The sequence below is a fragment of the Jaculus jaculus genome, chromosome 1 (assembly GCF_020740685.1).
Source record: "Jaculus jaculus isolate mJacJac1 chromosome 1, mJacJac1.mat.Y.cur, whole genome shotgun sequence".
Lineage (NCBI taxonomy): Eukaryota > Metazoa > Chordata > Mammalia > Rodentia > Dipodidae > Jaculus > Jaculus jaculus.
In genome coordinates, this window is record NC_059102.1 from 15,144,758 (window position 1) to 15,288,936 (window position 144,179).

Genomic DNA, 144,179 nt, shown 5'->3' on the forward strand with positions numbered 1-144,179 from the left:
TAGGTCTGTCTTTGTGGCACCCCACGAACTGGCACTTAGAGACACGAATACCCTCCCTCCCACCCTCCTTGCCAACCCCTGAAAGCTTTCAGGACGCCTGATGCGTATCGTTTTGTCTCCCAAGTTCACGAAATCGCAGTGGCCTTCTCACAAACCTCTCCTGCTTCGATGGGAGGGTTTCTCTTCACTAAGAATCCACAAATCCTGCCTACAGTAGAAATGACAGCATGGGGTCGCCGTCTCGCCCGCCGCGGCGTCGGGTGGCCGGTCGTCGCGGGGCGCGGGCGGGCGACCCGCGGGGCTGTGGGCACGCCGCGGTGACTCGGCGGACTCCGGCGTCGTGCCAGCCCGTCGTCCGGGGACCGGCGCGGTGACTGTTCGGGGCGCTCGGGAACGTCGGCCCGGAGGACGCTTCGGCGGAGAGCGGCGCGGGCCTGGCGCCGATTCTAGTGCAAAGAATATGAGAAAAACAGAGTCTTCCACTTGCAAGATGAAGCCTTCACAGGAAATTCCACCTTCAATGAAGCATTCACAGAAAATGATGGTGGTACTACCTATACTGCAGGCCAAGAAATCAGGGCATTCTAAATCAACTGGAGCTGCATCAGACCCGAAGAAAGATAGTTCTCTTAAAAATATCACACCAAAGAAAGGAGTAACAAAGCCAAGAAAAGTTACTTATAACTATTTGTAATTTACAAAAATTGGTCATTTATATTATAGGTCTGGAGTACCTTAATAATTTCAGCATGCATTTAAAGAAGGTACAAAGCTGTGCTGAAGTTTTTAGCAATGTACTGAGTAAATATAAGACCTCATATGGCTATTGAGAAATTAATATTTCTCTTTTCAGTAACTTTAAAGATGCTTTAAATTTAATGTTCTACTTAGGAAATACTGATTGAGTATATTTGTGGTCATAAAGTTAATTTAAAACTCAGTATCATTTTGAAAACCAATCTGAGCTATAGAAATTATATCTCCACAATATGGTGTGATTTGATTCAGGTGTCCCCCATAAACTTAGGTGTTCTGAATACTAGGTTCCCAGCTGATAGAGATTTGGAGATTAATGCCACCTGGAGGCACGGTATTGTTGGGGATGGGCTTATGGGTATTATAGCTAGTGCCCCCCCTTACCAGAGTTTGGCACAACCCCTATTGCTATTGTCTGCCTTATGTTGGCCAAGGGGGTGATGTCCACCCTCTGCTCATGCCATCACTTTCCCCTGTCATGGTGGATCTTCCCTTCAAGCCTATAAGCCAAAATAAACCTTCCCCCCAAAAGCTGCTCTTGGTCAGGTGATTTCTGTCAGCAATGTGAACCTGACTGCAACACTAAAGTGGTACCAAGGAGTGGGGTTGCTGTTAGACACCTTACTGTGTGGCTTTGGCCTTTTGGAGCTGATTTTCAAGACGAGTGTGGAAGGATTTGAAACCTTGGCCTAAGAGATGCCTTGCAGTGCTATAAGTGCAGTTTGATGGACTGTTTTTTAGACATAGTTGAAAGATCTGAATGTAGTAAGAACTATGGACTGTGAGGTTTGGCTTATGAGGATGAGAAAGAGCTTTGCCTGGACTGAGCTACAAGCAGTTTGTGTGAAAGGCTTATTGTTATGCCCATGTCCTGAGAACTTGTGAAATCTTTGGGCTGAGGTTTCTGTCTGTTCAGCTGCAATTATTTGAGCAATTACAACCTTTGAGATTGGCCAGCTGACCTGCACTGGGGCAAAAGGAAGAATGAAGACTCTTTTGAAAGGGCCTGAGTGCTCAAGGAGTGTCCTGTTCTTCAAAGTCTGCTATTTACCCCCCTGGATTAACAAATTGGCACTCTACCTGGTATTGTGGAGTATAAGAAATGCAGGAAAGAGAGGGTCATTAAATATGCAACACAGACTTGTGTTTTGGAGACAGCCATGGTCAATGTGTAGCAGGTTTGCAGGATGCCTGCATGGAAACCCAGTGGAACCATGAGCATGAACCGTGGGTTGCAGTGGAGACCCAATGCAGATGCCAGGACCAGGAGATGGCTGCCAAGGATAGCTGCCAGCCCCAGATTGAAGCTTTCCAGGATTGTGAGTAGCCTTGTTGGAGGCATGGAATTGGAACTCCAGAGACTTATTGCTGGTTAGAATGATCAGACATGGGGCTACAGAGTATGTTTGCCTTGTTTAAATCCTGTATTGGTTGAATATTTCTTTGCTATGCCCAGTGTTATCTTTTGCAATATGAACGTTTATTCTGTGTAATTATGAGTTTGGGGGGATTTTTTTTGTATTATGGCTCAATTAAAAGGTCTTGGATCATGGGGATGTTTGAACATCATTAAGGATTGATAAAAAATATGGGGACTTTTTAAAAATTGTAATGAATGTATTGCTTTTTACATCATGGATGGTTATCAGTTTATGGGGGACAGCGGCGGAATGTGGTGGTTTGTTTCAGCTGTCCCCCATAAACTTAGGTGTTTGGAATGTCAGGTTCCCAGCTGATGGAACTTTGGGAATTAATGCCTCCTGGAGGCAGTATATTGTTGGGGGCAGTCTTATGGTTATTATAGCCAGTGTCCCCTTGCCAGTGTTTGGCATACTCCCTTGTTGCTATTATCCACCTTATGTTTGCCAGGGGTTGATGCTCATCCTCTGCTAATGCCATCCTTTTCCCCTGTCATGATGGCACTTCTCCTTTCTCCTATAAGCCAAAATAAACTTTTTTCTCAAAAAAAAAAAAAAAAAAAAAGAAATGACAGCATGGTTTCTGAGACAGGCAAGTGGAGATGGGGAATGGACCTCATACGCTGGACTCGGCCAGGACGCCTGTTAGACAAAGTCAGAAGCCGGTGGAAATCTCTATGGCAGGAGAAGCTGCACTGGAGACCAGTAGAGGGACACCTCGCGTCTCGGCAGCTGGGACTCTGGAAGTGTGAGGCGCCACCTTAGCATTGGGCCATGGTGGGGGGCGGGGGGGATTATGTCCAAGCAGAGGAAGGGGTGAGGGGAGGGGAGGATGAGCAAGTGACAGGAAGTGATCAAGGGCTGAGCTCGTGCTGGCAGGGATGGGGAGCAGGAGGGGAAGTAAACTTCTTCATGGTTGGTGTGCCAGGTAGCTTCCTCTTTCCAGACAGCAGAAGGGCAGTGGTCAGGTGGGCTGAAGTCCTGCATAAAGGGATTTGCGAATTCTTTCAAAGAGAGGAAACTTCAGTGATGGACTGACTAACAGCAGTTGCTATGACAGATAAAACCCAAACCTCAGGAGCTTGAGACCATATGCACAAGTCGACTTCTTGTTCCTGACATGGCATGTGGCTATTCCTGGTTGGACAGCTTTCATCCAGAGCCTGGATCCTTCTGTTCCGTGGTTCATTTCTCCTGTACATCCTTGGAGTCGTGCAGTCAACCATAAGTGGGCTGCTCACTGAGGAAGCCCTCCTGCCCAAGAGGGACAAAACCCCCGACCACTGACTTGCTGCCAGGGAGAAGCCATCACAGGATTTCACTAACATGCGGGGTGTGGCAGTTTGACTATAAAAAATGTAAATGTAGGACTGGAGAGATGGCTTAGCGGTTAAGCGCTTGCCTGTGAAGACTAAGGACCCTGGTTTGAGGCTCCATTCCCCAGTGCCCATGCAAGCCAGATGCACAAGGTGGCGCATGCATCTGGAGTTCATTTGCAGTGGCTGGAGGCCCTGATGCACCCATTCTCTCTCTCTCTCTTTCACTCTCTCTCTCTGCCTTTCTCTCTGTCTGCCACTCTCAAATAAATAAATAAAAATAAACAAAAAGTTTAAAAATTGTAAATGTATGGCCCCATTGATACAGGTGTTTTATTAAAATTCAGCTGGAAACTTCTGCCCCTAGCAGGCAGATTCCCACTACATGGGGTCATGTCACTGGGTGCAGGTCTGATTCCGGCCCAAAGGCTTTGAGCTCTGTCAGGTGTTTGCTGTTTACTGGTGTTTTCCACCACACTTTTTCTCCACTTGGATGTAGGGAAGTGAGTAGCTTCTTCCGCCACTGATGGAGCTTCCCCTGGATTTCATAAACCGAAATAAATCCCTTCCTCCCCAAAACTGTGTCTGCGTGGATGTTCATTTCAGCAACACGCAGCTGACTAAACACAGTGGGAGGATGTTTTGGGAAACAGTATAACTGGTCCTCAGAAAGTTGAACAGGCCAGATGCTGTAGGGCACATCTGTAATCTCAACACTGGAGAGATCCGAGCCAGAAGGATCACAAGTTCAAGGCCAGTCTAGGCTACATAGCAAGATCCTGCAAACAACATCCCCCAAAAGCAGATCAGGATAACCATCTGCCTTAGGCACTTTTCTCATTGCTGTGATGGAATACCTGGCAGAAACAACTTAGGAGAGGAAAATTTATTAGTTCACAGTTTCAGGGGCTATCGAGGGCATCATAAGGAAGGCGTGGAGGCCAGGGTGGCTCTGTCTGTGAAGGAGGAAGCTTGTAGTTTTGTTCACATCTCTGTGGATCAGGAAGCCCAGATCTTGAGCTAGTACCAGAAGTGGGCATCACTTCACTGTGCCCCACCCATCAAAACCTACTTCTGCTAGCTAGACCCTCATTCCAAAGGTCCCATAACCTTTTGTCCATAACCAAAAGTCACAATCTGGGGACCAGGTGTGTTCAAACACATTGAGGCACTTTAATGTGACAGGGCCTATGTTAGTTTGAATATATGGCCCCATAGAGTCAAGGTTTTTTTTTTTTTTTAAGATTTTATTTTTATTTATTTATTAGAGACAGAGAGACAGGGAGAGATAGAGTGAGAATGGGCATGCCAGGACCTCTAGCCACTGCAGATGAACTCCAGATGCATGCACCATCCTGTTCATCTGGCTTATGTGGGACCTGGAGAATTGAACCTGGGTTCTTAGGCTTCACAGGCATGTGCCTGAACCACCAAGCCATCTCTCTAGCCCCCCATTTTTTAATTAAAATTGAGTTTTCAGCTTCAGCCACTATCAGGCAGACTCCTGCTATGGGGGGATAGGGAGCATGCCACTAGGGGTCGGTTTGAATCTCAGCCCAAAGGGGTGGAGAGCAAGTAGTGTGATCTGGGTAGAGATCCTGCTTGCTGCTGGTTTGTGCTTGTTGCTTTTTGGTGTTGCTGGCTGCTGCTGGTTTCCCCCTCTCTGCTGGGATTTATGAAGGGACCCAGCTTCTTCTACCACTGATACAACTTTCCTTGGATCTGTACATCACATGAATCCATTCCTCTCCTAACCTGTCTGGTTTGGATGCTCATCCTAGCAACGTGGAAGTGACTACTACAGGGTGCCAAATATTTAATGTCCTTTCAGTAACGAGTAGCCTCCCTAGATCTGTTTGTTCTTGAACTCAACCTGACTCCCTCCTCATCTGAAATTTAAGACTGTCTCTTAGCTGTGAGTCCTGTAAAATCAGACAAGTTATATACCCTAGCCAACAGCCTCCTTGGTAGCCCTTTCATAGTCCAAAACATCCAAAACATCTTCATGTCTCCATGCAAACCACACCTTCCAATGGCTTTGCCAACCTATTCCTCAAGGCCATCAAGTCCTGCCTATATCCTGCATCTCAGCAATGGCTCCTGGAACCTTATGTGCACGTCATGACCCACTCCATGCATTTTTCATGCTTTTAAGATAAATACCAGGTGTGCAGGACACAGCCATATTCTTTTTTAATTAAAATATTTTATTTTTATTTGTTTAAGAGAGAGAAAGAGAGAGGGAGGGAGAGACAATAGGCATACCAGGGCCTCCAGCCCTGTAAACTAACTCCAGAAGCATGTGCCCTCTTGTGCATCTGGCTTATGTGGGTTCTGGGGAATCAAAATGAGGTCCTTTGGCTTTGTAGGCAAGCGCCTTAACCACTAAACCATCTCTCCAGCCCACAGCCATATTCTTAACTCAGAGATGAAATAAATTGTAACCTTGAAAAGTAAGTTCCTTCACCAGTCAACTCTTTTCCAAAAGAGTTGCCATTTCCATAATAGATTTTCCTCAGGCATCCTTTCCATTGTTTTGATGTAAAGTAGTTGGGCCATCTTCCTGCCAAATGCAGTATTTGACAATAGCAGCTCCATCATGCAATCTCTGGGCCAGTAATTTTATACTTGCTTGAGTTTTTCCAACTTAAAATCTTAAATCTTCCAGTCTTTTTTTTTTTTTTTTTTTTTTTTTGGTTTTTTGAGGTAGGGTCTCACTCTAGCCCAGGATAACCTGGAATTTACTATGTAGTCTCAGGGTGGCCTCGAACTCACAGTGATCCTCCTACCTCTGCCTCCCAAGTGCTGGGATTAAAGGCGTGCACCACCACGCCCGGCTTCTCCCAGTCTTTAAACAGGCACATAAATCCATTACAAATTTAACCTTGATCAAACTCTCTGGGCATGGGTCGCAGAATGCAGGCAGCCCTTATGCCAGTAGCCCAGTTCCAACAAAGTTTTCAGCAGTCTTTTCTTTCCCTTAGAAAGTTCTTAAGCCAAGGGCTGGAGATATGGCTTAGTGGTTAAGGGACATGCCTGCAAAGCCAAAGGACCCAAGCTCAATTCCCCAGGACCCATGTAAGCCAGTTGCACAAGGGGCACATGCATCTGGAGTTTGTTTGCAGTGTTGGATGCCCTGGAATGCCCATTCTCTCTCTCTCCCTTCTACCTTTCCTCCCTCCCTCTCTATTTCTATTCCTTTCTCTCTCAAATAAATGAATAAAATAAAATTTAAAAAGAAAGTTCATAAGCCAACCCCCCATATACAATTTTTTCTGAACTTAGCATTTTCACACTCTCATCAGAGTAGTCCATAATACTTGGCTTACCACTCCAGAAGGTGTCTTCAGTTGCAAGCACCAAGTTCCCCATTCTTCCAGCACATAAGTTCCAAAAGACCAAAATCCATGTGGTCAGATTCATCTCAGCCACACCTCACATTCTGGTGCCAATTCTGTAGTAGATAGCTTCAGGTTGCTTGGAAGAACCACTAAGCCAGACACAATTATGGAAGAATGGGTTTATTTGAAATTTACAGATCCAGGGAAAGTTCCATAATCACAGAAGAAACTTGCCAGCTTTCACAGGTCCAAGGGACAGAAAAGCCACAGCCACATCAGCACCATAAGCAAGAACAGGCAGAGCTCAGGCACTTTGCATATCTTACGTTGGAATTCCAAACCCATTTCTAACACCTTAGGGCTGGACCCTAGTGTCCACCCACAGTGACACCTCCTCCAGCCTGGTGCAGATCTAAATTACAAACTTTAATAAAATTCTGAATATATTGGGGGGGGGCATCCATTCAAAGTACCACAGCAAAAAATTGATAAAATGGACTCTGAGAAGGGTAAATTGTGAATTAGAGATTTATTGTAGGGGTAGTTAATTAAGCTCTAGGGAGTAGGCTAGGTGGAAGACTCAAGCTAAAGAATTCTCCTCCTTGCCCAGCTGGAGGGGGGAGACAGAGAGAACCTCCATCACAGAGAACTCTCTGGAGGTAGAGGACCCTGCAGGAGGCACATCCAATCACAAGTGGAAGGAAAAGCATGAGAACCAAAAGATCCCCTACACATTAAAGACCAGAGAGAAATAGTGAAGGAGTCTGAGTAAACAGAGATCATGCATGTAACAAAACGAGAAAGCACCTGGAAACAAAATACTTGTAGGAAACTAGCAGAAAAATATCCAGACAAAAGGAAGTTCCCCACCCCCATCCCCAGCCAGACTGGGAAGAGGAGAGAGAGAGAGAGAGAGAGAGAGAGAGAGAGAGAGAGAGAGAGACTTACAAACTGGTGTTAAGGCCAAAATCACAGGATGGGGGAGGCTAATATAAGAGAAATTGAGATCTACAGACATGGCAGGCCCATTTATATGGGTCAGTCATCCAATGAGGATGAGTCTTGTATCAGACTAGGTGTGTAAGGGAGAGACTTGATTGACTTGCATCCCTAGACGATGACTCAGGAGGGGCCAGCCCACCCAGGTGTGCTGAGCTGCAGAAGCAAGAAGTTGCTGCAGGAGAATGTTGCTTGTAGCTATCTTAAGTGAGACTGGGTCAGACATAGGTTCTAGTCCTGCCAGGGAAAGCCGGATAGCATCTCATAGTTCTTTTCAGGTCCCTATCCCTGTCTGACTGCCTATAAACAGCTATTTCTCTTGTTCCTCCTTCACTTTCTTCTCTTAAGTACAATCTATAATAAAACATGCAGGGCTGAAGAGATAGCTTAGTGGTTAAGGCTCTTGCCTGTGAAGTCTAAGGACCCCAGGTTCCATTCTCCAGGTCCCACAAAAGCCAGAAGCACATGGTGGCTCATATGTCTGGATTTTGTTTGCAGTGGCTAGAGGCCCTGATGTGTCAATTCCCCACACACCCCCACTCTCCAATAAATGAATAAAAATAAATCTTAAAAAAAAACATGTAAACTTTACTCTCTACTCTGTGGATGTCAATTATTTGAATTCATAAGACAAGAATCTGGGATACCCCAAGATTTCTGTATCATGTTGGTGTGTTGGTGTATATTGGTGCATTGGCAGAGGAACCCCAATTCCTGTATCAACATGAGTCTGTAGGGAACATTTCACATTCAAATCATAACATCATCTGATCCAGCACTTCTCCTCCTAGGTGTATTCCCTATCTACAAATTGAAACTAGCTATTCAAATGCTTAGACACAGGTACTTATAGCAGCATTATTCGCATAGCTAGAAGGTAGATGCAGCCAGGTTTGGTGGCACATGACTTTAATCCCAGCACGTGGTAGGCAAGGATAGGAGGATTGCTGTGAATTCAAGGCCAGCCTACGACTACAGAGTGAATCCAAGGTCAGCCTGGGCTAGAGTGAAGCGCTACCTCAAAAACAGCAACAACAACAACAAACAACAAAAAAAAAATAAAAAATAAAATAAAACAGGTGCAATGATGTAGAATTTGGGGATCCAGGGGGGGTTTCCCAAACTTGTGAACCCAAATTTTGGGTCCTTATCCTTTGTTAAAACAAAGAATTGATAAAATGGACTCAAAAAGTATAAATTATAAAGTATTGTGTTTATTTAGGGAGAAGTCATAACAAGGCAGAGAGGATTAAGAAATAGTGAAGGGGCTGGAGAGATGGCTTAGCGGTTAAGCGCTTGCCTGTGAAGCCTAAGGACCCCGGTTCGAGGCTCGGTTCCCCAGGTACCACGTTAGCCAGATGCACAAGGGGGCGCACGCGTCTGGAATTCGTTTGCAGAGGCTGGAAGCCCTGGTGCGCCCATTCTCGCTCTCTCCCTCTATCTGTCTTTCTCTCTATGTCTGTCTCTCTCAAATAAATAAATAAATAAATAAATAAATAAATAAATAAATAAATAAATAAATAAGAAATAGTGAAGGATTCAGGAATGAAAGAGAAATCTTACATATAATCAAAGTGAGAGGGTACCCCAAAGCATGGCACAGATAAAAGGCAAGAAGAAAAACAGCCAAGGTAAGCTAAGTTTTCTCCCCTTCCCAGCTAGGGTGGAAGGAGGAACAGACTCACTGTGGATGCTCAGGCCAGGTCACAGGGCAAAATGAAGAGAAGAGTGGCTGGGCCATGTGGGTAACCTCCTTTCTATGGCTCAGACATCCCAACAGGGTGAGCATGGTCATCAGGCTAGGTGTGAAAGCCGAGACAAGGTTGGTTTAGACTTCAGGCTGATTCAAACAAGATCTGATTGGCTCATGGGCTCAGGGGGTGGACCCCGGGAGGGCGGGCTGAAGGAGAAGCCGGAAGTTCCTGCTGGGCCTGTCATCTGCAGCCATTGTGGAGAGACTTAAGCTTCGCTTTTGCCAAGATGGGACAAAATGGCATCTTCTTATTCCTTCTTTGGGCTTCTGTCACCCAACTATCTGCATATTAAAAAAAAAAAAAACACCTGCCTCACTCTTGTCTCTCTTTCACTAATACTCATCAAGGGATAAATTAATAAAGTGTTAGAGATCCATATAATGGAATATTATTTAGCCATAAAAGGAATGAGATAATGATTCATGCTTGATGAACATGGGAGACACTGTGTTAGTGGTGGTGGTGGTGGTGGGCAAACAAAAAACAGATGCCAAAGTCTACATACTGAACCATCCCTTTTATGAGAAATATCTAGACCTGCTAAATGCTAGATAGAAAGTAGGTTGATGGTTGCCTGGGGTTGGGCGAAGGGAGGAGTGGTGATTAATTGCATAACAGGCACAGGATTTCTGTTGATGTTCAACAGGCTTGTACCACCATGCCCCACTGGTTTTTCATTTATTTATTTGTAAAGACAGAGTCTCACTGGCTGGGGGCCCACCAAGTAGGCTGGGCTGGGCATGGAGCCCTAGGGATTCACCTGTCTCTACCTCCCAGTAGCTGTGTGACTTTATGATTATACCATATGCTACTGACTGGTACTCTATAAAATGGTTAATTTTCTGTGATGTAAATTTTACCTCAATTATTTTAATGTGAGAGAGCAAGAGAAAGAGAGAGAGAGAGAGACTTAGCACACCACAGCCTTCAGCCACTGCAGTCGAATTCCATATTCAGGCGCCCTCTTGTGTGCATGTGCACCCTTGCTCCCTTTGCATCACTTTGTGTGTCTGGCTTATGTGGGACCTGGAGAGATGAACATGGGTCCTTAAGCTACACAGGCAAGAGCTTTAACAGCTCAGCCATCTCTGTAGCCCTCAACTTTAAAATAAAATGCAAAAGGGATTAGGAAATGTAGCCCTTGTTCAGATAGCCTCTGCTTGATTCCCTCTCTGGAAGGGGGACATGAGTCTTTGGTGAGTGGCTCAATATCTATGTTCATCTTTCTGTTCCTACCTTGCTCCTTATCAGATGCTCATCTTCCACCCCAGAGTCTGAAGTGACTTTTTTGCGCTACCAGTTCAAGTTCAATGCAGAGGTGTAATGGCCATGGGACTTGCAATTGGAGACCCTTCTGGGTGGGCATGGAATAGGAGTGGTCATGGCTGGAAGTCATTCCATTACAGTCTTGAGTCTGGGAGGCATTACCAGATCCACTGGACTTCAGGACTCTGACTCTACCTTCTGAGAGAGTCCTACTTGCTCAGCACTTCTCCAGACACATCTAAAGTGAGTGCTGAGGGCTGGAGAGATGGCGTTTACCAGCAAGGACTAAGGACCCATGTTCTACTCTCCAGATCCCACATAAGCCTGATACACAGAGGCAAGTGCAAGGTTGCACATGCCCACTAGGTAGTGAAAGCATTGGATTGCAGTGGCTGAGGCCCTAGCATGCCATTTCTCTATTTCTCCCTCTCTGACTCTCTTGCTTGCTCTCTCTAAAATAATAATTTTTAAAAGAGCCCCTACATTTTAAAGTGAGTTCTGCGGCATTTTTGCCCTACTCAGAAGCTACACAGCTTATATAAGCTGACTTCTGACCTGTGCAATCTTGGGGTCTCTGGATTGTTTTCAGACCTACAAGGAATCACTTGACTTGGCTAGAATAGGGAAAAAGGAACCCTTGGTAATCCAATATGGCCATGGGGCAGTGACTCCACCTTCTTCTTCTTGGCCTACTAGAATTTTCCTGCCAGAGGGCTGCCTTGACTATCTGGTTTGGCAAGCTTCCTGGGATCTGGCTGCACCAGGAACCAATCAGAACCTTTCACCTTCATTCACACTCTGAGATGGGCAGGGACCCATTCTATAAAAGTTTAGTTCCCATGGAAACTGCTCCCCCACCAGCTCTGGAAGGCCTTTCCTCATAGAGAAGTCTGCTTTCTTTACCTCTTACTCTGAAATAAACTTTCTTCTTTTTGTAAAAAAAATTATTTTTGTTTATTTATTTGTTTGTTTGAGAGCGACAGAGAGAGAGAGAAAGGCAGATAGAGTGAGAGAGAGAGAATGGGTGCACCAGGGCCTTCAGCCACTGCAAATGAACTCCAGATGCGTGCACCCCCTTGTACATCTGGCTAAAATGGGTCCTGGGAAATTGAGCATCGAACTGGGGGCCTTAGGCTTCACAGGCAAGTGCTTAACCGCTAAGCCATCTCTCCAGCCCACTTTCTTCTTTTAAGATATGTTCCTGCCCCTCAATTCTTTAATCAGCAGAGAAAACGAACCCAAAATCCCTATATGGTAACATTTTAGTGTTGAACAGCTAAAATCTTTGCTAGTTTGTGGGCTGGAGAAATAGCTCAGTCAGTAAACCTGAATTTGATTCCAAGTACTCATATAAAAAAAAAAAAAAGTGTGCCGGGTGTGGAGGCACACACCTTTAATACCAGTATTCATGAGGCAGAGGTAGGAGGATCGCTGTGAGTTCAAGGCCAGCCTGAGACTACACAGTGAATTCAAGGTCAGTCTGGGCTAGAGTGAGACTCTACTTTGAAAAACAAATAAACAAAGAGACCATTTGGGCACCGTTCATGAGTAACATCATCTGAAACTGTCTGTGGCCTCCACATGCAGATATGTGTATGTGCACACACACAAACATTTGCTAGTTTGGATTCACCAATTCTTGATAATAAAATGTCTTAGGCCTCTTATTACGCACACAAGAAAAGGAGTTGCTGTGTGATTTTAGTTATATGGTAGTCAAGGATAGGGTTGATAATGACACATTGTGTAATGCCTTGAGTTTCCTCAAAAGAATCCCTTTGATTTAGAATCTGACAGTTGAGAAGACAGACTTCAGAGGGACAAAGACACTTGCCCAATGTCACACAGCCATCTTGAGCCGAGACACAAAGAACTTGAACCCAGGTCTATGACGTGACAGGCCAGGAGGTCTGCCCACTGTCTCCAGAAGGAACCAGCAGTGAGCAAAGGCAGCTTTCCTTTTCCTGCTTTTAATTAGCATATATGAAACACACTGCCAATCTAATTTAATTATAATTAGGTAACCAGAAGGCTGATTATGTTGTAAATTTAGATGAAAGAGCTGTTGTTTTCAATTAGGCTTGATTGTTAAGTGCTCTGACACTCCCCCCACACTTCCCAGAAAGTTCCTTGTATGTGAAACTACCCACTTCCTTACTTCATTTGCCCATAGGTCTGGGATGGTGGTCAACTATTGTTGCCAGGACACCCCTAATCTGGGGCAGATTTGAACCTGGTGTTTATCCCATTGTTGGCAAAGGCCACCAGACATAGCTGTCTGTAAAAGAGGACCCAGCTGGAAGTGGTGCAAACCCCAAGGGGGGTAAGGCTGCCCACAGTAAGAAGCTCCGGGCAAGGCAATGGCACATCCTTGACTCAGACTCATTTCATCTTTCGGCTGTCTTGAGAGCTTGTTTGGAGGTTCTAGCAGGGGAGCGCGGCTACGCATGCACGCTTGACTACAGACCGGTCCTCCTCTATTCGGGGAAGGTTATCCTCTTCAACTGAGCATGCGGCTTTGGGAGGGACGCACGGAGCGGTGAGGGAGGAAGCGGACACGAGCCTAGCCAGACAGATCAGCAGAATCAACCCTGGCAACCACTGGGTGACAGATGTCACAGCCAGAGCTCCCTTACATCCTCTGCTCTGTCTTAACAGGTTGGCTTCCCCCTGCAGACCAGTCTCTACCTTAGCATGCAGGCTCCCCTCTGCAGACCAGTGCATTAACATCAGAAAGGGAGACATTGCAATTGCTCCTCTGTAAGACTTAATATACCACATGGTATATTACCAAGAGGTAGACTGGAATTACCAGGGCTTTTGTTGAGGGAAAGCTAATTTGAGTTTTACCTCTGACAGAAGGTGGGATCTGTCCTTCAATGACCTTAAGCATAACATCTGCCTTTATACCTATTAGTATGGCCATGTGACTGGCCTGAGCTTTCCCATCCCCCAGAAAGGAACACTCCTGATTCACATTCTTGGCCTCAGGTAGATTTTGACTTTCTTGGCCAGAATGGCAGCACAGACCTCTGCTTAAGCCCACCACTAGCCCGACAGGGATCACCATGGTTGGATTCATCCTGCAGGGTCCTTCTCAGCCACCATGGTTTCTGGTACCTGCAGCAAATGATAGAGGCTGCGAGTCAGGATAGAAAGATAGGGACAATTACAGGGGCATGGGAAAGGGAAGGAACGTGTCACCACCAGAGAGTGGGGAATACCAGCACAATTAACATTTGCTGTGAAGTTCATCGGCATACAGACAACAGCAGATTGTATCAGCTACCTTTCTCACTGCTGAAACACAACACCTGCCAAAAATCAGTCTAAGGGTGAAAGGGCTTATTTCAGTTTACTGTTTCATGTTAAAGTCCCCCGTGGTGGGGTGGGAGGCAGTACTAGGCACGGTGGCAGGAGGTAGAGGCAGATGGGCACTTTCAGCACTTTGAGGAAGCAGAGACTGTCATCACTGGTCATGGATGTCAGATTTCCAATTTCCATCCCTCCAGCTGGACTGAGCAGCCAGGGAAACTCCCTTCCCAAGCCAATGGTACTCCATGGCAGTCTGTGCACAGTCCTGGTATATCTAAACCATCTTTGAGTCTCTGTTTCAAACCACAGCCCATCTTACAATGGTTTCACTGGTCTCTCTGCCAGGGACATCACCCTGATCCACTTGAGGCATCTCAGCAACAGCTCCTGGAAATGTGTGCACTTCATGACCAACTTCGACATATTTTTCATGCTTCCAAAATCAATTCCAGATGCAGCCATATATCTGTGTTAAATCACATATGTCCTATTCTCTGTCCTAAATAAATAGACTTTAACATTATGACAAAATAAAAAGGTGACATTTATGGTAAAATATCAAATGACTGGATGTAACTTGTTATATCTAGAGGTTTTTTTGGATAGGCAAGATAAGTAATAAAAAGTCATACATAATTCATAAATTATATTTACTTCATTAGAATTAATTTTCTTGCCTTCTCATAAGTAAATTACTAATTATGTTGTTATAATTAAGACTTTCACATAATCTACGTGTTATTGAGAGTAATGACAAATTAAGACAACTTCCAGGGCCATCATGTTTCTTAAGATTTTTTTCAATAATTTTAAGATGGGGAAACTGTATTTTGCTAAGATCCCAGCTACTGGAATTACTAAATTAATAAAACAAGGCTTAGAAATTAATCATGACTTTAATATCTTATGCTTGTTTTACTCCATTTCCTGTTGTTACAATAAAACACTTGGGGGCTGGAGAGGTGACTTAGCCATTAAGACATTTGCCTTCAAAGCCAAAGAACACAAGTTTGATTCTCCAGCACCCACTTAAGTCAGAGGCACAAGGTTGTGCATGTGTGTGGAATTTGTTTGCAGCAGCTAGAGGCCCTGGTGTACTCATTCTCCCTCTCTCTCTCTCTGCCTCTTTTGCTCTCTCTCAAATAAATAACTTAAAAATAATAAATAAATTAAATACTTGAGGCCAGCTTGGCAAGATGGCTCAGCAGTTAAGACACTTGACTGCAAAGCCTAAAGACCCAGATTTGATTCTCTAGTATCCATGTAAAGACAGATATGCAAAGTGGCACATGTGCCTGAAGTATGTTTGCAGTAGTTAAAGGCTCTGGCACCTCACTCTTTCTCTCTTTTGTCTTTTTCTGCTTGCAAATAAAAGAAATAAAGTTTTAAAAATACTTGAGGCCATATAATTTATAGGGAAAGGAGTTTTCTTCAGATCATGGTTTTGGAGATCTAAGGGCCTGGCTCTGGCCGTTGTGCTGGGTGAGGACTCCCCATAACACTATGAATGGCATCATGGTGGCAATGTGTGTAAGCCGGAGTACACATGGTGAGGTAGGAAGCCAGAGACCAAGAGGGACTGATCTTTTTCTAGCAGCCCACTTTTTTTTTTTTTTTTTTTTTTTTTGGCTTTTCGAGGTAGGGTCCTGTTCTGGTCCAGGCTGACCTGGAATTAACTCTGTAGTCTCAGGGGAGCCTTGAACTCATGGCGATCCTCCTGCCACTGCCTCCCGAGTGCTGGGATTAAAGGCATACGCCACCACGCCCAGCGAGCAGCCTACTCTTGACAGAAGTAGCTGGAGTCCTGTGAGAAAGACATCATTCCCTTCCGTAGGCTGTGCCTTCAAATGCTAATCACCTTCCATTCAGCCACTGCTCACAGTGTCACACTGGGAACTAGACTTCTAGCCTATAAACCATATCCAAACCATAGCAATGCTGCTCTATTTCAATAGATGAGCAATTATCTCACACAGAAGAGTATAAAAGAATTTCATTACAGAAGTGGCTAATGCTCACATTATGAGTTTCATGGTCTCTTCACTAATTACCAATGCATATTACTTGTATACATGCAGGGCTTTCTCTTGTGACGTTCCCATGCATCAGGAAGCACTGTCTCTTAAAGATTCATACACAATTATTTTTTTTCCAGGGTCTCACTCTAGCCCAGGCTGACCTGGAACTTACTTTGTAGTCCCAGGATGGCCTCAAACCGAGATCCTCTTACCTCTGCCTCCCAAGTGCTGGGATTATGGGTGTGTGCCACCACGCCTGGCTATACACAATTACATTTTATATTTATTTAGAAGGAGAGAGTAAAAAACCCCCGCACAAGCCAGGGATTCCTGCCACCGCAAACAAATCCCAGACACATGTGCCACTTTGCACATTTGGCTTTATGTAGATAGTTGGGAATTGAACTGGGGTCATCAGGCTTTGCAATCAAGTACCTTTAACTACTGAGCCATCTCTCCAGCTCGCATACACAATTGTTAAGGGTTTCCCTTTCAGCTCATCAGTGCTAGGTTCTAATGAGGAGTCAGAAGATAAGCAGCATATTACTTTATTGGTTAAACCCCTTCTCCAGATTACATCTTTATCTATAATGACCAAAAATGGCTTCTATAGAAATTCGAGACAATTTTGGGAAAACTGTACATAAATTTTCTTTAATCATGCAGACATGTTTGTTTTGTTTAATTTTTTCTTTAAACATTAAAAAAATGGGCTAGGAAAAAAATGGGCTAGGGATATAGCTCAGTGTTAGAGCATTTGTGTCACATATGTGCAAGGCCCTGGGTTCAATATCAAGGTCCAGTTTTATATGTGTGTGTGTGTGTGTGTGTGTGTGTGTGTGTGTGTGTATAAAACATTCCTTTAAAAGGTGAAATAGGCCAGGTGTGGTGGCACACGCCTTTAATCTCAGCACTCGGGAGGCAGAAGTAGGAGGACTGTCATGAGTTTAAGGCCACCCTAAGAGTACATCGTGAATTCCAGGTTAGCTTGGGCTAGAGTAAGACCCTACCTCAAACCCCCACCTCCCCCCGCCAAAAAAAAAAGAAAAAGAAAAACCCAAAAGGTGAAATCAACAAATTTTCAAAAACTCTGGTATTGCCAGGCATGGTGGCACATGCCTTTAATCCCAGCCCTTGAGAGGCTGAGATAGGAGGATTGCCATGAGTTCAAGGCCACAGTGAGACTACATAGTGAGTTCCAGGTCAGCCTGGGCCGTACATTGAAAAACAAAACAAACAAAAAAACTCGTTTATTTTTAAGCAACAGTTTCCAGTGAATAACTCCACATAGTGCAAACTGAAGTAATTTTATTTTCCACTAAAGCCCACGATCCACTAACATGTGAGGATCCCTATTGTTTTCACTTAACTCTTCCAGCACATCTCATCTATCTTGTCTAAATTAAATCAAATTGTTTTAACACAGGGAGTAGCCCCGGGACCGTGAACTAGAACACGGAATTGGACGCCTGGCACAACTGGGAAATGACATTTCGTTATGCGAGAATGTCTCACATTAATGCCAAGTGGGAAGGATTTAAGAAGTTAATTAATTCGTATTATTTGTATTCTCTTGCGGTTAAGTGCTTCCGTTGCTCAGCTCCTTGCTGCACTGAAGCAGCTTTGTCTCATGTGCCCATGGTGGACAACACCCAGAAATCTCCATGCCAACCGAGTGACTTTTTCCTTACTTCTTGTAGTAGGTGCTATGTGCATATGTGTGTGCATGTGGGTGCATATGTGTGTGCATGTGCATGTGGATGGAGGCCAAAGGTCAATGTCAGGTGTCTTCCTCAATCACTTTTTCCACCTTATTGTTTGAGGCAAGATCTCTCACTGAACTCGAAACTTGATGATTTGGCTAGACAAGCCAGCCAGTAAATCCTGAGACCCTCCTCTCTGGGCCTCCTTAGTACTGCCATTATAGGAGCATTCCACTACTCCCAGTTTTTAGGTAGGTGTTGGGGATCCAAATCAGGTTTGGGCAGCAAACATTTTACCACTGAACCATCTCCCCAGTCTCTCACTTTCGAGGACACAAAGTGAATAAGCATCTACTGGGGCCAACTGGTGCGGGTTGCAAGAGTTAATTTTTTTTGTTGTTGTTGTTTTTTGAGGTAGGGTCTCGCTTTAGGTAGTCTCAGGGTACCTCTGCCACCCGAGTGCTGGGATTAAAGGCGTGCGCCACCACGGCTGGCTGGACGAGTTAGTTTTGAGTTGTGTTTACAGTGGATTAGCTCTGAGCAGGGAACCCCAAGTAGAAGTGCCTGTGCGACCTTTGAGGAGTTTCGTGTGTGATACAAAGCACTGTGGGACCTTGTGACAGTTTTGTTTTCTTATCAATTTGATCGGATTAGGAACCAAGCAAAAGACATGCCTCTTGGGCGGGTTTGTGAGGGTTTTCAGGAAGGACTGCTGGAGGGGGAAGACCTGGCCGCGTATTGGGCAGCCTGTCCAGTGGTGGACTATTTATAAAGACAATCTTAGCGAACACGAAGCCTTTTGCTTGATTTCCATGTTCTCTTGGGATTCCTTTGGGAGATTTTTTTAAATTAATTTTTTTATTTGCAAGCAGAGGGAGAAAGAAATAGAAGACAGACAGAGAGAGAATGGGCACACCAGGGCCTCCAGCCACTGCAAACGAACTCCAGATGCATGTGCCCCTTATGCATCTGGCTAACATGGGTCCTAGGGAATTGAACCTGGGTCCTTTGGCTTTGCAGCCAAACGCCTTAACTGCTAAGCCACCCTTCCAGACCCCCTTATCTTTTAAAAAAACTTTATTGACAACTTTCACAGGTATAGACAATATACCATGATCCTAACACCCTCCCACCACCCCTACTTCCCACTCTCAAATTCCCCCTCCACTGAATCCTTTCATTCTAATTAGACTCTCTTGGATTTTGATGCCATTTTCCTCTTATTGTGCAGGTCTTGTGTAGGTCCTTCTCTTTTTCCTTAAAGTTGTCCTCATAGCCTCCTTTGCTAGAGGCCAGGAACATAAGGGGGAAATATTGTTTTTCCTTATCTTTCTTTCCTAGAAGAGAAAATTACCCCTTCCAAGAAGCACCTGGACACCTGGCATGAGAACTTCACTGGACCAGCTCAGGCCCCTCTCCCAATCTAGAAAATTCCAATAAAAGACCCAACCAGGGTTTCTAGGTGGACTTTCCTATTTCTGAGACCCCTTCCTTGCTTACAGTAGGTGCTCTGACTTCTTTCCTTTTCAGGCTCTTTAATAAAGTCTTTCTAGGGGCTGGAGAGATGACTAGGTGGTTAAGGTACTTGCCTGTAAAGCCAACAGACCTGGGTTAAATTCCCCAGGAGCCACATAAGCATGGATGCACAAGGTGGCACATATGTCTCGGGTTTGTTTGCAGCAGCTGGAGGTCCTGGTGCACCTATTCTCTCTCTCTCAACTAACTAAAAATGTTTACAACCAGGTGTGTTGGCACATACCTTTGGGAGGCAGAGGTAGGAGGATTTCTTTGAGTTCAAGGCCACCCTGCGATGACATAGTGAATTCCAGGTCAGCCTGGGCTAGAGTGAGACCCTACCTCAAAAAACAAATAAAAACTTCTAAATTTCACTCTTAGTAGATTCTGAATTTCATTCACTGAAATCCATATGAAAAGAACCTAGAGGCCACTGACTCAGTGGAAGTTTTGAGGAAGTATGATCATTTACCAAGATAACGAAGGGGAATCTGACCCTATTCTGAGTCCCATGTATGATGGGCATTATTTCCCACGAATAAATCTATATGCTTCCAGGAGAGGAACCAAGAATCCAGTGTTAAGTGCCCTGAAAGTTTGCTAGGAAAACTTTGCTCATAATAATGACCAGACTTTATGGCCCTTTTCATCTTCTCATTGTTGTCTTGGGATATGTGAGGCTTGGGTGTGGCAGTCATTTTTCTAACTTTTTGAGGCTTGAGTCTCAGAAAGAGAAGGGAAAGACTAAGAACCTGGCAGAGATTAGGGCTAGAGGCCCAGCTGCCCCATGCCCAAACCTTCTCCGAAGTTCTGTTTGCCGGTGAATATTTTTAAAATATTTTATTATTATTTGAGACAGAGAGAGGGGAGAGAGAGAGAGAGAGAATGGGCACGCCAGGGCTTCTAGCCACTGCTAATGAACTCCAGACATATGTACCACCTTGTGCATCTGGCTTACATGAGACCTGGAGAATCAAACCTGGGTCCTTAGGCTTCACAGGCGCAAGCACCTTAACCATTAAGTAAGCCATCTCTCTAGCTCCACGGAATATTTTTCAAAGCAAACATTACTTGGCTTTTTACTTTTATTTTTTGGTTTTTCGAGGTATGGTCTTGCTGCAGCCCGTATCTGTCGTCACAGATATTCTGGTCTTGAAAGGCAAAACAAAACCTTTATAACTTATCCCTGTGTCCCCTTTTGTGAGGCAGAGTCTCATTCTAGCCCAGGCTGGCTTGGAACTCACTCTAGCCCAGTGTAGTAGTTTGAACATCTGTCCCTCCACTGACTCAGATGTTAAAATTAAACTTGTAACTTGAATCTCCAGCTGTCTGGCCAGAGAAGGTATCACTAGGGGTGGATCCTGGGGTCCAGCCCAAAGGTGTGTCTGGTGGTGGGTATGAATTCCAGGCCAAAGCTGTAAGGGGAGTTCGCACTCTGGGAGTCCTGCTTGCTGCCAGTTCTGTGCTTGCTGCTTCTGCTGTTTGCTGGCTGCTGGTGGTTTTCTTCTCTGCTTGGATTTATGAATGGGAGCTCACTTCTTCCATCACTGATGGGACTTCTTTCAGATCTGTAAGCCTGAAATAAATTCCTTCCTCCTCTAGATTATGCTTGGTTGCATGTTCAGCCCAGCATTGTGGAGCTGACTATTATATCAAGCCTTCCAGCTCAGCCTCCCAAGTGCTGGGACTAAAGGTATAAGACACCTGACTTGCAGAAACTTATCCCAATTTATTCTTTCTTTCTTTTTTGAAATATTTGAAGAGAGAGAGAGTGAGAGAAAGAGAGAGGGGGTAGAGGGAAGGAGAGAGAGGGGGAGGGACAGAAAGGGGGGGGGAAGGAACACATCAGAGCCTTTGGCCATTGCAAACGAACTCCAGAAGCCTAACCACTTTGTGCATCCATGTGGGTACTGGGGAAATCAAACCCAGGTCATTAGGTTTGCAAGCAAATACTCTTAATTGCTAAGGTATCTTTCCATCCCAATTTATACTTTCTTTCAATATTTTAATTGATTTACTAGAGGGGGGGATGAGAATGGGCATGCCAGGGCCTCTACCACTGAAAACAAACACACTCCAGATGCATGTGCCACTTTGTACATCTGGCTTACATGGGTTCTGGTGAATTGGACCTCGTACCTTAGGCTACACAGGCAAGTGCCTTAACTGCTAAGGCATCTCTCCATCCTGTATATTTTCTTAATGTTTCTTTTATTTGCTAATTCATAAGTTTTGGGATAGTTTCCTGATTATAAAAATACTAGATTCTTATTGTGGATAACAAAGAAAACACTGTAAGAAGACTAAAGTCATTTACAATCATACTATCCTCCGGTCTTCACTATGGATGTTTTGAATTAGCAAACTCTTCACTTATAAAAACTTAGAAATGTATTATACTGGAATATTTATCCTGCTTTAATAAAGCTCCTATGTTAGTAGGAGACAGGAACAATCAAGCCAGCAAAACCAAACCAACAGATTAATACCTGGGACTAGAGAAGAATGTCGTTAATTGTTAGCGTGAGCCCACTCTTGGGTCAATGTCTCTGATAATGCTGTACCCCATCTCTAAATACCAACCAAATCACCAAAAGTTTGAAGTTAATTACTAGGGCATAATACACTTTAATTTACATCATTGGTCCTTGAGGCACATACATATATCTCTCCCATTTGTACTTACATTTGTGAAGCAGGGTACTCAGCTTGGTATTAAAATAAATAAATAAATAAATAAATAAATAAATAAATAAATAAATAAATAAATAAAGAGGGAGCTGGGAGTGGTGGTGCATGCCTTTAATCCCAGCATTTGGGAGGCTGAGGTAGGAGGATCATTGTCAGATCCAGGCCAAGCTGAGACTCTACATTGAGTTCCAGGTCAGCCTGGGCTAGAGTGAGATACTGTCGAAATACAACAAAACAAAACGAGGGGCTGGAGAGACGGCTAAGTGATTAAGGCACTTGCCTGCAAAGCCTAATAAACCAGGTTCGACTTCCCAATACTCACATAAAGCCAGATGCACAAAGTGGCACATGCCTCTGGAATTTGTTTTGCAGTGGCTAGGAGCCCTGGTGCACCCATATTCATTCATATTCTTTGTCTCTCTGGAAATAAATTTCAAAAGGACTGGGCTGAAAGTAGGAGGATCACTGTGAGTTCGAGGCCAGCCTGAGACTGATTCCAGCTTAGCCTGGGCTAGAGGGAGACTCTACCTCGAAAAAACAAAAACAAACAAAATATAGCAGCGCGTGGTGGTGCACGCCTCTAATCCCAGCCCTCTGGAGACAGAAGTAGGAGGATCGCCGTGAGTTCGAGGCCACCCTGAGACTCCATAGTGAATTCCAGGTCAGCCTACAGCGAGACCCGACCTCGGACCCCCCCCCCCCAAAAAAAAAAAACCCAACCAAAATCCAAAACCGTTCGTGAGAGTTTGGGGCTGTCTGGGAGGAGGCTGAGGGCGCGTGCAGGGCCAGGCGGCTCGGTTTCCGCTCTCTACCCGGGGCTGCGGCCTCGCAGACAGAGCGAGCGAACGCCCAGACCGGGGACGCTGAGGCAGGGGGATCACCCCGTGCTGCAGGCAGGCCGGCGCTATACGCCGAGACTGTCTCAAAACGACAGAAAACAATCATTAGAAACAAAGGATAGAAAATTAGTTAGCTTTACAGCCGAAGCCTGCTCGACGCGCACCCTCCAGCACGGCCGGGCTCCCCGTTGTCCCGGTAACCGGATCGAGAACGCGCGTGCGCACGTCAAACTCGCTTATGACGGGGGTCCGCCTGAGGGGGCGGGGCCAGCGGCTGTTCGTCTCCGCGCTCCCTAGCGACGGCTTAGCCAAGGCGGGGCGAGCCTCTCGGTCCCGTCGCGTTGGGGTGACTCACAGCTCCCGCCCCCACCACCGCGCTTCTCGCTTTGCTTTCCCTCGCACCACGTGTCTGGCTGGCCACACCCCTATCGCCCTTTCCAACCGCCTGTTGAAAGACGCCGCAAAATGTCGTGAGGGGCGCCGCCGCTTTACGGCTGCCTCTCCCAGAACCAGAGCCCCGGAGCGTCCACCGCAGTCCGCGCTTCCTCTCCGAGAGCGGTTCCAACGGCGCGCCTGAGACCCTGCGCGCCCCGGGCCCGTCCGCCGCGCCCGTTCCGGTTCCGGTTCCGGTCCCGGTTCCGGCACCGACTCCAGGCGATGTGAAGTGGAGCAGGCCGCTGTGTCCTCCTCCCGCCTGGCCCCGGGGGCTGAGGCGGGCGGCAGGTGCCTGTGAGGCGGGCGCGTGCCGGCGGCCCGACAGGATGGAGGAGAGCATGGAAGAAGAGGAGGTGCTCGCCTACGAGGCGATGATGGACGACCAGAACCACAACAACTGGGAGGCCATCGTGGACGGCTTCCGGCAGCCGCCGCCCCCTCCGTCGATCCCAGACCTTGGCCGCGAGCCTCCGGGGGCTCAGCTGCTGGCCGTGCCCGCGGTGTCCATGGACAGGAAAGGCCCCAAGGAGGGGCTCCCGATGGGCCCGCCGCCTCCGCCCGAGGCCACCGGGGTGATCATGATGGTGAAGGGCTGCGACGCCGTGGCCAAGGCGGCCCCCGCCCCCGCCCCCAGCTCCACCATCAACATCAACACCTCCACCTCCAAGTTCCGTGAGTCCAGCCTTTGACACCCCCCGGGAGCAGCCTGGGCTTCTCTCGTTCCCCCTCCCCGACGAGGAGGCGACCCCACTAGCTTTTGTTTTCAGGCCTGGGTCTCGTCTCTTCCCGGTCCCTCCCCAGCCCCCGCTCGCCGTCTGCGGCCAGCGCCCCGGCGGCCCTTGAGCGCTCCTGGTTTTACCTGGCTTAGGGAAAGCAGCCGGCGACGCCCGCAGCCCGGGTTCTGCCGCAGACACGATCCTTATCACACCTGGCCATCTCTCAATGTCAGGAAGCTCTTGTCTCCTCTGTAACCCCCCCCCCCTTTCCCCCTTTAAAGTTTCACCCTCCGTGCCGGGGGGCGGGACTGAGTGAAAGTAAGGCTGCCTGAGTTTCGTGAGCTAGTCGGTCTTGCAGCCAGGGAGAGCAAAGAAATTTGGCAAGTTCTCTTTGGGCTGTTAGTCAGGAATCGGGAAGTTGACCTCTGTGTATAGCTACATCTTGTTCCTTCCCACCCTCTACACTTTTGCATCCTGCTACAGAATTGTGACTCGGTCCCCCAATGCAGTGGGAACTCTGCGACAAGCTGTGTTTGAAGTCGAAGTATAAAAGCCACTTTTCAGGGAAGCAGTTCATCCTGTGCCTGTACCCAAGATTTTGTTACATGCTAAAATTTTTAGTGCTCTGCCTTAGCTCGCAGTTGCTGGCAGAAAGTTTCAAGACTAAAAGTAACCCAAAATGTTCCCACTCAGGACATATATACTTCCCTAGTTAGGAAAAGAATGTGGTATTCCGTTGGTGGTGGTGTGAAATGAATGTCTTTAAAGAGGCATCTGATAAAACAACTGGAAAATCATCTCTATTTACTAATGTTATTATTATTATTTTTTTGTTACTTTTCTTGGAAGCAGTCTCACTCTAGCCCAGTCTAACTTGGAACTCAGTGTGTAGCTTCAGGCTGCCCTTGAACTCACAGCAAGCTGCCTACCTCAGCCTCCATTACTGGGATTATAGGTGTGAGCCCCCAAGCCAGGCTTTTGTTACTAATGTTATTAAGCTGGACCATCAGTTACCCATTTCGCTGTTAGAGAGAAAATGTTTGCTCTGTTGCAGATATGTAGTCACAACCTTAGACAAAAAAAAAAAGAACACGACCTTATTTATTTGCCTTCAAGACACTACTGCTGTAGTCAGAGACACTGACGTGTCGGTGTGTGACTTTTTTTCCTCCCCTGCAATGCATACACAAGACTAATGTTTACAATATGTAGTTTGTGTGTTGAAGGTTACATTGTGAAACTAGACCTTGTATAAAGTGACAGGGTGGTTTCCTTTCAATGCCAAAGGAAACTTGGATTAATGCGTAAATAAAATTTCTTTGAAAAGTTGAAAGATCAGTATAAAGAGGAGAAATCAGTAAAGTTAAGAACAAAAGGATTTTCTAAGCCAAAAGATTGTTCATTGAAAAAAGTTTAATAAACTAAGCAGACATTTGATAGGATTAACAACAACAAAAAAAGTGGCAGGTTGGGTCACGGTAGTTTACGTCTGTAATCCCAGCATTTGGGAGGCTGAAGTGGGAAGATAGCTGTTGAGTTGAAGGCCTGCTGGTTGAGTTTCAGGTCTGGCTGGGCTAGAGTGAAAAAAAAAAAAAAGCTTCAAATAAATGACAGAACCATCAGACTTTTAAAAAGAATGGTATTACTGGCTGGAGAGATGGCTTAGTGGCTAAGGCATTTGCCTGCAAAGCCAAAGAACCCAGGTTCAATGCCCCAGGACCCATGTAAGCCAGATGCACAAAGAGGCACATGTGTGGAGTTCGTTTGCAGTGGCTGAAAGCCCTGGTGCGCCCATTCTCTCCTTCCCTCCCTCTTTTCTCTCAAGTAGATAAATAAAAAAAAAATAGAAAAAAAGAAGTATTACTTACATATGTTAGTAACTTGGAAACAGGTGAAATATATGATTATTAGATAGCTGTTAGTTGAAAATTGATATCAGAAGCACATTTGAACTAATCTTACCTAAGGCCTTGCCCTCCTGTAAGCTCATCCAGATACTCTTAGAAGTGAGGCCCTCAAACTTAATCATTTCCTTTTCTGAGTTCTGGAGGATAGGAGCAAAACATCATTAACAAAACAAATAACACCAAGATCATTTTACAGGGTTAGTGAAATCTTGATTTGAAAACTAATTAAGAGAAAATTATAGGTGTTAACATTTATTAGCATAGAAATGAAAATCCTGTCTAATGCCAGTTCATCAAATCCAGCCATATGTTAAAAGAATGATTCATAGCTTGCCCCAGTTTGCTTCAACATCTGTATATCAATGCAGTCTATTGTATTAGTAGGTGAAAGGAAAAAAATGTGATTATCTCCTTTGATGCCATCAGCTATTTAAGATTCATCACCTATTTATTAATTAAAATTAGAAAAAAACTTTTAGAAAGCTAATAGTACAAGATAACCAGATAAAAGTCATTACAGGATGGAAAAATGGCTTAACAGTTAAGGTGTTTGCCTGTCAAGCCAAAGGACTCAGGTTTGATTCCCCAGTATCCACGTAGCCAGATGCACAAGTGCACATGCATCTGAAGTTCATTTGCAGTGGCTGGAGGTCTGGTGTGCGTCTCTCTCTCAAATAAGTAAATAAATAAAAGTACTTAATTTTTTAAAAGTTATTACCAAACCTACTGCAGATGATAATGATAATAGTTGAGACTTTAAGATCGTAGCAAGTGATGGATGACTCCTATCTCTGGTTTATTATTTTTTTTTTGGCAATTTTTTATGGACAACTTCCATAATTAAAGACAATAAACTATGATAACCCCCCCCCCGCCACTTTTCCCTTTACAAATCCACTCTCCATCATATCCACTCCCGCTCACCATTAGTTTCTCTTCTATTTTGATGTCATCCTCTTTTCTTCCTTTTCTTAGGGTCTTGTGAAGGTAGTGCTAGGCACTGCGAGGTCATGGATGTTCAGGCCAGTTTCTGCCTGGACAGTTGCATTGTAAGCAGTCCTACTCTTCCTTCGGCTCTTACATTCTTTCTGCCACCTCTCCTGCAATGAACCCTGAGCGTTGGAGGGTGTGATAGAGATGTTTCAGTGCTGAACACTCCTTTGTCACTTCTCAGCACTGTGGTGCCTTTTGGGTCATCCCAGTGGTCACCATCATCTCTGACTGTTGAATTGGTAGGTGAAGTTCAGGTTAACATTGTAAGATAGAAGTATAAGGTATGAAGACTGAAAGGAAAGCTGTGAAACTCAGAGCTTGCCCAGTAAATAATAATGACACTTACTAGAAAGAACCATTAAAACCAAGAAAGAAACTCTTACTTTAGGAGGGTGGCTGCCTACCTATAAGCACTGCATTTACAAAGCTAGTAATTGTAGTACAAGTAGATGTCATATGTAATAATAAACTATAAAGTCTCTAGTTAATAACCTAAGACCTTTTTTCCCCATGATGCTGTTTTATTTACAGACAGTGAATCATAATAATTCCCCCCCTCACTTTCCTCATCACAGCTCCATTTGCCATCATATCCCTTCCTCTTCTCCATTAGTCTCTTTTATTTTGATGATATTATCTTTCCCTTCTATTATGAGGCTCTTGTATAGGTACTGTCAGACTCTGTGAGGTGATGGCTATCCAGGCCATTTTGTGTCTGGAAGAGTGCATTGTAAGGAGTCCTGCCCTTCCTTTGGTTTTTACATTCTTTCTGCCACCTCTTCTGCAGTGGACCCTGAGCCTTGGAAGGTGTGATAGAGAAATTTCAGTGCTGAGCACGCCTATGTAAGACGAGACCTTTAAGAAGAAGCATTAACACTTCAATAAGGAACAAGAAGAGGATCTAAATATATGGCACAAATTTCCATGCTCTTGAATCAGATTATTACAGCTATATTATTTTTCTTCTTTGTAATATAGAAATTCATTTTAAATGCCATCATCACATTTGGTATGTTTGACAAACTCAGTAACCTAAATCTAAAATTTTATTTATTAATAAATAAATAAGTTTTATGTTGGTTACCTGTACCCAGGTGGCAGGCTTTGCAAAAAAGTACCTTTAATCACTGAGCCATTTCCCCAGGCCCTAAATCTAAAATTTGGATGTAACTGAATCTTAAAAGATTTATTTGGGTGGGGTTGGTTTAAGCAACTATTACTATTTCAGAGCTGTCTTACAACAGCTGGTATTGGTGCATGAATAGAAAAATTAGACCAAGGGAGCAAATTAGAGGACCCATTAAACTTAGGAATTCAAAGGTGATGTTCATAAATCATTAGGAACAGGAGTTAGGAGGGTGGGTTGGTCACTGTGGAGAACAAACAACCATGAACAGAGCTTACTCTGAGTTAAAGACCAAAGTGTAAAAAAGGGCTATAGTGAAGTTGAGCTCTTTTCCTATAATAATAGGCAAAATTATCACTTTGATTAAAGTTTCATTGGTAAAATCAAGAATTTTCATTTAGTTGGGCTGGAGAGATGGCTTAGTGGTTAAGCACTTGCCTGTGAAGCCTAAGGACCCCTGTTCGATTCCCCAGTACCCATGTAAGCCAGCTGCACAAGGTGGCGCATGCATCTGGAGTTTGTTTGCAGTGGCTGGAGGCCCTGGTGCATCCATTCTTTCTCTCTTTTAAATAAATAAATAAAAATAAAAAATTCATTTAGTTAATGACAGATGAAGGAATGAGAGAAGGTACAGTGTTTAACATTGACAATTTTGTTTTCCTCAGTTTTTTTTAGAGGGGGGTTCTACTCTAGCTCAGGCTAATACGGAATTTACTATTTAGTCTCAGGGTGGCCTTGAACTCACAGCAGTCCTCCTACCTGTGCCTCCTGAGTACTGGTATTAAAGGTGCGTGCCACCATGCCCAGCGGCATTGAACTTTGACTAGACACAGAGTGACACCTCAGCAGTTAAGATGGCAGTAACCTTTAGAAAAATAGGCAAAGAATATTAATGAGTAGGGTTTTTTTTTTTTTTTTTTTTTTTTTTGAGGTAGGGTCTTACTCTGGCTCAGCCCAGACTGACCTGGAATTCACGATGTAGTCTCAGGGTGGCCTTGAACTCATGGTGATCCTCCTACCTCTGCCTTGCTAGTGCTGACGTGCACTCCCACGCCTGGCCCAATAAGTAGTTTTTAACAAAATAGAAACTTACATAAGAGGAGGCCAAAGTGTTATTTACCAGAGATATACAAATTAAAATAGTAACAGAGGGGCTGGAGAGATGGCTTAGCAGTTAAGGTGTTTGCCTGCAAAGCCAAAAGACCTCAATTGATTCTCCAGGACCCACATAAGCCAGATGCACAAGGTGGCACATGTGTTTGCAGTGACTGGAGGCCCTGGTGTGCCCATTCTCTCCCTCCCCTTCTCTCCTCTCTCCCTGTCTTTCCCTCTCTTGCTCTCTCAAATAAATAAATAAATAAATAAATAAATAAATAAATAAATAAATAAATAAATAAATAAATAAATAAGGCTGGACGTGGTGGCACATGCCTTTAATCCCAGCACTTGGGAGGCAGAGGTAGGAGGATCGCCATGAGTTTGAGGCCACCCTGAGACCACATCGTGAAGTCCAGGTCAGCCTGGGCTACAGTGAGACCCTACTTTGAAAAACAGAAAAAAAATTTTTTTTTAAGTAGTAACAGAATGTCTCTGTCTTCAGATTGGCAGTAATAGAAAGCTGGGTAGTGCCAGGTGTAGGTGGGCTGATTCTTGCTTGTGGAAATAACTAAGGTGTGGTGAACTTGTGCTGTGAAGATGCCTGAAGTTTCCAGACTAGATGCTTGCTAGAGTGCTGCTACAGCCCTGGGCCTAAGTAGGAAGGGAATGCTGTACGATGAAAAGGCTTTTGGGTGGCTTTTGCCTTTGAAGTACAGAAAACTTGATGGACATCTTGCTGCGTGTTAGAGACTGTTGGTTTGTCTCAGGGATGAACACTACATTTGGAGTCACTTGGTGTGATTTGCCATGACCCACACTCACTCTCCAAGACCATAACGGTCACTGTCAGGTCTCTGTAGTCACTATGTGCTGATGACTGCCTTGGGCTAGCTCTTTTGATAGGATGGAATGCCACCGGGGTATTCTGCTTTGCCCTCCTACATTGTAGTCCTGCCTCCATAGGTGTGCTCAGGAGCTGGAGAACACCTAGGGTGGGACCCTGGTTTTACTGCCGCACTGACATTCTGGTCTGTAACAAGTAGCTTTCGAGCTGGTATTAAGTAATTCTTGAAAAATTTGTGTGATTTCTGTTTCACTGTCTTCACTGCATTGGAAAGACCAGGAAGAATTGAAAGTATGCTCTTGACGCAGTTCTCAAAGTCCTTCTTGTTGTACTGTGTTTGAAGCAGCCCATTCTGGGTATTAGGTGAGGCATGGCTCTTGCTGTAACCACTCCGGTGAGGCCCCTGATCGGTTTAGAACCTCTCCCCAGCCCTATTACACAGATGGCATGATACGTTGGTTGACCACCTATTGCCCTAATGACATAATTAGCTACTTACAGAGGACTACTTTATGTCTTAAGAGTCCTTTCTAGTTTTCTTTGTTCCTCTGGAGATTGAGCTATGCTACTGAAACAGAGCGCTCCCTTTTAAGTGGGGATATCTCCTGTTTTTAACCCAAACACAGTACTGCTTAGGCAGTTTTCTCAGGATTCACTGTATTTCTTGTCAGCATACTTTTCAGTTCTTTCTGTGTAGGGTCTTCTCAGTACAGTTCAGGGATGTGTCTAGAGGAATTTTATTGTGTGTGTTAAATGCTCTCATCAGTTTTTTTTTTTTTTTTTTTTTTTGCAAATTTTTGGATTCTACTTCCCAAGGAACTTTCCTATGGACCTTTTTGGCTTTTCTTCATTTTTTCTTTTTTCTCTTTCTTTTTCTAACACCTCTTTTCCCCTATTTATATTTAATAAAGTATGCCCATTCTAGGTGTGCAGTTAGAATATTTAGCTATTCAGTTGGTAGGGGATTTTATCTTACCCCCTGCAAACAAAATCTAGCCAGTTACTCTTACTACTGCATGCAGCAGAAGTGAGGGACTCCGGGCTCTGAGGCAGAGGGCTCCATTGATGCATTGCTTACAGCCCAGCACATAGTGTAAAGATCACCGTGGTATGGGCTCCTGATCTTCTTGAGAATCTTTTCTCTTTTTTTTTAACAATGCCTTAGAAAAATTTTTTTGTTGTTTATTTAATTTATTTGAGCACAACAGACAGAGAGAGAAAGAGGCAGAGAGAAAGAGAGAGAATGGGCATGCCAGGGCTTCCAGCCACTGCAAACAAACTCCAGACATGTGCGCCCCCTTGTGCATCTGGCCAACGTGGGTCCTGGGGAATTGAGCCTCGAACCAGGGTCCTTAGGCTTCACAGGCAAGTGCTTAACTGCTAAGCCATCTCTCCAGCCCTTAACCATGCCTTTTGTTTTCAACTTTTTTTTTTTTTTTTTTTTTGGTATTTGAGGTAGGGTCTCACTCTGGTCCAGGCTGACCTGGAATTAACTCTGTAGTCTCAGGGTGGCCTCGAACTCATGGCGATCCTCCTACCTCTGCCTCCCGAGTGCTGGGATTAAAGGCCTGCGCCACCACGCCCGGCTTTTGTTTTCAACTTATGAGAGAGAGAGAATTGGCGTTCCAGGGCCTTAGCCACTGCAGGTGAACCCCAGATACGTGCACCCCTGTGTGCGTGTGCGCCACCCGTGCACATGTGTCACCTTGTGCACATGGCTTACGAGGGTTCTGGAGAGTTGAACCTGGATCCTTAGGGTTTGCAGACAAATGTCTTAAACTGCTAAGCCATTTCTCCAGCCCAACGATGCCTTTTTATCTTTTTTATTTTATAGGTCAGACCTCTAGTCTAGGCTGTCCTGGAACTCACTCTGTAGCCCCAGGCTGGCCTCGAACTCATAGTGACCCTCTTACTTCAGCCTCCCAATTAAGAGGTGGGATTAAAGGCATGTGCTACCACACCCAGATATTTATTTTTGAATTAGATGTTAGCTAATTTGATCAGTTTTCTTTTCTATGGCTTGTGCTGTCTGTATCTTAATAAATTTTTGCCTACCCCAAAGCCAGGAAGATTTTTCTCTTATTTTCTTTTAGAAGCTTTGTGGGTTTAGTTTTTAATGACATGAATTATGAATTGAGATAGTCTGAGATAAAGATTGAATTTCTTTTTCACTATATCCATGACCAGTTATGTCAGCGGTATATGTTGAAAAGACTATCCTTACCTTTCTAAGTTCTTTTGCCAGTTTTGTAAGAAAATAACTGAGTGTGTATGTATGGATTTCAGTCCTGTCCCTCAAGTCTGTCTTTGACACATCATATTTATGGTTTGTTAGTGTGTGTGTTTTGTTTTTTTTCAGGTAGGGTTTCAGTCTGTAGTCCCAGCCTGGCCTTGAACTCATAGCTATCCTCCTGCTTCTGCCTCCTGAGTGCTGGCATTAGAAGTATGCACCACCATGTCCAACTATACTCGGCCTTTTTTGCCTTCCTGTGATTATTCTAGAATTTATAAAGTGAAGCTTGAACTTACAACAGCTTACCGTCAGTGCTGGGCTTCTTCACATGCAATGTAAAAGCCCAACAGCTGTTTGCTCTTGTTCCCATCTTTGTGCTGTTGATGTGCCCTCTGTCATATATTTTACATATATTCATGACCCCGAAAGTAAAGTTACTGATTTTGTCTCACATAGCCATCTCTCTCTCTCTTTTTTATATGTGTGTGTGTATCTACGGCAGGTGGAGAATGGGCGCTCCAGGGCCTCTAGCACTGCAAACAAATTCCAGACACACGCGCCGCCTTGTGCATCTGTTTTTACATGGTACTGGGGAACTGAACCCAGGTCTTTAGGTCTTGCAGGCAAGCACCTTAGCCACTAAGCCATCACTCCAGCCCTTTTTTATTTTTATAAAAATGTTTTTATTTATTTAATTGCAAGCAGAGGAAGAGAGTTACAGAGAAGAGAGACTGAGAGAAAATCGGCACACCAGGACTTCGAGCCGCTTGTTGTAAACGAGCTCCAGACGCGTGCACCGCTTTGTGCATCTGGCCTTGCATGGGTGGTGGGAAATCAAACCTGGGTTACACTTTGAGGCAAGTGTCGTAACTACTGAGCCATCTCCAGCTCTCCTTTGTGTCCCTCCTCCCTGCCCACCTCTCTCTCTCTTTTGAGGTAGGCTGACCTGGAATTCACTATGTAATCTCAGGGTGGCCTCAAGTTTATGGCTGTCCTCCGACCTCTGCCTCCCAAGTGCTGGTCTTAAGGTGTGTACTACCACGCCCGGCTTTCATTTGTTTCTTTTTAAAATTTGAAGTGACTATCCTGTAAGGAATAAGTATCCATCTTAGGGTGAGCAGCCAGGGGCATTTAGTACATTCACAGTCGTGTGCAACTGCTTCTCTGCCTAGTTCCAAATGTTTTTTTTTTTTTTTTTTAATTTCAGAATAACATTTTATACCCTCTAAGAAGTGACTCCATGTTCCTGCCTCTTCCAGCTCCTGGCATACCCGGTCTCCTTTCTGTCTCTCTGGGCTTACATATTTTGGAATCATAACATGTGAAATTTAATTTAAAAAAACCTGTTTTTTTTTTTTTTTTTTTTTTTTAGAGGCAGGGTCCTATTCTAGACTAGACTGACGTAGAACTCACTCTTAATCCCAGACTGGCCTTGGAATTTACAGAAATCCTACCCCTACCTCCCAAGTACTGGGATTGAAGACATGTGCAACCATACTTGGCTTACTTTTTTAAAAAAAGTGGGCAACAAATCTTTTATATTTATATTTTAAAAAGTGGGAAATAAATCTTTTATATTTATATTTAAAAAGTGGGCAACAAATCTTTTATATATTTTAAAAAATTATTTATTTATTTATTTATTTGAGAGCAACAGAGAGAGAAAGAGGCAGATAGCGATAGATAGAGAATGGGTGCACCAGGGCCTCCAGACGCGTGCGCCCCCTTGTGCATCTGGCTAATGTGGGTCCTGGGGAGTCGAGCCTCGAACCCAGGTCCCTAGGCTTCACAGGTAAGTGCTTAACTGCTAAGTCATCTCTCCAGCCCCAAATCTTATATTTAGATTTAAAAAGTGGGCAACAAATATTTTATATTTAGCTGAATAGTTATCCTGTTAGTGTTTCTTCTTTTTTTTTTAATTTTTTGGGCATTTTTATTTATTTATTTGAGAGTGACAGAGAGAGAAAGAGGCAGATAGAGACAGAGAGAGAATGGGTGCCCCAGGGCCTCCAGCCACTGCAAATGAACTCCAGATGTGTGTGCCCCTTGTGCATCTGGCTCACGTGGGTTCTGGGGAATTGAGCCTCGAACCGGGGTCCTTAGGCTTCACAGGCAAGCGCTTAACCACTAAGCCACCTCTCCAGCCCTGTTCCTTCTTTTAGTATAAGTTTTCGTCTGTTATTTTTCAATTTTAATAAGTTCTTTTAATTTTTTAAATTTCACTGGATATATAATATGGCCCTTTTTTTTTTTTGGTTTTTACTTTTATTTATTTATTTGAGAACAAGGCAGAGAGAGAGAGAGAAGGGGCGCACCAGGGCTTCCAGCCACTGCAGATGATTTCCAGATGTCTGCGCCCCCTTGTGCATCTGGCTAACATGGGTCCTGGGGAATTGAGCCTCGAACCGGGGTCCTTAGGTGTCACAGGCAAGCGCTTAACCACTAAGCCATCTCTCCAGCCCTGATATAGCCTTTTTGTTTTGTCTTCTGATCTGCATTATTTCTTATTCTGAATGTCTAAATGACCTTATCTTTGTTCTTCTCCACTTAATTTGTCTCTTTTTGTTGGCTACTTTTAAGATTTTTTGCCTTAAGTTTCAGCAATTTGAATGTTATGATGATCCTTGGGGTTTCATTTATTTATCTTCATGTGTTTTGGGCTGTGTGTGTGTGTTAAATTTCCTAGATTTGTCAGGTTTTAGAATTTGTCAAATCTGGGCAATTCTTCTTCCCAGCCAGTTTGCCCTCACAGTTAAACATGCCAGATTATTGCACTGTGAGCTACTGAAGCCCTGTTAGCTTCCCTTTTTCTTGTGGTCTGCATGAGTTTGGGTACTGCTGCTACTGCAGCCTCACTGGCCTTTCCACTCGCAGTGTGTAATCTTCTCTGGAAGCTTTAAGTGGGAGTTCCAGCTGTTTCTAATGCAGGCTGACATTGAATCCAGGTTTCAGTCAATTAACTGAGCAAACCATTGGAACAGAGCCTAGCTCCTTGAGGCTGTATGGTGAATCTATAGTTTTCTGAGAACTTTTTCTTATCTGCATTGTTTTTCCCTTCCATATTTGGCCCATTAGGATCCATCCCTCATGCATTCCAGGTTTCCTCCGTGTTGGGTAGTCCTGTAGTTCTGGGTGTAGGCTGCTTTCTGTTGAGTGAAGTGAGTAACTGTTCCCCGTGACTGGTGAGCAGTGGGGCTGCTCAGAGGTGAAGCCCAAGAGAAACTACTAATGGGGGTGGATGTGCTTTTAAGCTTGGAAGGGCTCAGATCTCAACCTGACCAGCATGTATCAAGCTCTACATAAGGTCTCACAGGATCCTGCTTTTTCACTTAGGAGTTAGGGTGTGTCTGTGCTTAAAATGAAATCCATAGGGTATTCGCCAATCTTCAGGAGCATTTGTTCCCTGATTTTTGGTGTGCTAACCTAGTGTCTGTAACCATTAAGCAATACTTTGATGAGAGCCATGGATGTGCTTTGCAGAAATTGTCAATTCTCTTTATGCTTTCTACCTCGGCCCACTCCATTATCCCTGCAATTCTCATTTCCACTGTAACCACCATAATAGCCTGCCAGATTTCTTTCTTCCAGAACTTTCTTGTCAGATGCCCACAGGTGATAATTTAGGTAGTATTGCTACTGCATGCTGGGCCCTTCAGAGCCCTGTTTTCCAGTATGGCAATGTCACCACTGCCTTTAACTCAGGTAGGCGAGAAACCACACTCGTTTCCTAGCCTTGGAAAGTCTGCTTCCTGCAAGTAACACCAAGAACTATCAGTCATGGTGCAGTGCAGAGTTGTGTCTTCCAAGCAAGTACTAGGGATTGGGTGCTCTGTATGTTTGGAATGTGGGAGGGGTGACCATAGGGAGGCTGTGTGCCCGAAAGCAAGCCTGCTGTTCCTCTTGCCATTCTTACATCACAACTATCTGCCTCATCCCTGAGGGTACAGACTGCGCACAAACCACCAGCAGCTGCTAGTGTGAAATGGTCCTTGTCTTTTTTTTTTTAATTTATTTATTTAATTTTAATTTTATTTTTTCATTTCACAATTTTTATAACATTTTCCGTGATTATAAAAAATATCCCATGGTAATACCCTCCCTCACCGCCCCCCCCCGCACTTTCCCCTTTAAAATTCCATTCTCTATCATATTACCTCCCCATCTCAATCATTGTACTTACATATAAACAATACCAAACTATTAAGTACCCTCCTCCCTTCCTTTCTCTTCCCTTTATATCTCCTTTTTAACTTACTGGCCTCTGCTACTTGGAAGGCCAAAACTCACTCAGCTGCATTCCCTTGGGAGAACCTAATTTAGAAAGTGTAATCGTTAGTTTAACGTCCCATTCAACATTAGTCAGTTTTTCTGTGAAAACCACCTCTCAGTCTCAGGCAGGAGCTTATATAACAATGGTGTCTTTTTCCCTCATGTTCTATTACTGGTTGAGAGTTGGCTGTGGCTCTTCATAGGCCATTGCTGTGAAGAGCAGGCAGCTCTTCTGGATCCTGCCACTGGCAGAGTGGAAAAGGGTGGCCAGAAGCCCAGGGTGGCTTTAACGCTTCTGCTTAGTTGAGCAGATCTGAGGCAGCACACGAGAAGACCTCGTCCACTTATGCCGCAAGGATTGAATAGAGCGGAATGGTCACTGAATGTGGACAGGAGGGCATACTGGCCGAGAGGTATAGCAGGACAGATAATCAGCCAGTGAAGGAAGGAAGGAAAGAAAGAAAGGAGGAAGGGAGGTGAAGAGGTGGAGGGAACTGGCAGTGATTGGTGTGAATGTGCCAGGTTCCGAGGAAATGCAGTAATCCCGTTGCCCCATTGACTTCCTCCTCCAGGTGAGCGGTTACTTCACAGCGTTTCGGGTTGAGCTGAGGACACGGCTCACTTTCTAGTACTGACTTGAGTCAAGGGGTTAACTTTTTTTTTTTTTTTTTTGGTTATTGTTCTTAATTTTAACAGAAAACTTGAAATCAAGATTTTCTTTGAATTTAGAAACAATACTGACCACCTTGTAATTAAGGAAATCTATAATCGAACAGTTTCTTTTCATTTTCCACGTGAAGCTTAATTCTCTTAAGTGCTCTAAAAAATTATGAAATCTGACATTTTAGAAGATCTAACTAACTGGGGAGAAATGCTTAGGTGTAAAATGGTAGTGAATAGTAGATTTAAACTTCTAATCCAAGGATCCAGACCCTATCTTCGTTTTTTTTTTTTTTTTTTTTTTTTTTTTTTTTTTTTTTTTAGGTAGTGTCTTGCTCTAGCCTAGGTAGACCTGGAATTCATTATGTAGTCTCAGGCTGGTTTCAAACTCACAGCAATCCTCCTACCTCAGCCTCCTAAGTGCTGAGATTAAAGGCATGCCCTACCATACCTGGCAGAGAGAGGAAGAGTATGGGTGTACCAGGGCCTCTAGCCACTGCAAACAAAATCCAGATGCATGTGCCACCTTGGGCATCTGACTTTATGAGGGTACTAGGGAACCGAACTAACTTGGGTCATTAGGCTTTGCAGGTAAATGCCTAAACTGCTGAGTCATCTCTTCAGCCCCCAAACTGACTTTTGAATTGGCCAGAAGTATAAGTTATTTTATTAAACCCTGAACTTGCCCTTTAGTCAGGGTCTGTCTGCCAGTATGCAGAGGAGTCTCGGTGCTTTCCCAGTGGCCCAGCATCGTCTTGCCTCTGGCTCCGTGGGCCTGTGCTGCAGCAAGCATTACTGGGATACTGATCCTTTAGCTGAACTTCAGGATCTTATTGAGGCTCTCGCTGTGCCATTTTGTTTTAACAGGTATCACATAAAATGTCATTGATGAAACTGTACAGAATGCCTCTTTAATGTGTTGTAGGGCCCAGTCTCAAATCCCCAAAGAAAATCCTATTTGCCTTCTCTGTAAGTTGTAACTGAGCTGTGTAGTCCATATGTAATTACTCTGTAAGTTGTTATGCACTATATAAAGGTTTATTATTAGCCTTTTGTGGTATTTCTTGACAGGTAAACTGGCCTTTTATTTTTCTTCCTACTGTGGCGGACATTTGGCTCTTAGCTTTTATAAACCTGGACTGTGTAATTGTAGATGTGCTGATTAGACATCTGTGTGGCATTTCATTCAATAGGTGATTATTTATGGTCTTGCAAGGTGGTGTTTAGCCTCTGATAATTGGGGGTTCTCAAATGAGACACAGCGTGAGATGATGAACGGACAGAAAGATGGTGTGTGATGACTAGATCCTATAGTAAGATGCATAGAATTGTAGCAGAGAGGAAAGAGTCTTTATGTGAAGTGAGCCAGGAGGATGAGGAGGTAGAAGGGTTGGAATTGGACTCAGAGACGAAGAGTGATAAAAGAAAACCCCAGTATCAACCAGTGATCTCTAAACACATGTGCATACACAAGCATGCGTATACCCTCACACACATGGTACATTCATGCACAAATCAAAAAAGAAAAAGATAAGCTTGTATTTCTTAAATATTTATTTATTTGCAAGCAGGGAAAGAAGAGAGAAAGAGAGAATGGGTGTTCCAGGGCCTCCAGCTCCTACAAACAAACTCCAGATGCATGTGTTAGGTTGTGCATCGGGCTTGTGTGGGTCCTGCAGAATTAAACCCGGTTGTCAGGCTTCTCAGGCAGGTCCCTTAACCACTACACCATCTCTCCAGTCCAGTCTATATTAATCCTGATAATAGCAAAGTGTTTGTCATTTTCTATACTCAAAAGACTTGGTGAATTTTAAATTCTCAAAAATGGAATAGAAATCTATTGAAATTCAACTTTTATTTCAGGATTTTCAATATTCTAAGACATAGTAAATGAGAAAATCCAGGGGTAACCAACTGCTTCTAGACTTCTGAACCTGAATGTTCTAGGCACTTTAAAAACATACAGGCTCACATCTTTATGCCCCTATACCTGGGTCAAAGTAAGTGCCAGCTACTGAGTCATCCAACCACCACCCTTGATTATTCTATCCTCTCTCTTTCCCCCACCCACCACGCCAAGTTTTGTAGGCCCTAGTCCATAAATCCCTCCAAATCTGAACACCTCCCCCTGCTTCCAAAGCTTTATTTGTTCTCGATCCACTAGTTGAAGAGACTGTTCTTTACAACCCCTGCCTGGTCTCTAGGCTCCATTCTGTCTCCATTCACTAGCACAGACTTAGCCAAAGAAACTCTTAACACCATTCAGTGGCTTCCATTCCTGTGGAAGAAAGCCCTTTTTCTGGCATGGTGACTCCTTCACTAGGTAGCCACTTCTGTCTGCAGCTTTATTTTATTTTATTTTGTGCCACTCCCTCCCACGCCTTGTATTCCCAAAATAAGTCCAACTCTGGTTCTTATTCACTTGACTGGCAGTCATGTAGAATTTCCGGTTTTCACTTTGCCTTTTTCAAGGTGGGGGTCTTGGTCTAACCCAGGTTGATCTGGAATTGACTATATAGTCTCAGGCTGGCTTCAAATTCATTGCAATCCTTCTACTTCTGCCTTCTGATAGCTGGGACTAAAGACGTGCACCACCACACCAAGCTCCTCAATTGGATTTTTAAATAAAATATTTATTTGCAAGCAGAGAGAGAGAATGAGAATGGACTTGCCAGGGCCTCTAACTGCTATAAACGAACACCAGATGACATGTGTCAGTGTGCATCTGACTGTGTGGGTTCTGGGGTACCAAATTCAGGTCATTAGGTTTGGCCGTCAAGTGCCTTAACCTCTGAGCCATCTTTCCAGCCCTCAATTGGAATTTTAAAAAACATTTTATTTACTTATTTTTAAGGGAGAGAGTATTGTCATGCCATGGTTTCCTGCCACTGCAAACAAACTCCAGACGTGTGTGCCACTTAGTGCATCTGACTTTTACATGAGCACTAGGAATCAAACCCAGGCTGTCAGGCTTTGCAAGCAAGCACCTTTAAGTGCTAAGCCATGTCTCCAGCCCTCTTCAGTTGGATTTAAAAAATACTTTTTATTTATTTGTGAGAAAGAGAATGCATACCAAGGTGTCTTGCCACTGCAGACAAACTCCAGGCACATATACCACTTTGTGCATCTGACCTTTACATGGGCACTTGGGAATTGAACTTGTGGCCAGCAGGCTCTGCAAGCAAGGACAGCGTCTTTAAATCCTGAGCCATCTTCTCAGTCCTCTCTATTGTTTTTTTAAACTTTTATTGACAACTTCCATAAATACAGATAGTATACCATGATCATAGTCCTCTTCCAGTATTCTCCCTTCCCCTCCCAACTCCTCTCCACTGAATCCGTGTTCAAACTAGCTCAGAACCCTTTGCTACGGCTTCAGAGCGCAGATGTTCTTGGTTTTACTGCCAAGGAGAAATCGACATGCTTTTAGAGAATTTTAAAATGATGGCATACTTGCAGTTAGCAGAGTTTGCATCTCTGTAATCTCAGTTACATAGAACATGTGTTTCCTGACTTGAAAATTGGTGTTTGGTGAGAGTTTGGATTAGGTGGAGCTGGCACCTGATCTTCCTTCAGCCTGTCCTGTTTACTGTCGTCATGGCCGTGCTCCAGTGTGGTCCTGGTGGGGTAGAGTTGTGCATTAACTGCTCTGAAGCACAGCGATTCAGTCTTGCCAGTAGCCATGGTGCACCGGGTGTTGGTTTTTTAGGCAGTTGTATGCTGAAGGGAGTGTTTGCTATTATGTTTCTTCAAGATGCGCCATGTGGCTTTCTAAGTAAAACAGTAACAGAATGTTTTCCCTCAGGAGTTTTATTACTGTTTAGTTTACTTAGAAGAGCTGCCACTTCATATGAAGCAGAGCAGAGCAGATTCCAGTGTCAGCTGGGTGTTACGACCTTATCTAGTCCAATTTTTTTTTTTTTTTTTTTGCAGGGAGGTTGGGAAGCACAAATTCTTTAAGGAATGTGTGAATGATGACTTAAAACATCAGTATTGATCTGGCTATGTGTTTATGTGAATGTAATTTCATGTTCCCACAGGAAGAATGACTTGATAATATTCATAGCAGGCATTTTAAATTGTCCATAGTATTTAAATTGAATTATATGGACTACAAACTCCAAAACCTAGAGCATTCCAAACAGCTAAGGCAGGTAAATTTTCAAAAGAGTTAGGTTACTTCAACACAAACGCTGCCTTCATTAGTTCTTACATTAGCTGTTCTCTTCTACTGGACAGACAGGCCCGAGGAGGTGGTGTCAGCCACTGCTTTCTTCTTCTCACAAGGATGGCGATATTCAAGGTATCTGCTAACTTGTTTTACAGTTTTCTTTTAAATTGGCCAGTTCTCTTAGGAGCAACGAAATGTCAGTCCTCTGTGTCAAGTTATTTTCCTCTTTTGGAGATAGTCCTTACACCGCTGCCACTGAGGTGCTGGGACTGCGGGCCTGCACCGCCATGCTAAGGGTTTATGGGATGCTGGGGATCAAACCCAAAGCTGTGTGCATGCTAGGCAAGCCCTCTACCAACTGTGCTACAGCCCAGCCAAATTATTTTATTTTTGAGAAAACAGCTGGGCTTTTCTTTTAAAAACACTCCTATTTGTTCCATTAGAACACAGTACCTTGTTCTGTTCTGCTGTCCTCTTGCAGTCTGACCATGTGTTTTCTTTATTCCTACTCACTTTAAAGGTTTGTTCTTGGCCTTCAGCTCCTCTGTTGAGTACTTGAAACAGCTCAGTCCACCCTTTGCTGGAGGGAGCCTGCCTGGTGCAACATAGATTGACTACTTTGTTAGGAAGATGAGCACTCTGAAAATAAGTTAGAAATTTTCTTTTAGAAAGCATTGGCTTGTTAGAGTTAGATGACTCCAAGCCCTTTTCTTCTAGTTCATTTTATCTATTCATTTTATCAGTACTTTTCATTAATTTAGTTAACCTAAAAAAAATCGCTGTATTTCATGACTGGGGAGATAGTCCAGTGGTTAAAGTCACTTGTTCTGCAAGTCTGCTGACTGGAGTTCGGATCCCAGCAGCCAGGAGAAGCTGCGTGCACAGTGGCACTAGTGTCTGTCATCCCAATGTGCCCGTAACAGTGGGAGGTGGCAGTCAGGAGCATCCCCAAGCTGGAGGGCCAGCTAGCCTGGCGTCTGTGCCACCCTGTCTCAAGCAAAGTGGGAGGGGTGGCCCAATACTCTCAGGTTGTTCTCTGCCCACCACACATGCATAGTGTCATGTGCACACCCGTAACACACATCACACACACACACACATACATACACATGTAGGAAACTATTTCAGATAAAATTATAGCCCTATTAAAGTTGGCTTTCTTTATTTTAATTTTTTTTGTTGTTGTTTTTTGAGGTAGGGTCTCACTCTGGTCCAGGCTGACCTGGAATTAACTCTGTAGTCTCAGGGTGGCCTTGAACTCACTGCAGTCCTCCTGCCTCTGCCTCCCGAGTGCTGGGATTAAAGGCGTGCACCACCACGCCCAGCTTGCTTTCTTTATTTTAAAAACACCTTTTCTGTAGTCAGAACCAACATTAACTAAGCGTTGCTTTTTAGTGAGAGAGAGACTATGAAGTAGAGCTTTTGTGAGTTTGTATAGAACAGCTCTTTGATATGTTTAAACATTTATTTGACTGTAGTTTGGGTTATTGACACAACCATTGATTAGCAGTCACCAGGTCACCTGTCCCTGGCTCTCCTGCTGATATAGTAGCATTAGCAGTGGTTCTCAAACTTGAACAGCCATGAGAGTTGTCCAGAGTAGGCACGTTGAACAGATTCCTGGGTTCTACCCTCCCCCCATGTCCGATTGAGTGGGTCTGGGCTGCAGCCTGATGGTTTGTGTCATGAGGCCAGTGCTGCTCCGGCCACCACACTTGAGAGGAGACCACCAGTCCCTGTAGTAGGCCAGAGAAATGCCTACTGTGATTTCTGATTGTCTTCTGCCTTGACAAAGCCAATTGCAACAAAAACTCAAAAGTAAAGGGCTAAATCAAAATATAATTTAAGATTTAATTCCAGGGCAACAAACAGTATGACTTGGACCAGGTTTTTTTTTTTTTTTGTTTTGTTTTGGTTTTGGTTTTGGTTTTTCAAGATAGGGTCTCATTCTATCCCAGGCTGACCTGGAATTCACTATGTAGTCTCAGCGTGGCCTCGAACTCACAGTGGTCCTCCTTCCTCTGCCTTCTGAGTGCTGGGATTAAAGGCTTGTGCCACCATGCCCATTTTTTTTTATTAAGCATTTATTTTGTCTCATTAGATTTATCTCCTCCGGGCGTGGCAGCGCACACCTTTAATCACAGCACCTGGGAGGCAGAGGTAGGAGGACTGTCATGAGTTTGAGGCCACCCTGAGACTACAAAGTGAATTCCAGGTCAGCCTGGACTAGAGTGAGACACTACCTCGAAAACAAAAACAAACAAAGAAAAAAATTCCATCACCAACTTCATTGTATCCCTACCAACTGCCTAGATTGTTTCTCACTGTGAGTTCCTTCTTAGCAGGGCTTCTGTCAAGTTTTGAGAAGTTACTTTTTCAATCAAAGTATATTTGTTTCTGCCTGGTATTAATTACGCATCTCTTAATAGTCTCTTGTGTATTAGCAACCTGATACTCCTACCTAAACCTTTGGATCCCAGCCATTCATGTGCTTTTGACTTCGTTTCATTGTATTTCAGTGAAGGTCAGTTAAGCTACTTTTTCAGTAAGATCCTAGGTTACATGAACTTGCTGTCTTTTCAGTTTTTAACTTGTTCATGAGTGTTCATGTATATGTTTGTGTATGTGTATGATATGGATGTGCATGTTCCACAGCACATACGTGGAGGTCAAAGGACAACCTTGTGTGTTTCTCCTTTTTTTTTTTTTTTTTTTCCTGGGTTTTTTGAGGAAAGGTCTTACTCTAGCCCAAGCTGACCTGGAATTCATTCTATAGTCTCAGGGTGGTCTTGAACTCATGGTGATCCACCTGCCTCTGCTTCCCAAGTGCTGGGATTAAAGGCATGAGCCACCATGCCCAGCCTTCCTTTTTTTTTTCTTTTTTTAAAGCATTTTATATTTATTTAAGAGAGAGAGACAGACAGACAGATAGAGAGAATGGTCGTGTCAGGGCCTCCAGTCACTGCAAACAAACTCCAGATCCTTGTGCATCTGGCTTATGTGGATAGTGGGGAATTGAGCCTGAGTCCTTAGGCTTCACAGGCAGGTGCCTTAACTGCCAACCCATCTCTCCAGCTAGTCTAGCTTTCGGTGTAGAGTGTGCCAGATGTTCTTAGCAGTGCACTGGCACGGGGCTTACTAGCAGGATTACATAGTGAGAATGGCATTTTTTTTCCTGGTTTTTTGAATCCTCTATTTACATAAGCAGAAAGGTACTATTTTGGAGCTAGTGTGTAACACTTTTCATCTGCCAATCTCCATTTTTACAAGGAAAGTGGGCTCTTGGCTCACCATTTAACAGACAGCAGAACCTAGCTATAATTAAGTAACATTGCACTTATGTATTGCCTCTGTTTAATAGCAAGTAATATAATTTTTATATTATTAGTAGACTTCTCTCTCTTGCGCTCACATGCCTGCTCGCCCTCTCTCTCTCTCTCTGTGTGTGTGTGTATCCTGCACCTCTGTATATCTCAAATAGCTTTATGTATAAGGAAGTACCCATAGGAGAGTTGGGGAAGTGGGACAGGCAGGTGAGGAAGCTGGTCAGGTCAGTCAGCAGTGTGCTTAGTCTATGACTCAGTGGCCTCACCCATAGCGCAGGGAGCTCTTTGGAACCCACTGGTGGTCATTTGTAGGCAGCTTTGGGGATGTTAGAACACTGAGAGGTCAGAGTGCCACAGGCGTTATGAACAAGGGAATTGAATCGTCACCAGCAGTGGCAGCCACATCCAAGTGAGTTGTCCTTTCTCCCCAGGCTCATCTTGGAAAGCTGTAGACCCAGAACTCTGGAGTTACCTTTGACCTTCTCTCCTCCAGCCCACCAGCCTGTCATGTTGTCTGTACCTAAAAATGTGGTTAGAATCTGATCACTCTTTACTGTCACTAAGGCTCCAGTCTCTTCCTTCTTGGAAGTTTTCTAAGTTAGTTTACTTTGAACACAGTAGCCTGGAGAGATACGTGTGAAACACAAGAGACTCTCAGCCATACTGTGCTTCAGATTCTCTAGAGCCCTGGCTTACGGTGGGAGGCAGGCCACGAATGATCTGCCTCTTTTACTCTGTGTGTGTGTGTGTGTGTGTGTGTGTGTGTGTATACACATATATATATATTTTTTTTTACTTTTTTTTGAGGCAAGGTCTCACACTACCCCACGCAGGCCCTGAACTCATGGTAATCCTCCTATCTCAGCCTTCTGAATGCTGGGATTCAAGGCCTGTGCCACCACATCTGGCTTCTTTTCAGTTTTTTGAGATGGTCTCATGTAGCCCAGGGTGGCTTTGAACTTGCTGTACATAGCCAAGAGTGACTCTAAACTGATCTTTCTGCCTCCACCTCCTGAGTGCTGAGATTACAAGTGCTCACTATCACACTGGGCTATAAGAGACTCCATTGTCATCTTCATCTTTACTGTAATCATCATCATAGGGATTGAACCCAGGAGCCTTGCATGTGCTAGGTTAAGTGTTCTGTCTCCAAGCTTTATTCCCTAAATAGAGGGTTAGAACATGAAGACTCTACCTTGACTTGTCCCCATTCTGTCCCCAAGCCTGGGGATCAAACTCAGGGCCTCTTGTGTGCTAAGCAAACACTCTTCCTGCCCATTCATTCAGTATGTTCCCATGATTCATTTGTCACATTTCATCTTTACCTCTGAAGCCTTTTAATTCTTTTTATCCATCATGTACCTTCTGTTTGTTTTGACAAATTCAGACTGGTGATCTGTTATCACAGTTCCATACAAAATTTCTTATTGTCCTAAGAGCCTCCCCCCCATGTTAGCCCTTTATAGGTAACCCATTGCCTTTTTCTGACTATCTATCCTGTGTAACCACTCATGTTTTCCACATTAGAGTTTTGCCTATATTCATGTCATAAATGGAACTGATACAAAATCTGGAGCCCTTTAGCCTTGGTTCTCTCATTTAGCACTTTTCTTTTTGGTGATCCTGGAACCCAGGCTGGAAGTTAGGAATGTCATGATGAAATTTTCCTTTACCTGGTGTCTCTGCCAGGACAGCCTCTCTGGCTCTCTAGTTCCAGGTAAAAATGAGCAGATAATACTTGATCTGGAAGTTGGTGTCTCTTACCTCTCACTTTGTAGGGGTTCTTTGAGTAGCTTAATACACACACACACACACACACACACACACACACGATTGTTTTCAAGGTAGGGTCTTACTCTAGCCCAGGCTGACCTGGAATTCACTACACACATACACACACACACACACACACACACACACACGATTTTTTTCAAGGTAGGGTCTTCCTCTAGCCCAGGCTGACCCGGAATTCACTCTGTAGCCCCAGGCTGACCTCAAACTCATGGCCACTCTCCAACTTCGCTGCCTCTCCACTGCTGTGGGATTAAGAGTGTGTGCCTCCATGCTCAGCCAGAAAAATATTTTTTTAACCTTAGCATCTCACTGTTAAGAAGCCAGCATCTCTTGATCTCACCTGGACTTCATGGCCAGTAAGATGAGCCTGTTTGGCATGTTTTTTAGAGGACTCATAGTGAAGGTTGCATCTGTCAGATGGAGGTGAGTGATTATTGCAAGGCTTTGGGTCTTTCACTTCTGGTGAGCTTGTCAGGCTCCAGGTAGTTGGAGCCGGAGTTAGAACTGTAATATGTCTGAGTGGTGCTGGTGATCTCACCAATCTCAGTGTATTTTCTGGAAGCCTTTTGGAGACTTCAGCATTTAAACCTCACTCCCTACAGTCCAGTCATTAGGTAGATTTTCCCAGAGATTAATTATGGGAGGTCATAGTTTCTTACTGCTTTATTTGGTCAGTAATATACCATTTTGTCACTTATTTGACAATACATATTTGAGGGTCAGAGGATGTTTAAGAATGTTTCAATGATGACATAAGCTTTTAGAAAACTCAGAAGAAGCCAGGTGTGGTGGTGCCTGCCTTTAATCCCAGCATTTGGGAGGCAGAGGTAGGAGGATTGCCTTGAGTTGGAGGCCACTTGAGTTGGATAAAAGAAGGATGACTGAGACTACATAGTGACCTGGACTAGAGCAAGACCCTACCTACCTTGAGAAACCAAAATAAAATAAAATAAAAAATAAAATAAATTTCAGAAGAAAACCAATGAGATCAGTTATTTTTAAATTTATAAGTAATACCTGCTCAACATCCTTGACTAGGTTTTTTCTTTTCTCCATGTGTACGCTTGTGTGTGTGTATTTTGTAGGGCTGCAAATGCATGTGAAGGACAGAGGTCAACACTGGCTGTCTTCTTCTATCCTACATTTTAGATTGGGTCTTTCAGAGAATTCAGAGTTCACTGATTTGGCTAGGCTAGCTAGCTCATAAACCCTTGGGGATCCCCCATTTCTGCTTCCCAGTGCTGGGATTGTAGTTGCTCACCACTACTGAGCTTTTACGTGGGTATTGTAATTCAAATTCAGTGCCTCATGTTTGCTCAGCAGGCACTGTATCCACTGTGCTCTCTTGTCATCTCCTTGTTCTCTTCATTAATTGTTGTGGGATGAGAGGGTAATAGAAGGATGAGTTCAGAGTATACAGTTGTTAATGTTTGTATTTACTTTACATGTGACGCATAATAATATTTCTTTTACTTTTACTTGTAGTAATGAATGTTATAACTATTGAAGATTATAAGAGCACATATTGGCCAAAATTGGACGGTGCCATTGATCAACTTTTAACCCAGAGTCCTGGTGACTATATCCCCATATCCTATGAACAGATTTACAGGTAAGTTAAGATTTAATCTGCCTGGACTCGAAAGGGTATAATGGGATTTAGGGCAACTTGAGTGACAGTAGCGTGCGTACATGTAATACGCCTGTATTCTACACTTGTGTAGGGGGCTGGCTCTGAAGTCAAGATGGAGCAAACCATACTCTGCTGCACTGCATCTGCCTCAGCTCCACCTTGCTGGGTGCAGGATTGGAGGTCCATGGATAAAGGAAGGAAGACTGAAGTAGCTGGTGTAGTGATATGTATTCTTAGTGCCCCAGGGTGACCCTAGTTGAATTTGTTGAGGTTCACTGACTCACTTCTAACTTACTATTTCGTTTCCCAATTCCTGGGAAACAGAAGCAGCAAATCAGGAACTGGGATAAGACATGAGATCAGTAAGAGGGACAGGAAGAAGTGAGAACTGTGTTGTCCCACACATGTCATGTACAAAGAGGTGGTACTGCAAACATTTTTGTGAGTTAGAGTCTCTACTATCACTCTACTGTAATTTGACATTTATTGCTTATTTTTATTTTTAAAAATTTATTTTAAAAGGCTACCATATCCTTTTGTCAATATTTTCCACTTTCAGAAAAATAGTTTAAGAAGCAGAAAAATGTAAATATACTTGAGTAACTATTTATTAAACAGTTCTGAATTGACAGAAAATGCAGACTTAATAGCAGCAGCTTATATATATAAAGCTGACTTTGAAAACCCAGGTTTTTGTATAGACAAAATATCTTTCTTCCCTTTCCTTTCAAGTTCACACTGGGAAGCAGTTTCATTACAGTACTTCCCATAGCGCTCAGCCAGCAGCTTGTGTCATTAGCGGCCCTGAACTCCAGCCTCTCTGCACAGCCTTAGTCCTCTACCGATGGGCCTCCAGGATCTGGTCAATCAGTCTCTGCTCCCAGTCTTCAGCCCTTTGTACTAGTGTGGGCAGGCTTTGTTGCACACTGGGGAAGGGTAGCCAGGGTTGGGAAGTGGGGCTGCTGAGGAAACTAGCAGCTTAGGAGGGCTGCTTGAATCTGGGGTGGAGACTGGTAGTTGGTGCTGGACCTACCGAATCCAGGACCAAATGTGCCCATGTTTGGCATATTGAGCATCGATTGCATGTTTCTCAGGAAGACCTCCTTCCAAAGAAAATCTAACCAAGGCCCGCTTCTTCCCAGAGGATATTAGGAACATGAATATGCCCCCCATGAATGTATACTGAAGCAATCTTTGTAATAAGTTCTTGCCATCAATTCTCTGAAGTCACTGTTTGTTACAGTATTACCAGTTTTGTTCACTAAATGTAGTGGAAACCTTGGTGCCATTGCCCAGTGGAGCTGCAGCCAGATGCTGTGGGCAGCAGCTACTCAGAGACCTCCTGGGTCTCTGTGGTGGGTGATGCCCCCTCCATGTCCTGTCTCTGCATGCAAATGGGTCAGGAGCTGGTCAAGGGCCATCTACCTTGTGTGCCACCTCATGCCCGGACTCCCCCCCACTTGCTGGTCTGGCTGTGCCATCACGGGAAGAGACTCCCTGATGCCCCTTCACCCCACGCCCAGCCCGCCATCATGCTGGCATTCATTATTTTTCAAAGAGAACAAGAGAGGCCTGGCTTAGGAGGAGTTTTGTGCTAATCATCGTCAATGTTAGAATTCGTTGCCTACCCCAAGGACTCCCCGTTGGCCGTCACGTCCTCTCCCTCGGAACACTGGCTGAGGGGGGTGGGCTTCTGTTACCAGCTGTGGTTAGTCACTGCTCCCCTCTTAGCTGTGTATCGCCAGCATGCTTCAGCCTTAGGCTCATTTTAGTGCCGCTTCGTTAACCTGGCCTCTCTGGCTCTGTTTCCCTCTGCAGTTGCGTGTACAAGTGTGTATGCCAGCAGCACTCGGAGCAGATGTACAGCGATCTGATCAAAAAGATAACTAATCACTTAGAACGAGTGTCAAAGGAGCTACAGGTAAAAGCAGAGTGTATTGACTTTGGCTTCTCTGGGTGTTTTCTGGTTGGCTAATATATATATTTGGAATCTTGTTAATTTGATTATGATACATATTTATAAATAATTTCTACTTGATTACTGACCAAATTAATCTTTAAGAATAGTTTGAAAGTTTGAGGTAAATTTTGGAATTGTGTTACAACCTTATTCTACTCATTACCATGTCAACATTTCTTTCACTTAGCACATTATTTTCCTTTGTTAATGTTAGTTTATAGCTTGTTATTTTATAACTAGAACATACAAACTGCTTTCTTGAACATGTGCTGTCTTTGAAGAGTGCTTTGCTCACTAGTTTTTAGCATGTGTCACATGAACAATGAAAGTCAACTGTTGGCAAACTTCTGGAGCACCAGAGCCTCACCTCTGCTCTTACAATCCCTGTTTAAGGGGCTCTCTGCCTCCTGGTCCCAGCCCCTCACCCCAGCCCACCCCAAGAAAGCTTCCCGGGCCTTAAGGCCAGCCACAAGTCTTTATTCCAGGGAAGATCTCACTAGATGTTACAGGGTATGTAGGAAACTCACTCAGCAGTGAGTGAGTAGAGCCTGGGCTTGGGTAGAGTCCTTCCCTGACCTTGATTTTAGTCTCAATCACCTCAGACAGCTGTTTCACTGAGTAGTTTATGGTGGTTTTTTTTTTTTTTTTCTTTTTGTAGTTGTAGCCAGAGATGAATTTTATTTAATATGACTCAAGAAAACTTTAAAAAAGAACTGTTGTTCATGTAAACTGTTGTCTTTTTTTTGCCACTAAATACAAAATACTCACTTAACAGATACCTACATATCAAATGCCTAGGCATTGTGTATCAATTTCAAATGAAATCAGGGACTGTTCATTGTAGCTCTCATTGAGTCTGGAGCTGCAATTTTGGTCCAACTGACTGAGCAGTGAACCCCATCAATTCTCCTGTCTCTGCTCCCCTCAGCTTGGGGTCAGTGCTCCATGCCTAGCTTTTTTGAAATTTTGAAATTTTATTTATTTTATTTAATTTTTATTAGCATTTTCCATGATTATACATGCCTAGCTTTTAACATATGTGCTGTGGATCAAACTCAGGTCCTGGTATTTGCATAGCAAGCACTTCTACCCAGTGAGCCATCTCCCCTGCCCTATGCTTCCCTTGACCTTAGTATCTTAAAAACTGTATCAGTAAATGTAAAGGCACATATGATATAAAGCAGAGAGTTAAGTTTAGTTTATGTTTAGAGTTAACATATGTCTCACTTTGAGTTTAGCAGTATGGTCCTATAAAAAGGAAAAACTTATTCTAAAATGTTCTGTGTGGGGGTGTGTGAGAGAGATGATGGGAATCATACCTGGGGTTGTGCATGGTAGGCCAGTTTGAGCTATATCAACCCACAGCATACACATATAAAATATATTTTTAAGAAGAAAAGAAACAAGAACTGTAGCTTGTTACCTCACACATAGCTTTCCAGGTAAATTGCTTACAGCAAGCATGTTTTGCTTACGAGTTTTTTTTTTTTTTTGTGCATTTTCTTTTTCTAAAATTTATTTTTTTATTGAGAATGTCATAATTATGTACAATAACCCATGGTAATTCCCTCCCTCCCCCCACTTTCCCCTTTGAAACTCTACTCTCCATCATACCTCTTCCCCCTCTCAGTCTGTTTGTTATTTTGATGTTATCATCTTTTCCTCTTGTTATAATGGTTTTGTGTAGGTAGTGCCAGGCACTGTGAAGTCATGGATATCCAGGCCATTTAGTGTCTGGAAGAGTGTGTTGTAAGGAGTCCTACCCTTCCTTTGGCTCTTACATTCTTTCCACCACCTCTTCCACAATGGACCCTGAGCCTTGGAAGGTGTGATAGAGACGTTCCAGTGCTGAGCACTCCTCTGTCACTTCTCAGCATCATGGTGCCTTCTGAGTCATCCCAAGGTCACTGCCATCTGAAAACAGCAGTTTCTCTAACCAAAAATGAGAGTAGCATTAATATATGGGTATGAACATTAATTACCAGGCAGTTTGCTGGGCACAGTGTATACATGTAGCCAGACACTAGCAGACTTTACACCCCTAGGGGTCATGACTACCCCGTCATAGGTTTTCAGTATCACGCATGCATTCCCTCTTGTGGATTGGGCCTCCAGTCCAATTAGAGAGCAGTTGGTTTTCCCCATAACAGACATGACACTATTGCACCTGATGGCACATTTGGCCTGACTGGCCTAATTTTAAGGCTTGCAGTGTCTATTATTATCTCCATTGGTGACCTCTCTCTCTTCCATTGAACCGTATGCAGCCTAGCTTTTTCCAGCTTTCTGTCAGCTGGTCTACATGGAGGATGTTTTCAGGTCAGCTGCAGCAGGATTTCTCAGTGATCTTGCAGCCCAAGTATGTGTGGTCTTCAGCAATAGGGTCTTATCATCTATTCCTGGTGGGGAATCAAGAACCTTAGTAATGGCCTGTAATGTTTGGGTCCATCAGGGACCTCCCTGGCCAGCAACTCAGTGGAAGGTATCCCCATCCCTAGCACCAAAAGTTTTATAGTAACAATCTATGGTTTCTGGATGTTCCATTGTCTAGAAAAGTAGGTTTCCATATGACTTATTCATTCCTTCTTAGATTTTGATTAGCCTTCTCCCATCTTTCTTTTAGTCAATCTCTTCCCCTGATCTTACTTAGGCCTTTCCACCCCCATTAATCTGTTCTTCTACATATGTATATTACCATCCATCCTATTAAGACCCCCATCCTGCCCTTTCTATTCCCTTTAATCCTCTTTCTAGCTTACTGGCCTGTGCTACTGAGTTTTATTCCAACTCACATAGAAGTCCAAACATTTGTAGCTAGGATACACATATGAGAGAGAATATGTGACATTTGGCTTTCTGGGCCTGGGTTACCTCAGTAAGAATCGCTCCCATTCACAATTGCATAAAGAAAAAATATAAATGGAAGTACCTTGGAATAAGCCTAACCACGATGCAAATTTTTTTTTTTTTCCTTTTGGTTTTTCAAGGTAGGGTCTCACTCTTGCCCAGGTTGACCTGGAATTCACTATGTATTCTCAGGGTGGCCTCGAACTCACGGTGATCCTCCTACTTCTGCCTCCTGAGTGCTGGGATTAAAGGCGTGCCCCAACTCACAGTGAAAACTGAAACACTCAAGACAGAATTCCGGGTTTCCAGGTCCATCCATTTTCATCCAAATTTCATTTTTCTTTATTGCTGAGTAGGACTTCATTGTATAAATGGGCCACATCTTCATTATCCACTCATAAGTTGAGGGACATATCTAGGCTGGTTCCATTTCCTAGGTATTGTGAGTAGAGCAGCAATAAACATGGTTGAGCAAGTATCTTTAAGGTAGTGGGATGAATCCTTAGTATATATGCCTAGGAGTGGTATAGCTGGATCATATGGTCAATCTATTTTTAGTTGTATCATGAACCTCCACACTGATTTCCGTAATGGTTGTACCAGATTGCCAGATTGCATTCCCACCATCAGTGTAGAAGGGTTCCTCTTTTTTCCACATCCTCATCAGCATTTATGGTCATTTGTTTTCATGATGGTAGCCAATCTGACAGGGGTGAAATGGAATCTCATCCTAGTTTAATTTGTATTTCCCTGACGACTAGGAATGTAGAACATTTTTTAAGGTGTTTATATGCTTTCTGTATTTCTTTTGCAAACTGTTTAGTTGCATAGCCCATTTTTTAATTGGGTTGTTTGATTTCTTATTTAGTTTTTTGAGTTCTTTATATATTCTGGATATTAATCCTCTATCAGATAAATAGCTGGCAAAGATTTTTTTCCCATTCTGTAGGTTGTCTCTGCTCTATTCACAGTGTTCTTTGCCATACAAAAGCTTTGTAATTTCATGAGGTCCCAGTAGTTGATTAGTGATTTTATTTCCTGAGCAACTGGAGTTATATTCAGAAAGTCTTTGCCAACACCAATATGTTGAAGGGTTTCCCCTACTTTTCCCTCTAGCACTTTCAGAGTTTCAGGTCTGATATTAAGGTCTTTGGTCCATTTGGGCTTAATTCTTGTGAATGGAGAAAGGTAAGGATCTGTTTCCATCTTTCTATAGATACATATCTAGTTTCCCCAGCACCATTTGCTGAACAGGCTGTCTTTTTCCAGTGAGTATTTTTGGCATTTTTGTCAAAGATCGGCTGTAGCTACCCAGACTTACATCTGGGTCCTCTATTCTGTTCCATTGAACTACATGTCAGTTTTTGTGCCAGTACCATGCTGTTTTTGTTACTGTGGCTCTATAATATAGGTTAAAATCAGGTCTGGTGATGCAACCAGCCTTATTTTTGTTGCTCAAATTGTTTTAGATATTCGAGGGTTTTTTTTTTTGTGCTTCCAAATGAATTGTATGATTTTTATTTCTATTTCCATGAAGAATGCCACTGGGATTTTGATGGGGGTTGCATTAAATGTGTAGATTGCTTTTAGTAAGATTGCCATTTTCATAATATTGATTCTTCCGATCCATGAACAAGGATGTCTTTCCATTTCCTAGTGTCTTCTGCAATTTCTGTCTTGAATGTTTCAGAATTTTCATTGTAGAGATCCTTAACTTCTGTGGTTAGCCTTATTATAAGCTACTTTATTTATTTATTTGTTTTTCGGATGGAATTGTGAATGGGAGTCATGCTGTGGTTTCATCCTGTGTGTTTGTTGTTTGCATATAGGAAGGCTACTGATTTCTGTGTATTTATTTTTTTATCCTGTCACATTACTTGTTTATCAGCTCTAATAGTTTGCTGCTAAGAATCTTTAGGGTCCTTTATGTATAGAATCAGACCATCTGCAAATAATGATAACTTGATCTCTTCCTTTTCAATTTGTATCCCTTTTATGTGTGTCTCTTGCCGTATTGCTATGGCTAAGACTTCCAGTACTATATTAAATAAAAGTGGGGACAGTGGACACCCTTGTCTTGTTCCTAATTTTAATGTGAAAAGCTTCAAGTTTTTCTCCATTTAGTACTTTGTTGGCTGTAGGTTTGCCATAAGTAGCCTATATTATGTTGAGATATGTTCCTTCTATTTCCAGTTTCTGTAGGACTTCTATCATGAAGGGCTGTTGGATTTTGTCAAATGCTTTTTCTGCATCTAATGAGATGATCATGTGGTTTTTGTCCTTCAGTCCCTTTATGTACTGTACATTTATCAGTTTGTGTATGTTGAACCATCCCTGCATCTCTGGGATAAAGTCTACTTGGTTGGGGTGAATGATCTTTCTGATATAATCTTTTCTTTTGTTGTTTTTTCCTCCCGATATAGGGTCTCTGTTGCATTCAGGCTCTCTGATATATTCTTGTATTCTGTTTGCCAATATTTTGTTGAGAAATTTTGTATCTATGTTCATGAGGGAGATTGGTCTGTAATTTTCTTTTTGTTTTTAATTTTTTTCTCAATTTTTTATTAACATTTTCCATGATTATAAAAAATATCCCATGGTAATACCCTCCCTTACCCACTTTCCCCTTTGAAATTATATTCTCCATCATATTCCCTCCCCATCTCAATCAGTTTCTCTTTCATTTTGATGTCATGATCTTTTCCTCCTCTTATGATGGTCTTGCGTAGGTAGTGTCAGGCACTATGAGGTCATGGATATCCAGGCCATTTTATATCTGGAGGGAGCACGTTGTAAGGAGTCCTGGCCTTCCTTTGGCTCTTACATTCTTTCTGCCACCTCTTCCGCATTAGACCCTGAGCCTTGGAAGGTGTGATTGAGATGTTACTCAGTACTCCAGTCACTTCTTCCCAGCACCATGATACCTTCTGAATCATCCCAAAGTCACTGCCATCTGGAAAGAGAAGATTCTCTACCCAAAGTGAGAGTAGCATTAATATAAGGGTATAAATATTAAGAGAAGTGCTTCCTGGGCAGTTTGGTAAGCATAGTATATACATTTATCCAGACATCAGCAGATGTTACACCCCTAGGGCTCATGACTACCCCTGTTTCTAAGTTTTCAGTATCAGGGATGTATTCCCTCCCATGGAGCGGGCCTCCAGTCCAAGTGGAGGGCAGTTGGTTTCCACCATGACAGATGTGCCACTATTGCACCCGCTGGCTCATTTGGCCTGGCTGGCCAATTATAAGGCTTGCAGTGTCCCCTGTTGAGTATCTTCACTGGTGGTATCTCTTTCTCCCATTGAACTACATGTAGAAAGCTTCCAGCTTTCTGTCAGCTGGTCTACATGGAGGAGATTATCAGCTCAGCTCCAGCAGGATTTGTCAGTGGCCTTGCAGCCCAAGTATGTGGAATCTTCAGCAATAGGGTCTTATCATCTACTCCTGTTGGGAAACCAAGGGCCTTGGCAATGGCCTATAATGTTTTAGGGGCATCAAGGTCCTGGCTAACAACTTACTGGATGGATCCCATCCCTGGCACTAAAAATTTTCTAACAATGATCTATGGCTCCTGAGTGTTCCATTTGGTCTATAATTTTCTTTGTTCTGTATTTGTCTAGTTTTGGTATCAGGGTGATGCTGGCTTTGTAGAAGGAGTTTGGTAGGATTCTTTCCCTTTCTGAGTGCCCACTTTGATCTCTGTCAGTGCTGATCAGCCAGGTTTGAATGAGTTCTCCGGAAGCTCACAGCCCTGACAGTTGGGGTATAGGCGACTTTGCAGGAAGCCTGGAGTTGTACTGGAGCTGCTAAGGTGGTCCCGTTGTATTTTCCTTCAGCAGCTGGTCTCTGGTGTCTTCCCCTTCAGGCTTCTTGACTTAGCAAAGGAGGCTGATGTGAGTGGAAAATGCCCTTACCTTGTTTCTGCTCCTGGCTGGCAGACCAGTGGGATTCTGGTCGGTTTCCTCCTTTCTGGAAGATCTTGGTCTCTCATGCTTCATTTTTCAGTAGAAAAGCATATATTTTGCTGTGTTTCTGTTTGTTTTCCTCCCTAGGCTGCTTTGGCTTGGCTAGTATGCTGCCAGCCCATAGCTTTTTGAGGCAGGGTTTGCTATTTAGCCCATGTTGGCCTCAACCTGATAATCTTTCTGCCTTAACTTCCCTAGTGCTGGTTTAACAGACATGTATCACCATGCTTACCTTATCTCTTCTAGCTGGGCGTGGTGGCACAAGCCTTTAATCCCAGCACTTGGGAGGCAGAGGTAGGAAATTTGCCTTGATTTCAAGGCCCCCCTGAGACTACATAATGAATTCCAGGTCATCCTGGGCCAGAGTGAGACCCTATCTCGAAAAACAAAACAACAAAAAAAAGATCTCTTCTAGACACTTATAAAGTCTATAACCTTTATTAAATAACAGGGTAGAGTGGTTAAAAAACATGGGGACCTCAGGCTCCATTCTCAGCTCTGTCACTCAGCTGGTATGTGTCTCTTGGTTAAACACCATCTTGCAAACTTTTTCAGTACATTAAAATATATGTGGCTCTTTTACACTGTTGTTTTTCTTCTGCTTTCTGCCCGACGCAACCTTCTACCTTCGTTTCTCAGTATTCCCTTTGTCTCAGTCCTATGGACAGCCTTCCTGGAATTCTTGCTCTCCCCTCGGTACAGCACAGCACAGCACCGACCAGATTGTTGGCATTTCTTTGTTTATAGACCTGTAGGCTCTTGACATTAACAGCTAGAGTAGGGCAGTATGATATTAGTGTTTTTGCATTCATGCCTGACTGTGAGACAGGGACTGTCTTATTTCTCTTGTATCCCTCGTGTCTGGTGTAGCTGTAATTCAGCAAACACTTGAGTGAAGACTTAGCAGCCAAGTCTGACTTGTGCTAATGAACAGAAAAGCATAATTGGTCTTAGGATCACTAATTTTAAAATATTTTAGGATGGTTAGGCATTAGGCCTCTGAAGCCTAAGGACCCAGGTTCGATTCCTTAGTGCCCATGTAAGCCAGATGCATAAGGTGGAGGCCCCAGGACATCCGCCTCTAAGCAGAGACTGGTGCTGGGTGGAGGGTCAGTGGGGGCCCCAGGACATCCGCCTCTAAGCAGAGACTGGTGTTGGGTGGAGGGTCGTGAGGGCTCCAGCGTCCGCCTCTTGAAGCATGTCTTAAAAGAGCTGCTGCAGGTTCAAATTGTGTATTTATCACAATGGTTTATATTCACCCATGTCCAAAGGCACGTTTTGTTGGGGACACTGAGAAATGCTATGTAAATGACATTCCATACTCCCCAGTTAGACTTGGTGTTGACCTAAAAGCTAGAGAATATTCTTCTCACAGTCTTTGAGTATTTTAACTTGTTGAACCCAAATATTTTTATATGGTAGTATAATTCACCCTTGTGCCTTAAACAAATTTATTTTAGAAACAGGAACTTGAAAAAAAAATTTTTATTGTTGAATCAATAAAACCAGTGGACAAATAGCTGAATCTACTTAGCATGCCTCTATAGTATTTCACTGCATGCAGGCCTGTACTATTAAATATGAATTTATTTATCTTGCCTTTATATTTTTAGCCATTCCCCTTATAATGTTTCTCTTTGTTATGTGTCATAATGATGAAATTCTCTTTGTTTTCTTTTTCTTTTTTTTTTTTGTTCATTATTTATTTATTTATTTGAGAGCAACAGACACAGGGAGAAAGACAGATAGAGGGAGAGAGAGAGAATGGGCGCGCCAGGGCTTCCAGCCTCTGCAAACGAACTCCAGACGCGTGCGCCCCCTTGTGCATCTGGCTAACGTGGGACCTGGGGAACCGAGCCTCGAACCGGGGTCCTTAGGCTTCACAGGCAAGCGCTTAACCGCTAAGCCATCTCTCCAGCCCTGTTTTCTTTTTCTTACATCTCCAAAGCTTCTAAATTTCCTCTTCTGATTTTTTGTTGTTTGTTTTTTCGAGGTAGGTTCTTACTCTAGCCCAAGCTGACCTAGAATTCACTCTGAATTCTAAGGGTGGCCTCAAACTCACAGAAATCCTCCTACCTCTGTCTCCAGAGTGCTGGGATTAAAGGTGTGCCCCACCACGCCCAGTTTGATTTTTTTTCTCAATTTTTATTAACATTTTCCTTGACTATAAAAAAATATCCCATGGTAATACCCTCCCTGCCCCCCCTGCTTTCCCCTTTGAAACTCCATCCTCCAGCATATCCCCTCCCCATCTCAATTATTCTACTTACATATGTACAATACCAACCTATTAAGTACCCTCCTCCCTTCCTTTCTCTTCCCTTTATATCTCCTTTTTAACTTACTGGCCTCTGCTACTGAGTTTTTTCCCTCTCACGCAGAAGCCCAATCATCTGCAGCTAGGATCCACATATGAGGGAGAACATGTGGCACTTGGCTTTCTGGGCCTGGGTTACCTCACTTAGTATAATCCTTTCCAGATCCATCCATTTTTCTGCAAATTTCATAACTTCATTTTTCTTTACTGCTGAGTAGAACTCCATTGTATAAATGTGCCACATCTTCATTATCATCAGTTGAGGGTCATCTAGGCTGGCTCCATTTCCCAGCTATTATAAATTGAGCAGCAATAAACATGGTTGAGCACGTGCTTCTAAGGAAATGAGATGAGTCCTTAGGATATATGCCTAGGAGCCAGCTTGATTTTTTTGATGTGCAAGTAAATAGAAATAGAGAGGGTTCATCAATTTTCCCTGAGTAATAACTCAGTAGTTAAGTAGTTTGAATGTTGGGGCTATTACATTGGAAGATCATTTTGATTTCAAAGAATTGTTAGGTGCTCATTAGAGTTAGGACAATAGAATGACAATGGCTTAAAAATGCTAAATCCACCAAACATTCAGTGTTCATATGCCAGACAGTGTGCTAGAATTAAAACTATAGAAAAATTGCAACATGGGTTTGTCTTCAGCATCTTGTCGGGGAATGTAATACTAATTTTAGTATAGTAGACTGTGATGGGTGAGAGTGTGAGGTTCTGCCTTCTACCTCTTAAAGGCAGAGTCTCATTCTCTTTGGCTATCTTTTTCTGGGAGCTTCTGGGAAATTTTTCTCTCTTGGCCTCCTATCTCCACATTTGCATGCTGGGATTCCAGAAGCACACTTGTCTTTCTTCCCGCTTGTATGTGGGGCCTGGGGATCTAAACTCACGCTTGTGTCGTAATCTCTTTATCCAGTGTGCCATTTCTTCAGTCCTCTTCTACTTTATTTTCAGTTGCTGGGATTTTGGTTTTCTGTCTTTCTTTTTTTGAACAATACAATAAAGTATTTGAAATGACAAGATTTAGGCTAAGCTTTTGTTCCACTATAACTTGGATAATTGAATTTAATGTTCACAAAAGGCTTTAATATAAAAGCTGTCTTGAGTGCTGCTGCTTCATTTTGATGTGTGTGCAGAATCTGCTGGAATAATGAGGAAGCATTCTCCCAGTTATATTGATAAATTTATTGTACATGCTAATGTGCTTTGCTGAATTGGAAGTGTATGTTCATTTTTGCCAAATAAATACTGACTTTTTTAAATTTAAATTTTGGTTTTTTGAGGTAGGGTCTCACTTTAGCCTAGACTGACCTGGAATTCAGTCTGTAGTCTCAGGGTGGCCTTGAACTCATGGAGATCCTCTTACCTCTGCCTCCCAAGTGCAGTACTGACTTTTGATATATTGGTGTGTATTGTCACTGACCCATTAACAAGTGAAATTGTATTTAAACAGATTTTGTTCTTAGACCAGCACAGTGACAGAGTGGGGAGAAAGAGCATAGATGGTCTTCAGTTTAGGGTCTTGATAAGGAGAGGCCAAAAAGACAGAAGAGGAGGAAGGTGATGGGGAAGAGGGGACTAGGAGGAGAAGGAGAATGGTGCAGATTTTGATTCTCAAATAGGGATGAATTGACAGTTGTTGAAGTATACACAAACTGTTTAAATTCAAAGGAAGTTGGCTGGTTACATTTAAAAGTATTTTAGGGCCTGGAGAGATGGCTTAGTGGTTAAGACACTGGCTTGCAAAGCCTAAAACTGCATATTCGAATCTCCAGGTCCCATGTAGCCAGACACAAAAGTGATTCAAGCATGCAATGTCTTACATGTGCACAAAGGGGGTGTACAGTGGCTGAAAGGCCCTGGTATGCCCATTTTCTCTCTCAAAATGAAAAAAGTATTTTAGTACTTCTAAAATTAGAGGTTTTTAATGTTATTTAAGCCATATATATCTTGGTTTCAAAGTTAACAACATGATTTGGCTCTTAAACTAAATACCAAAAGTTAATAGGCACTAAGGGAGAATTAGTCAGCGTAACTGAGCTTGGATTCAGTCTTTAGACACATCAGATTGCAGAGAAAGCTTTCCTGTCAAACTGCGAGCATTTGCTAGTGGTGGGTAGTGTGGGCCAGCATTGCTTGGCTATCTTTGTCCAGTGGGTGGCAGCATATTCAACTAGTTGTCTTTGAATTTTTTTTTTTCTGTGTGTTTAATGCTGGTGTGCTATATTGTATGCACATGTATGTATTGATGTCATGCTCTGCATGCTTGTCCAGTGTCAGCCTCCCATCACTCACCTGCCCAGAAACGAATTTGTGGCTTGCCATTTATTTTATGAGCCCTAGTGATTCTTGGGTCTGTGTTCCCAATATGACTGGTATGTATTACCGACGTGTGGTCGGATGGTACCCACGGGCTGTGACCCTGGTCTACAGTACAGGTGGACCTTCCCTCTTCTCGTTTTCTTGCATTTGGGGGATCTTGGGAGGGAATAAGTGTCAGCAGCTGTGTATTTGTTTCACAGCACAAAAACAGGTAAAGTGCTGAACTTTACCTGTCAGCATAGCATGGCTGGACAATTACCTGCCCATCTTCCAGAGGTGCACACTGCCTGCTTCAGGTCACATAAGGGCCACCATGGTGCAAGTGGGTTTCTTGCCCTTGCTTCCAGCTGTTGATCTTTGCTTTGAATCTGAGCCACCACTGGGCAGAGGCTTTGTTCATGTCTGCTTATCATCTCTTTAACCTTTGATTACCCAAATGACTAGTTCAGGGGCTTCTTGGGCACTCTTGCCTGGTTGGCAAACCTCAGTGCTCTATGGAAGCCCATAGGAAAGAGATGGCGTGAACCTAAGCAGAAACCCAGAAGCTGCTGAGAGCTCAACACTAAAGTAGACGTAGAGCACATCCACCATGGCTCGGGATTTTGCAGAAGAGAGGGTGGAAAGAATGTGAGAGCCATTGGGTGGGAGGCACTATCCAGAGGCATTGCTTTGCCCCACTCCCAGTGTTTGCTGCTCTCACAGCTCATAACGCACAGCTCATGGTAAATACCAGCAGTCCCACTAAGGAGGGCCCGCAGTGGAGTGGGGCCAGGGAGGAGGGAAGTGATGATACCAACACATGATGTGTGTATACAAAGTTCCTACTTAATAAAACAGAACTGCAAAGAAAAAAGAAAAAAGAGGTGGAGCAGTGGGGGCTGCCCAGGTGGAAGCTCTGAGGGTTCTTGCTGGTCTCAGGTTAATAGGACTCATTGCATTGTGGCTTTCTGAACTGCTTTCATGGCCACTGTTTGCAAAGAAGGAACAGTGGGGGTGTCCGTCTTTCCTTCATGGAGCTTGTCTTTCTGGTATTCATCCCACCTGTCTGGACATGGCACAGGTGAGAAGAAGTGTTAGCTACCTGATGAGCAGCATGGAAGTGGCAGGTGCGTTCCTCAAGAAGACTTCTTTGAGAGAACAGTCCTTGGCAGAACAGTTGCTGCAAGTTCTATGCCGGTCTGGTTTTTACATAGAAAGAACCCTGTCTTGTAAAACAAAAAATGGCTAAGATGGGAACAGTGAAAATGACTCCTTTTATTGAAGTACGACTTTTGAGATCCTTTAAAAAACATTCTGTGAAGAAACTGGAAGCTGTATGCCAAAGAACGTGGTTGTTGTGAAAATGAGTACTGTGTGATTGTGAGTTTGGATTCCCTTGTGGAACATTGTTTTTCCTGGGAGAATGAGTGCCGACAGATTGGTTAGCTGTAGGTGTCTGGCCAACATTTTTTTGAGAATGCCTAAAGTTGGGTCTTTCCTGCTAGCATCAAAACACTGGGAACCATATCTACCATTGAGCCCCTGATAGCTTCCCGACACTTAATGTGATTCTGATGAGTTAGGTGGTGATATTAAAATGTATTTCTCTTTTAAAAAATTTATTCATTTACTTGTGAATAGTGAGAGAAAAAGAGAGCGAGACAAAGAAAATCGGCATACCAAGGTCTCTTGCCATGCAAATAAGCTCCAGGTGTACTCACCACTTGGTGCTCTGGCTTTACATGGGGACTAGGAATTGAATTTGAACTGGCAGCCTTTGCAAACAAATGCTTTTAGCCGTTGAGTCATCTCCTGAGCCCCCTCCCTACAAATGTATTTCTCCTTTGATACTATATAATAAAATGTCAGCCTAAAGACCTAACCCAGTGAATCAATATTTTCCAAATGACCAATGTTTTATGGAAACAATTAGGTGAATTAAAGTCACAAAGTAGAAGATAAACTTGAGTTCCAATACAGTGTTTAATATTCTCACTGAGTTTCAGATCTGAATTCATGTTACAGCTGATCTTTAAGAACCAGTCACTCATCAGGTTCCTGAGAAGAGTGTTAGGATTGCCTGAAAAGGCTGTTGCAAGACATCTTTTTATTTACACATCTTTGTGAGGTGTGTTTTTTCATTTACTTTCAAACAACATGTTGGAATTGATTCAGTACTGAAGCAGATTGGAGAATCTGACTTCCAAAAATGTCAGGATAACAATTTTTACTAAAATGTCTTTAATACATTTGTTTTCATTAAAAATGTATTCAGATGTAATAAATTTATTGTTGTCATGTTAGAATAAATTAATACATATTTTAAGTTAGTTTATTATTTTTTGGAGAGTCGAGTCTTACTAGATCGCACAAGCTGTCAGCTCAAATGACCTTTCTTTTCATCCTCCCGAGTTCTGGGAGTACCAGTGCTCCCTGTCACAGCCAGCTTAATGGTTATTTTAAAAAATGTTTGAGAGAGAGAGAGAGAATGAGAATGGACACACTAGGGCCCCCCACCTCTGCAGGCAAACTCCAAATGCATGCCACTTTGGGCTTCTGGCTCTACATGGCTACTGGAGAATTGAACCCAGGTCTTCAGGCTTTGTAAGCAAGCATCTTTAAACACTGAGCCAAATCTCCAGCCCCATCCTGGCTTAATTCTTTTTTAAAAAAATAATTTTTATTTTTGAAAAGAGAGAGAGAATGAGTGTGCCAGGGCCTTTCAGCTGCTGTGAACAAACTGCAGACGCATGCGCCCCCTTGTGTGCATGTGTGACAGCGCATGCTTGTGGCACCTTACATAAATCTGGCTACCTGGGAGTGGAGATTCAAACATGCATTTTTAGGCTTCGCAGGCAAGCACCTTAGCCATCTTAAGCCATCTCTCTAGCCCCCAGTTTGAATCTTAAGAGTGAAAATATTTGACATAACCCAGATAAAATTAAAGTTTTCTGGAATTTTCAGTTAATTTTAAGAGTGTAAAAGTTGTCAGAAACCAAAATGTTTGTGACTCATTAGACTAAAACATACTCCAAAATACATGTTTAGGAAAAGCAGAGATCAGATAGTTTCACATTTGTGCAAAGAGCTGCAAGTGGGACTTATTTTTTGTACAGGTGTAACATATTTCCTGGAGGGCTAGGATGGAGCTAAGGAGTTGCTGTTTCAGGGAGGAAGGAGTGAGAGTAAGACTCAACTCATTTGAACCTACTTGAGTTTTAAACCAGATTAATGAGGAGGACAGGAGGTCAAAACACCCTCTGCTATAACAGATTTCCGAGAATGCAGGTATATTATGAAAAGCTGGGGGGCAGGGGATGGAGTGTGTGGTAGAGTAGTTAGCAGTGGGTAAGGTCTTGAGTTCTGTCCCAGCACCCCTCCCCTCTCACACAAGTTGGAGCAAATTTGGAATAACAGTTATTTTTATAGCAGCTTGTTTCATTTTTGAAGGAGGAATTGATTAATGTTCAAGGTGAATGCTATTATTCAGAATAATATAAATCAGCTAGGTAGCATTTTCCCAGTGGGCCCAAAGTATACCAAACGTAACTTTTAAAAGAGGAGCAATTTGATTAGATATTTCAAACTGACATCTATTTCTAGGTTCTTGGAAAAGATTGGCTTTATTTTAGCAGGGTTCTAATTTATAGCCCTGTTTCAAAGGCTTTGAGTAAGTGCTGCATGAACTGTGGAAGTAGAAAGTCCAAATGTTCTGACACTGGATTCAGCAGAGAAAGGACTTTTTAATATTCATAACCTTTGAGGCTTTGGGAATTCTTGACAAGAATGAGGAATTCAATTGTTTATTCTCTGCTGTTCAATGTGCCTTTTGATCCGTGTTCATATTTTTAACTCTTGAATAAAGTGTCCTTTAAGAAAAGGGAGAATTATTTTAATGCAGCAGCTTTTAAGATTTCCCGTTCCCCTGAATTTATAAGTTTTCCTTTGAATGCTGAAATAGCATTTTCTGAGTTCCTTCAATCAAGCCTTTTAAAGGAAGTTACTGCTCATGGTTATGATAGTTGAGTTGGCTGTAATATAGGACCATTTCCTAAGTGCTTTAGTTAACAAAGAAAACTTTTTAAAATGATAGTGGATTTTTCTTTTTAAAAATACTTTATAATTTGCAAGAGCGTGTGCACATAGGGGCTTCATGCCACTGCAAACAAACTCCAGATGCACCCTACACTTTGTGCATCTGTCTTTATTATGGGAGCTGGTGTTTTGAACCTGGGCTCTATTTCTCAGAACAGCCCTAGAAGCTGAGATGCTTCAGATCAAGTCTGGTTATTGAGTTCTTGTTGGGGCTCTCTGGTTTGGATAAGACTATGTCCTCTGAGCCATATTTTGGTGCTAAGGATTGTGGAAGTAGGGTCTTTGGTGCCTCTTGTAAGCACATGTCTTTTAGGATCAGGGTCATACCCTTATGACCTTATAGGCCTTAATAATTCCCTTCTTGAAATATATCTTCACTGGGAGGCTAGATTCTCAACATAGGAATTTTGGAGGGACACACAAATTAGTCAACACACTGCAAAGTTGGAGGTATTCTCTCTTTTTTTTTTTTTTTTCAATTTTCAAATGTAATTTTTTGGGGTGTGAGTATGTGTGCACAGGCATGCATGGACACCTTCAGGGTGTTATTTTCCACTTTGAGACAAGGTCTCGTTTTGGGAAGGCCAGTGTTGGCTCTTGAGATTTGGGATTCAGTGTGTCACTTTGCATCTAGCATTATGTGGGTTCTGGGGTTTGAACTTGGGTTGGCAGGCTTGGAGAACAAGTGCCTTTAATGCTGATTTTGTGTGCTATGCATGCATGTGTGTATGAATGTTCATATATGTGTTTTTACACATATTTATGTGGGTGCATGTACACTTAGGTGTGCATGTGTATGTGGGGCCCAGAAGTTGATGTCAAGTGTCTCCTTTTTTGTTTTTAAATTTATTTTTATTTATTTATTTGAGAGCAACAGAGAGAGAGAGAAAGGCAGAGCGAGAGAAAGGGAGAGAGAGAGAGAGAGAGAGAGAGAAAGAATGAGAATGGGTGCATCAGGGCCTTCAGCCACTACAGACAAACTCCAGATGCATGCGCCACCTTGTGCATCTGCTTACGTAGGTCCTGGGAAATTGAGCCTTGAATAAGGGTCTTTAGGCTTCACAGGCAAGTGCTTAATTGCTAAGCCATTTCTCCAGCCCAAGTGTCTCCCTTTTTTATTGATGACACAGGGTCTCTCACAGAATCTAGAACTCACTGATTCAGCTACTGTGTCTAACTTGCCCTGGGGATCTGCCTGTCCCCTCCTCCCTTCTGAGTGCTGAGATTACAGATGTATGCCACCACACCTTGCATTTATGTGGGTGCTGGGGATCCTCACATTCGCACAGTGAGCACTTTATTTACTGAACCATCTCCTCAGCCCAGAAGTGTTCTCTTGATGGCTTTGTGACTTACTGTTTTGTAGTCCGGAGTTAGGAGGTATACAATATACTTTTCTGCTCTCTAAAGCAAGATAAATGGATCATTGCTGCATTCCTGCTTTCTAATGTTGATAGTTGGTTAGCTGTTAGCTATATGCTATGTTCACATCCTACACCAGCTAACATAGACTTCTGAATGTTGCTGTGCCTAAGAGAATTCTATATTGAGCCTGTTCTACTTCCTTGAATCTCTGCCTCCTCTTAATTCTGGGCCTAATAGTTTGGTTCCTGTAGACCCATCTACTTAATTCAGTGATGGTTTTTTAAGTCATGATGACCTTCATTCTGAATGTACTTTAGTCAACAAGAGCCAGCCTTTCAGTCATGTGTTGAGTTAGACAGGCTTTAAAGATCGCTAAATCTAAATCTGGGTAGTGCATGTGGAACAAAGAAGACTTACCTGAACTTCAGAGTATTGTGAGTCTTGGTGTGAATTTTGGATTGTTTCTACGAAAGTCTGTATTTCAGACAGGTGAGGAAGGACTTCTGCCTGGTTTCCCAGAATGTTTATGTTGATGTTCTTTCTCACAGGCCAGCCCTGCGGATCTGTATATTGAAAGATTTAATATAGCTCTGGGACAGTATATGGGAGCATTGCAGAGCATCGTGCCTCTTTTCATATATATGGTAAGTTAGAAATCATTCCTCCTTTCTAAAAGATGGGGAATCAGGTGTGTTCTGTTTTTTTTTTTTTTACTATACTTTGTATCATTTACATTTTTTGAAATGCACATTAACTTACTTTAATAATACTTGTTTTTGTTGGTAATGAATGAGTTTTTGTTGTTTTTCCTTTTACTATTTTGAAGTTTTGTACCAGTTGCTGAGTAGCTGAGTAGGCATTAGTGACCAGCTGCTGTCCAGTGAGCATTTATTTTATTTCTGGCCTATGCTTGATCCCAGATAATCATGATAGCTATTTCTTGTTCTTAGAAAGCACAGTTAGGGCATGTGACTCAAAACAAGATATATGATAAATGTCAAAGTCATTCCATAAAACAGCAGTAAAATATTACCTCCACTCTGGGGATCTCTTTCACCTGGAGCATTAAGTCCTAAGTATAATTTGTGATGGAGACACCTTCATGAGCTTTGTACCCCTTTAGAATGTGCCAAGTTATAAACTTTTTAGTGTGTTCCTTTCACGTAGAGGGCCCTGGTCAGTTACTCCAGCTCCTGCTTGTTAGATGAGGGAATGGAGTGTTTGATCCTCACTGTCACATACATACTGCTGTGTGTGGAATACCAGATTTTAAAATGACTGTCTTCATAAAAGGCATTCTGTTACAAAACAAAGCAAACTGTCCCCAACTACTTTTTGTTTAAAAGGCAGTTTCTAAAAGATTGTGTAGTCCTTCATGACTTATTTATCCTTAATTACTCTTATTTTCATTTAAACTTATCCTTTGGGTACTTCTAACAATTTAAAAAGTTAATGAGGGGCTGGAGAGATGGCTTAGCAGTTAAGGCATTTGTCTGCAAAGCCAGAGAGAGGGCCTTGGTTTGATACCCCAGGACCCACATAAGCCAGTTGCACAAGGTGGCACATGTGTTTGGAGTTTGTTTGCAGTGGCTAGAGCCCCTAGTGTGCCCATTCTCTCTTTCCCAAACAAATAAATAAAAATCTCTTTAAAAGGATATAAAGAGGGGCTGGAGAGATGGCTTAGTGGTTAAGGCGCTTGCCTGCAAAGCCAAAGGATCTTGGTTCAATTCCCCAGGACCCATGTACGCCAGATGCACAAGGGAGCGCATGCATCTGGAGTCTGTTTGCAGTGGCTGGAAGCCCTGGCATACCCATTCTTTCTCTCACTCTGCCTCTTTCCCTCTCTCAAATAAATAAATATTCTTTAAAAAGTATATAAAGAGTTAATGAGTGACTATATAGAGTTTATATGATGCTGAAGAAACTTGTTTGTGACTAATTTTTACAAAGATTTATCTTGCAAGGAATTCATATAAAAGGCTCTGTTTTTGGCTTACATGCCAGAATTCTGTTATGAATTATGAAAATAGCTAATTACTGTAAACTGTTAGATTTCAGTGCATGTGGATCAGCCAAATTACTTCTTGACAAAGAAGGTGTCAGGAGGTCTGGAAGTTAGCTAAATGGTATCATTCTGGTGAGCTCTTTACATGGGTCATTCACTAGGAGTGTAGGTTAGGTAAGGACCTGATACTGGAGAGCAAGCGTTCCATTTCTATCCCACAGATTTTGCTCTTTTAAAGTTTTCAGTGGAGACAGTGGATGTGAGTGGAGCTGAAAGGTTGGGACTAATACCTGTTTGTGGATAGAGAGTTAGGATAGGGGACTAGGTTTGTTTATTTGTTTGTGTATTTTATTTTTATTTGTTTGCTTTGGTTTTTCGAGGTAGGGTCTCAGTCTAGCTCAGGCTGACCTGGAATTCACTCTGTAGTCTCAGGGTGGCCTCAAACTCAGCAATCCTTACCTCTGCCTCCTGATTGCTAGAATTAAAGACATGCGCCACCACGCCCGGCACTGTGTTTGTTTATTTTAAAATGAGCATACAAAGTAACAGGGTTCATAGGGAATATGCATGCATACTTTGTTTCTCTTGATTCTTTTGTCCCCTCTTCTCCGGTCCTGTCTTCCCTTGTGCCGTTTCTCTCCCCAGTGTCTCCTTACTGCGTTCATGTCACATGTTCTGTCACTACTGCTTCCTCAAGCCCCCTTTCTCCCCGATAGTCCTCTTTCTCGTTTCATGACCTGTTCCCTCCACACACTTATAAACATTAGTAATAGCTAGGATCTGCATGTGAGAGAGAACTTGTGGCCTTTGTCTTTCTGAGCTTGAATTACCTCACTTAATACTTTTCAAATCCATCCATTCTTCTGAAAATTTCATACTTACATATGTCTTTAAAGATGAGTAATGTTCCATTGTGTATATATACCTTTTCATTACTAATTCATCAGTAGATGAACAACATCTCAGACGATTTTATTTCTAGCTAGAGCTGCAGAAAACATGAATGGGCAAATATCTCTATAGAAAGCTGTGGAGTCCTCTAGGTATATGCCTAGGAATGGTATTGCTGGGTCATTTGGTAGTTGTATTTTTAACTGTTTGAGAAACCTCCACACTGATTTCCATAATGGCTATCCCAGTTTGCACTTTCACCAGCAATGAATAAGGACTCTTGTTTGATTTGATGACATTAATCCTTACTGGGGTGAGAGGCATCTTGAAGTAGTTTTAGTTTGCATTTTCCTGATGGCTAAGGATGTTGAACTTTTATTTTAAGTAATTAAAAAATATTTTATTTGCTAGCAGAGGGAGACAGAGAAGAGAGAGAGAAAGGGGAGAGAGGGAGGAAGAGAAAAGAATGAGATTGGGCATGCTGAGGCCTCTAGCTGCTGCTCCAGACGCATGTACCACGTTGTGCATCTGGCTTTACATGGGCTTGTCTGTTCACTCTGCTGGTTGAGTGAGTCCTTTGCTGGACCAAAGCTCTTTAATTTATGTACTTCTGTTTGTCAACTAAGACTATCATTTTAATGATGGTTGCTAATAAGCATTATTGACTAGCTGGGTTAGGAGGAGTGACTAAACTACCATGGCCTATTTAAAAAAAAATTGTGGAGGGTATTTAATAGGTTGGTATTGTATATATGTAAGTACAATGATTGAGATGGGGAGGTAATATGATGTAGAATGGAATTTTAAAGGGGAAAGTGTCGGGGGGAGGGAGGGAATTACCATGGGATTTTTTTTTTATAATCATGGAAAATGTTAATAAAAATTTAAAAATTAAGGGCTGGAGAGATGGTTTAAGCGGTTAAGTGCTTGCCTGTGAAGCCTAAGGACCCCGGTTCGAGGCTCGGTTCCCCAGGTCCCACATAGTCAGATGCACAAGGGGGCGCATGCGTCTGGAATTCGTTTGCAGTGGCTGGAAGCCCTGGCTTGCCCATTCTCTCTCTCTCCCTCTATCTGTCTTTCTCTCTGTCTGTCACTTTCAAAATAAATAAAAAATGAATAAAATATTTAAAAAAAATTAAAAATTAAAAAACAAAAGAATCCAGAAGTTGAGGTCAACAACAACAAAAAATTGTTATTTTTCTGAGATAGAGTTTCATTAGCCCCTAGAGCTCACTGTGTAACACCAGCTAGTCTCAAACTCCTGATTCTCTTGCCTGTATTTCCCTGCTGGGATTACAGGCATGACCTGTTTCAGTTTCTAGTCTTTGAATTTTTTTTTTTTTTTGAGGCAGCATCTCACTCTGTAGCCTCAAGCTCACAGTGATCCTTCATCCTCAGCCTACCTAAGGCCGAGATTAAAGGTATGTGAGCCACCATGCTGGCATAACGTACTTTAAAAAAAAAAGAGTCAAAATCTGAGTGGCTAATTTCCAAGGTAGGGTCTCCCTCTAGCCCAGGCTGACCTAGGATTCTCTGTGTAGTCTCAGGGTGGCCTTGAACTCATGGTGATCCTTTCTCCTCTGCCTCCTGAGTGCTGGGATTAAAGGTGTGCACCACAATGCCCAGCAGTACAAAAAATATTTTTATCAGGTGTATTGGGTCCTCTTGCTGCTACAAACAAGATGCATCACCTTGTGCATCTGAGTTTACTTCGGTACTGGGGAAACGGCTGAGCCATCTCCCCAGCCCCAACCTTGTTCTTTATTACACAACCTAATGGAATAAGACTAAATATGAAGGTGAGAAAACTGTAAGGAAATGCCCACAATCTTGGAGTGAATGAGCTTTGTCAATGAAACCCAAACCTAAAAGTCAGGAAAGAAAATACTTGATTATGTGAGATTTAAAAATCTCAATGAAGTGCTGGAGAGATGGCTTAGCAGTTAAGCGCTTGCCTGTGAAGCCTAAGGACCTTGGTCTGATTCCCCAGGACCCATGTTAGCCAGGTGCACAAGGGGCCACACGTGTCTGGAGGTCATCTGCAGTGGTTGGAGGCCCTGGCGCACCCATTGTCTCTCTATAATATATCTGCCTCTTTCTCTCTGTCGCTCTCAAATAAAATAAAAATAAAAATAAAAATCTTGGTGTAGCAAATACCAGCAACACAGGAGTAGTAGGGAACAAGTTCAAATCTGTAAAGCATAAGACATATTTTCTATTAATAATCAGATTTCATGAGTGAATTAGGAAAAGATCAAAATTTAATTTGGACAAAGAGTATAAGTTGGGTAGTTCATAGAAATTATTTAGGTAGTAAAGGTAAAAGCATACCCGACACCATAATAAAATTAAGGCAAGTTGATGCAAAACTTTTTGAAAAGAATCTATTTCATTTTGTGAAATTAAAAATGCTGGATGAATCTATAGGAAAACAAGCTCACACTTGAGTAGAAATATAAATTAATTTGGAAGACTCAAGAATGTTATCTCTAGGAATTTCCAATCTGTATAGCTATAACTAGGTGTAAGTATTATATACTATTATTTTTAGTGACAGAGCACTGGGAAAAATCTGCATTATCAGTAGTTACGGATGATTTTGAATAAACCATTTAGAAAATAGGAAAATACAGAGTTCAAATAATGGCATGTTTGTATTTTCTTGTTGAGAAAGCTCTTCTATCAGCCATTGTTAGGGCAAAGAAGCAAGATACAAGGCAGTGTTATGTTTCTGCACTAGCAAGGGTTTTTTTTGGGGGGGGGGCACATACCCAATATAAGCGAGGAGCATTGTAGAATGAATGTGCACTCACTCATTTTCCCAATGTGGAAGTGGACCTCTAGGAACAGGACACAAGATCTTTTATGGAGATGTTTAATGACATACCCTTTCATGCATATATGTTTTATTTATTTAAAAAATTTTAAATTTATTTGTGTGTGTGTGTGAGATGGTGTGTGGGGGGCAGGTAGATAGAATAGGCCCGCCAGGGCCTTCAGCCCCTGCAGATGAACTCCAGGTGTATGTACCACCTTGTACATCTGGCTTATATGGGTCCTGGGGCATTGAATCTGGGTCCTTTGGCTTTGCAGGCAAACACTTAAACCGCTAAGCCATCTCTTCAGCCCTTGCTGATTTGTTTTTAGTTGTGTGCATCTTTGTGTAATCTTGAAAAGAGAGGAAGAATTGGTTCAGAATTAAGAGAAGATTGGTGAGCAATTTGTTACCATTAATTTTTGAAGTTTTCACTTTTTGTTAATGAAGCAGTTTTAGAATTTTATTTTCAAATAACAGATTCACAGAAGATTATATAAATAATGTCTGAAGAGTTTATTTCTTACATAACTACACCACAATATCAAAAGCAGGAAATTGACATTGGTACAAAGTGTGGCTATAATTCAATATCATTGTGTCACAAGTAAATTCTGGTAATCACCACTGCTATCAAAATCAAAATTAGTCCATTACCACAAAGACCTTTCTCATGCTATCCCTTTGTAATCTCATAACTCTCCCCTTATCTCACTAAAAGCCATTAATTTTAATGTTTTCCTCTCCTGTTTTTCCTTTTTTCTTCCAAATTTTTATTTTTTTATTTTTTAAATTTTTATTAGCATTTCCCATGATTCTTCCAAATTTTTATTAACAACTTCCATGATTATAAAAAATATCCCATGGTAATACCCTCCCTCCCCCCTTCCTCTCCATTTTTAAGCTTTGAGCAAACTCAGTGCCTGTGGGTTTTATTGATGTATGTATGTGTTGGTTGTAATCAGGGTGCATTTGGCTGCAGAAGGAGGAAAACTTGATTCAAAGTAATTTAAGTAAACAAGGAAAGCTGTTACTGCACCCTGTAAGAGAACTCTGTGTGGGACGGTTTACAGGGTCACTGGAATCTGTGATTCTGCTTTGTCTATTACTGTTCATCATCTATTCATCTGTTCTTCTCTTGGTTGTGACTGAGCAAAAATGATGCCTGTGAAATACCATAGCCATATGATGGAGACTGATGATTGAAGGGAATGGTGCCAGGGAATCTCATTGATGCATGTGCCCTGCCCGCTGTCAGATACTGATAAGGGAGGTGCCTCTCAGTATTTCTCAGTGTCGTCCTTAGACACTGACGTAGGACTTGAAAAGGGTGGGGCATACTGGATGCTACCATAGTACCTCTATTTACCTGTCCAGTTAATGTTTGGGATCTTTCAGGGTGCTTTCAGCGTCATGCCAGAGAGATGCCAAGCTTTTGTTGTTTGGTGATGTTTTATTTATTTGTTTATTTAATTCATTTATTATATATAGAGAGATGGGGGGATGGGCACACCAGGGCCTGTAGCCACCGCAAACAAACTCCAGACACTTGTTCCACTTTGTGCATTTGGCTTACGTGGGTACTGGGGAATTGAACCTGGGTCCTCAGGCTTCTCAGGCAGTCACCTTAAGCACTAAGCCATCTCTCCAGCCCTTGGTCATGTTTTTTGATTGATGCCTTTATACATTATTTCTTAAAATAACATTGAGTGTTTTAATTCATGAAAATAACAATTTGCTCCATTTGATAAAGGAACTTGTTTTCTTTTTCAGAATAAATTTTACATTGAAACCAAGCTTAACAGAGACTTAAAAGATGACCTTATAAAGCTGTTTACGGAACACGTTGCAGATAAGCACATTTATAGCCTGATGCGTAAGTAGTTCAACTTACTGTGGGGATAACAAATCACTAGCAATCTCTTCCTCTTGTTCCTCCCTTCCCTCTTATTCTCACTCTTACTTGGTTTCATTTGAGAGTATTGTCATACCAACACCCATGCTAACATCTTTGAAACTATATCAGAAGTCTTGAAACCTGCCCTGTCCTCTAGAGGCACCAAAGAATTGAAAATGGCTTAAAGATCTCCCAGTGAGCTGGAAGCCACTTGCTCAGCTCATTGTTTGATTAATGTCTTGTGCCTGGTCTGATACTCACTGCATCTTGTCCCCCTACCCCCCGCACACACAGGGAAGTATAGTTAGGGGGTTCACCCTTAATCCAGGAGAGAGTGGCGTAGCTGTGAAGTGCTGGCACACAATTCTGTAGCGATCGCCCACTGGTCTGCTGTGACTAGCACTTGCAATGTCAGGCAAGCAAGCTTTTTAGCTTCTTGTGGCCATACATTTTCTCCTGTATATTAGAATTTGTAAAATATTTACTATAATGGTGTAGATGGTTAAGGAAGATCCAAGTGCCCTCACAGTAGGGGTACCCCATCGTCCTTTAAGTTGAGTATACCTTTCCAAGTAGGCTCTAGGATGCCCCTATAATGGAGTCTCTCAGTAGCCTTTAAATATTCTGCATGTATCTCTCTCTCTTTCTCTCTCCCTCCCTCCCTCCCTCTTTCTTTCTTCTTTCTTTTTCCTGGAGAAAAAGGAGACAGCAGATTTCCCCCCCACTACTCTGTATCTTTTGTTGATTATTCAGCAAGACAATTTTAAAGTAATTTAGTATAAGTTTCAGTTTATAGAATATATTTTCATGCATTCTGTTGGTCATAATTATTTAGTACTACAATGATCTACTGGAATTTACAAAAGAATAATTCTAAGCTTGACCACAAACTTAAAAAAAAATTTAATGATTTATTTGCAAGGAGAGAAAGACTGAGAATGAGCATGCCAGGGCCTCTTGGTTTCTATAAGTGAACAAACTCCTGATGTTTGCACCACTTTGTGTATCTGGCTTTACATGGGTACTAGGGAATTGAACCTGGGTTGTCAGGTTTTGGAAGCAAGCACCTTAAACTGCTCAGCCATCTCTTCAGCCCAGTTTTTTTCAATTTTGATTTTAAATTAAGAGAAGGAACATAAAAGGGTTGGTTTTTTGTGTGTCTGTGTGTGTTTGTGATAGTGTAGATGGATTATCTTCATCATGTTCTGAAGAGATTCAGTCCAAACTTGACACCTGGCATCTTGGTGGATGATACACACTTATTTTAAGATTGGAAAGATGTTTACAAACACTTTTATATATTATTCCATGAAATATTCAACCATTTTTGAGATAGTTTCTTGCTATATAGTCTAGCCTAGCTTTGAGCTTGTAGCAGTCCTCATGCCTCAGCCTCACAAGTGCTGGAATTATAGGTGTGCTCCACCACTCCTGGCTTCCAGTTACTGACTGTAGCCACTTAAGTATTTCCTCTGATGTTGACACTGTGTTTTTGCTTTTGTTGTAAAATATAACACATTTTCTTCTCTGTTAAAATTCTACAGATCTGGTAGAGCTATTTTATTTGTAAATTTTTTTATATTTGTTTATAATTTGAAAGTTAGCCTAATTAGGCATAGGGAAAGAGAATGTTTGTAAGAAAATATTATACCCAATTTGGGTAGAAAAAACTAGTTACTTCTTTTTATGTGTATTTTATAGGTTGGCTTTCTATGAAAATGCTCTTGAAGACAGATATACCTTTTCTTTTTAAGTAAATGAAAAAACAACTTATGCTATAAATTGAATAAAACTGATTTTATTAGGTATTTATTGAGAAATTAGTAGGTCTTATGCTTAAAGGATACAAAAGTGGCCATTGGTCACATTGCTTTAGGCCCAGCACAAAGAATTTTATAAATGTATAAATGTTTTGTGAGTGATCGTAACAAAAGAATTTCACACACATGCATGCATGCGCACACACACATGAGGTAGTTTACATGTGGTAAGACCTATTCTAGATACTTACAAATATTGACTTATTTAAACTTCATAACCCTATCAGATAGATAATCATTACCATTAAAATGGAGGCAGAGAAATTAAAATTAATTTAAATCAGAATAACAGTGATTAAGGATTGATGTCTATTTTTTCTATTTATATTTTTGTTGTTTCTCCCATGTTTTGCATTTTCGTAGTAATTTATATCACTTGCCCCCTTAGCTGCAACAAAACTAGTAACTATATCCATATACACACACACAGTTTTTTTTGAGGCAAGTCCAACACACCGGTCTTTTTTTATGGGGGTTGTGAATTGGCACACCATGGCCTCCAGCTCCTGCATCGAACTCCAGACTTTGTACCACCTTGTGCGCTTTGTGACCTTGCACGTTTGTCACTTGTGTGGCTTATGTGGGATCTGGGGAGTTGAACATGGGTCCTTAGGCTTCATAAGCAAGCGCTTTTAACCACTAAGTCATCTCTCCAGCCCTATATCCATTAAAAGAGAGAGAGAGAGAGAGAGAGAGAATGGTCAGGTTAGGGCCTCTAGCCACTGCATGATGAACTCCAGATACATGCACCCCCTTGTGCATATGGCTAACATGGGTCCTGGGGAATTGAACCTGGGTCCTTTGGTTTTGCAGGCAAACACCTTAACTGCTAAGCCATCTCTCTAGCCCCTGTATCAATTTTTGGAGTGGGGGTTCTTCTGAAATCTGATGAGTAGTTTCCTTCTCTTGTCTTCTGATATATTGTTGTATAATGAATCATCCAGAAGCAGTGGTGCATACAGCAGCAATGTTTTAATTTGATCTGTAATTTGGAAAGGGTGGGGTATGATGTTTTATCTGTGTACTGCTCAGCTTTGGCTTGATGTGACTCTTCTGGAGATTTCCATGTGGCTGCGTCACATGGCTGGTAAGCTGGGATGGCTTTTGGTTTCCTCCAAGAACAAATGACCCAAGATACAGGAAGTGGGAAGTAGCAGTGTCTTTAGGTCGTGGGCCCAGAAACTGTCACAGTGCTACTTTTGCTGTGTTCTGTTGAGTGAGCAGTCACAAAGCCCACGAAGCCTCGGCTCCTAGGAGAGGATATGAGCTCCATCTCTCAATATCTCTCTGAAGTATCTCAAAGCATGTTGCATTCATTCCTTTAGCACGTTGAGGCAAAATGGACACCCCCTCTGCCAGAAGAGAATTGTTGCTTGGTGCCCCAAATTATTTTAGAATAGGATGGTTTATGAAGGAGACAAATTCTCGCCATAGATGAGGCTAGTTTCCTGTCAGCTCTGTGATATGATCATATTCATGTGTGTATTCAGAAAATAAAGTAGATTAGAATATTGACTGGTAACAAAATTGTTTTCCATAGAAATAAATTTTTACTTTGAATGAAATTGAAAACAACTGGAAAGTTTTATATTAATTGGGGTATTTACATGGTATGTTGAGCAAATGTGACCTTAAACATTTACCATGGGATTGGACATTTCCAGAGAAAATGTAATATGCTTAATTTTCCAGTAAAAGTTCTATAGTTCACAGTGCAGAATCCTTGTAGTTCAGTTTGCACAGTTTTAATAATTACATTTTGGCTAATTTCCTTAGGAAATTCAGACTTTTAGTTTAGATTCTTGTAGTTTCAAGTTTTTGGAAGTAACGTATTTTCAGTTTTCATTTGTAGAACAATTTTGTTTGTTTGTTTTTGTTTTTATAGGTAGGGTTTTACACTAGCCCAGGTTAACCTGGAAGTTACTATGTAGTCTCAGGATGGCCTTGAACTCACAGTGATCTTCCTACCTCTGCCTTTCCACTGTTGGGATTAAAGACGTGCCCAGCTTTTAGAACAGATTTTTAAAAAGAACAACAACCAACCCCTGAGCAAGCTGAGGAATGCTTGAAAGACCCGGGGAACTCGGGGCCTGGCAAACCACTTAGAACCTGAATGTCACAACCTAGAAGGACAGTGCTTAGAACCAGAACTGTGCCGTTGAAGGGTTCACTCTAGGTTTAAAAGTTATATTATTTGTTGACATCTGTGAATAAGGGGATTGGTGAAGGGTTCTATTTTTTAATGTATACAGAGCAGCACTTGTAGTAGACAGCTTTAGGTTGCTGAGATGAACTTCCAAACCAGGCACAGTTATGGAAGAAGTGATGATATTTTTGAAGCTTACAGATTCAGGGGAACTACCATAATGGCAGAAGAAGCTGGCTGTCTTTCATAGTTCAAAACAGAGAGAGAAACAGCCACAAGTCAAAAAACCCAAAAGCCACACCACACAGCACACTTAGGAATTCCATGTGGGACTCAGGCACCTTGCTTATCTTTATACTGGAATTCCAAGCCCATCACCACACTTTAGGGCTGGACCCTAAGATTTACTCAGTGACACCTTCTCCAGCCAGGTGACTGGAAATCCAAGAAGTTTTAGTAAACTGCTGAATCTGTTGGGGGGCATCTATTCAAATTACCACATTCCACCCTTGGCCCCTAATACAGAGTCATCTCACATTGTTAAGTCGTATTCAGTCCAACTTCAAAGGGCCCCACAGTCTTTACCAACTTAAAATAGTTCCAAGGTCCCAAGTCTCATCTGAGATTGAAGATTATCTCTTAGCTGTGAGACCTGTAAAATCAAATAAGTTACATACTTTCAACATGTAAAGGCACAGAGTAAAAATTTTCAAGTGGTATAAGGTGTAACTGGAACAGTGCAAAATCAGCAACCATCAAAATTCTGCAGTTCTGGTCTGATACTGTAACGAGTGACTGATAGTCTTCAGATTTTCCAATTCTGTCCCTCCAGATGGGCTGAATAGCCAGGGAAAACTTCCATCCCTAGCCAACAGCCTCTATGTTAATCCTTGCACAGTCCTGGGACATCCAGAACATCTTCAAATCTCCATGTAAACCATGGTCCATTTTCCAAAGGTTCTTCTGCCTATCCACAAGGGTAATTATGCCCTGCCTATATGCTGTGTCTCCGCAGCAGTTCCTGAACTGTGTGCATTTCATGACCACTCCACACATTTTTCATGTTCAGTCCTCCTACCTCTACCTCCTGAGTACTGGGACTTAAGGTGTGTCCTGCTAAGAGTTTGCATTTCTATCATAGTCTTTCTCAGGTATCCTCTCCATTGTTCGAATATAAAGCAGTTGGACCATCTTCCTTAAGATTGCTAGTGTGTTTGACATTGACAGCTTCACTAACCTAAAAGCAGTCTCAGTGCCGATAATTTTAACTTGCTTGAGGTTTTCCATCTTAAAATCTTAAATCTCTCAGCTTAGTATCTTTAGCTAAGCACGTCAGTCCATTACAAACTTAACCATGATCAAACTCTGGGCATGTGCAGCAGAATTCAGCTAGCCCTTATGCCAGTAGCCCAGTTCCAACAAAGTCCTCTGCAGTCTTTCCTTCCCCTTAGAAATTTCATAAGCCAAGTCTCCAAGTTCAATTCCTTCTGCACTTAGCATTTTCAAACTCTCACAAGAATTGTCCATAATACTTGGCTTAACCACTCCAGAATATACATTTCACCTACTGTTCAATTTTTGTTTTTAATTTATAGTTTTTCATACCTGTCAGAGTTGACATACTGATTCTGATAGCAGTTGTTGGCCACATGATGAGTATGTGGTGGCACCTAAGGGCTGCTGGGTTCTGTCAAAAACTAGGAAGATGGCTTAGTAAAGAGAGCATACTTGGGTTTTGGGTGTGCACAGATACAAAGAACCTTGAGTACCCCAGACTCTCAAGTCCTTAATGTTTAGAATTTATATTTTTAAAGTGTGCTTTAAGGTAATTTTCAGACATATTTAACACTGTTATCCTTAAAATTTAACTGTGCCATTCAGAGTGGATGATTAGATGGCAAGGATAGACTTGAACTTTGATGGCCTTTATCATATAAACACCATTGAAAGTCACATTTTATGTCTGAAACTACTAAATGTTTGTTGACTAAATAAGATTTCCATTTTCAGAAAGGCACAAATGGAGGAAAATCAGTTCATTACAGAATTGGCTTAAGCAAAATTCATTATTTTATTGGTAAAGTATTTTTTAAATATTTATTTATTTGCAGGCAGAGAGGGAGTGTGAGCCAGGGCCTTCAGCCACTGCAAACAAACACCAAATGTATGCACCACTTGGTGCATCTGGCTTTATGTGGGTACTAGGAAATCAAACTCACCATTAGGCTTTGCAGTCGAGCACCTTAATTGTTAAGTCATCTCTCCAGTTCTGATAAAGTATTTTATTAGTAATTTTTAAGTAAATCTTTGAGAGGTAAAATAAAATTTGACTGTTTTCGGTAGGCCAGTAGCTTCTGTTCTGTCTACTTAATAAAATTTATGTTTGTCAGTGATGCTATTTGACTCCATAAAAAAATGCTGCAGCTGGATGTGGTGGTGCACACCTTTAATCCCAATACTTAGGAGGCAGAGAGAGGTAGGAGGATTGCTGTAAATTCAAGACCACCCTGAGACTACATAGTGAATTCCTTGGAAAAACAAAACAAACAAAAAAATCAACAAATAAATGTATTGCAGTAGATAATGGAAAAAGAATGCTGATTCTTAGGATCAGAGTTAAGGTCAGTTACACTGTTATGGAAATTGCGAAAATGGAAAAGGTGAGTTGTCATTGTCCCTAGTCCTTAGAATAGGGAGGACCAAGGAGGATCAGTTATAGCATTTGGGAAACTAGGTTTCTATCTGTCCCTGTTCACAATGACTGAGATTACTGTAGATTGAGTATCCCTTATCTGAAAATCCAAAATGCTCTGAAGGCTTTTAATTTAAACATGATGGATTTTTTGAAGTATTTAAGATCATTAGATAGGGATGATCTGCAGATAAAGTCTCCATAAATATTCCAAAGTTAAAAACAAAAAACTCTGGAACTCTGAAACACTTCTGACCTCAAACATTTCAGATAAGGGACGCTGAGCCTGTAAAATGCAGAGCACCTCAAGTATGGTGATGAGGGAGCTCACTGTGTGTCCGTGTGTCAATTTCTTCCCACTTGTGACAGGAGCATTCTCAGCTCACTTAGTAAGTATCCTAAGTGCCATTGCGTGTAGAAACTTTCTTTTCAGGACCTCTGTGCACAACTTTGGTTCCATTAGTGATGTAGCAGACCCTCATGACTTTACCTAGGTGATGAAGCGGCTTTTTCTTGGAGGGTTTGTAGTCTTGGTTGGATAAACTCTTGATTTCCCCTCCAGTACTGCTCTTCTTTGTACGTGCTTATCCCCAGAGTCTTAGAAATACTAAGAGCAACCTTGACTTAAAAAAAAGCAAGTGTTACATGCTTTTTTTTTTTTTCTTTTTTTTTTTATTACCTGTTTTATTTTTATTTTTTTCTTCTTATTCCAGCTTTACTTTTAGAAGCCCAGTCAACACCATTTCAGGTCACACCTTCAACTATGGCAAATATTGTGAAAGGCCTCTATACTCTCAGACCAGGTAATCCTCTGTCATTTGTGTTGGGTTTGGACTGTTTTGTTATAATTACAGCCTTCTCTGAGAAGGCAGTGTTATTTATGTGCTTTGTGAAGCCAAATGGCATTTGGGTTTGCTGTAACCCCCCAATTTTTGTTTTTTTGAGGAGGCCTCAGAGTTTGCTTGGAAATCTAGCTCTACTACTGCAAACCAACTGGTGTGGTCTTTGTAGCACCTGCTAGGGCAATACAAGAAATAATGTGCAGGATGCCCTTTACACTGAAATCTACTGAGTGTGGTGATGCATGCAGCGGAGGCAGGAGGATGGCAAGTTCTAAGGCCAACGTAAGAGCTACATGGCAAAAACAAAAGAAAACCTCATGTTTAGTTATTGTTTCTGCCTTTGTTGTTGGAATTTTCTCTTCCTGCTCCACAGTGCAAAAGTACACAAACATGTCCTTTCATAACTCCAGGCTGTTAGGCCTGTCACGTGACTGGCAAGGCATCTAGAAATGCTGGTAATGTTAGTCATTTCATGAGCATTGGTGAAAGATATATAAACAAAAGAGCAGCATAAAAAAATATCTAGTCACTGAATCCCAAGCAAGGTTAGAGTGAAAACCTATAAACAGAAAGATAACCAAGGTGCTTTTTATAGGTAACTTCCTGTTTCAAAGCCAGGGTGGCAAGCCTGTCATTGAACTGTCTAGTAATTTAAAATGCCCATAGGAGAAAGCTTGCCAGAACTTTTCAGGATAGAACATTGCTCTGTCGTCAGTAAACACAAAGGGTATTTTTGGACAGTAATTACCTTTTATAAAATTCTTTTGTTGTCTGAGGATTAAGTCAAAATGTAATATAAAGAGCTTAACCTGATAGTATAATAAGCCTGTAAATACAATTGTTAGTCCTCTTCATTTGAGTTTTTTAGTGATTATTTTATTAATTGATAGCTTAGTTAATTTATTTAAAAGACACATAAAAATTTAGCTTGCTGCCAGATGTGGTGGCTCACTCCATTAATCCCAGCACTCGGGAGGCAGAGGTAGGAGGATCGCCTTGAGTTTGAGGTTACCCTGAGACAACATAGTGAATTCGTGGTCAGCCTGGAGGCAAAGGTGGGAATACTGCTGTGAATTCTAGGCCAGCTTGGTACTACAGAATGAGTTCTAGGTTGGCCTGGAGTAGAGTGAGACCCCCACCTTGAAAGAAAAGAAATTTAGCTTGCTAAAATAAACACTAAGCATGAAAATTATAGCATTGGGTGGACCAGCCTAAGAAATTCTTCTATCGCATGTTACTTTAAAATGATGAGTGACTTCTAGAGTGTTCTGGTATATTTCTCCTTACAAGTTGGCTCTGGTCTTTATTTCTATTCTTTATAATTTTTTTTAACAGGAATCATTTATATAGACTACTTTTTTAAGTTACAAACATATGCTGGGCGTGGTGGTGCACATCTTTAATCCCAGCACACGGGAGGCAGAGGTAGGAGGAACGCCGTGAGTTTGAGACGCCCTGAGACTCCATAGTGAATTCCAGGTCAGCTTGGGCTAGAGTGAGAGCCTATCTCGGGGAAAAAAAAAAGTTACAAAAATATCTTTTTATTTTTCTTTCCAATACTGGGTCTCACTCTACCTCAGGCTGACTTGGAACTCATTCTGTAGTACCAGGCTGGCCTTGAATTCACAGCAGTATTCCTACCTTTGCCTCCCAAGTACTAGGATTAAATACGTGTACCACCATGCCAGGCATAAAGTTATAAAAATATCTTATTGCATGTGTCTAGTAATTGATATTTTTCATTTTCTAGTTTCTCAGACTTTAGAATTTCATTTTTCTATGTTGGGATCGCTTCTGTAAATTTTTTTGGTACTTTCTGAATGCTTTTCTTCTTTGTTGGAAGGCTTCCAAGTGCAGTGTGACAAATTCCTAAGTAGGCAGTGTTATCAGCTCTGGTTTTTATCACATGTAGCAGAATAAAGCTAATCACTCTAAGGGCAGGGAGAAATGTAGATACATGTTTATCTAAATGCTGTTTTATCCAGGGTTAGCCCTTGTAATAGGATTTATGCAGTTTGTGAGGAAAATTCTATATTTGAGGATTGTCAGACTAACCTTTTGCTGCCCTAGGCATTTTCAGAGGCAAGTTTGAACATATTTTGACATTTACATGTCATGCCAGCACCCATTATGTTCCTGGTTTACTAAAGAACTTCTTTTCTACCTGACAGATTAAGGTTAGAATGTTTTAAAAGCAGAATTTCAACATGTTTCCTCCATTGTAAGAGTTCTCTGGTGATGGTCTTTGTGTAATTGCATATGAATCACCTCAGTATGTTTTCAGTTGTAAACCACCTCTGCCCCACTGTCCTTAGGGGTTCTTAGGACTTAGCATTGTTGCTGTGTTTCTGTCTCAGCTTTAGATGCTTAGTGTAAAAACACTGCAGTCATCTTATCTATTTTTTTTAAATCATGACTACATACACACAGTGTTTTTTCATCTTTTTTTTTTTTTTGATGTGAGAAAGAAAGGGTTTGTTTCAGCTTACAGTTTTTGAAATATATTTTTTTATTTGTTTTGGGGGGCAGATAGAGATATAAAGAATGAGTGAATGGACGCACCAGGGCCTCCAGCTACTATAAACGAACTCCAGATGCATGTGCCCCCTTGTGCATCTGGCTTATATGGGTCCTGGGGAATCGAGCCATGGTTCTTTGTTTTTGCAAGCAAGCACCCTAACTGCTGAGCCATGTCTCCAGTCCACAGCTTACAGAGTAAGGAGCGGTTACAGCATGGTGGGGAAGCATGGCAGAACAGACAACAGGGCGTCACGCTAGCTGTGAGGAAGCAGTAAGTGTGAGCTATTTGAACACCCAGTGGGCTGGGCTAATCTCTTCATCTTTATGTATTTATTTGTTTTGTTTTTTCTGAGGTAGGGTCTCACTCTAGCTCAGGCTGACCTGGAATTCACTATGAAGTTTCAGGGCGGCCTCGAACTCACAGCGATCCTCCTACCTCTGCCTCCCAAGTGCTGGGATTAAAGGTGTGCGGCACCACGCCCGGCTCCCTCTTTATTTATTTATTTTAAATTTTATTTATTTATTTATTTGAGAGCAACAGACACAGAGAGAAAGACAGATAGAGGGAGAGAGAGAATGGGCGCGCCAGGGCTTCCAGCCTCTGCAAACGAACTCCAGACTCGTGCACCCCCTTGTGCATCTGGCTAACGCGGGACCTGGGGAACCGAGCCTCGAACTGGGGTCCTTAGGCTTCACAGGCAAGCACTTAACCGCTAAGCCATCTCTCCAGCCCTCCCTCTTTATTTTTTAAAAATATTTTATTTATTATTTATTTGAGAGTGGGGGAGAGAAAGAGAAAGAAAGAGAAAGGAAGAAAATGGGTGTCTTTGTTTTAATGACTACACAAGTTGGAAAGAGGTGTAGGAAGAATTGACTTGGCGCCTGTGACGATGGTCAGTGGAGCACTTCAGCTCCTCCCCCCACCCCGTGTGGCACTGGCCTGGCATTCACTACTGAGAATGCTTTGCTGTGAGTTTGTGCAGGGGTGTATGGGTGGCCCTGGTACGTTTTCAGTGCTGGCATACAGTGCTGGCATATTTATCATGTTTTACTTAACTGTTCTGTTGGGCATCATTTTACTTTTGCTTTCTTTTAGTGGCTATTGACCCACCATTACACAGCATCAAATATGGCTTTTCAGATTTAGAGTTACATACTCAGATTGCAATGTTTTTTGAATATATTTTACTTTTATTTGAGGGGGTGCATGCCAGGACCTCCAGCCACTGCAGACTCCAGATGTATGCACCACCTTGTGCATCTGGCTTAGTGGGTCCTGGAAAACTGAAGCTGGGTCCTTTGGCTTTGCAGGCAAGCATCTTAACTACTAAACCATCTCTCCAGTCCTGGATTTGTTTTTTTTGTTGTTGTTGTTGGTATTTTTTTTTTCTCAGATTGCAATTTTTAAAGTGAGTTTGCTGACTTGAATAAGAACATTGATATTTTTATGGCTTTTGATATGAGCTCCAAAATATTTTACAAAGGGAAAATTTTGGAAGAACTAAATTAAAATAGTTGCAAAGAATTAATAATGGGCTGGGAGATGGGTTCATGGATTCCTGCACCCATGTAACTGCTGGGCAGGTGTGTGGCCTGTGTGGCCTGCCTGTGACTCCAATGGTGAGGTGGTAGAGACATTAGGATCCCCAGGCAAGCTGGCTTGTTAGACTAGCTGAACAGGCAAGCTCTGGGTTCAAGGGAGAGGCCTTGATCAAGTATAAGGATACGTGATTGCTTTTTTTATTGTGACAACGGACAGGCCATTTTTAATGTTTACAAGGGCGCACACATGAGAGAGAATTGGTGCGCAAGGGCCTCCAGCCACTGCAGTTGAACTCCAGCCAAACATGTGCCTTCTTGTGCACATATATGACCTTTTGTGCTTGCATCATTGTGTGTCTGGTTTACATGGGACCTGGAGAGTTGAACATGAGTCCTTAGGCTTCACAGGCAAGCACCTTAACTGCTAAGCCATATCTCCAACCCTACATTTTCTCTTTTTATAAAATTAGGTAATATATATATATGCACACATTTATTCATTTGCATATTTGTATATATGGGCATATCAGGGTCTCTTGCAAGTGATACCAGATGATTGTGTCACTTGTGTTTAGTTTTGCATGAGTGGCTGGGAAAAATCAAACCCAGGTGGATGAGCTTTACAAGCATCTTTAACCACTAAGCCATCTCTCCAGCCCCATGTTTTTTGTTTTGAATTGTCAGTTCCTATCTTTGAGTCACTTGCGTGATCTCACTGATTTGTATAAACACTAGTAAAAATACAAAGCCATTTTTGTCATGTTTGGTGAAATATTTATGTTACTTCTGTTGCCTTTTTTTTTTCAAGAAGCAGATTATTCTTGGTCTTTTTCCTGATAATCATTTAGTTCTCTTTCCTTTTATTATTTACATGCACGCGTGCGCGCGCGCGCACACACACTCTTGATGTGTTGTAATCTAACATGAGTCAAAAAGGATTTTTATTTCCAAAGTACTAACCAGTTATCTCCAACCCACTTGTTAAATGTTCACTCTTCCCCACCCTCTCCCCGCTTGGGAATTGCCTTTTGTTACGTCTGCTTATTCGTAACTCTTGCAGTGTTCTCTTCTGGAGCCAGCATCTGTTTTGTTTAGTGGCTCATAGAGCTGAGGCTCCATCAGGTCCCTTCACTCTAGGAATCTTCCCACTCAGAATCTTCATTACAAGATCTGTTTAAAAATGTACCTTGAGATTTTCATTAAATCTTCATGAATCAGTAAATTTGATTTTTTTTATGTTGTTCTTTTTAGAAATAAAATCTAACTACTTTGCGTATCTATTGAAATAGAGCTGTGTTAGGTTTTTTCCTCTTGTTTTAAATTTTGTTTAATATATGCTTTTGTTTTTTATCTAAAAGAAAATTTGCTCTTTCTATTTAACTTATGTATATTTTTTCCATAATGAATCTTTTGTCCCCCTCACAGAATGGGTTCAGATGGCTCCAACCTTGTTTTCTAAATTTATTCCAAACATCCTTCCTCCAGCGATGGAATCAGAACTTTCTGAGTATGCTGCTCAAGACCAGAAGCTTCAAAGAGAGCTCATACAGAATGGATTCACCAGGCAAGTCACTTTAGAGCTTAGGAATTTCTTTGTATTGTATTTCAGAATCCCAATGTAAGCTCTATCTTGGTATTCAGATCCCTGGCATTGAAGAAATATGTGCCAGGTCTACTGGTAGACACCTTCAATCCTAGCACTTGAGAAGCTGAGTTAGGAGGTTCACTGTGAGTTCCTGGTCAGCCTGGGCTATTTTATTTATTTGCAAGCAGTGAGAAAAAGAGAGGAAATGGATGTACCAGGGCCTCTAGCTACTGCGTACGAACTCCAGATGCACACTTTGTGCATCGACTTTACCTGGGTTCAAGGAAATCATCAAACCTAGGCTGTCAGGTTTTATAAGCAAATACCTTTGACCTCTGAGCCATCTTTATATCCCATTAGTTACTTTCTTGTTTTTGTGACCAAACACCTCACCAGAAGCAACTTAAGAAAGGATGGGTTTATTTCAGCTTAGTGTTCAACGTTGTAGGCCATTATGATAGGGAGGCAAAGCAACAGGAGCCTAACTCAGAGCTGGTCACATTGTGCCCAAAGTTAGGAAGCAGGCAGTACTGAATGCCTATGTTCAGCTTACAGCATTTCTCTTTTTCAATCAGACCAGGTCCCTGGCCCATGGTGTTTGCCAAGTGGGTGGGTCTTCTCACTTCAATTAAACTTTTTCTAGGTAATTCCTTACAGACCTGCCCAGAGGCTCATTTCCTAAGTGATTTTACTTCCTGCCAAGTTGAAAACCAGTGTAAACTAACACTAGTCCATTCTTTACCAACTTAACATCCAAACGTGTCAATTTTAAGTCATAACCTTCTGCCACTTGTCTATGTAAGTTCATGGCCATTTTTATAATGCAAAATGTATCTAGCCTAACTTCCAAAGTCCTCTTAATCTTTAGCAGCTCCAACCCAGTTTAGAAGTATAAGTGTAGACTCTCTTGAGATTCAGGCAGACTCAACTATGAGCTGCCATGGCATCAAAAAATGATTTGCATACTTCCAACATGCATTGGCACTGTGTAAATTATTTCAGTACTAAAGAAAAGGGTCCTCCCCACCCTCGCAAAATAAAGGAACCAAAAAAAGAAAAGCTGGGTGGGCATGGTGATGCATGTCTTTTAATCTCAGAACTCAGGAGGATTGCTGTGAGTTTGAAGCCACCCTGAGACTACATAGTGAATTTCAGGTCAGCCTGAGCTAGAGTGAGACCCTACCTTGGGATTTCCCCCCCTCCCCAAGAAATAAACTTATCTGTCTGAATTTAGATTTTCATAAGAGAACTCATCTCATATTATTCTAGTTCAGAAGAGAATGCAGCCACTTTCTTATGACAGCATATAATATGACTGTTTCTCACCCAGCTCCTCATAGAGTCTTTGTTCTCCTCTGAAACCTTATGAGCTGAGCCTTCACTATACATGTTTCTCTCAGCATTCTTGTCTTTCAAGCTGCCACTACAATGGCCCATTAAGCTCTGCTTATAGTATCCAAGGACTTTTCTAATACAAGGTTCCAAACTCTTCTGTATGTCTCCTTTATACTAGCTCCAAAGGTCTGTGAACTACATCATTAGGTTTATCACAGCTCCCACTCCTGGTACCAATTTTCTTTCACTAGGTAGTCTCAGGGTGGCCTCAAACTCAAGGCAATCCTCCTACCTCTGCCTCCCGAGTGCTGGGATTAAAGGCATGCGCCACCGCGCCCTGCTTGTATAATTTATTTTATTGACAATTTCTATACTTCCAGACAATAAACCATGATAATTCCCTCCCCTCCCCCACCTCCCCCTTTACAACTCCACTCTCCATCATATCCCCTCCCTTTTTCCATTAGTCTTTTATTTTGATGTCATCATCTTTTCCTCCTATTATGAGGGTCTTTTTTTTTTTTTTTTTTAATTTATTTATTTATTTATTTGAGAGCGACAGACACAGAGAGAAAGACAGATAGAGGGAGATAGAGAGAACGGGCGCGCCAGGGCTTCCAGCCACTGCAAACGAACTCCAGACGCATGCGCCCCCTTGTGCATCTGGCTAACGTGGGACCTGGGGAACCGAGCCTCGAACCGGGGTCCTTAGGCTTCACAGGCAAGCGCTTAACCGCTAAGCCATCTCTCCAGCCCTATGAGGGTCTTTTGAAGGTATTGCTAGGCACCGTGAGGTCATGGATATCTAGGACAATTTCTTTCTGGACAGTTGGCAATATAAGGAGTCATGCCCTTCCTTTGGCTCTTAGATTCTTTCTGCCACCTCTTTTGCAATGGACTCTGAGCCTTGGAGGGTGTGATAGAGATGTTTTGGTGCTGGACACTTCTCAAGACGACGTTGCCTTTTGGGTCATCCCAGTGGTCACTGCCATCTGAGAAGAGGCTTTTAGCTCAGCCCCAACTTGATTTCTCAGTGACCTTGCTGCCCAGGCATGTGGAGTCTTCAGCAATAGGCTCTTAAAATCTGTTTCTGGTGGGAAAGCAAGGGCCTTGCCAATATAACCTGTAATGTTTTAGAGGCAACAGGAATCAGCCTGGCCAACAGCTCCCTGGAAGGTATCCCATCCCTGGCACTGAAAATTTTCTAGTAACAATCTATGGCTTCTGGATGTGCTCTTATTCAAAAAAGTAGGCTTTCATATGTCTTATTCAGACTATCTTGAATTTTGATTTATATCTCCCCAACCCCCGTCTTTTACTCAGTTTCTTCCCCTAGCCTCGCTTAGGCCATTACACTCCTGTAATCTGTTATTCTGCTTACATATATATACAATACCATACCCTTTAGTTCTTCCCTCTCCTCCCTCCCTCATAGCCTTTTTCTAGCTTACTGGCCTGTTCTACCAATTTTTGGTTCCAGCTCTCACACAAGTGTAAACATTTGTAGTTAGGATCCACATATGAGAAAGAACATGTGACATTTGGCTTTCTGGGCCTGGGTTAATTCACTTAGTATAATCCTTTCCAGATCCATTCATTTTTCTTTACCGCTGATTGGAACCCCAGTGTGTAAATGTACTACATCTTTATTGTCCATTCATCTGTAGAGGGACATCTAGGCTGGTTCAATTTTCCAGCTGTTGTTAGTAGAGCAGCAGTAAACATGGTTGTGCAAGTATCTCTAAGGTAGTGAGAAGAGTCCTTAGGCTACATGCCTAGCAGTGCTATAGCTGGATCATATGGTAAATCTATTTTTAGCTATATCAAGAACCTCCACACTGATTTCCACAATGGCTGTATCAGATTACATTCCCACCAACAATGTAGAAGGGTTCCCCTTTTTCCTCATCCTTAACATTTATTGTCATTTGTTTCATTGATGACAGCCATTCTGATAGGAGTGAGATGGAATCTCACAGTAGTTTTAATTTGCATTGTCCTGATAGCTAATGTATTAGTCTGGGTTCTCTAGAGGAACAAACCAATAGAACGAGTTGTATTAAAAGGGAGTTTATTGGATTAGCTTATGCAACAATAGCAGTTTGCAGGGCTGAAAGTCAAGGAACCTGGTAGCTGCTCACTTCACGTGGCCAGATGCCATAGCAGTCAAGGCCTGGAGGCTTCCTAGAGAGTCACTGCTCTGCAGTCCACACTATTCTTCAGTTCACACTGGAAAACTGGCAAACAGCTAGTTAGGAGGAGGCGATACTTTCCTTCCCTGAGCTTCCTTAGATAAAGCCCTCCCCCTCCAAGAGGTTCCACCCACCCTGGGAGAAGGGTTCGACCTGGGGAAAGGATTCCTCCTTTAGTTATTCCTTTCTGAAAGCGCTCTCAGAGACCCACTTATGGGTAATGCCTGTGGATTCCAGAACAGGTCAAGTTTGACACACAACCATCACAGTTAAGGATATAGAACATTTTTTTAGATGTTTATATGCCATGTACATTTCTGCTTTTGGGAACTCTCTATTTAGGTCCATAGCCCATGTTTTAATTGGTTTGTTGATTTCTTATTGCTTTGTGTTTTTGAGTTCTTTGTATATCCAAGATATTAATCCTCTGTCAGATGTATAGCTGGCAAAGATTCTCTCCCATTCTGTAGGTTGTTTCTTTGCTCTCTTCACAATGTCCTTTGCTGTACAAAATCTTGGTAATTTTATGAGATCCCAGTGGGTGATTAGTGGTTTTATTTCTGAGCAACTGGAGTTATATTCAGAAAATCATTGCCTATGCCAATATGTTGAATATGTTTTTCCTCTAGTAGTTTCAGGTCTGATATTGAGGTCCCTGATCCATTTGGACTTGATTCTTGTGCATGGAAGATTGCTTTTCTATTTCCGTGTAGAATGATACTAGAATTTTAATGGGATTGCATTAAAGGTGTAAATTGCTTTTGGTAAGATTCATATTTTCATAATGTTGAATCTTCCAATCCAAGAACATGGGATGTCTTGTCACTTCCTAGTGTCTTCTGTAATTTCTCCCTTGAGTGTTTTAAAGTTTTCATTGTAGAGAGCCTTCACTTCCTTGGTTAGGTTTTTTCTAAGGTACTTTATTGATTGATTGATGTAATTGTGAATGGCAGAGATCCTCTGATTTCATCCTCCACATGTTTGTTGTTAGTATATAGAAAAGCTGCTGATTTCTACATGTTTATTTTGTATCCTGCTACATTGCTAAAAGGGTTTATCAGCTCTAACAGTTTGCTGGTAGAAAAGGGTCCTTTTATGTATAGAATCATATCATCTGCAAATAATCATAGTTTGATCTCTTCCTTTCCAATTTCTATCCCTTTTATGAGTGTTTCTTGCCTTCTTGCTATGGCTAAGACTTCCAGTATTATATTAAACAAAAGTGGGGACAGTGGACACCCTTGTCTTATTTCTGAATTTAGTGGAAAAGCTTCAAATGTTTCCCCATTTAGTGTTATGTTGGCTGTAGGTTTGTCATAAATAGCTTTTATTATGTTGAACTATGTTCCTTTTATTCCCAGTTTCTGTAGGACTTTTACCATGGTGGGATGTTGGATTTTGTCGAATGTCTTCTCTGCATCTACTGAGATGATCGTGTAATTTTTGTTCTTCAGCCCACTTACGGAGTGTATTAAATTTATGGATTTGTGTATGTTGAGTCATCTCTGAATCTCTGAGCTAAAGCCTACTTGTTTGGGGTGAATGATTTTTCTGATACATTCTTGTATTCTGTTTGCCAATACTTTGTTGAGAACTTTTGCATCTATGTTCATGAGGGAGATTGATCTATAATTTTCTTTTTTTGTTCTGTTTTTGTCTGGTTTTGTTATCAGGGTGAACCTTGCTTCATAGGAGGAGTTCAGTAGTATTCCCTCCTTTTCTATTCTATGGAAAAGTTTTAAAAGCATTGGTGTTGGTTCTTCCGTGAAGGTCTGATAAAATTCACCAGTGAATCCATCTGGACCTGGACTTTTTTTAGTTGGAAGATTTTTTTATAACTGTTTGGATCTCTGTACTTGTTATTGGTCTATTTAAATTGCCCACCTATTTAATCTTGGTAGGTCATATAAATCTAGGAAATCATCCATTTCTTTCAGATTTTCTAACTTAGTATTAGAGTGTATGTTCTTAAAGTATGTCCTTAGGATTTTCTGTATTTCTTTGGTATCCATTGTATTGGTTCCTTTTTCATGTCTAATTTTATTAATTTGTGTCTCTTCTCTTTCTTTTGGTCAGATTTGCTAAGGGTTTGTCAGTTTTGTTTATTTCAAAGAACTAATTCTTTGCTCATTGGTTCTTTGTATTGTTTTTTTTTTGTTGTTGTTATTGTTGTTTTTATTTCATTAATTTCTGCCTAATCTTTATTACTTCTTCCATTCTACTGATATTTGGTTTGCCTTGTTCTTCTTTTTCCAAGGTTTTAATGTGAAGCATTAAGTTGTTTACTTGCAACCTTTCTAATTCCTTAGTATAAGCATTTAAAGCTATAAATATGCCTCTTAGGACTGCCTTCATTGTGTCCCAAAAGTTTTTGTATGTTTTGTTCTCATTATCATTTGACTCTATGAATTTTTTGATTTTCTAATCTTCATTCAGTAGTGTACTGTTTAGTCTCCATGATTTTGTATATGCTCTGTAGTTTTTCTTATTGCTGATTTGTAGATTAATCCCATTGTGGTCAGATAGAGCACAACTGATTATTTCAATTTTCCTGTATTTGTTGAAATTTGCTTTGTGTCCTAATATATGGTCTATTTTCAAGACTGTTCCATGTACTGCTGAGAAAAATGTGTATTCTGAAGCATTTGGATGGAATGTTCTTTAGATATCTGATAGGTCATGTGTTCTATGATCTCTTTTAATCCAGATGTCTTTCTTTCTATTTTTTGCTGAGGTGATCTATCAGTAGATGAGAGTGGGGTATTGAAGTCACCCACTACAGTTGTACTTAGTGTTATCTGTGGCTTTAAGTCTAATAGTGTCTGTCTGATGAAATTGGGAGCCCCCATGTTAGAGGCATACATGTTTAGAATTGTAATGTCTTCCTGTTGAAGTTTTCCTTTATTCAATATTAAGTGACCTTCTTTATCTTTCTTCAGTAGTGTTGGTTTGAAGCCAGCACCGGCTTGTTTCCTAGGCCCATTTGCTTGGAATATCATATTTTCCATCTTTTCACCCTAAGATAGTATCAGTCTTTTATGGAGAGATGAATTTCTTAGAGGCAAAAAAAAAAAAATGGGTGTTCTGTCTTTTAAGTCTGTGTTTCTTAGTTGGGGCATTGAGGTTATTGATATTAAGAGTTATTATGAAATGTATATATTTGTACTTGCCATTCTTCTTTTGTAGTGTTTCCTTTTTCCCCTTTACTCTCCTGTTAAGTGCTTTTCAAGTATTATATATTTTTCTGTTCCCTCATATGTGTGCTTTCCTTTTTCTTCAGCATGGAGGATCCCTTCAAGCATTTTCTGTAGAGCTGGCTTATTTGTCATGTATTCCTTTAGCCTATTTTTGTTGTGAAATGTTCTTAGCTTTGCTGGGTAAAATATTCTTGGTTGACAGTTGTCTTTCAGAACTTGGAATACATCATTCCAAGCCCAACTGGCTTTTAAAGCTAGTGTTGAGTCATCTGCTGTTATCTTAATGGGCTTGCCTTTATAAGTGACTTGCTTTTTCTGACTGCTTTCAATATATTTTCTTTGTGTTTTGGTACTGTAATTATAATATGGTGAGGAGAAGTTCTAGGTTTTGTCTGTTTGGTGTCCTATAGTCTTCCTGTATCTGCATTGGCATCTCTTTCCCAATTTGGGAAAATTTTTCTTCTATGATTTTGTTTTTAAAAGCCTACTTTGCTTTTAGAGTGAAATTCTTCTCCTTCTACTTTCCCTGAATTATGTTTGATCTTTTCATAGTGTCCAAATATCTTGAAATTCCCATTCATGCCTTTCTGTTAGCTTATCTTTTCTCTTTGTTGGACTCTATTATAGCTGCTATTTGGTCTTCTAGTTTAGATAATCAATTCTCTCCTTCATCCTATTGGTGAGACTTAATACAGAATTTTTTATTTAACTTGCTGTGTTTTTCATTGCTAGTATTTCTGACTGGTTTTTCATTATTTTTCTTATCTCCTTATTCGTGTCTTGTATTGGCCTTTATTCATTACATTGGTTTCTTGTGTCTTCTTTGATTCCTTTGATTTCCTCCTTGATTTCACTGAGCATAGTTGTAATCATTCTTTTGGAATCTTTCTCAAGTATTTCGTCTAATCAGTCTCATTGGAGGTCATTTCTTTTTTTTTTTCTCAATTTTTATTAACATTTTCCATGACTATAAAAAATACCCCATGGTAATACCCTCCCCCCCCCAACTTCCCCCTTTGAAATTCCATTCATTGGAGGTTATTTCTGATGGATTTATAATTTTTGGTGGAATTATATTGTCCTAAATTTTTGGTTTCTTTTATTGCTTTATTTTCCAAGGTAGTGTCTCACTCTAGTTCAGGCTTACCTGGAATTCACTGTGTAGTGTCAGGGTGGCCTTGAACTCACAGCAACCCTCCTGTCTCTGCCTCCTGTGTGCTGGGATTAAAGGCATGCATCATCAAGCCTGACTAGATTTTTTGGTTTCTTGTATTGTAGAGAATTTTGCATCTTGGATTAACTTAATGGTTGGGTTTTCTAATTATCTGCAGTATTCTTAGATGACTCAATCTGATGTTACATATCTTCAGCATAGGAGCATAACATGCTAGGTGTGACTCTTAAAAAACTCTCAGAGTAACCACAACAGTGGGAGTATTCTATTTGGCTGGGTGGAACAAAATGCAGGCAAATTCTAGAATTTAACTGAACATTCAATGAAAACCAGCACAGAGTATTCATGCAAGAGTGTGTATGAAAAGAAACATTTCCTCTAACCCTAACTCTAACAAAGCCAGAGTCCTTTAGGACGTGTTTTGCTTCACACCCTTAATCCTGTTAATTGGGAGGCTGAGATTTCTGGTCTGGTCTGGTCCAAGGTCAGCTTGTGACAGAGTGAGACCCTGCCCCAATGAACGACAGAAGAGGAGACAAAGGCATTATAAATTAGGAAGCAACAAATGACAACCCCAAAATATAACTTAATAAAGAATGGCAAATCCGACCATCCATCAGATTTGACACATAATTTACCCTGACATGGAAGGTGCAATTAGCACTTCCAATACATACCTATATACCAGGCTTTTTTGTCGGGTACTGACCTGGTGTAAGCCCAGTTACCTTTTAGGATGGCTTTGGTCTCAGCTATGCTTCGCGCTTGCTTGGGTCCCTCTTTGCTGTGGTAGGCTCGGGTAGGCTGGCTGGGCTGGTGGGTTGCTGCTGTGATAGCCTATACTGGGTTCTGTGTAGATGAATTCCCTTCCCCAGGTCTCTGGTGCTAGCGGTGGGGGAGGGGAGGCTGTCATGTTGGCTGAAGTTGTTCTGCAGGTTCCCACTATCTTCTTCCTCAGTAACTGCTCAGCTGGTCCCGGATGTCTTCCCCTTCAGGTTTCTTGAGTGTGTAGGAGCCTAGTGTGAGTGGAAAATTCCCTCACCTGGCTTTTCCTGTGGCTCGTGCCACCACTGCTGGAGCCCTTTCTGGCTTTCTATGGGCGGTAGACACTCTGGATCTCTCCTTCTTTGCTGTGGTTGGTAATTTCTCATACACCTTCACCTTTTAGTAGAAGAGTGTATTTTGCTGGCTTTTTATTTTTATTTTTATTTTTTTGATTTTTCTCCCCAGGCTGCTTTGGCATGGTTCCTCTGCTGCCATCTTAATTGGAAGTCCCCAATTTTCTGTATTAGTAACTTTTCTCATTGCTGTGACCAAACACCTGCCCCTGCCCCTCCCTCCCAAAAAAAGCAATTTAAGGAAGGATTTATTTAACCTTAGAGTTCAGGAAAGCCGTTGAGGCAGTTGCCTTACTAGTCATATTGTATGTGCAATCAGGAAACAGTGCAGGGAATGCCTGTCCTCAGCATTGTTCAGTCCTAGACTCCAGCCCATGCATAGCGCTGCCCAAGGTTAGGGTGTCTTCTCACATCAGTGCAGGCTTGCTCAGAGGCTCTTTCCTAAGGGATTGTTATTTCTGTTGAGGTGATAGCCAGCATAAGCCTTCACAGTTGTCTGAGTCGTAATTGTGCCCACAAATTAGGTTAGGAGTAGATTCACTTAATGTGGCTGAGCTCAGATGGACATTTCTCTAAAAAATTTTGAAACCAAATTTGCGAAAAACCAGCCTTGACCAGGGTCACTTACTAAGTTTGTGTTAGCATGTTAGGAAAAAAAAGGGAAAATTTGCTGGGTGTGATGACACATGCCTTTAATCCCAGCATTCAGGAGGCCAAGGTAGGAAGACTACTGTGAGTTTGAGGCCAGCTTAAGACTACATAGTGAGTTCCAGGTCAACCTGGTCTAGGGAAATTTTGTTTTATGTTTTCTGTTAACAGATTGGTAATTTTTGCCTCTTTGGTCTTGACATCTGTTCATACACGGTAGTGGGGCTGCCAGAGAGTCCACTGTTCACTTGCTTCCCTACTTGGCAGCTTGTACTAGACAGGACAGAGGAGCTCTGTGCACAGGCCTGGTAGACAGATCTGACTTGTGGCTGGAGGAAGTTAGGGCCAGTGAAGTGCTCTAATGAAAGTCACATGATTTTCTCCTTGAAGAAGACATGAAGCACATTCTGTTATTGATTGAGGTATTTTGTGCAGAAATAGAATATCCATACAAAGAATGAAGCCATTTAATGTCATTTTTTAATGACATAAAATGTATATACAATAAGTGACCATTATTGTTAGTTTCTTGTAATTCTTTCCCAGTGTTTTTTTTTTCTTTTGGCAATATTTTTATTTACTTGGGATGGAGGAGAGTTTAAGGTGGAATATGGATGCACAGAGGTCTCTTGCTGTTGCAAATGAACTCCAGACACATGCACCACTTTGTGCTTTTGGTTTTTTTTGTGGGTACTGTGATTTGAACATGGGATGGCAACGTTAGGTGCCTTTAGCTCTGAGCCATCTCCCAGCCGCTCTCCAGTGTTTTTCTTACTAGAGAGATATAAGCAAACAAAATATGTCCTTTCTTTATTTCACTTTCTCATATTCAATTGTGTGGCTATATTAGATATACTGTAGTCCTCAGTTTGGCCATTATTTCTAGCCTTTGGTTTACAGACAAGTGTTTCCGAGAAGAGCCTACTCCTTCCATTATTCTGTGTTTATGACATGTACAGCTGGAGGTAATACTCAGAAGTGGGTGGCTGGTCAGGTAAATGCAGGTGTAAATTTGATTCATATGAGGGGCCACATTGCCCCTCATTGCAGGGTTGGAAAATGCTTGTTCTCATGGTCTTGCTTGTACTGTGGGCCCAGGTACAACTGCACTCTTGGAAAGTCTGAACAGCTACTCGGGTTAGCATAGTCTGTCCTCTTACAAGTAAAGCTGAGCCTGTTGGCGAGGGTTAATGTTTGCCATTCTTCTTCCGCGACGGTCTGCGTATGTGCTTTGCTCACTGTTCATTAGCCTTATTTTGTCCCTTGTCTTCTAGAAGCTGTTTGTACAGTGAAGCAATGCAGCCTTAGTACGACATATGCTGCTCACTTTGACTTCAAGTTTTGCTTGTGGTGCTTTTTGTTTTAAGTCATGTAGAAGTAGTTTTGTATAACTGTCATGCTTTAAAGGTTTTCTATGGCTTATGTATTGGAATTATAATTGAAAGTGTGTCCATAGATTTTTTTTTTATGTTAACGCCTAATAGTCTTGAGTATTTTCTTTGAGGTTCATAATTTTGATTTCTTTGGTGTTCTTTTAACTTACATTTTGAGTGTTTGCTTTTAATTTCAGAGATGAGCATATTAATACCCTTAAAACAGTCATCCTTGAGAAAATACGTATTTCTGTGAGGCAGTAGAGGAATGTTGCTCTTGTGAGCATCCCTGTGCGTCTCGAGTGCTCCTTCCAGAAGAGGGTATGGAGCTGTTAAAAGTGTCCAGAGACATTTCCGATCCTAGCTTGGGGTGTGGGGCTGCTGAGCGTCAGGTTTGCTTGGGAGATGATGAGTAAGTAACTGACCACGTAGATATCTCCAGGCAGTATCGCCTTTGCACTGGGGGCTGATCTGGCACTGTTTCCTGCAGGGCCAAGTGTGCTGGGAAACTGCCTGCGATTTTCTGTGGAAATTGGAATTTTTTTTTCTTCCTAGTAGAATTCTTTAATACAGCTATGGTAAAGAGTAAGCATTAGACAGTATTCCAAGACATGATAAAATATCTTCTTTCACAAACTTAATTGAGCCATTTTCTTTGTAATTAGCACCTTGTTATAAATTTATTATGAGGATTAAACTCTGCCTCATAAATTATTGTCATAGGTACTTTGCAGAGTGGGCCCTGCCAAAGCTGGCACCCTGGCACCTACTCTTAGGCTCGCTCAACTGACCTGACAGAAAGGACTACTCTGCTGCTGTGAAAAGCCTGCATTTGCTTTTGTCACAGTCCTGTTTACTGTCCTGTTAGTTATTGCTGTGTTTGGTCATTATCTGACTAGGATTTTGAAGAAATCATCTCCACTGGTGTAAAAATAAAAAAATAACTATTAGTATCAGCTATTTAATAATACTTTTCCTGGCTCTTCTGAATAAGCAGCCATTTGCTGGTTGTGCCTATCCACGCTCTGGATTTCTGGTCAGCATTGCAAACTTTCTTTTCACTTAAGATCATGTTCTACATAGGAGGTGACCATGGACAGCAGAGAGGAAGTCTTTGCAGTGTTTTCTGGTTATGTGTGAGGGCCTCAAAGCCATCTTCCTCTGCAGTTAGTGTTTGTGAAGCATGACCTTCCGGTGCATGGAAGTCTAGGGGAGACTTGTTTCAAAGTCACAGTTAATATCAAGCTTGAAGCAACATGTTCATCTGAGTAACTGATTTGATGGGAGAAGGACAGCAGTTCGGTGTCTGAGAAAAATGACCAGAAGATGAGCTTACTCAGGGCTGCAGACCCTCAGCTAGGACACCCTCATCTAGACCAACCCCTGGCCCTCTGCAAAGGCTGCTGCCCTAGCTCACAAGCATGTGTTTCTTCGGAGAGGTTATGGTAGCCTAGATTTCTGGAAGAAAGCAGACAATGTAGGGGTATTGCCTCTAAATTTGGGATTTTCATATAGTAACAGACCTGGTTTGGCAGACAGTGTACAGCTCTGCCTTGTGGACTTGTGGAGTGAGGTGACATTCTTGGTGTGCATCCCACATTCTTCTGCCTAGTGCTTTCACGTTGACATTTCTCCCGTTACTTTAAAAAAATATTTTATAGATTTGAGAGAAGAGGTGGGGGGAGGGAGAGATGAGAGAATGAGCATGCAAGGACCTCCCCCACTGCAAACTGCAAACGGGCTCCATTTGCATGCACCACTGTGCATCTGGCTTTACATTGGCACTGGAGAATATAATGGAGGCCATCAGGTTTTGCCAGCAAGTGTCTTTAACTGCTGAGCGGTCTCTTCTGCTCTTCCCTGTTATTTGTACATAATTTGATTTTTGAGGGTTGGATTTGAGTACTATCTATAGGATTTTAGGTTCCAGATATAAAATCGTGTTTTCTCTTTTGGTCTGCATTAACCTATGTGCTTCAGAATATCAGGCGAACAGGATAGTGGTGTCAATCATGCAAGTAGCCGTGTAAGTCACCTAGCTGTCTTGGCAAGGTACAGGGTTCACAGTACAGGAGTTTAAAAAGTGGACTGAAGGCAGACCTGTTCTAGGCTGCCAAGAGCACTTGTGGAAACCTGTGATTGTAAGTAAAAATCAGTGCTGTGAAGACGAAAAGCAGAGATTAAAGTAGAGCTAAGGGGCTGTTGTTGGTGACCTAATAATTAATACTCCTCTGGGGAGACGTTCTAGTTGAGGTGGGGAGGATGACAGAGCCTTGGGACTGCCTGGCTGCTGGAGAGAGTACAAGCAGCAAAAAGTCTTAGACAAGAGAATGCTGATGTGCTCAGAAGAGAGCCAGGCTGGCTGAAGTGTATTAAGTTGAAGAAGAAAAGGCTGGAAAATGAGGTGGATAGATAGAGCTATGACACTGGGCTAGGACATTATTGGAGTTGATTTTGAACTGTAATGGAAGCCCTGAGGGGCTTTATTCAGAGGCATGAACTAATCTTACATATGCCTTTACATAAGATCACTGTAACTCTTGTTTAGACTAAAAATTAATTCCTGTGGAGATGGTGACTTTGCAGAGGTAATTTGTGGTTTACTTGGCACCATGCTCTGGCTGTGGTAAATTCGCAGTATATTTGGACAAGAAAAGATGGCCCATCGCAGTGTTAAGCAGAGCCAACAAGGAACAGCGAGTTGGGTGAGAGGAAAGTCAGAAGCTGGAGCAAAAGCAGTGCTTCCGGAAGGGGCTCTGGTGCATCTGTAGCCTGAGAGACCTGCGGGGAGGCAGGGAGTGAAGCTCTAGTACTCACTACCAGCCTTGCAGTCTGTACCAGCACCTGCCAAACTGCAAAGACAAAAATTGGGTTCATGGGTGTTTAGGACCTGTGCTGGTTTGAGGTTGATGTTCCCCATGAACTCCTGTGTTCTGAATGCTAGGTCCCCAGCTGAGAGATGGAGCCTTCTGAGATGTGTAGATGGAGGTGGGCTTAGGAGTGTCTCAGGCAGCTCCCCTTGCTAGAATTCAACTCGCTCTCCTGCTGCTTTTCCACCTGTGTGGTAGAGGTGATGTTCAGCCTTTGCTTGTGCCATGTTTCCTACTGCCATCTGGGAGCTTCTTCCAGAGACTGTAAGCCAAAATAAATCCTCCCGTGAGCTGCTTTGGGTGGGATGCTTTGTGCCATAAACGTGAAGGTAACTACAACAGGGCTTACTAAGAGCCACTCTTTGGGAGCTGGAGAGATGGCTTAGGGGTTAAGGCCTGTGAAGCCTAAGGACCCATGTGCCTCATTCCCCAGTACCCACATAAGCCAGATACACAAGTTAGTGTATGCCTGGAGATTTGTTTGCAGTGGCTAGAGACCCTAGCACACCCATATTCTCTATCTATATCTCCTTCTCAAATAAATAAATGAATGATTTTTTTAAAAGAAGAGCCACTATTTTAACTGCAAAGGGGAACTAGAACCTCTGTGGGTGTTTGAGGATAAGCTGACTAATACATGTAAAATTTAATGTATTTCCAAATAGGGGCTTAAAGTTCATTAATGTTCTGAGAGGTTCCAAAGGCCTTAAAAGTTATAGTGGGTGGTGGGGGGGGGGGAGGGCTGGGGGAGTTTGGAGAAACGGTGCTTGCTTGCAAGCCTGGCAGCCCAGATTCAAGTCCCCAGTACCCGTTCAAGGCCAGATCCAGATGTACTAAGTGGTGCATGTTGGCAGCGGCAAGAGGCCTTGGCTCTCACTTGCTCTGTCCCCCTACCTCCTCCCTGCTTGCAAATACTAATAAATCGGTTTTTAAAATGAGTTTTGGGTTGGGGTGGTGAGAGCAGCTCTGCATTTGTCTTTAAAGACATACTTTGTCTGAGCCTATCTCTAGATTGCAGTGTAAGCCATCCTAGTACATGATCCTCTTTTGAATTACTACTGTATTAAAAAAAAAAAAAAAACAACAAAAGAAAACCCTGTACCCTTTAGCTACTAATGACTCCACTTGTGTGTAAAGTCTCTTCTAGAACAGTCTGTTCTTAGAACTGACATATCTGCTGCACTCCCATTGTCAGTTACAGCAATTTGTTCCTGCTCTTTCTGTGTGTGAAGAAGCCAGCCAGTTCTGTTGATTGCCTTCTGTTTTCTTATTCCTAGAGGCGACCAGTCCCGGAAGAGAGCTGGGGATGAGTTGGCTTATAGTAAGTAATGCTTTTTCCTCTTAGGTGGGTCTGTGTTGTGTGGTAGCCACTGGTGGTGGAGAGAGAGTGGTGTCCACAGTGATGTGGATATGTTGGCCTATCTGCCACCTGAGCTGCAGAAGCACTACAGGCCATTTGGTGGTGGATTTCAGGCAAAGAATCCCCTAGATTCTTTAGTCCTTGCAAGAATGGGGTAACTCCCAAAGCCAGTTCGTGGTGGTCTTGAACCCTTTTCACTTCACTTCAGCATGGCATGAGTTTTGAGCTTTATTCATGAAGCATCCTTTCAGAGGGCTTGGGAGAGGGGTGAGGGTGGATGTTAAGGAAACAGGTGGTTACCACTCTCCAGTGCTATCTGCCTACATACTCTTTCCTCTTCTAACCTTTTTACAGACAGCTCATCCGCATGTGCAAGTTCCAGGGGGTACAGATAGTGACTGCTGAATGTACTTTCCTCCCCAAGAGAGGACACACTGGAGCTGCAGAAACTGTTCAGGCGCAGTGGGCCTGCACCACTCAGGAGCTGTCACAGGCTGTTCTTTGAGAAGATGCCAGACTTCTTACTTTGGTTTGTAATTTTAAAAAAACAAAAACTAACAAAAACAGTTGCTGCTAGACTTGGTGTGATTTTGAACTGGGACAATCTTTTAATTAGTTCATCTACAGGTTCTGTAAGGAACAAGCCTCTTGGAAAGTGACCGTTGCTAAGTGAAATCCAACAGCCAAAATTATTAGCTGCCTCCAAAAATATAAGAACAGAAAAACTTTCCTTTTCCTCTTGGTAGCACTTGTTTCTTCATTTGTGAACTTGGCACCTCATCATTTTGGGTTCACGTGTCAAGATCTCTTTTGCTTTAAAGTCAAGCATATGGTTAACAGTATTTTTCACCCATGACCCAAACAACCTGTTTTAAAGGAAGAGTGAGTCTTTGTTTAGCATGAGAAAATCTTGTAAAGGAATGTGCTAACCTCTTCCCCAGTCCACACCTTTGTTCTACTCTGTGCCTTGAGCTTTGTGCACTTTGCAACTGCGATGGTGTTGGCAGACTCACCACATGCCCTGGAGAGGTTGACATCTCACACCAGCTCACCAGGGTGTCTGGTATGGTTTTGTAGCAGGATGTGATTGTGGGAAAAATATAACTCCACACCAAGACGGATTTAAGCCTGCCTGCCCCAGGGCATGTTCGTGTTGATGTAGGGACCAGCTCTTACTGAGCAAATTTCCACCTGAGTTCACCAGCCTCTGTAGTGTGGATACGACCCTAGTTTGGTGGGGGGTGGGGAAGCAACCCCATTGTGATACCGTGGAGATTAACCAGTAGCAGAAGCTGCTTCTTCTGATACTCTAGGGAGCAGTATAGGTGTTAAAACCAAATAAATAATAGCCCTGTGGCAGGTAGTTCTGATCTATGTGTTTAACAGGGGAAGTGAATGGTTGGAAAAGGTGGCGTCTGTCCTGCAGCCTGTAAATGTCATGTTTGATGTTTGAATGAAGGCTCCCTTCCAGCTGTGTTCCACCATAACCATGAGGCCATTAGGCTCTTCATAAAACTCTAAAGTTTATCCTAGCTGTTCTTGACAGTCAAAGAAAAATATACACAGCATGGGTAAAGTAGTTTTCTTCTTGGTTTGAACGTGACTTGAGCGTAGACTTCATGCTACCAGCTACATCAGACTAGTGGTGCTGACCTCTTCCAAGAACTTCGCCCAAGGCCGCCCCTGCCAGCTCAGGAAGAGTTAGAAGTGTTGTGCTGGAGTGAGTGAGTCAGCCCACTAGGAGTCCTTGATTTGTGAAATAAAGGTGGTCAGATTTGTTCTTTCAAGTACTCATCAACCACATTTGGTGGAGTTTGGGGAGAAGGAAGGGAGGAGCTTGTTTCACTCTGAGCATCTTGGGTTACTGTCTTGCTGAACCCTGAGTTACTGTAAGGACATGCAGGGCTCTGTGCAGTTTATTTGCTGTAGTGTCGAGGAAGAATTCCATTTTATCATGAAGCTCAAATTTTACTTAGAGGGGGTTTTTTGTTTTGGTTTTTTGCTCTGAAGCAAATGAACATCAAAATTGTGGGTTGGTTCCACATTATTAAGCTAATGGAAAAAATGGTTTGTATTCTTTTTATATTAGCAAACATTAGACAAAAGAAAATATGCAAAATATAGTTCCTTCCAGTTTTTGCAGTGACCAAGAGTCAAGTCTGGTACCACCAAGTCATTATGGGAGGGCGTGTGGAGAAGTGTGTTTGGCCTCCGTGTGTCCCGGTGGTTGAGTGTCCTGGCCCTTAAGGCACACTGCAGTTTGGAAAGTTTACTGAAGATGAAATTGGTTTTGCTTATTAATTGAAATTCTTGACAGAATTGTGAGTTTGCAAGTGTGAGGAAGTAAAATTTGCCCCCTTGCCCATCTTGTATTGCCAAAAAAAAGTATTTCCTTCTCAGACTGCTTGTGGTCTTGCTGTGCAGAATGCAGCTTTTCCCCTGCAGCTGAGGGTGGTTTTGTATTAGATCATTGAAAAGCCCTCATCTTTCTTCATGCCGGTGAAGTGTCTGGTTAGTGAGCACACAGCTGATTTGGTGAAAGTAGCCAGTCGGTATATGTGCCTAAAAGTAGGCTCTTAAAAACTAATGTCAGGGCAGTAAGCTTGAAATAATGGCACACCAAAGTAAATGCATGGTAATTATTCAAAGAGAGGCCACATGCATTGCAGGCAAGCCCTACGCTTCAGCAGAGGTTCTACAGCTCATGGCCTCTGTTGTCACAGCCACATCCCATCCTGACAGGTGTCATTACTGCTTTGTTTTCTGTGGGACAGAAAACAAAATGTGGTAGTGTGGCCCTTACCCTAATGGCTCTTAGGCAGGCACAGTGGTTGTAGGAAGTGGGCATACTTTAATTTAGTGGGAAAGTTGCTTTTTCTGGTCCCTTGAGCAGTTCTTGTCTCTCTTGCTAGGATGAAGGTAACTTATGTGGAGGTGAGATTGCAGAGGACTGGATGCCCTTGGCCAAACATTGCGCGCGCGTGCGCGCGCGCGCACACACACACACACACACACACACACACACACACACACACCCCAGTGCTCAGACATGACCAGCTGCCACTCCCCTCTGTCTGCCACACTTTGTGTTGGGCTGCAGATTTGCACACATAAAAAATTCCTCAGGAAGAGTTTGCACATGGGTCACCTCACAATATTCTGTACTCACTAAAGGGATTTGATGGACTTCAGCACAAAAGAATAACTTGAGCGGGGTAGCTCAGATCCTGTCGAATCTCGCTGTCACCAGAGTAAATAAGGTTCCAGATTTTGTTGTCATGGCGAGGCCGCCTGTTGTCTTGTTTATTCCTTCTCTTACAGCAATTAATTATTTCCATGGTTATTATGCAAGAGGCATTGCCCTTGAGCTAAAACACCATTGTTTATTAAACAGCTATTATTAAACATTATTTTATGAATATATACTAATCTGAGATTAAAAAATGTACACCTGCATTAGCTATGCAGCTGTTGTTAAAATGTTTTAAGTTGGTTTTCTCTAACGTGTTGATCTTTTAGCTTGAATATTATGTTTACTTTTATCCAAGCGTAGACCTCTTAAGGGGATATTAAAATTCAAGGTTAAAATGTGAATCCCTTGACTGACACCTGTAAGAAGTTTAGAAGACCTTTTAAGTTGTGATTGCTGTTTTCAATAAGACTGTAAAATGGAGTTCATTTTTATCAGAAATTAAAATGGAGGTCATAGGAGTTCATGGAGAAAATGGCTCTGCTATGACTTCCATTACCGTTTCTGGCTCCCAGAATATGTGAAAGGAGCCCTGCTCTTTCCCAAAGGAAATGATTCCTCTATTGTGTCGCCCCCACCTCACCCCTGCTGATGACAGTCACCGAGGCCTTCCCATCTGCACTGAATCTCCTTGCATCTCCTCTTAGAGCCACATGGCATGGGTGCATCCAGTTCCCGATCGTGCTGCTGGCATGGCTGAGACCTGAAGGAGATGCTGCTCAGAGACCGGACTTCAGGGCTGGTGTACTCTCTCAGCCCTGCTGGTGGGGTTGGTCTGCATTTCAGGCTAGACTCCATTTTTTGGAAAATGTTCATGAATTACAGTTCTGGAAAATTCATTGTTCTTTTCTGGTTAAAACAGGTGGCAGTTTCTTCCTTGGCTCTTTTGACCTATTATTTGTCCAAGTTACAGCTAAGCAATAGATAAATAATTTAAATGTGAACGTGTTGGGGGAGCTGTGGCGAGGACCAGGAATACTAACCCATAGCGTGAAGATCACATGCAGGCAAGAGGCTTTGCCTACCACCAGCACAGCTGGAGCGATGGAGGCAGTCTGGTGTCGGGGTGCTTGTTTGTTGGGAGGCGTGGTAAGCTGGCCCTGGTGTCCGCGCATCTCGTTGATTAACCCAGGGAAACAGAATGGCGGTGGAAACTCCTACTGACCCGGGCACAGCGCCACTGGTGCTGGCTCTTCCCTTAAGCCCTTGGTGGATTTGAATCACTCCTTTGTATCTAGGGTGCGCTCTCCCGCTCTAGAACATTGTGGTCAATGAGAAATAAATCTTGTACAAATATCCTGGAGCTTGTTTTGTTATAAATCTTGTACAGGTGTCCCTGGCCTCAATTCCTACCTAACGCTCTATTCTCATGGGAACATTTCACTTTGCTTGCTGTAAATTCTAATGTCTCCTGTATGGGAGTCCCAACTCCGCACAGGTTTGTCCCCACAGTTAAACCACCTGCAGTGTCAGTCTTGACTTCTGTGCTGGTGGTAACAAACTGTATGTGTTTACGTAGTCTATGGATACATAATACATACATAAGTTTAAGGTTTTTAATTTTTCATATAATTCTTCTTTAGACCCTGCAGTCAAAACTCTGGCTTGGGAGTTCTCTGTTTCCATGAATGATACCATGCTTTCCATTCATTAGTAATAGCCCCAGCCACTTCACCTTACTGTATAATTTTCGTAGTTTCTATTCTCATTGTTTTCTCTCCTCTTTTTCCTCCCTCGCCTCTGTGGCTCACTGTGTAGCCCAGGTTATCTCAGTCCCCCTGTCACAGGCATGAGCTGCCAGGCCTGCTTCTTGCTGTGTCTCTAGAAGCGTCTTTCCCACACTGTTCTCAGCGCCCTCTCGTGGCTTACCTGTGCCGTGTGCGTTGTGTTACTCTTTGACTTCCACATGCAGCATGTTGAGTCTCTCCCTCTTTGCATTTGAATCACCTAGCAGTTTCCATCTTTGGGGTTCTCCAGCCTTGCTTAAAGGTGCTATTCAATCACTACCTTATTTTAGCAGATTCTCCTTGTTCCCATGCACATAATTATCTCTAGAATCTGTGTGTTTGTTTATCTCAGACTCAATGCAGCTTTTTCTCAGTAATTCGATATTCTAACCCTTTTGTGTTTTAAATAAGCATAGTAGAAAGAATATCATGCATAGAATCTGATAGCAAAGGTCTGTCTCAGCTTAAGCAGTTTATGTGACCTTGCTTACATTCTTGTTGAATCTTTGTTTCTCCATATTCATATTAAGCTCTCCCCGCCCCCAAATTTCTACTGATGGCCATATAGAGATAATAATTAGAAACTTCATAATCACCAAAGTGTTCCGTATTATACCTCAAAATGTATAAAGAAAAGATGAACACAAGCAAAGGAATATATTAATGTACCAACATGATGGACATTTTTACACATCTTCTGCAATGAGTAGATCATGCAGAAAACCAAATTATTAAAGATTATTAAGGGAGCAGAAGATTAAATTGCACAGCCAATAAGTTTGAATTCAGATTGATTGGGAAGAACATATTATACCCTTGGCAGGAAAATATGCAGTTTTCAAGCAAAAACTTTATGGACCTAAATAAATGGAGTAGTGTGATGGATAAAAAGATTTATACTGCTGGGCATGGTGACCCAAGCCTTTAATTCCAGCACCCAGGAGGCTAAGGCAGAAATATTGCCTTCAATTTGAGGTCATCCTGGGCTGTAGTGGAGTTCTAGACCAGCCTAGGCTAGATATTGGAAAATAGAAGAAGGAAAGAAAGAGAGAGAGAAACAAAGACTGACTTAATTTTATCTAGAGCTTGACTTCTTCAAATTGGCTGATAAATTGAGTATAGTGTTCATAAAGGTTGCAAAGGTTTTCATTATGGAACTTGACAAGGTGATCCTAAAATATAAATGAAAGAGCAAAAAGAGAATGAGGTGTGAGGGGAACTAGTGGTAAAAGGTAATACGACTTACTATAAAATGCAGTGATTAAAACAGCAACTTTAGAATAGGAAGGAGAATTTTTCATAGATAATATAAACATCAATGAAAAGAAGTAACTACATTGATTGCAAATATGTTTATTTACCAAATATACCATAGAGAAGAAACTCAGCCTAGTCTAGAGTGAGCAGCAGATACTCACAATGTCTGCCTCCACCCCTGCCCTAAGCTCCTGTGTGTTAGATGGGACTAACGCGGGCAGAGACGGATGGAAGAGACCCTGTAAACATGAAGAAGGGTGTTCACCTTTGTTTAGTAATTGAGAAATGCTTGTTCAAACCATAAATGCCATTTTGTAGCCACGAAATTTGCAGAAATTAGAAAAAGAAATTAGAAAATTAGCTGGACCTGTTGCTGCCAGCTACTTGGAAAACTGAGGCAGGAGGATTAACTGCCTGGGTTACAAAATAAGTTCAAATCCAGTCTGGACAACTTGATGAGACTCTCCCCAAGAATAAGTAAAAGGGTTAAATACCTGGGGATACAGCTCAGTACTAGAGTGTGTGCCTAACATGTGCAAGGACCTGTCTTCAGTCCTTATTACCCCCCCCAAAAAAAACACAAGTAAGTAAATAAGTATTTTGAAAAGGAGAAGAAAACGCAATGACTGGAAGAAGTTACAGCAGCGACCTGCTTCTACCGGCATGGCGGTGGAAGGTTGTCACTGTAGGAAGATAGTATTGCAGATGAAGTTGGATACAGCAATCTAGTGGCCTCTTCTGTATACTTGGACAAATGCACATGCATTCATTCTGAGAAATACGCAGGAATGTTCTTGTACAAGAACAACAACCTTACTCAAAACCATGAAGAAGGCGCTTTTCTAATAGGGTAAAAAAGGTACCGATTAGCCTGGCATTGTGGTACATGTCTTTAATCCCAGTACTCAGTAGGCAGAGAGGTAGGAGGGTTGCCATAAGTTCAAGGCCAGCCTATAGTGAATTCCAGGTCAGTCTGGGCTAGAGTGAGACCCTACCTCAAAAACAACAAAAATGCTGACTAGATATTGGTGCAGAAGTAGTAAAACTGAAAAAAGAATTATTTACATTCAGGGCCATGATTTCCTTGGTGGAGGAGCCCAGAACATAAAGGGACTTGGTAATATTTTGACTATTGTAAACATGTCACTTTCTTTGGGTTAATATGTGAATTTATACAAAACTCATCCAAAGACCAAAAGATATTCTTGTTTTTAATCTAATTTAAACCTCATATGAAAGTATAAACGGTTGAAAATAGGAAAGTACCCATTGAAAGAAGAAAAAAATAGAAAACTTGCGGTATCAAGAGAATACATCACATTTTTCAGAAGTATGATTATGTTTAAAACAGTTAAATTGGGTGTAAACATAGACAAATTATTGGGAAAATATTTAAAAACAGAAATGAACTCAAATTCCTTGAAGGATTTCGAGTACATTAGCAGTGGCTTTTACAAATCAGTCTGGCTGTGGTGCGTTAACCAATGAAAACAACCAGGATTGCTGGAGAAAATGAAAATGATTCTTGTCATACCATTCTCCAAGGAAGTCTCAGAGGAACTAAACATTAAGAGCATGTTATAAAAAATAGGAAACTGGGGCTGGAGAGATGGCTTAGCGGTTAAGCGCTTGCCTGTGAAGCCTAAGGACCCTGGTTCGAGGCTCGGTTCCCCAGGTCCCACGTTAGCCAGATGCACAAGGGGGCGCTCGCGTCTGGAGTTCGTTTGCAGAGGCTGGAAGCCCTGGCGCGCCCATTCTCTCTCTCTCCCTCTATCTGTCTTTCTCTCTGTGTCTGTCGCTCTCAAATAAATAAATAAATAAATAAATAGGAAACTGATTTTTTTTCCCCTTATTATCAGCAGAGCACTGTCTGTCTTAGACAAACTGACTTGAGACACAAACCCTGTGTACGCCTGTGCACTTCAAGGAGTCCTCACCCAGCATATGTGTGTCTGTGTGCATTTTAAATTAATATGTAAATTTGAACAAAATGGTCTTAACATTATTAGACATAACACTGACTAAATAGAAAAAGATGAGGTAAAGTGTTTTGACGTACTGTTGGTGGTATTGTGTTTTTTAAACCTTTTTTTTTTTAAAAATTATTTATTTGAGAGCGACAGACACAGAGAGAAAGATAGAGGGAGAGAGAGAGAATGGGCGCGCCAGGGCTTCCAGCCTCTGCAAACGAACTCCAGACGCGTGCGCCCCCTTGTGCATCTGGCTAACGTGGGACCTGGGGAACCGAGCCTCGAACCGGGGTCCTTAGGCTTCACAGGCAAGCGTTTAACCGCTAAGCCATCTCTCCAGCCCAAACCTTTTTTTATATCTGTATGTATGCACATGTGGAGGCACAGGTTGATGTTGAGGGGCTCTTCCCCAGTCTTTCCACCTTATTATTTTTTTAAATCTTATTCATTTATATATGAGATACGGAAAGAGAATTGGCATACCAGGGCCTTCAGCCCCTACAAGTGGACTCCAGATACATGTGCCACTTTGTGCATCTGGCTTCATGTGTACTGGGGACTCGAACCCAGGCTTTTCAGGCTTTGCCTTTGTCTACCAAGTCCTCTCTCCAGTTGTGTCCCTCCCCCATTTTTTTAATTTTGAGGCAGGGTCTTGCTCTAGCTCTAGCTCAGGCTGACCAGGAATTAACTGTGCAGTCTCAAAGTAGCCTTGAACTCCTGGCGATCCTCCTACCTCTGCCTCCCAAGCACTGGGATTAAAGGCGTGTGCCGCCACCTGCCCCTCCCGCCCCTTACTTTTTGAAACTGGGTCTCTTGCTGAATCCAGAGCTTACCAGTTTGGCTAGACTAGCTAGCCCGTGAGCCCTGAGGATTCTCCAGCCCCGCTTGCCCAGCGCTGGGAGTACAGGCGCACTATCCTGTCTGGCATTTTGTGTGTGTGTTGGGATCTGAACTCCATCCCTCACACTTGCACACCAAGCACTTAGCCCATCCGCTGCTTTGGGTCATGTTTTGTTCCAGCAATGCGAAGGTAAGTGCAATGAATAGTGATGCCAGTCTCTCCACTACATTTTCTCTCTGTAAAAGAAGGGGATCCTATCGTCGTTCATTTTGTATTGTGGAAGCTGGTAAGTGATAAAGAAAAGATGCAGGGGAGATGAGGTGGTAGGATTCTGTTAAGAGGCCCCTGGGAAAGGAGAAATGGCCCAAGTCACAAGGCCTCTTGCTGGGGTAGCCTCCCTCTCTAGCAACCCACATGAGAATTCTCTCTTCATGAGTTAATGGCCTCTCACAAAGACCCCATTTTCCAATACTTCTACAAAAGAATTGAGCTTGGACATGAGTTATGGTGGGTTCAAACTATAGCAGTTACCAAAGCATGGTTCCCAGGGTGCAGACCCCGGAGACACTGTCCTTAGGAGTCTCCTGAACCTTGCTCACCTAGCCCTCGCCAGGTCCAAGGTCCACGGGCCACATGTGCTGTAGGTGAGCGAACACCAATGCAACATTCTGGGCTTGGCTTAAGCCCTGGTTCACGTGTGTAATGACCTGTCACACACTTCTGACCACACCTTGCCTCTGGCTGACTGTTTGTAAATTGCTTTTGCTCAGCTCCCTGACAAGGTGAAAAATGCATTTCTAATCTCCAGACGGCGGCAATCGTATTTGAGCTGCCACTGCAGCAGGTGCTCAGTGAGGCTGGCAGCTGTGGCCCCGGCCCACAGCATGGAGGGTCTCTGGCTGTGAGAGGACAGGTAGTGCCCTGCAGGGTGGGAGCCTGATGGGTTCTGGGATTCTCACCCCACAGCAGGTTCTGATGAGGACCAGACTTGCCCCATTCACCGCTAGCCTCAGTATGCAGAAGTGGCCACCACAGCCAGGCCAGCCTTAGTGTGTGCTGACCTTGAAGTGCGTGCTCCATCCTGTACGCCGTGCTGCTGAGCGAGCCCCATGCTGCTGCTGGTAACTGTGTGTTTGGATGTGGCCATACATGGCTCTGTGATGGGAGCTGTTGATGCTGCTGCCGGATCCTAGCCAGGACTTCTGGTTCCAGTGTATCCTGGTGACACTAGGAAGCCAGCTGGTGACATGTTTGGACCTCCTGCTTTCCCCAGGCCATCGTCTCACACTGCTCCTCCACACCTGGGTCCGGAGGCACAACATGGGCTCTCCCTCCCACACAAGACAGGAGCAAGCACTGGGTATTGTTGCAGCATGGGTGGAGCTGGAGGTAAGGGCATGGGCCCCTGAGCTCTCCCCTGCACCAGCATGACCCCGTCCTCCATCTCCACTGGTGCTCGGGGACGCACCCCCACGAACAGGCGGAAAACGACGGTAACTGCAATCTGCAGGCTTAGATGGCTTTTTCTTTAAAGGAAAGCCATTGCCAGTAAGTGCTGAAAGAGCAATTATGCTGGCTAGCCACGGCCCCATTGTTCATGTGGCCTTTAGCTTTCCCTTTTTAGGCTGAAATTAGATTTTTGTTGTTTTTTAACTCGATAAAGCAGCCTCCATGTATTGGGTTTCACGATCTCCATGGTAATCCAAGGCACCTACATCTTAGTAAGGCGCGCTCTGCCTAGGCCGTCCAAGTCTGCAGTCCTTGGGTACAGGCAATGGCTTCTGGTTTTTTGCTTTTTACTATTTCTTTTTTGCTTTTGTATATTTTGTTTATTTGCAAGCTGAGAGAATGAGAATGGGTACCCCAGGGCCTTCCGACACTGCATACAAACTCCAGATTTATGCACCACATAGATACTGGGGATTTGAACCCAGGCTGTGAGGCTTTGCAAGCAAGTGCCTCCAACTGAGCCATCTCTCAGTTCGAACTTCTGATTGTTCAGTGTTCCTGCTGTCTGGGGACCAGACGTGGAGCTGCAGTAAAGGATGGCATTTAATTTCGTGTGTGTGTGTGTGTTGTATGCATGTGTGTATGCAGGTGCATGCATGTGTGTGGAAGCCAGAGGAAGGTGTTGGCTGTCCTCATCTCCCTGAGACAGTCTCATTGATTTTGGAACTTGACCGGCTAGCTAGCAAGCTCCAGTTCTCTCTGCACTCTCCACCTGCAGCCCTGGGGTCACAGGCATATGCAGCCATTTTACGTGGGTGCTGGTGACTCCAGGTCCTTACGCTTGCACAGGAAGCACTCTTAACTGTTAAGCCATCTCCCTAGTCTCCGAGGTGGCATTTAATTTCTAAGTCTCCTGGGAGGACTGGTGGCAACATTTGCAGTCCCAGTTTACAGAATGGGTAAGTGGAGTTAAAGGAAATCTCATGGCATCCCGAGTTCCCAGGAAATAGATGATAAATCTGGGTCCCACTCCGTTCTGACCCCAGTGGCTGTGCCCTTGGGACTGAGCTGCGTGCGCATCTGGAGAGTGTCACAGAAGACTGAGTTACGTCAACGTGTTGGAACCCTTAACTGGAGTCCAACATTTACTTCCAGTGTTGCTCAGCCTGGCCCATGGGGTGATTCTTGACTGCTTCTGAAATGCAATACTCCAAGCACAACTCTTGGCTGCTGCTTCTGGCCAAAGTGGCCATGGTGGGCATTCTGAGATGTGACAAAAAAGACAAGGTGGTAGTTGACCCCATTTGTGCAGAGGCCTCTTCTCAAGGGAGGGGTCTCAGGAGGATGGCAAGACCGAGAAGAAATGGAAGAGCTTTGTTTGTACGTGGACTGGGATGCTTAGATGTCAGCACTCACCAAAGCAGAGATCCAGGGCTCCTAGGAGCTCATCACTGAAGTGGACTTAAAGCGTACCATGGCTCAGAATTTTGCAGAAAAGGGGGTGGAAAGACTATAAGAGCCAGAGGTTGGGACATCATGCCCAAAGGTATTGCCACCCCCAAAAAACCTGCTACTCCCACAACACGTAACCCACTTCCAGCCTTCATAGAAACGAGGATTGGGGTGGAACCCACTGTCACAGCCAGCAAGAGGCAAAGCCAACAAGGCCGGGCCCAAATCAGCCCACCTGACAGCAGGCGGGCAGCAGAGATCTTGTTACTTAAGACTCCACTGTGGTCGGCATTGCTGGCCAGAAAGTTTTCTACCAGATGAAGCCAGGGATCCCTTAATGGCACCTGACCCCCACCTTACTGCAGAAGTTGAGAGCCATGTGCCCCCGTTCACAATCAAGGTCTTGGCTACTGCCCAGCTCTTCCACTCAGCAATGGCAGCATTCCCTAGGACGAGGGCCCTGGCCTTGCCTTGGACTCTGGCCACATGCCTGTCCCATTTCCTCACTGGGCATTCTGAGATGTGGCAATGTCAGTCACGTGGGTTCCTGTCCCAAGATGTTCCCCCCAAGATTCCCGTTCTGCGCATGTGCAGCAGGCCAGGAACGTGCTCGTCAGCCTCATGGTGGCTTGGGTGTGCGAGGCGGGCACTCCTCACAGGGACGTGGAAACTGGCTCAGATCTAAAGTTCCATATTGTCTAATTGAAGACCAGACTTGTTTTGTTTGAGACAAGGTCTCATGTTCCAGTTTGATCTTAACTCGCTAAGAAGTCTGGATGGGTCTTGAACTCTAGATCCTCCTGCCTCCGCCCCCAAGTGCTGGGATTACAGGCATGCACCACCGCGCCTGCCTGGAAGACTTAATTCTTACCTCATCATTCATCCTAGGGCCAAGATTAGAACCCCAACTTGGGTGACCTTTGTATTCAATTCTGATATTGTGACCTGTGCTCCCACCATGGAGGAGGACTTGAGTCAGGGCTGATGGGACACAGAGTGGCGGGTCCACATGATGAAGGCTCTGGTGGCAGCTTGGAGCGGAGTGCTTGGTTGTGTCATGCTGCCTGTTGTCCGCTGGGATCCCCAGAGGTGCCTGCCCACAGCTGGTTCCCGCCAGGCCTGGTAGCCTTGTGCAGCTTGAGTGGGAATATCACATCACGTTGGCTGCCAGCCTAGCTGGGGTGGAGGGTTACCATGCTAACTGTCCGAGGGGCCACAAGGAGCCCTCCAGCCCCCTGCAATCAAGAGCTTACGTTAATGGGTGTAAACAGGATGCTTGACTTCCTCAAACAGATGGATTCGAATAGTTACTCTGGCAACCAGGCCTGGCCTTACTCCTTATTGGAAGGAGACCACTTGGTAGGATCTTTGTTCTTGCCCATAGATTTGTAATCTATGGTCTGGGGGTAGATTGAGGGTTGTCACTTAAGGGGCTCCACTGACCCCTCAGGCCCCAAAGGGGAAATAAGGTAGGTCCTGGATAGACACTTGGGTGGTGACTGGGCATCCTATGTCCCAGAGCTCCAGGGAAGTGGCCAGCCAGGAGGACAGGGCTCATTCGGGAGACAGGAGTGCCAGGGAAGGAGACCACGGACTCAGGAAGTGTCCTTCCAGGAGATAGGCGACCTGTGGGGCGGGGGGAGGCAGGGTCTTGTCATGCACTGCCCTCCACCCTGCCTTCTCTGAGGGAGAACAGAAGCTAGGGAGGGTAGATGACACCACGGACACACGACGACTCCAGAAGATAAGGAAGGGGGCTTCTGGCTAGCAGAGTCCAGACATGTTCTAAGCCTCCTTACTTGTGGCTCAGAATCCTCCCTGCAGACACACTGTTGGTCCAGCTGTGGACCGTACAGGCCAGGATGGTGCCAGGAATGGGTTGGATAGAAGCCTGTCTTCTGAGATAGGAAGAGGCAGCAGCCTGTTCCTCATCATGGTGTCCTGAGTACTATGTGATCTCGAGTCATCCAGCACGCCCCAAGAGGCTCAGAGAGGCTGAGCTGTGGTCTGGTGATACCCAGCCAGAGTCCGTGGTTGCAGATCATGTGCTCTGACTCCAGTACTCACACGAATTAAGTCAGTTGTTCAGCCATCTATTGAGGGTCTAGTTTACGCTGGCCACCTGTGGGGGCCCCAAATGCTTCTATGCACAAGCCCAGTGCTCCAGCGTCAATCCGTCCCTGCCTCTCTGGCCCCAGTCTCTGGGATGTGCTTGCCAGTGTTGGCAAGGTTCTCCACGATCACCTGCCAGGGACAGAGGTGAAACCAAAGTGTTGAACGCATCACCTCCACAGCCATGTGAGGGAGGCTCCAGGGGGCTGGGGTTGCTTCTGATCAGGGTCATGTGCCCATCAGTCAAGCCGCCCAGCCAGAGGTCACTCTGTTCTGACTTTGGAAGCGAAACACCTGACAAACCCACAAGTACGGGCAAGCATTGGGTCAGAAGGCACTGGAAGCAGGCTGCCCAACAGCACAGACGAGAACATTCTAGAGCTGCAGTGGGGCAGTGTGGGGGCCCAAGGGATGTGACCAGTGCGGGCAAGGAGTTTGGTTTACGTTGTACTTAATGCAAAGAGCACTCCAGAGCCTCGTAGCTGGACATCCTGGGCAGACAGCTCCATAAGGATTAAAGCTCTGGAATACTGTGGGTCACTTAGGAGACCAATTCTTTTTTTTTTTAATATTTATTTTATTTTTGTTTATTTATTAGAGATTAGATGCACCATATGCATCTGGCTTATGTGAGTACTGGCGAATCAAACCTGGGTCCTTAGGCTTTGGAAGCAAGCGCCTTAACCACTGGGTAATCTCTCCAGCACCAGGAGACCAATTCTTACAGCTTCAAGGCCTTGCTGGACTCGCTGGTTCCCATTCAATGAAGCTGGGGTCGTTTCAGCTCCACAACTGCCAACAGCATGATGGGTAAGGCCGGTGAGGCTGCAGTCAAGGTTTACGTTCAAACTCCATCTGCTGCGTGATCTTGAGCAAGTGTCAGCCTCTCCAGGCAGGTTTCCTCCTACAAGCATCTGCTCCAGAGTGTTGCTCTGAGGATGAAAAGAGAATTGAAGAGCCGGGCGTGGTGGCGCACGCCTTTAATCCCAGCACTCGGGAGGCAGAGGTAGGAGGATTTCCATGAGTTCTAGGCTACCCTGAGACTATAGAGTGAACTCCAGGTCAGCCTGGGCCAGAGTAAGACCCTACCTCGAAACCCCCCCTCTAAAAAAAAAAAGAGAATTGAGTAGAGTAAGGTATCCTCGAACCCAGTAAGTAGACAGGCTCACAGATACAGCTCTCCATGCTAGTGATGATCATAGCTTGGTGAATCACATGGGAAGACTTCCCCATGCCCCAATCACTTTCCCTCACTTGCTCCATACTGTAGCTCAGACACACCTACTGTCTTTAGCTCCACTTGACAGGTGAGGACATCGACACACAGGTTAAGTAGCTTGCCTTAGGTCAGCTGGAAGTGGAAGAGCTGAGCTTCAGGTCATTACACTAACCGCTGAGAACACTGTCCCACTCTGTCTCTGAATTTGTTCTCAAAGGCAGTGTTTGCAAAATACAGTCCACCCACTGGCAGCAGCCCACCAGTGCAGACTTTAATATTAGAGATGAAAATCCTTGTGCCACACCAAGAAATACCGGATCAGGGCTGGAGAGCTGGCTCAGTAGTTAAGGCAGTTGACTGCAAGGTCTAAGGATCAGGGTTGATTTCCCAGTTACTCATGTAGAGCCAGATCCACAAGGTGACACATGCATCTGGAGTTCATTTGCAGTGGCTAGAGGCCCCCGCATGCCCGTTCTGTCTCTCTCAAATAATAAAAAAATTATTTTGTTTTTATTTTTTGAGGTAGGGTCTCACTCTAGCTCTGGCTGACCTGGAATTCACTATGTAGTCTCAAGGTGCCCTCCAACGGCAATCCACCTACCTCTGCCTCCCTAGTGCTGGGATTAAAGGCATGTGCCACCACGCCCAGGTAAATATGTTTCTTTTAAAAATACAGAATTATAATTTGCCGTGATGCTAGCAGCCTCCACTTAACAAGCCCCACTCCAGGGCATCTGATGAGGACAGAGTTGGAGAAACATTGCTTTAATGACCACCTCAGAATTTTGACTTTTAGCCTGGGGACTGAGGCTACAAGCTCTAGCACTATACCCTAATGTTTCCCCAGTTCCAGCTGCCTTCCTGTTGTCCTGGGTACCACACATGGGCAGGGAACTCCTTTTTAGACCTGCTTATTGATGAAGGACAGACCAAGAGGTGGGTGGACAGTGAAGGATCTACCCATGAGATTGCCAGCCTTCCAGGAGTCAGGCCCCCTAACATGTGAAACAGTGTGGACTGGATGAGCTTATTGTTACCTGTCAGCCTCAGGTGCCAGATACCACACCTCAGGAAGACCATCTGCCAGATGCTTGGAGCTTTTGGACCCTCAGGGAATGAAGAGGGTGAGGGCTACCCAGTTGACTGCTGAGACTGTCTTTTAAAATACCTGGGAGGGTCTGGGGAGATGGCTTAGCAGTTAAAGGTACTGAATTGCAATTTGCTGGCCTGAGTTCAATTCCCCGGCAGCCCACATAAAAGTTGGATAGGCATTCATCGAAAGCAGCAAAAGACCCCGGCTGGCTGGAGAGATGGCTTAGCGGTTAAGCGCTTGCCTGTGAAGCCTAAGGACCCCGGTTCGAGGCTCGACTCCCCAGGACCCACGTTAGCCAGATGCACAAGGGGGCGCACGCGTCTGGAGTTCATTTGCAGTGGCTGGAAGCCCTGGCGCGCCCATTCTCTCTCTATCTGTCTCTCTCCCTCTCTCTCTGTCACTCTCAAATAAGTAAATAAAAATGAACAAAAAATATTTAAAAAAAAGACCCCGGCATGCCCATACACATGCATGCACATGTGTGAATATTTAAAAAGGCATGTCGGGAGTAGTGACACACTAGGGAGGCAGAGGTAGGACCACCATGAGTTCGAGGCCACCCTGAGACTACATAGTGAATTCTAGGTCAGCATGAGCTAGCTGAGACCATTACCTCAGAAACCCCCCGCCCCCCCCCCCCAAAAAAAACCTGATAGGCTGCAGAAATGGCTTAGTGGTTTAAGGTGGTTGCCTGCGAAACTTAACTCATATTCAAGCCGGGCATGGTGGCGCACGCCTTTAATCCCAGCACTCAGGAGGCAGAGGTAGGAGGATCACCATGAGTTCAAGGCCACCCTGAAACTACAGAGTTAATTCCAGGTCAGCCTGGACCAGAGTGAGACCCTACCTCGAAAAACCAAAAAAAAAAAAAAAAAACTCATATTCGAATCTCCAGGTCCCATCTAAACCACACAGTGACACAAGCATGCAATGTCGCATGTGTGCACAAGGGGATGCATGTGTCTGGTGTTTGTTTGCAGTAGCTGAAGGCCCTGGTGTGCCCTCTCTCTCTCACACACGCTACCTCTCTCTCTTTCTCTAAAAAAAAAAAAAAAAGGGGCTGGAGAGATGGCTTAGCAGTTAAGCGCTTGCCTGTGAAGCCTAAGGACCCTAGTTCGAGGCTCAGTTCCCCAGGTCTCACGTTGGCCAGATGCACAAGGGGGCGCACACGTCTGGAGTTCGTTTGCGGAGGCTGGAAGCCCTGGCGCGCCCATTCTCTCTCTCCCCGTCTATCTGTCTTTCTCTCTGTGTCTGTTGCTCTCAAATAAGTAAATTACAAAACCAAACCAAACCAAACCAAACCAAACAAAAAAACCACCTAGAAGCAAACTGGGTTAATAACTATGGGAGTGTGTGTGTGTGTGTGTGTGTGTGTGTACACTGTGTTGATCATCTTACAGTCCTGCAGGTAAGACTGGGGACCCTAGTTGACAGCCATTGCTCCTTGCCAGCACTCCTTAGAAACCAGGGGCAGGAGGACCCCCGCCCCCACACCAGGTGTTATGAAAACACAGCCTTGGACTCAGCGGGACTGTGCTCTAATCACACTCCCCCATCAGTTTGCCGAAATGACCAATTTGTGGGCATAACATAACTAGATTTCCCATTTGATCTGCTAGATGCAGTCATGGCTTTGGAAAGTTCACTTTGAAGACATTTTATCTGCTGAGAGCCAATTACCCACATTTCATTTAAAGAGTTTTCGTGTTTATGTTAATTTTTCATGTAAGATATTCGCATGGTAATTTACATGTACCATGTTTCAACCCGCCTGGGTAATTTGATACTTGGCAAGTGACTCTTGGTGAGGGGGCTGCTTTAGGTGACCATGGAGGGGGTCTCAGTGACAGCCCTGGTGAGACAAGACCGTGGGACCCACGCTGTCCCAGACCCCTCAGATTCATCAGGCTATACCTTCCCCACTTACCTTTGAGGGGCATGCTGCAATAGTGTTTGAAAACTGGACCTTTTTATTTCAGTTTAGTTTTAGAGACACAGAGTAAGAAAGAGAGAAAGAGAATTGGTGCACCAGGGCCTCAGCCACTGTGACTGAACTACAGGCGCATGTGCCACCTGTGTATCTGGCTTACTTGGGTCCTGGGGAATTGAACTTGGGTCCTTTGGCTTTGCAAACAAATGCCTTAACTACTAAGCCATCTCTTCAGCCCTTTAAAAATTTTTTTTTTTTTATGAGAGAACGAGAGAGAGAAAGAGAGAGATAATTGGCACACCAGGGCCTGTACCCACTGCAGTCGAATTCCAGACGCATGTACCACTTTGTGCATATGTGTTGCCTTGTGTGCATGGGTTAGCTTGTGTGTGTGGGTTCTGGGGAGTTGAACCTGCGTCCTTAGGCTTTGCAGGCAAGCACCTCAACTGCCAAGCCATCTCTCCAGCCTGAAAACTGGACTTTTTAAAGTACTTGAATGTATGCCAGCATGTGGAAGCCAGAGGACTGTCTTGAGTGTTGCACTTCAAGAACTCTGCTCACCATTTTTTTTTTTTTTTTTTTTGGACAAGGTCTCTTATTGGTCTAGTGCTCAGGAACTAGGCTACACTGGATGGCCATTGGGCCTCAGATCCACCTGTCTCTGTGTCTCTAGCACTGGGATTACAAACGCATGTCACCACACTTGGCTTTTTTTTTTTTTTTTTTTTTTTTTTTTAAGGTAGGGTCTCACTCTAGCCCAGGCTGACCTGGAATTTACTCTGTATTCTCAGAGTGGCTTCAAACTCACGGTGATCCTCCTACCTCTGCCTCCCGAGTGCTGGGATTAAAGAGGTGCGCCACCACGCCTGATGACGCTTGGCATTTTCAGCGTGGGTTCTGGGGATTGAACTGAGGTCCTCATGATTGCAAGACAAGCACTTTACTCCCTGAGCTGTTGCCCCGAGAACTGCCATCTGTTTTTAAATCTATGTGCCCTGCTTGACTTTTGAGAAATGCGGTTCACTGAAGCTGAACATCTTGCTGAAGGTATCCAGCCTGACCCACCGGCCCAGGTAGATGCCAACCCTGCAGTGCCTGTTTGCAGAGAGTCGGGTGGATGGCTTAGAGCCTCTGATGCCCAGGCTCCCCTTCAGGAAGTGGACACTTGGCTGACCATGTAGAGCAGGGCAGCATGCAAGAGGGTCCAACCCCTTCACATTCCCCACAACCGTAGTGACATGGACCATCACCATCTGAGTGCTAAGAATTCTCATCTCCTTTTCTGGCCACTTCTTTTTAAAAAATATATTTAGCTTTTCGCAAGCAGAGAGAGATAGAAGACAGGGAATGGATGTACCATCGGCTCTAGCCACTGCAAACAAACTCCAGAGGCATGCGCCACTGTGAGTCTGGCTATATGTGGGTACTGGGGAATCAAACCCAGATCCTTAGGCTTTGCAGGCAAGTACCTTAACTGCTGAGCCACCTCTCCAGCCCAGTGACCACTTCTTTTTTTTTTAAATTTTTTTGTTCATTTATTTATTTATTTATTTATTTGAGAGTGACAGAGAGAGAGAGAGACAGAGAGAGAGAGAGATTGAGAATGGGCGTGCCAGGGCTTCCAGCCACTGCAAACGAACTCCAGACGCGTGCGCCCCCTTGTGCATCTGGCTAACGTGGGTCCTGGGGAACCGAGCCTCGAACGGGGGTCCTTAGGCTTCACAGGCAAGCGCTTAACCGCTAAGCCATCTCTCCAGCCCGCCAGTGACCACTTCTTAAACTGGGATCTAGGAGCATCAAAGGCCTGTGCCTGTTGTTGTGGAAGGGGAGGAGCCTCTTGCTGCCACTGGTAGTGCTGGCCCCACAGCAGCAGTGACGCGGGACTCCAGTGCCAGCTACTCAGCCCTCATCTGGAGACTGGGCAGCTGGCCTATGGGCCATCTGTCTCTCCTAGGTAGGTGTGAAAGGGAGGGGAGAGGCTTGAAGTGCACACTCCAAGGCCCAGATGTGTCAGAAGCTGGCAAATAACCCCAGTTTTGCCTAGAAACCAGGAGATGAGGAATTGACCCCACATCTTTTACTGACCACCTGTAGGTGTCCATGGTGCTTGGGACCTGGAAGATGGTACCAGACCCCGAGGGATCCTAGGCAGGACACACCCTCAGAAGGCCACCTGGTCCAGCCTTCGTCACTGGGGTAACTATTGTGACCAGCGTGTAGATGGGACAACAGAGTCCCAGGGGCCACAGATGCGTTGGGGGAAGGCAGGTGTCTTCACACAGCCGCCTCCGATTCCCCAGGTTCCTGGCAGGGCACACGGAGGAAGGTGCAGGCAGCGAGGCCAAAGGGCGAGCGCTCTGGGTGGGAATGCCTGCGAACTTCATGCTGGAGGTGGAGCAGCTGCCCAGGGTTTGGCTGGGGCAGCCTCAGCATGCTGGGGCTGGGCAGGAGCACACGTGGGCCCAGCCAGCTTGGGAACCTTTGCCTGGACGATCTGTCTTGAAGGCCTCCCAAGGTATATGAAGACCATAGCGACCAGACCAGAGCGAGTGCAGCCTCTCGGTGTTCACAACCAGTGTGGGGACACCCCTCTGCCCTGACCGTGGAACTAGTCAAAATGCAGATACAGGTGAGGCTTGAACAGGCATGTAAGGGGAGGCTCCTACAGTCCCATCTCCCTTCGCCTCTCTGTCCCCCTGGGACTTCCCATGCCATACGTGGGCACCGAGACATGGAGCCCTGGGCTCGGGTTTTCCTTCAGTCTGCATCTCAGTCCAGTCTGTTGCTGTGGGGAAGAGAGGACGGGCTCTCCCATGGGGATATGCTGAGCTTTCCCTGAAACTCGGGGACCTCGTGCCTGCTGCACTGTGTCTTTGTCCGTGCCACTGACTTTGGGAATGGTGGGTAGTCAACCCTGGGGGAGGGAAGAAGAGGTGGCGGGGGCTGAGGGGAGGGAGTTCAGTCAAGAGGACCTGCTGGGGAAGAAACAGGCTAAGAGCCAGCCACGCTCCTCCAAGCCCACACTCCCCAAGTGGTGGTGGGAGCGGCCATCTCATTTACTGGGGACTCTGCTGGGGTCATTGGAATGTCCAACAGAGTAGCTTTCATCACGGTTGTTTTGGACTCACAAGAGGTCCCTGTGCCCAGTCAGGGCGGGCCCAGGACTTTGTAAGCACGTGGCCCTTGGGACCTGGCAGCCCCGCCCCAGCATTGGGCTGCCGTCTGTCTCTAGCTCTGGTCACAGAACAGTGCCTCTCTCATCCTCTGATTGGAAGCGGACGTTTTCTATCTCGGAGAGGTTGGCGAGGATGGTGACAGGTGTGGACAGCAAACAGCTAGTCTGGGTGGTGGTGGCAATGTTTGTTTGTTTGTTTTTTTTCCACCCTAATTTGAAAGCCAGGGGAAAAGCAGGCCTTTGTCTGACTCAGCACCATTATCCCTAATCATCTCATCACTGAGGCCTAACCTCTGCCTTTCCAAGTTCCCGTGGCAGCAGCTAGACCAGGGACTGATGGAGAGAGAAGCAGGCTGCCTTCAGACCTGCTCAGACTTGGGGAGTAACCTGACCCACGAGCAGCGCAGCAGGGACTGCTTACTATTTCTCTACTCGCTGCATCACACCATGAACAGTGCAGTGTGAGACCTCTGGGAGCGACCCTTGGGGATTTCTGAAGGCAGGACACATCGATTTGGATATACACAAAAAGCCTCAATGTCAGGAACGTGGCGAAGCTGAAGCGTTGGTGTGGTAGCTTGTGTAGAAAAGGACCCTATGGATGTCTCCCATATACTGGTAAGCAGCCTGTATAAGATAGTGGTGGGATCTGGGCGTGGTGGCACATGCCTTTAATCCCTCCACTTGGGAGGCAGAGATAGGAGGATGGCTGTGAGTTTGAGGCACCGAGACTACATAGTGAATTCCAGGTCAGCCTGGGCTAGAGTAGACCCTACCTTGAGAAAACAAAATAAAACAAAAAAAAGAACAAAAATCCAAAACAAAAGATAGTGGTGGAGAGGGCCTTGTATTCGTCAGCTCAAGTTGCTAGAACAGACAAGCACAGGCTGGGTAGGTTCAACAACTGCCATTGATTTTCTCTGTTCGGACAATTAGAAGTCTAAGATCAAGGTGTCCTCAGGGATGATTTGTAGTGAGTCTCTCTTCCTGGCTTGAGACAGCAGCCCTGTCCTCGTGTGAAGGCACAGTGAACTCTCTGCTCATCGATACCAGTCCTATCTCTTGGATTGGGGCTCTCCTGCAGGACCCCGAGACCTCCTCATTGATCCTTAATCATCTCCTCTACTAGTCACTTTTCTCTTTGCTGTGACCAAATACCTGACAAAAGGCAACTTAAGGAAGGATGCGTTTGCTTCGGCTTACACGTTGAGGGTACAGTCCATCACAGCAGAGAAGCAATGGCAGCAGGAGTGAGGCAGTTAGTCACATTATGTCCATAATCAGGAAGCAGAAATCAAATGGGAAGTGGGGCCCTTAGTGACCCATTTCCTCCAGAGAAGCTCCACTTCCTAACATGCCGCCAGCTGGTGGCCAAGAGTTCAAACTCATAACATCCTCCAAAGACCTTCATCTTCTAATGTAGTCACATTGGCCCGTCACCTACGTGTCTGGAGAGGTTCATAATAGAATATGGCATTTGCAGTTGGCAGTGGTGGCACGCACCTTTAATCCTAGCACTTAGGAGGCAGAGGTAGGAGGATCAGTGTGAGTTCAAAGCCACCCTGAGACTACATAGTGAATTACAGGTCAGCCTGAGCTAGAGCGAGACACTATCTCAAAAAAAAAGAATATGATATTTGTGTGTGTGTGTGTGTATGTGTACACATGCTGTGCATCTGTGTATATGTGTGCAGGCACACGTGCATGTGTGTGGAGGCCAGAGCTTGATGTCAGGTGTCTTCCTCTGTCACTTGCCACTTTATTTGCTGAGGCAGGATGTAGTAGTTTAAGGTAAAATGACCCCCATAGACTTATGCACTTGAATACTTAGTCATCATTTGGTGACATTATTTGGGGGACTCTTAAGAGGTGGAACTTTGCTGGAGGGAATGTGTCACTGGGAGAGAGGGGGCTGTATGGCCTTGAGGTACTGTTCCCATGCTCAACTTCCTCCCTGCTAATGTGATAATGCTGGTCTTCTGTTGCTGCCATGCTTTACGGCCATGTTACCCTCTGGAATTGTATACTGAGCAAGGCTTTCTCTTCCTTAGCTGCTCTGGTCAGGTATTTTGTCCTAACTGTGAGAAAGTAACTGATGCAGAAGATCTCTCACCTGAGCCCAGAGCTCACTCATTCAGCTAGCCAGCCAGCTTGTCCTGGGGATATCATGCTTCTACTCTTGGGATTATAGGTGGGTTATCATACCCACTGTGGGAGTTTGAATGGATGACCCCCAATATATTCAGGATTTTATTAAAGTTTGTAATTTAGATCTGCAGCCACCTGGCTGGAGGAGGTGGATTCTGGGGTCCAACCCTAAGGTGTGGGGGTGGGTTTGGAATTCCAGTCTGGAGATATGCAAAGTGCCTGAGCTCTGCCTGGAGTTCCTCAGTGTGCTTGCTCATGGTGCTGGCGTGGCTCGTGGCTGTTCCCCTCTCTCTGCGTGGAGCTGTGCAAGCTGGCCAGCTTCTTCTGCCATTATGGAACTTGCCCTCTATCTTCAGTAAATCCCTCCCTCCATAACTGTGCCTGGTTTGGTGGTTCATGTCAGCAACCTAGGGCTGACTGCTGCACCCATCTACCACCTGGGTACTGGGGATCCAAACTTCAGTCCTCATGCCTATGCTGTGAATCTTTTACCCATATATTCAGCCATCTGTCAAGACCCCCAATTATGTACTTGATTGGGGCAAAAATGTGTGTATATGTGTAACAGACTTCTCATTGATGCTTTTATTTATTTATTTATTATTATTTTTATTTTTTTGAGGTAGGTTCTCACTCTAGCCCAGTCTGACCTGGAATTCATTATGTACTCTCAGGCTGGCCTCAAACTTGTGGCAACCCTCCTATCTGCCTCCAGAGTGCTGAGATTAAAGGTATGTGCCACCATGCCTGGCTCATTGTTGCTTTTTTTTTAAAAAAATATTTTATTTATTTATTTGAGAGCGACAGACACAGAGAGAAAGACAGATAGAGGGAAAGAGAGAGAATGGGTGCGCCAGGGCTTCCAGCCTCTGCAAACGAACTCCAGACGCGTGCGCCCCCTTGTGCATCTGGCTAACGTGGGACCTGGGGAACCGAGCCTCGAACCAGGGTCCTTAGGCTTCACAGGCAAGCGCTTAACTGCTAAGCCATCTCTCCAGCCCTCATTGTTGCTTTTTATAACAGCTCTTCTCAGGAGGGTGGATCTGGTGAGATCCACCAGGCTGATTCATGAAGGGAGCTCCAGGTTGGGTGGAACTGTGGACCAACTACTTGCTCTGCCCAGTGGGGCTGGGCAGGCCTGATGATCCCAGGAGTAGTCTGGAAGCCAGGCATAGGAGGGTCACCACCCACATATCAGGAATGCTGAAATGCCATGAGAGCTTTTCCCATGACAACTAGGTTCTATGCTGTGCTGGCCAGCAGAGATGGGAGCAAATAACCCAGGGGTGCCAGTGAGGAGACCCTGGGAACTGGGACTGAGACTGTGAAGAGCTATGAATTGCACAGTCCTGCCAATTATTTCTGGATTTCTGGGGGGGGGGTCAACTGACCCCAGCACATGTGAAATATTTCAATACAAGAGAAGGATACAAAAGAAGGAATCAGGGCTGGAGAGATGGCTTAGCGGTTAAGCACTTGCCTGTGAAGCCGAAGGACCCCGGTTCGAGGCTCAGTTCCCCAGGTCCCACGTTAGCCAGATGCACAAGGGGGCGCACGCGTCTGGAGTTCGTTTGCAGAGGCTGGAAGCCCTGGAGCGCCCATTCTCTCTCTCTCCCTCTATCTGTCTTTCTCTCTGTGTCTGTCGCTCTCAAATAAATAAATAAATAAATAAATAAAAAAGAAGGAATCACCTAAACATTTAAACAAGTGCTTTGATGTGAGTGGGTGGCAGTGAAGGAGTCCCCAAGGAGGTGAGATAAAATTATTATTTTCTCTGTGCACGTGGATGTATTATCTCATTTTTAATATGGTTTTTATTTATTGTTTGAGAGAGTGAGAGAGATTGGGCATGCTAGGGTCTCGAGCCACTACAGACAAACTCCAGATGCATGCACCCCCTTGTGCATCTGGCTTACGTGGGCCCTGGAGAGTCAAACTGGGATCCTTTGGCTTTGCAGGCAAATGCTTTAACTGCTAAGCCATCTCTCCAGCCCCAGTATTATCTCATTTTGGGGGGAGGGGTGTGCTTTTCTCAGGTAATCATGAAACTTTATATCACATGGTTCTATGTATTATCTTTCTATCTCTCTCTCTCACACACACACACACATACACACACGCACACGCTCACATATTTGTAACAGAGAGGGATTCAGTAGAAGATTGTCCTTTAATGTGTAGTGGTGGTCATCTCTTCATCTGGCCAGCTCAGGGCTGCTCCTTGTTCAGAAGATAATTCTCAATGAAGACATTTCTACAAATATCACCCTTCCTTGCACTCTTTCCTTTTGGTCCCCAGCTCCTCTGTACAGCCTAAATATTAGTTATTATCACCATGGCAGAATTATCAGGGGATTGTGTCTAGAATGTTTCATTCCAAGTATGATCAGTTAGGCTGTTCAAGAGAGACACAAACAAGCTCATTTCACTTACGTTGAAAACTCCTCTCTTGGAACCCAATTTCCTGCCCACTTCCACCTCCCCACCGGACCAGAGGGACCCTTCTTTCTCTGGGAAGGGTGTGCATGAAGACCGTGCACATGGGTTTGCCTGCCCATGGCTCAGGACCCCTAACCGTGTCCAGGGCCACTTATCCACGAATCAGTGCTCTTGGGAGTATTGGCTGCCGTTTATGATGTGATTGGTCTCTCCAGGGGCATCCTAATTTGTCCTTTGCAGGCCTGTACTCTAGCCAGACAGATTGAGGAATTGCGTATCTGGGCTTGCTTTAATAAGACAATGCAGAGTCTTATAGCATAGCAGGAAGTCCTGAGTGGGGCCATGGCCTCATTTTCCATCTGGAGTGAGGAAACATGCACATTTTAGGAAGCTGCAGCTTTCATATGGCCAGTGTACAGAGAGAAAGCTTAGGCAGGACCTTGACCTTGGAGGTGATGTTTGTCCCCTGCACCCTACTCACGGCGGATGGAGATTCAGAACTGGTGAGTGAGATGAGCTTTGAGGCCCAGAGGGTGGAGTTGGAATCTCAGTTCTGTGCTGGATGTATGGTTCTGGCACAATTTAACCTCTTTGGGACTCAGCTTTCTTATCTGTAAAACGGGTGGCATTATACGCATCCTATATGTGTGGTCAAATTGTCTAATTTTTAGCGGTTCAGTGTCTCCATTCCTCTTTTAGCATATTTTTTTTAAATTCCCTTTGGGGAATTACCACCTCCACTGTCTGACCCAGTGGGGTAGAAATCATGGTGTTCTGCCGTCTTGAGAGCATATGGTCATGAAACCAAACTGGGATGATTGATCAGGGGGCATTCCTGGGACACCTTCAGGATCACCAGGGTCCCTCATTTTTGTCACCACACTGTGACCAGACTCAAGAGATGTGGTTCCTCCGAATCTGAGCTCTTTCCAGGTCCCAGGTCCTCTGCTGATCTCATTTCCCCAGCTGTCTCGTCCCTTCCATGAGCTAACTAATATCCTTCAGATTCCATGCTCTAGGACCACCTCTCCCGCTCTGGAACGAAGAGCCCATTCCCCTGCCACCAGCTGCAGAGCTGGCCAGCCTACCCTCCTTCTGAGCCCAGCAGAAGCTGGGGAGATTTTAAATTGCTTCTCTGTGTGTAAAGCTGAGCCACCCAAAGCCTTCCAATTTACCAAGACCTCAGGAGAGCTGAGTTTGTCAGGCTGGGACCCACTACATGGAAAACCTAAACGTACCCATCAGAAACACATGTTAATCAAGTTGTACTGACTGTGCAAAACCACTTCTTTTCTTCAAAAACTAAACAAAATTACTTGTGAGAAATTAGACTGAAATAAAAGATACTAAAATGATAAAACCAACAGTCATGTTTTCATCCACTTAATAGCTATTAGTATCCTATTTCTTCTACACATTGCAAAGTAAACATTAGTAATAGAGATAATGTCCTTTATGGGAAGTTGCTTAGTTTCATTTTGCTCCCTCACACCCCTGAAGGAGTTAACCTCTAGCAGGAGGTTGCCATGGACACCTCCAGTGTGGGACAGACACACACGTACATACCTGCTCACACTTATGTATTCATTAGAAGGAGTCATATTTATGCATGAGCATTTGAAAGAGACATGAATGGTATGTGTGATATTGCTTTTCTCACTCGAGGTTGTTTTTAAAGTGTAGGTTGACATAGATGACAACATAGATGCACACATTTGCAGACAGAGAATCCCTCATTCTCAGATTCAGTTTGCTCCAACTCTGAACATTTTTGAGAAACCCCAAGTGAAAAATTCCACATCTGATCCCTTGTAATAGGCTGCATTCAAAACAAGGGTGGGGCTAGAGAGATGGCTTAGTGGTTAAGGTGCTTGCCTGCAAAGCCTAAGGACCCATGTTCAACTCTCCAGATCTAATGCAAGCCACACACAAAGGTGAAGCAAATGCAAAGTCACACATGCCCACTAGGTGGCACAAGCATCTGGAGTTTGATTGCACTGGCTAAGGCCCTGTCACACCAATTCTTTCTCTCCTCTCCTCTCCTCTCCTCTCCTCTCCTCTCCTCTCCTCTCCTCTCCTCTCCTCTCCTCTCCTCTCCTCTCCTCTCCTCTCCTCTCCTCTCCTCTCCTCTCCTCTCCTCCGCCCTTGCTCTTTCCAAAAAAAGGATGGGGAGAGAATTTAGAAAAGGCAAGGATTGGGCTGGAGAGATGGCTCAGAGGTTAAAGGCTCTTGCTTGCAAAGTTTGACAGCCTGGGTCCAACTCCCCAGTACACAAATAAAGCCAGATACACAAAGTGGTTTGGGCATCTGGAGTTTGTTTGCAGTGGCAAGAGGCTCTGGTATGCTCATTTCCCCCACCCCACCTTTCTCTCTCCTTACAAATAAATAAATAAATAAATATAACTTTAAAAATCCCAAAGGTTAATTCCAGGTCAGCCTGGACCAGAGTGAGAGAGTGAGATCCTACCAAAAACAAACAAACAAACAAACAAACAAAAAACAAACAAACAAAAAAAAACACCAAAGGCACATAACATATAGCTTATTCAGTATGCCTAAGGGAAGAAACACCTACCAGGCCATTGAACTGCCATAGACAGCTTTGTTCCATGACAAAGCTATTCCAAGCAGTGTATGAAATCAATTTCAGTGTGTGTATGTACAGTGTTGACTTTGTAGTTTTAATCTATGTTTTGTATATGGAGTGTGCATGGTGGTGGTGGTGGTGGTGTGTGTGTGTGTGTGCCTGTGTGCAGATGCACATGTGTGGAGGCCAGAGGATAATGCTAGAGTGGCTCCTCTATCACTCACCCATGGATTTCCTGGAGATAGCCTCTCTCTGAACCCACAAATGTAGCTATTGCAAGCCCCAGTGGTTCTCAATTTAAAAAGAAGAAATACTTACTTTGGCTCAAGATTTCAGAGGTTTTACTTGTGACTGTTTCTTGTTCCTGGGTATGTGGTGAAGCAGAACATCGTGATGGTGCTGACAACCTCCTGATGGCCAGGAGGCAGGAAAGAGAGAGAGTGAGTGGTTGATTGATTGTTGGGGGGGGGGGGAGGCCAGATACAGTCCCAAGGGGACACCTCCAAGGACATCCTTCCTCCATGTGGGACTTACTTTCTTGTAATGCCATCAAATTATGAAGTTATAAAACCAGAGCCTTCACAATTTAATCATGGCCCCAAAGCCTTAATTCTTTTCTTATAATTTTCATTTATTTATTTATTTGAGAAAGAATGAGGGAGAGAGACAGAATGAATAAATGGACATGCCAGGACCTCCAGCCACTGCAGACGTACTCCAGATGGATGTGCCATCTTGTGCATCTGGCTTATGTGGGTACTGGGGAATAGAACCTGGGTCCTTAGGCTTTGTAGGCAAACTTTTTAGCTGCTAAGCTATCGCTCCAGTCCCCCAAAGCCTTACTTCTGAACATGATGTATTGGGGACCAAGTCTTCAACACATGAGTTTTGGGGGACATTCTAGATCCAAACTATAATGCCAACATATCCCATTAGGTATAAATAAGTATTCTAAAATCTCAAATCTAGGGCTGGAGAGATGGCTTAGCGGTTAAGCGCTTGCCTGTGAAGCCTAAGGACCCCTGTTCGAGGCTCGGTTCCCCAGGTCCCACGTTAGCCAGATGCACAAGGGGGCGCACGTGTCTGGAGTTCGTTTGCAGAGGCTGGAAGCCCTGGCGTGCCCATTCTCTCTCTCTCTCCCTCTACCTGTCTTTCTTTCTGTGTGTCTGTCGCTCTCAAATAAAAAAAAAATTAAAAATTAAATCTCAAATCTAAAAAGTGTGAAGTACTTCAAGTTCCACAAATTTCAGATAAGAGATGCTCAACCTGTATTTCCTTCTCACCTCTGCCAAGCATTTCTGCTGCGAATCTAGTGCCTTGTGAGGACTATTGCAGGACACGCAAGTATCTAGTTCTCTTAATTCTGTGTATCTGTGCCTGGTCCTTCCTATGAGCATGTGTGAGAGCTTCCCTTGAGAGAGGATGGATGGTTATGGTCCATCACCATGACAACCTGACAGAATCAACCCCAGAGGAGGAAGGTTTATGCCAGTGCATGGTGTTGCAATTCCCTTCTCATTGCCGGGACAAAGCACCTGACCAGAAGTGGCTGAGGGGAGGAGAGGATTCATTCTGGTTTATTGTCTCAAGGGGAAGCTTCATGACAGCAGGGATAGCATGGCCCGAGGGGAGGCTGGCCATCACTTCTGATGCAGCAGGTGGAAAAGAGCAACAGGAGAATGAGTGGGTCTCTGACAAGGGGGAGCTGGCTATAACACCCCAAAGCCTGCACTCAGGAATGTGACCTCTTCCAGCAAGGAGCAACTTCCCAAATTGCCTTCAGCCGGAGGCCAGAACATATGCGTTCATGGGGAACACCTGATTCAATCAGCCACACCTGGCCGTATGGCTCTGTGACTATTGGGCTTGTGGTGCGACCTCACTTCCTGGTGGGAGTGTGTAGAGAAAAGGGATGCTCACCTCATGATGGCTGGGAAGCAGAGAGAAAGGAAATTCTCAGGGTGTCAACATCCCCTCCCAAAGCACTGGTGATGACCTAACTTACCTCTGCGAGCCCCTTGTCTCCTAAAGGTCCCAGCAGCTCCTAACAGGACCACGGTCTGGAGACAGGGCCTTCAGCACGTAGGCAAACTATAGCATGGAGCCTGCCAAACGACTGCCACTGTGTCACTTCTCCCAACCCAGCTCCCCGCATGACCCCCGACTCGCACAGAGGCCCCTCTGCTAACCAGCTGGGGTTCCCTGAAGATGGGCACCACACCCGCCTCCACGGTTGCTCTCCCTGGATGCTAACTGTTGTAGCCCTTGTTTACTTTCCCGGTTTCTCTTCCCCTCTCCCTTCGCTGTTGGCATGCTTACCCAAGGTTCTGCCCCTGCCTTTTGGGTCCTCACAGCTGCTAGCACCATGTGGTGGAAGCATTTTGAATCTGAACTCCCCTCCCTGCGGCACTGCGCATTGCTGTCTGCTGCTGGCACCTGGAGTGGAGACCGTGGCTGGCACGCTTGGCATAGGCACCAGCTTCATTCTAGGATGGTTTCCTCTCTGGAAGTGGCTGGAAAGCTGAGAACTGCATGTTCCCAGCTCCCTGAAGTCGTGGCTGCGGATGGGTTTCAGAGCACCGATCAGGTGCTTGAATTCAGAACAGAGTTAAACAGGGAGCCAAAACATCTATTTTTTAAATTTATTTATTTTACAATTGAGAGAGATAGAGAGAATTGGCATGCCATGGCCTCCAGCCACTGCAATCCAATTCCAGACGCACATACCACTTTGTGTGTCTGGCTTACGTGGGACCTGGAAAGTTGAACATGGGTCCTTAGGTTTCACAGGCAAGCACCTTAACTGTGAATCCATCTCTCCAGCCCATCTATTTTCTTTTTCAAAAAATATTTTTATTTGGTTGAAGGGATGGCTTACTGATTAAGACACTTGCTTGCAAAGCCAAAGGACCCAAGTTCAATTTCCCAGCACCCACGTAAGCCAGATGTACAAGGTGGCACATGCGTCTGGAGTTCGTTTGCAGAGGCTGGACGCCATGGAGCATCCTTTTTCCCTCTCTCTTTCTGCTCTTTCTCTCTGTCAAATAAATAAGTAAAAAGTTAAAAATATTTTAAAAATATTTTTATTTACTTATTTGCCAGGAGAGAGAGAGAGAGAGAGAGAGAGAGAGAGAGAGAGAGAGAGAGAGAGAGAGAGAGAGAGAGAATGGATGCACCAGGGCCTCTTGCCACTGCAAATAAACTCCAGATGCATAAGTCACTTTGTGCATCTGGCTTTATTTGGGTACTGGGGAATCAAACCAAGGTCATCAGGGTTTGCAAGCAAGTACCTTTAACCACTGAACCATCTCTCCAGGCCACCAGCATCTGTGTGTGTGTGTGTGTGTGTGTGTGTGTGTGTGTGTGTGTGTGTGTGTGTGTTACAGTCCAGAAGGTACAACAAGGTCCTGGAGTCAACAGCTCTGAGCAGCTTCCTGCCGTGGCCACCAGCGGTGTGGCCCTGGAGCCACTGCTTTCTGCCTGTGTCCTCTACTTCGTGATCAGAACAGAAGAGTAATTCCCTGCTCTCCATGGACCAGCTCTGGATATCTTTGGCTATCTTTACTTAACCTAGCGATTATTCTTTCCAGTGACTGTACAACTACCCAATTACCTGACTGACAAAGGCCTTCTGCCCACCTTAGGTAAAGTGGCTCTGCTATCTTTAGGAAATATTTGACTGGTAACGTCCCTAAGACGTGGAGCTTGTGACACCCACTGTGTTCCCTTCCTTTCTCTGATCTGACAACAATTTCATGCAATCACTTATTGAATCATCCAAAAATTCCTCTTAAGCATCTTGAAAGTGCTGCCACTGAGCCAAATAAATGTATGTGGCCTTAACATAAGATAGCTCACAGCAGTGCCTTGTCCCATCTTTGAGGCACCGTCCGTCCTGTCCGCTAGGCTAGGAACCACACGGGTGTGATTGATTCTTGTCGCCCACCTCTAAGCCCATCATCAGAGTGAGCCTCGCTATGCTGATGGTTTGATCCCACAGTGCCATGAACTGCCAGGCCCCACCCTGCGCCTGCCTATCCCTACCCAGACAGGATGACAGTCCTGAGGAAGGAGGGAGCTTCCTCCCAAGAAGGTCACTTGTGTTGTTGAGCGTTAAAAGGGCAGCATTAGCATCTGTCTCCCCAGCGCAAGGTGTTCGGGAACCTTGAGATGTCACTCCAAGGCCTGATAAATTGTCTCTGCCTCCCGAGACAAAGTGCCTCGCCTGCTCAGCAGACAGAAACAGCTGCTTCCCCTGAAGCCGAGTGGATTCACAGATTCACGTCTGCAAAGCTTATTCAAACAGCCCTTTGGTTTGTGTATTAAAGATGGCTCTAAGTAAGCATTGAGCTGCAGGAGAGGGAGCGAGAAGACACAGGTACCTTTCGGGGTAAATAAGTCAGGGCAGTTTCAGGGACAAACAAAAGCTTTCTGTTTTAGAGTCATAAAGAAGCTTATGACTTATTTAACCTAGACTTCAAAATAAGGAATACTGCCAGAGATGACGAGATTCCTTTCATAAGGATTCTTTTTTTTTGAGGTAGGGTCTCACCCTGGCCCAGGCTGACCTGGAATTCACTATGCAGTCTCAGGGTGGCCTCGAACTCACGGTGATCCTCCAACCTCTGCCTCCTGAGTGCTGGGTGTGCCTTCATAAGGATTCTTTTTTTTATTATTTTTTTGAGCTTCAGACTTCATAAGGATTCTTAACGAGGGCCAATCGATCAGAAGTGATAGCATTCACATCTATGCTTATATGTGTATAGCTTCAAGTCTTAGGAAGCAAAATATGCCAGTGTGAAGAGGAAACAGACAAATAGATGGGCATGGCAGGAATGATTTTACAGCCCTCTCAGTAGCAGAAAGAGCAAAGAAGCTTTGGCAGACAAACTGGACAATGCTGGCAACTAACTTGACCTAGTTGACATTTATAGAACTCTCCGCCCAGAACACGCTGCCTTTTTCTCCATGCAAATGGAACACTCACCAAGATAGGCTTTTGTGTTGGACCACGAAACAAATCTCAACAGATTTTAAAAGATTAAAAGATTTTGCACTGCAAAGGACACAGTGAAAAAAGCAAAGAGGCAATGTACAGAATGGGAAAAAATCTTCGCCAGCTATATATCTAATAGAGGATTAATATCTAGGATATACAAAGAACTCAAAAAGTTAAATAATAAGGAATCAAACAAGCCAATCAAAAAATGGGCTATGGAGCTAAATAGAGCATTCTCAAAGGAAGAAATACGAATGGCATATAAGCATCTAAAAAAATGTTCTACGTCACTAGTCATCAGGGAAATGCAGATTAAAACTACGTTGAGATTCCATCTCACTCCTGTCAGATTGGCCACCATCATGAAAACAAATGATCATGAATGTTGGCGGGGATGTGGAAAAAGAGGAACCCTTCTACACTGCTGGTGGGAATGCAATCTGGTGCAGCCATTATGGAAAACAGTGTGGAGGTTCCTAAAACAGCTAGAGATTGATCTACCATATAACCCAGCTATAGCACTCCTAGGCATATATCTGAAGGACTCATCTCATTTCCTTAGAAGTATGTGCTCAACCATGTTTATTGCTACTCAATTTATAATAGCTGGGAAATGGAACCAGCCTAGATGTCCCTCAACTGATGAGTGGATAATGAGGATGTGGCACATTTATACAATGGAGTTCTACTCAGCGGTAAAGAAAAATGAAGTTATGAAATTTGCAGAAAAATGGATGGACCTGGAAAGGATTATACTAAGTGAGGTAACCCAGGCCCAGAAAGCCAAGCACCACATGTTCTCTCTCATATGTGGATCCTAGCTACAGATGACTGGGATTCTGCGTGAGAATGAAAATACTTAGTAGCAGAGGCCAGTAAGTTAAAAAGGAGACATAAAGGGTAGAGAAAGGAAGGGAGGAGGGTACTTAATAGGTTGATATTGTATATATGTAAGTACAATGATTGTGATGGGGAGGTAATATGATGTAGAATGGAATTTCAAAGGGTAAAGTGTCAGGGGGGAGGGAAGGAATTACCATGGGATTTTTTTTTTATAATCATGGAAAATGTTAATAAAAAGAAAAAAAAGAGAAAATTCTATACCATTGTGTGAACCCCCCATTCCAAAATTATATCATTGTCACTATTAACTAAACTAATAAACCACTTAAATTGGGGTTGACCATATTAAACATATTCTTCCCAGAAAAAAAAAAAATCATGTAAAAGGGCTGGAGCAATGGCTTATCCATTAAGGTACTTGCCTGCAAAGTCAAAGGACCCAGGTTTGATTCCCTAGGACCTATGTAAGCCAGATGCACACGGTGGCGCATGTGTCTGGAGTTCTTCTGCAGCAGCTGGAAGCCCTGGTGCACCCCTTGTCTCCCTTTGTCTCTCTCTCTCTCTCTCTCTCCCTCTCTGCCTCTCTCTCTCTCAAATAAGTAAATAAAGTATTTAAAAATCACATAAAATATATCCCTAACCCAAATGGAATTATACTGACCATGTGCAATAGTATATACATTTTATATATATATGTTTATGCTTCATATATTTCTGTACACACATATGGCATGAAAACATAAGCGGAGGGCTAGTTGGGAGGGGGAAGAGGCTGGCAAGAGGGAGGAGAGGAGACTGACTAGAGGGTAGTGGGTAAAGCACATTTAGATACATGAATGAACATGTCACGAGGGCCGGGCGTGGTGGCGCACGCCTTTAATCCCAGTACTCGGGAGGCAGATGTAAGACCCTACCTTGAAAAACAAAACAAAACAAAACAAAAATTAAGTGGAAACCCATTATCTTGTATAATTAAAAAGAGACCCAGCACTGGGCCGTGGTGGTCCACGCCTTTAATCCCAGCACTCAGGAGGCAGAGGTAGGAGGATCGCTGTGAGTTCAAGGCCCCCCTGAGACTACATAGTGAATTCCAGGTCAGCCTGAGCTAGAGTGAGACTCTGCCTCAAAAAACAAACACAAACAAATAAACAAACAAAAAGACCTAGCACTTGGGAGGCAGAGGTAGGAGGATTGCTGTGAGACTACACAGTGAATTCCAGGTCAGTCTGGGCTAGAGCGAGACCCTACCACAAAACAAAACAAAACAAAACAAAACAAAACAAAACAAAGCAGGTGTCTGGAGTTCGTTTGCAGAGGCTGGAAGCCCTGGAGCGCCCATTCTCTCTCTCTCCCTCTATCTGTCTTTCTCTCTGTGTCTGTCGCTCTCAAATAAATAAATAAATAAATAAATAAATAAATAAATAAATAAATAAAAATAAAATGTATATTAAAAAAATAAATAATTGAATGTCGGTGGCCCATTTCCCTCTCAGAAGTGATGTGGCCAATTGTGCCTGTGTGCCCAGGGTTATGCCAGTTCTTTTCCTGAAAGTCCTTTGTCCTGAGAAAGCTGTCATTTGTGGGCAAACTAGGCTGGCTGGTCACGTGATGAAGGTAGCCGTGTGGCCACCTTTGGCAAGGGCTCCTTGTCTTTGGACAGAGATAGTTTTAACAGTGCAGGATCTGGATTTTTTTTTTTTTGGTTTTTCAAGGCAGGGTCTCGCTCTGGCCCAGGCTGACGTGGAATTCACTATGCAATCTCAGGCTGGTCTCGAACTCACGACAGTCTTCCTATCTCTGCCTCCCAAGTGCTGGGATTAAAGGCGTGCACCACCACGCCCGGTTCAGGATCTGGATTTTAATTCACGCTGTGTCAACTATTAACGGTGTGACTGTGGCAAGTTACTTCATCTCTCTGTGCCTCAGTTTATCATCTCCCAAATTGGGGCTCTTTTTATCTCTCCTGAAAGACTTTTTAAAAGAATGCTTTATTTATTTATTTGAGAGAGAGAAAGAGGCAGATAGAGAGGGGGGCTGGAGAGATAGATGGCTTAGCTGTTAAGGCATTTGCTTGGGAAGTGGCTAGAGCCTCTGGTATGCCCATTCTCTCTCACACTCTCTCTTTCTCTGTCTAATAAATAAGTAAGCAAACATAAATAAATAAATAGAAACACGAGAGAGAGCCACTGCAAACAAACTCCAGACACATGTGCCACCATATGCACCCGACTTTACTTGGGTACTAGGGAATCGAACCTGTGTCCTTTGGCTTTGCCAGCAAGTGCCTTAATCATTAAGCTTTCTCTCCAGCCCCAAAAGATTTTTTTAATTGTGGGGAGGGGGTGGTCAGCAGTTAAGTACCCCAGTTTGCAAAGCTTGAATGCCTCAGTTTGCCCAGTACCCACATAAAGCCCAGATTAAACAAAGTAGCACATGCATCTGGATATCATTTGCAATGGCAAAAGGCCCTGGTGTAACCATACCCCCCTTTTCTCTATCAAGTAAATAACATATTTTTAAAATGTGTGTGTGTGTGTGTGTGTGTGTGTGATGTGTGTGTGTATGGTTGTGCATATGCCATGGCACGTGGGTGCAGGCACTCACCCTCTCCTTCCTCTTTGCTTGAGACCAGGTCTCCGTCACTGTCTGTTTTGCTGCTTCATATGTTCCTGACTAGCTGGCCTGTGATTCCTCTAGCTCTGCCTCCCATTGCTGTGGGTGCATGATGATCACAGACATGTGAACCACTTTGCCTCTAGCTTGACATGGGGACTTGAACTCTGGCTCACAGAAAAGTGCCTTTAGCTGCTGAGTCATCTCCCAGCCCTTGCAATGCTTCTTAGGAGAAATAAATTAAATGATATGGCCATGTGCCTGACACAAAGGTGTTTAGGAAACAATATCTAAAACATTTTTGGGAGGGGGAGTTGAGGTAAGCTCTTGCTGTAGCCTAGGCTGACCTGGAATTCACAGTGCAGTTCCAGAATGGCCTCAGACTCACAGTGATCCTCCTACCTCTGCCTCCCAACTGCTGGGATTAAAGGCGTGCGCCACCACGCCCTGCTAACGGTAGCTATGATTATTATACCCACTTGTTAAAATCAGATGCTTTGCTCAAGTACAAGGTAGGAAAGGGCCTTGGAAATGGGTCGGCCCGCATGTCCCCCCTACATTGTCATCATCTTCATCATCAAATAGCTAATAACACTCATGGAGCATTTGCCATGAACCTCTCACTGTGCGTGTTATAAGGAGAGACCCAGAGAAGGGCAGTGATTTTCCCAGAGTCACACAGTAGGTCAGAAATAGTTGTACCACCAGCTATTAGGTGTTATTAGCTCAGGAACTTTTCACAATAACTTCTTTTCTTTTTTCTGTCTTTTAGCAGTGATGGGGCTTGAACCGAGGACCTTATTCATGCTAAGCAACCCCAGCCTTTTCACAATGTCTAGAGGAGGGGGTCCTAGCTCCAGCAGGCATCAGCAAGCAGAGGGCTGAGGGGGTTGGGAAGGTCCTAGTAACCCTCACAGGTGGTCCAGCCCTTCTTGAGCTGCCCGTGATGTGTTTGGAGATGACTGTGGTATCAGACTTATCCACAAAGCCAGAGGAGCCCAGCACTGGGAAGGCTGTGCGGCTCTGAGGGCGGCTGTCACTGGCAGGAGACTATTGATTTACAGCAGCTGATTTGTGAGTTTGACCTTAAACTGACCTTAAACTTGACCTTAAACTTGGCCTCCTTGCCCCCTCCTGTCTGGGACTTGGCCCTGGGTCTCCATCCACATGACTTGCTGAGCCCAGGAAGACAGTACTCCTCCCGTGGAGCCCTCACTGTGCTGGTGAAGGAAAGAGTGCGTGGGAGGCTGCTGTCACCTTGCAGAGAACGGGCCTCCCCAGGAGCAGGGTCTCTACATTCTGCTTGGACGTCTCCCTGCGGTGGCGCAGCGTGGTCCTCAGTCCCCACTGGGCACACCTCAAAGTGAAGCTCGTAGCGTCGCCCTCCGGGGGCTTTTCCTTCTACCTGGCGAGCCAGAGTCCCGGGAATCTGTCTCTTGTCCTTCTCCTTCCTCCTGGCCACAACCCATTTTCTCAACATGGTTGAGGACAAGCGTTGGCCATTAGGATATCCAGGACACAGGAAGAAATAGGCAGGGTGCTCTGTGGACTTGACTGACAAATTCAGGAGAAGCACGAGGGAGAGAGAAGGAAACAGAGGAAGGGGCAACCAAAGAAGAGAAAAGAAATGGCAGCAAAGGGTGTCAGAAAGAATGTGTCCCATATTGTGATTTGAAGGTGAAATGTCCCCCGTGGGCTCATGTGTCACAGCATTTGGTCCCCAGCTGGTGGTAATGTTTTGGAAGATCATGGATCCGCTAGGAGGTGGAGCCTTGCTGGAGGAGGTAGGTCATTGTGGGTAGGCCTTGAGGTTTTTTAGCCTTGCCGCATTTCCTGATTTCCTTCTCTGCTTCCTGACCTAGAGCTGAATTGACCAGCAGCCTTATGCTCCTGCCGCAGTAACTTCCCAGCCATGAAGGACTGTACCTTAATTGCAAGCCAAAAACCAAACCAAAACAACAACAACAAAACCCCTTCCTTCTTCAATTGCTTCTTATCAGGTTATTGTGTGACAACAATGAGAAAGAAACACTTCAATGGGGCCAGATGCAAACAGACCATGGACCAGCTCAACATCTTGGGGCGGGTGAGCTGTGGAAGTGGTCTGGGCTCTGTCTCCTGGAGGTTCTGTCTCAACTCCCAGCTCAGAGGCAGGCTGGGCTTCCAGTCCACAGGACCTTGGGACTTCCCTTATGGCCATGAACAGGCCCAGGCAGATCGGGCTTCATATCTGCTTCTTGAGAACCAAGGGGGGAACATTACTCACTCAGGAGCATCATTTGGATACAACCTGACTGGAAAGAGAAATCCGATCTCCCCACAAAGGAAAAGCCCTAAGGTATGGAGGCTTGCAGGGTCAGTGGGGACAAAAACTCGCATCAAGAAAAGAGCCCCGGAGAAGATGCATTCTGCTGAGAACACTCAGCTAAGTTTCCCCACCAGCTGCATGTTGGAATTTGTCTTCTTTTCTCTTGTACATTTATTCTTCGCTTTTGTGAGTATTTATTTCCCTACCTCAGCATCTTGATGCTGAGCCCAAGATCTGTGATCAACACAGAAATATACATTTAATGATATAATTTTATAACCCCTTCAGTTAGCCAAGACTAAAAAAAAAAAAAAAAGAAAAGAAAGAAAGAAAGAAAAGAAAAGAAAAAAAAACAAATTAATATCTAACATCATCTGAGAAATATGCCATGGCAGAGTCAGCTCTGTGGTCAGCAAACGCCACCTCTCTTTCCTCTAGGACACACATTGGGCTGCATTTCCCAGCATACTGTGCGATTGACTGAAACATGGACAAGGGCTGGCAGCAGGTGCTGCCATGTCTAAAGCCTAAAGTCCCTCCTTCACAGACTCATTGTCCTTTCACATGGCAGAGGATAAAGCTGTTGAGGATGAAAAGCCATTAACTTGGAAGACCCAGATCCCTAAACGATGGTGCAGAGCCAAGCTCCACCCCAACTTCCCAGTGACCACTGCTGACCTACCCTGGCCCATGACATGAGCAGAAACTAAAATTTTTGTATACTTGGCTGGAGGGATGGCTTAGCAGTTAAGACGTTTGCCTGCAAAGCCAAAGGACCCAGGTTCGATTCCCCAGGACCCACGTTAGCCAGATGCACAAGGGGCTACACACATCTGGAGTACGTTTGCAGTGGCTGGAGGCCCATTCTCTCTCTCCCTCTTTCTCTGTCAAATAAATAAATAAATAAAAATAAAGTGTTAAGTTTTTCCTATACTAAGCCATGGAGGCTTGGGCGATTTTGTTATTTCAAAGCGTACATGTGCTAGGTAGAATGATATTATTGTCCACCCAGAAACTACACACCTCCACAGCTGGTACATCTTCCTCCAGGCTGATTAGCACTTTCCTCAAGGATCACCTCACAAGAGGCACAGATACAATACATTTAAGTTTTTAAAAACTATTTGTTTATTTGAGAGAGAGAGAGAAGAAGAAAGAGGCAGATAGAGAGAGAATGGGCATGCAAGGGCCTTTAGCCATTGCAAACAAATTCCAGACGCATGTGCCACCATGTGCATCTGGCTTACGTGGCTGGGAAATTGAACCTGGGTCCTTAGGATTCATAGGCAAGCACCTTAACCACTTAGCCATCTCTCCAACCCGACAATTCAGTTTTTACATTGAAGTTCCAATATAATCACCTTACATTCACATATTCCCTAGCCTTATTATGAATACGTATCATATCTTTTTTGTATCCCTAAGAGTTTTGGTAACTATACTTAAAAAAAAATACAAGGGCTGAAGAGATGGCTTAGCAGTTAAGGCTCTTGCCTGCGAAGCCTAAGGACCCATGCTTGACTCTCCAGGTCCCATGTAAGCCAGACACACCAGGTGGTGAAGTATACAAAGTTGCTCATGCCCACAAGGTGGTGCATGCATCTGGAGTTTGATTGCAGTGGCTGGAGGCCCTTGTGTGCCAATTCTCTCTCAAAAAAATTGCAAACAAAACAAAACACAAAAATGACTAAAGGTTAGAGAAATGGCTCAGTCAGTAGCATTTGCTCCCCAGACTTGAGTATCTGAGTTTGCC

General features: G+C 43.6%; 1 protein-coding gene across 2 annotated transcripts; it reads left to right on the forward strand.

Moving 5' to 3' along the window:
* The first annotated feature begins 23,434 nt into the window (after positions 1–23,434).
* Cacul1 (CDK2 associated cullin domain 1) lies at positions 23,435–107,560 on the forward strand. 2 transcript variants are annotated; one of them, XM_004659297.2, is made up of 9 exons: positions 23,438–24,038; positions 47,989–48,115; positions 49,955–50,057; positions 67,541–67,636; positions 74,477–74,579; positions 81,972–82,061; positions 87,588–87,726; positions 102,932–102,975; positions 103,369–107,560. In XM_004659297.2, exons 1-9 carry the CDS (start codon positions 23,693–23,695, stop codon positions 103,407–103,409), a joined length of 1,089 nt encoding a protein of 362 aa, XP_004659354.1. In that variant the 5' UTR covers positions 23,438–23,692; the 3' UTR covers positions 103,410–107,560. The 2 variants fall into 2 exon arrangements, with proteins under 2 accessions (XP_045014222.1, XP_004659354.1); XM_045158287.1 differs by lacking the exon at positions 81,972–82,061 and having other exon boundaries at positions 23,435–24,038.
* The last annotated feature ends 36,619 nt before the right edge of the window (positions 107,561–144,179 follow it).

Excerpts from the sequence above, each read along its gene's own strand:
- Cacul1 (XM_004659297.2), top strand. The coding sequence starts at position 23,693 with ATGGAGGAGAGCATGGAAGAAGAGGAGGTGCTCGCCTACGAGGCGATG. Across the intron at positions 24,039-47,988 it reads CACCTCCACCTCCAAGTTCC|TAATGAATGTTATAACTATT; the intron begins GTGAGTCCAGCC and ends TTTTACTTGTAG. Across the intron at positions 87,727-102,931 it reads ATACAGAATGGATTCACCAG|AGGCGACCAGTCCCGGAAGA; the intron begins GCAAGTCACTTT and ends TCTTATTCCTAG.